General features: G+C 40.5%; 8 protein-coding genes and 3 long non-coding RNA genes across 21 annotated transcripts in view; 7 read left to right on the top strand and 4 right to left on the bottom strand.

The window, feature by feature from the left end:
- Positions 1-810: 810 nt before the first annotated feature.
- Positions 811-9,913, bottom strand: LOC113022549 (activin receptor type-1B-like). Its single transcript, XM_026168047.1, has 9 exons — positions 9,625-9,913; positions 7,055-7,300; positions 6,289-6,540; positions 5,950-6,180; positions 5,605-5,772; positions 3,807-3,963; positions 3,558-3,682; positions 3,302-3,432; positions 811-2,194 (listed from the first exon to the last, which is right to left on the bottom strand). The coding sequence occupies exons 1-9, from the start codon at positions 9,689-9,691 to the stop codon at positions 2,069-2,071; spliced, it is 1,503 nt and encodes a 500-aa protein (XP_026023832.1). The 5' UTR covers positions 9,692-9,913; the 3' UTR covers positions 811-2,068.
- Positions 9,914-9,930: 17 nt separating this feature from the next.
- ankrd33ab (ankyrin repeat domain 33Ab) lies at positions 9,931-22,379 on the bottom strand. Its single transcript, XM_026168048.1, has 5 exons — positions 22,317-22,379; positions 21,259-21,565; positions 21,030-21,159; positions 20,035-20,175; positions 9,931-12,403 (listed from the first exon to the last, which is right to left on the bottom strand). Exons 2-5 carry the CDS (start codon positions 21,517-21,519, stop codon positions 11,577-11,579), a joined length of 1,359 nt encoding a protein of 452 aa, XP_026023833.1. The 5' UTR covers positions 21,520-21,565; positions 22,317-22,379; the 3' UTR covers positions 9,931-11,576.
- On the top strand, positions 21,490-24,430 carry LOC113022554 (uncharacterized). The gene is made up of 3 exons (XR_003272436.1): positions 21,490-21,534; positions 22,400-23,986; positions 24,088-24,430. It is a non-coding gene; the product is annotated as an uncharacterized LOC113022554 (long non-coding RNA).
- A 3,490-nt stretch (positions 24,431-27,920) lies between these two features.
- Positions 27,921-49,618, top strand: arhgef25b (Rho guanine nucleotide exchange factor (GEF) 25b). Of its 2 annotated transcripts, none has more exons than XM_026168038.1 (16): positions 27,921-28,303; positions 37,153-37,475; positions 37,580-37,684; positions 43,253-43,374; positions 43,697-43,763; positions 43,902-44,005; positions 44,214-44,283; positions 44,901-44,990; positions 45,085-45,177; positions 45,870-45,920; positions 46,017-46,094; positions 46,195-46,386; positions 46,460-46,640; positions 46,731-46,936; positions 47,034-47,174; positions 48,805-49,618. In XM_026168038.1, exons 1-16 carry the CDS (start codon positions 28,186-28,188, stop codon positions 48,904-48,906), a joined length of 2,043 nt encoding a protein of 680 aa, XP_026023823.1. In that variant the 5' UTR covers positions 27,921-28,185; the 3' UTR covers positions 48,907-49,618. The 2 variants fall into 2 exon arrangements, with proteins under 2 accessions (XP_026023823.1, XP_026023824.1); XM_026168039.1 differs by having other exon boundaries at positions 37,156-37,475.
- Positions 49,619-52,761: 3,143 nt separating this feature from the next.
- b4galnt1b (beta-1,4-N-acetyl-galactosaminyl transferase 1b) lies at positions 52,762-66,124 on the bottom strand. 3 transcript variants are annotated; one of them, XM_026168059.1, is made up of 14 exons: positions 65,559-66,124; positions 65,185-65,435; positions 62,473-62,574; positions 61,311-61,533; positions 61,057-61,233; positions 59,788-59,894; positions 59,507-59,544; positions 59,240-59,420; positions 56,572-56,664; positions 56,280-56,467; positions 56,060-56,200; positions 55,727-55,964; positions 54,647-54,735; positions 52,762-54,491 (listed from the first exon to the last, which is right to left on the bottom strand). In XM_026168059.1, exons 4-14 carry the CDS (start codon positions 61,523-61,525, stop codon positions 54,432-54,434), a joined length of 1,527 nt encoding a protein of 508 aa, XP_026023844.1. In that variant the 5' UTR covers positions 61,526-61,533; positions 62,473-62,574; positions 65,185-65,435; positions 65,559-66,124; the 3' UTR covers positions 52,762-54,431. The 3 variants fall into 3 exon arrangements, with proteins under 3 accessions (XP_026023844.1, XP_026023842.1, XP_026023843.1); XM_026168057.1 differs by having other exon boundaries at positions 54,427-54,735; positions 65,559-65,814; XM_026168058.1 differs by lacking the exon at positions 65,559-66,124 and having other exon boundaries at positions 54,427-54,735; positions 65,185-65,457.
- A 45-nt stretch (positions 66,125-66,169) lies between these two features.
- os9 (OS9 endoplasmic reticulum lectin) lies at positions 66,170-78,204 on the top strand. 3 transcript variants are annotated; one of them, XM_026168054.1, is made up of 15 exons: positions 66,170-66,370; positions 66,729-66,911; positions 70,260-70,323; positions 70,416-70,492; positions 70,584-70,682; positions 72,090-72,291; positions 72,499-72,633; positions 72,782-72,897; positions 73,952-74,012; positions 74,126-74,208; positions 74,308-74,511; positions 74,639-74,840; positions 75,243-75,410; positions 75,783-75,892; positions 76,909-78,204. In XM_026168054.1, exons 1-15 carry the CDS (start codon positions 66,218-66,220, stop codon positions 77,044-77,046), a joined length of 1,995 nt encoding a protein of 664 aa, XP_026023839.1. In that variant the 5' UTR covers positions 66,170-66,217; the 3' UTR covers positions 77,047-78,204. The 3 variants fall into 3 exon arrangements, with proteins under 3 accessions (XP_026023839.1, XP_026023840.1, XP_026023841.1); XM_026168055.1 differs by having other exon boundaries at positions 74,129-74,208; XM_026168056.1 differs by lacking the exon at positions 75,243-75,410.
- Positions 78,205-88,639: 10,435 nt separating this feature from the next.
- On the top strand, positions 88,640-90,512 carry LOC113021708 (uncharacterized). Its single transcript, XR_003272339.1, has 4 exons — positions 88,640-88,786; positions 88,931-88,975; positions 90,048-90,118; positions 90,227-90,512. It is a non-coding gene; the product is annotated as an uncharacterized LOC113021708 (long non-coding RNA).
- Positions 90,513-113,162: 22,650 nt separating this feature from the next.
- Positions 113,163-118,546, top strand: c1galt1lb (core 1 synthase, glycoprotein-N-acetylgalactosamine 3-beta-galactosyltransferase 1, like b). Of its 2 annotated transcripts, XM_026168060.1 has the most exons (4): positions 113,163-113,702; positions 113,826-114,096; positions 116,363-117,027; positions 117,890-118,546. In XM_026168060.1, the coding sequence occupies exons 2-4, from the start codon at positions 113,871-113,873 to the stop codon at positions 118,187-118,189; spliced, it is 1,191 nt and encodes a 396-aa protein (XP_026023845.1). In that variant the 5' UTR covers positions 113,163-113,702; positions 113,826-113,870; the 3' UTR covers positions 118,190-118,546. The 2 variants fall into 2 exon arrangements, with proteins under 2 accessions (XP_026023845.1, XP_026023846.1); XM_026168061.1 differs by lacking the exon at positions 113,163-113,702 and having other exon boundaries at positions 113,710-114,096.
- Positions 118,547-120,619: 2,073 nt separating this feature from the next.
- On the bottom strand, positions 120,620-126,844 carry LOC113022558 (uncharacterized). Of its 2 annotated transcripts, XR_003272438.1 has the most exons (5): positions 126,539-126,844; positions 123,563-123,683; positions 121,523-121,567; positions 121,016-121,086; positions 120,620-120,905 (listed from the first exon to the last, which is right to left on the bottom strand). It is a non-coding gene; the product is annotated as an uncharacterized LOC113022558 (long non-coding RNA). The 2 variants fall into 2 exon arrangements; XR_003272437.1 differs by lacking the exons at positions 123,563-123,683; positions 126,539-126,844 and adding an exon at positions 121,711-121,764.
- Positions 126,845-132,337: 5,493 nt separating this feature from the next.
- apof (apolipoprotein F) lies at positions 132,338-135,098 on the top strand. Of its 2 annotated transcripts, none has more exons than XM_026166420.1 (2): positions 132,338-132,553; positions 133,131-135,098. In XM_026166420.1, exon 2 carries the CDS (start codon positions 133,162-133,164, stop codon positions 134,437-134,439), a length of 1,278 nt encoding a protein of 425 aa, XP_026022205.1. In that variant the 5' UTR covers positions 132,338-132,553; positions 133,131-133,161; the 3' UTR covers positions 134,440-135,098. The 2 variants fall into 2 exon arrangements, with proteins under 2 accessions (XP_026022205.1, XP_026022204.1); XM_026166419.1 differs by having other exon boundaries at positions 132,339-132,553; positions 133,126-135,098.
- A 2,464-nt stretch (positions 135,099-137,562) lies between these two features.
- stat2 (signal transducer and activator of transcription 2) overlaps positions 137,563-141,968 on the top strand; it is a 9,857-nt gene continuing 5,451 nt past the window's right edge. The window contains exons 1-13 of one of the 3 annotated variants that reach the window (XM_026168063.1): positions 137,563-137,789; positions 138,143-138,274; positions 138,362-138,506; positions 138,882-138,977; positions 139,570-139,662; positions 139,749-139,827; positions 139,988-140,070; positions 140,165-140,316; positions 140,420-140,578; positions 140,679-140,768; positions 141,499-141,558; positions 141,695-141,715; positions 141,812-141,905. In XM_026168063.1, coding sequence (XP_026023848.1) covers positions 138,144-138,274; positions 138,362-138,506; positions 138,882-138,977; positions 139,570-139,662; positions 139,749-139,827; positions 139,988-140,070; positions 140,165-140,316; positions 140,420-140,578; positions 140,679-140,768; positions 141,499-141,558; positions 141,695-141,715; positions 141,812-141,905 — 1,203 coding nt within the window. In that variant the 5' untranslated portion in view covers positions 137,563-137,789; position 138,143. The other 2 variants (XM_026168065.1, XM_026168064.1) reach the window with 2 other exon arrangements.

The following is a 141,968-nucleotide window of genomic DNA, read 5'->3' on the forward strand; positions in this document are numbered from 1 at the left end:
AATAACATAAACAGAGTTTTACAACATGTAATATAATACCTATATATATATATTTTTTTTGTTATTTGTTTTGTTTTGACTCTCACTCCAGCGTTCCTTCAAAGGGATACAGACACCGAAGTATTAAAAACACTGAACGCAATATTCACTTTTAAGTTGTAAGGCAAACAAAGAAAGTATAAATATGCTTCACATTCAGTAGAGCTCCCCGGTCTTTTTAAAAAAAACAACACAGGTTGGAAAAAAAATGTGAGCTAACACGAAGGCATTTCAGCAGTATTTAGTTTCAACACTTCTTTCTCCCAGAGATTAAAGAAAAGCAAAATTATCTTTACAATTTTCAGTCAGAAAGGTAGGTCATCTGACTGGCATGATTTGTGTAAACATTCTCGTTTTCAGTGGCGTGATTTTAAACACTGGAGGCCGTGGCCGGAGATGATTCTGAGAAAAGGTTGGTGTTAATGCAGCGAGGTCAGTAGTAGTGCACAATTGGTCTGTCAGACTTCACATGAATACATGCAAACAGTACCTGCAGAATCTGCATACAGCTCAAGACAGAAAGTGCACATTTTTCCTGAATACATAAAAAAAATGCAGTGATTTCTGACAATGTTAAGAGTGAAGTGATATACATAAGGCAAAATATGCACATTAAGGAGGTATAGCATGATGGGGGTACGGGGGCACAGAAAGAAATATGAATTTAACTTATACTGCTTGGCAGTAATAAAGTACTATAAGCAGGTCACCTGACAACTACAATGATGTTACTTCACAGGTCAAAGTAATTTGGTAAATATTTGTCTCTACAAAAAAAAAAAAAAAAAGGCTAAAAAAGTCATCTAAAAACACACTCAGACCTAAACTGAAGTATCACCTTAAAAGGCTAGTGTATGTGCAGTGCAGTAAATATACTTGATCAGGAGGAAAGTGCCCTGGGGGGGAAAAAAAAACCTCTGACATGCTGTAAGAGTATAAAATATGAGCTTAAACATGGATTCTGGACTGCACTGAAGGGGCAGTGTAATATCTGAATGTTGTGTATACAAGCTTATCTGAGGTTATGCATTCATAACAGGAGACTATGATACTAACATACAACACATGGATCTGCATGCATCTTGTATTTTACGTGAGTGGTCTGAAGCTAATGAAGATCAAAGTCAGCAGTAGCTGCTGCTCTTCATCCTAGTGATGTTTAATAATTCCTAAATATGTACTTTTCTAAATGTGAACAGACTAAAATCAGGTGAATTATTTGTGCTAAAGGATTTCTAAGCAATGCAATATGTCAGGAATCAGGAAATGTAAATATTACTCACAGCTTATCTGTTCCTATTAGCAATCATTTCAATCTCATAACAAACTCACAAAGGAGTCCCCCACAGTCTTTTTTCTATTTGTTTCTGCACTGTGTTCAGACTCTGAGAGAATGAAACAGTAAAAACTGTGCAGGCCTCATTTCTCCTGGGCTGAAGGGTACCAGGAGTCCTGATCTCTATGACACTGGTATCAATAAAATCTTCCTTTGAATGCTGCAGGTATGGCAGGAATTAACCTACACAGATAGCCCACAAGCTCCCGCACAGTGTTCAATTACTGATATAACAGAATCAGTATAAATGAGTTAATGCTCTTCTGCTAAGACAAAACAAGCAAATGCTGTTTACTAACTAATAATTACTGTCAACACACTTTGAAACAATAAAACACCAGCAACTGATTTTTAAAATGTAACTTGGTTAAGTACATGTGCTGTTAATGACTGCATACACAAGAAATTCAGGAAACTGTTAGTGCAGCGTACAGGGTGAGGAAAGAGGGCGAGGTTTGGCAGCGGGAGCTAAGGATGAGACAGGGAAGGTGTTCCTGTATGTTTTGGCTGGGTAAAGCGAGGTAGGGTTTGTCAGAAATAAAGTGGTTTCAAACCTGACAGAAGTGTCTGTGCGGTAAAATTTTACAAAGTGCCACTCTTCATTGTGCCATCTCTTTAGAAGGCCCGACCCCTTCCTCTCAGTCTGGATGGAGGGGCCGGGTCCTCTTCAGTGCTCTGCTGTCTCACACATGCTCAGATTTTAATGTCCTCCTGAATGCTGAGCTGGGACAGCGTCTTTTTTATGCGCAAGGCCGTCAGGCGTGCAGCTCCGTTAGCATACCAACACTCCCTCATGATTTTACCCATGATCCGCAAGGCCTGATAAGCACAAGGAAAACACCAGTAAGGCTTAAGAGCTTGTATTGCAATATAAATAATGGTGGTGATGACACAAAGTAGTTCAGACACTCTATGAACAGCATTTGAGTGCTACTTTATACTGAAGAATACAAGTATCAGATTACCCTAATTCATTCACATAAAACACTAATAAGAATCAAAACAATGTAGAAAAGCAGTTTTAATAATAACCCGGTTTATTTCATTCTGGGTCTTATTTTTGTAGTTTGGGCTATCAGATTCAGCATGAACGCAGATCACCAATGATCTGTACACATTACGGAAAAGGCAACACGGAAATATATATAACAAACTGAAACAAAAACATAAGATCATTGTGAAAAATATCATTTAAACTTAAAAAGTTTTCATGATTGGCTTAAAAAAAAAATCTCAACAAATGTGGATTTTTTGGGAACTGTGATCAAGATTTGCAATGTATGCAAACAAAAATACCAGAGTGCCTCCACACGTTCTGCTTAGCCATGCAAACCCATGCCATGAAGCCCCTAATGCACAGTTTTTCTGCTGAAGAGCTCTTGGTGACCCTGCTCTGTAACTCTACATGGTCTGCCACTCTGCGGCTGAGCTGCTGTAGTTCCTAAATGCATCCACTTTGCTATGATACCACTTACAGCTGATTTCATGAATTGACTGTTAGCATCCTGTTACAGTACCACACTGGAATTTAGTGAGCTCTCTTTACCTCTTTCACAAATGTGTGTATTTAAAGATAAAGAGGTGTGGCCTCAGTCTAACAAACTAAAGTAATCATTGCTCTCTGGTGGGGGAAACTATGCTTTATCACGCTACACATGGAGCTGCACAGAAATTACTAAAAGACTCACAAACTAGTGAATCTTGGAAATGAATGAACTCTATTATGTGTTGTCCTAGCTGTAACAAAGCCAACAGTGTAGTTCAGAAACACCACAAGCAAAGAACCTAAGTGGAGGTTACACTGTTAGTTTAAGATGATGAATGCAATGTTATAATTAGAAATATAAATAAAGGCCCAAACTGCAAAAGTAAGATCTTTCTGATGTAAGTGCAGATTTTAGTTCGATTTGAACTTAATTTTCATACCTCGTAATTCTGCCACCAATTTGGAATATTGGGTCGAAGCTTTTGGTCACACACCACTTTTCTCATCTCCTCTATGGACGGGTCAGACGGTACCAGATCATAGTAGGGCAGCTGGTATTCTTGATGGATACCTGATAACACAGAATAGTGTGAGGTCAGATCAGTGCCGTCTCTGGCATATCCAACGAGAGGAAAAAAATAACAACAACAAACAAGGCAGTTCAAGTATCCGAAGAGAAAACAAAGAGAGTCCAACCTCCACTGTTACAGCGGCGTGCAATTTCCCAGTAGACCAGGCCTAAAGCGTAGATGTCAGCACATTTGAATGATTCGAAGTGTCTTGTGTTTATGGTCTCATCGAGAACCTCTGGGGCCATGTACCTGGGGAACATAAACACAGTCCTGGTTTGTGCTGGCGTAAAGGATAAAGGGATATTCTGGGAAAGATGTCAGAAGATATCTGTGAGAAACGATGGTCAGCGTTAAGTCAGCAGATGAGAAAGACCTGTTGGTTCCCACTCTCTGATTGGGCGCGATGTCGATCGTATCCGTGGCAGAGTCGTGACGGACAGCCAAGCCCAGGTCGGCAATGGCACAGGTGCAGTTCTTCTTCACCAGGATGTTCTTGGACTTCAAGTCTCTATGGGAGATGCCTGGCTTTCCTATCATGACATGAAGGAAAACAGTCACTTGTTAATACTTTCTTCTGCATCTAATTGTTTTGTCAACATGAAAATAGAGCCTGTTCGTGCAAGTACCATTTTTTTAAACTTTCATTTACTACAAGTTAGAATTACTCCTCCACTTTTGCAACAATTTATGATCAAGCAGACTCAACAGAGAAAAATGTTCAAAGATAAGTATAGGTGAGACCAAGCCTTAAAAAAATGGAACATAAATCACTGAAAAGCAGCTGTTTTGTAACTTAACACGGCTTACACGCCCATTCAACAAAAAAAACATTGTTCTTTGATTAACCAAAATATGCAAAACATTACAAAATATCACAGTCGCCTTTGTCAGTGCACAATCTCTGTGAGTAACATTTAAATATCAGGTTGTGACATAGTCTGTTGACTCAAGCCAGTTACGTCAGAGTCTTGCAAAAAACGGAAAAGTCCAGCTGTCAACGCCCGATGCCTTTTTCCTGTCTGTGGCTGGGGGAGGCAAAGTTAAAACTACTGTGGAAGTGATAAAAGGTGTTGATCAAAGCACTTTTTGATAACGCAGATATGCACAGAGTGTAAGGGAGGTGCACACAAGCAATGCTTAAATTCACTGGCTTATGAAACTGAATTACAGCATACCAGTTTAAACATAAGTCAGAAAACTGATGTTCTGAACTGCCAGTCGTTTCTACATGAATACATTTACCAGACAAATTATTAGGTACACCTTCCTAGTCCTGGGTTGGCCCTTTTACTTTCAGAACTTCCTTAATTCTTTGTGTGACAGATTCAACAAGGTGCAGTAAAACACTCCTCAGAAATGTTTGTCCATACTGATATGACAGATCACATGATCACACAGTTGCTGCACATTCATGAAATTAATCTCCTGTTTTTCTATTGTGCAATTTTGTTGAGCCAGTGTGTAATGTGGCCTCAGTTTCCTGCTTTAATGTTTGACGCGTTGTGCATTGAAAGTTGCACACATTGGCTGTAATACATGATTATTTGAATTACTTTTTCCTTCCTATTAGCTGAGAGCAGTCTGGCCATTCTCCTCGGTCCTCCAGCATCAACCAGACATTTTCTTCCAAATGTCTTGCTCACTGTATTGTTTCTCTTTTTTCACACCAACTATAGAGATGTTTGTGTGGGAAATCCCCAGCAGGTCAGCAGTTTCTGAAATACTCAGACCAGCCCATCTGACCATGCCATGTTAAAAGACTTTGAACTTCAGCATGTCTACATGCCTAAATGCATGCAGTCGAGCCATGTAATTGGCTGATTAGATATGGAGATATGGAACACCTGAACAGGTTTGCCTGGCTGGTGAGTATAAATGAGAAAGTAAACTTGACCTGCCTCTGTGTTACTGCGTCATTACTGTGACTGTGGCTGTACAGGAAAGAGACTCTTTATCTAAAACAATACTATCAGGGAGGTGTCTTGATCATCTTATGACAAAGACTCCAAACACAGCCACAATACAGAAGAACAAGGAAGGCTATTTACTCAAGGCAGAAGTTTACATGTAGTACCTGAAACATACGTAAAAAACTGCATATTTACTGAAAGTGTAATCTAGGACACATAAATAGAATTAACATGATTACACAATAGAATAACAAACACTACCTTGCGTTCCAAGAATCTCCATGTGCAGATGTGCGAGGCCGTTCGCAGCTGATAGTGCCAGTTTGATCGTTTCCTCGGTAGTGACGGAGTAGCGGTTTAGGTAGTCAAACAGAGAGCCGTACTCGTGGTAATCTGACACCAACCACAGCTGAGTCCACGTCCCGTTGTCTAAGGGAGAGACATATAAATGAAGATACTCGAGAAATGATCATTTTACTTTAGGATAACTAGTTATTATACAGCACAGTGAAACAAAAATGCATAATAGGTCTTGTAAACTGCTGAAAAGATGAACTGTGTTTCTTTGACTAAATAAATTAAATATTGCATATAACTGGGTTGCACCTTTGTTGTCAGCAGCTATAAAGCCCAAGATGTTTTCATGGCGAAGCATGATCGTCTGGTAGATTTCAGCCTCACGGAACCAGGAGCGCTCTTCCCTGGATGAGAAAATCTTCACAGCCACGTCGCCACCCCTCCAGCGTCCTCGCCACACCTCCCCGAAACGCCCCTTACCAATGATCTCCTGCAGGACGATTGTTCTGGCTACAGTCCGCTGGACAAAGAGAGGGAGACCTGCCCAGAAAAAAAAATGAATATAGAAAAAGATTACTAGATACCAGCTGATGAAGATCCACAACATGACTGTCAGGCTGCAGTTCCACCACCAAACTGCGTACTGACCAGAGCCTGAACCAGACGTGGATAGATTGCAAAGGAGATCCTCCAGGGATCTGTCTTTGGCCAGGTAGAGATGGTCACAGGACGGATCCTCCACCTCCAGCCTTTGCCTGTGGTTGTAGCCCCTCCGGTGATAATGATATATGAACGCACCCACCAACAGTAGCAGACACAGCAGGAACAGCGGCCCTGCGATCACAGCAACCAGTTCCACGAGCCTCCATGTCCCACCCGGGCCGTAGCCTCCCCCGATTTCTGATGGAGTCACAATGGAATGGAAGAAAAAGCATCACAAAAATATTGAATTAGAGTAATTGCAAATTAATCCTGTAAAGGCTCATTTTCTTTAAAATATCCAAATTATTCTGTTTTGTTTGGTAAACAGCCAAAACTTCAGTGAACTCATCCGCACAGCTGGGAAAAATATACACACTATATTTTAACTCCAAGACACCAGAATAATTAAACCTCTGTAGAGACGCATGTGAGTAAATGAGTTGCATTCATTGCAACTACAAAGTCTTTTAAGACAGTCAAGAAATACAATAAGGCTATATGCAAACAGCTGACTAGAACCTGTCCCCCTACTTCCCACAGCTTTGATTTAAATTTTACTGGTGATTCCCAATGTGGAATATTATGTGGATTTCTTTTGGAGGGATCACTGAACAGGCAGGACATTTAACACTATGTAATTTTAATTTAGCACAGCAGACTTTCACAGACATTGGTGATATAAACAGTACAGGTAACTAAATGTGAATCTCACCAGTGGGTACTCTGAGGTCAATGCTGTTGCAGTAGTCGGTGTAGCAGCACTGCGTGTATAGGTAGCCTTCTACACCGAGGCAGTAGATCGGTTTTCCAGGGGGCATGAGATCTTCCTGTGGGATACAGCCGCGGCTGTGCTGCTGTTTTCCATTGCTGAAGATGGTGGAAGCCGTGCAGGCCCCATCGGTCTCACACTGGAAGTCAGACTTCTTACACAGAGGAGTGGTGCAGTTACACCACAGAGCTGAAGAGACATAGCAAAACATTTGCAAGACCATTAGCTTGCATGAAGTCAAGCGAACTGTGACCCGCTGGCACAAAACTGTTTAAGTACTGAAGAGTTAGAGAGAATTTTACAGCTCCTATAATACACAGCAGGGGGCAGCAACAGCCTGAAGACTTACCGCTGTGTCCCAAAACCTCACACAAATATGTGAGGATTGTAGGCTGGTTTTAGCATGTCAGGAGACATTAAAACACCTCAAAGGAGGTACTGTGCCCTGTAAATAAGCACACTCTTCTCCTAAAATACATTGCATGATGGAAATGTGCTTTGAGAGGGTGGTGAGGCAGCTTCAGGAAAATCTCAGAAACATACATACTACTTTAAATCATTCAAAAAAGGTCTGTTTTTCACCTTTTTAAAGCTGCAGTTTGATTGAAAGCACATGTTACTGTGTGGTTATATTTCCTGTGAGCTTAAAGTAATGAAGATTTTGATGATTTGGTACATGTAGTACACCTGTGAAGAACTGATATTGGTATTGGTAATTTGGCATACAGCTTTACTATCTACTACAACTTATAAAGCCATAAATAAAGCCTAAATATTTTTAAATGATCAGCTTTGCTGTTTAACATGCAGCTATTTCCCTTTTTGGCTTCTTACTGGTTTGTGGGGGGATCTGTTTAAGGCTACTTCCTGCCAAGGATGCCAAAATATACCGCATAACTAAATATCTCAATGCAAAGTGCTAAAAATATGAAGTAGAGGAAGTGTTAAAAGTGCAGTCATTGCATTAGGTGCAGGAGAGTGTTTTTTCTTCTTTTTTTTTTAATAACTCGCTTAGTATAATTAGGCAACCAAGAGACTGGGTTCCTCTGAAATGGAGTAATGCTATTTAGGCAAGAATGGGATGTGGCATTCCAGTTATTCTCAAAGAGCTGCCAGGGAATTCTCAGTGGGAAAATGACCTTTCAACAGCCTGTGTGCCGGATGGGATTGATAAAAACAACAACAACAACAAGAAAGCCACACATCCAGGAGATAAAGGGGGAAATATAATGGGCTACAATGTATTTTGTAGTGCTGACTCACACATGCCCACACATACTGGACGCAAGAAATAGAAGAACCACAGAAGAAAAAAGGAAGATAAACGCTGACTAAACATGAAACAAGACTGACATTTCAGATTTTCCAAAGCTAGAAATGTCACAATTTTAATATACATTGTTGTGTTTGAAACCACAAAGATGTCAAGCGGCACAAAGCTACCGTGTCTGACAAAAAAATTAAATAAAATAGAAATGCAAAAGCAAAGATGGCTACCTATAAAACTTTTCAAGTGGGTAAAGTAATTTACAATGGAAGCATGCTACTTTGCTTTTTTCAGTGACACAAGCCTTCATAATCAGCACAGGAATTTGGCAGGCTGAGCCACCGACTTTGTTCACTTTAATTTTCCTGTTTTCAACCACACTGAAAGCTTTCAACAAGTTAAAGAAAAAACAAGAAAAAAATGTCCGCCAAGTTTTTGGAACTATTTTCTAATGTAATAACATCAATAACTAGCATTAGTTTGCTGTCTAGAGCATTTCAATATACTAAAAACTAATAAATTAAAAATAAACTTTTGCAGAAACACAATATGTGAGGGAAAATATATTATGAACATCAGACTTCATCGTGAAGCAGCATTTTCAGATGAATGCACAAAGCAGACATGCCCCATGTGACCATCTCATCTAAGGACAATTAAATGCCAGTTGGGCTATATCATATTATGATACACATCATCAATAGCGCCATATAAAGTAATTGCAAAATCGCTCCCATGATCATGATTTAATCCCTACTGTCCAGCATTACTCCAATAGGCTATAATGCACACATTACTACCTTTGTAGCTAGAAGATTAGCAGAGTTTCATCAACGCATCACTCCTACCCACGAGTAATTTCATTAAATCGATTCTGCATCAACACTTTAAGCCATTTTTTCAAAGGTGCCTGATACCTGGATGCTTTTAAAGGACGCATACAGGAACTGGTGTTTAAGGTAGCTCTCAGTATAAACAGACTGCTACCTGAGTTCCTATTTTACCTGCTGTATCAGACTCACCTAACAAACCTCGACGTGGACGAGATAACATAGATAGACAGATAACATAACATGATTTATAAACATGCAGTGAAAGGCTCCCCGTATCGACAGCAGGAGGTTTGACCTGTTTTTTTCTGGTTAATGATGGTTAGTTTAGCGCTAGCTAGCAGCTAACTTCGCGGAGCGTCGGCTCCACAGCGGTAGCGACAGTCCTCAGACAAAACAAACAGTAAGTTACTCACCCTGGCAGGCTGTGTATAGGACAGTGTGAACAACCAGGACAGCGAGTGACATCCGTAGGTCAGCCATAATCAATGCATTCCAGGTTCATCGCATTAACACGTTGTTAACCAAGGATCTGGTGAGCCGTCATGTAGACAGTGAGACAGCGCAAGTAGTGTAGAGGCTCCACCAGCAGCAGGCAGTGACACACGCAGACAGCGAGGAGGTAACATCTATCTATCTATAGATTAACTATAGATAGATGTTTAATGGAGACACGCAGACTGCGCAGTTACATCCTGTGCCTTCAATACTCTGGTACAATATTTATAAATTGCTATATTTACAAATTGGTTGATATAAAATTACTAACCACTGTGCTTTTAAGACCCAACAAATCTACTAATAGATCTTCACTGTCCTTTATTTATTCATTTATTTTTATAATTTCAAACAGCTGAAATCCATCTACAGTCATGTGAAAAAGGAAGTTTTCACTGGACTCTATGAAGTCCTGCATAAAGAGCCACCTTTAGCAGCAATGATTTGACCCAGTCTTTTGCAGTCTTTTGCATTAGGACTCACATCTTAACAGCCCACTCTTCTTTCAAGCAATGCCTCATTTTATTGAGGTTTGCAGGCATTCATCTATGGTTCCACCACAATATTTAAGTCAGGTTAAGGTCCGAACTTTGACTGAGTCATTGCAACACGTTGATTCTTTTTCAGACATGCGTTTGCAGATTTGCTGCTGAGTTTGAGATTGTTGTACTGATGCATGACCCAGTTTCAGCCAAGATTTCGCAGATGGCCTCACCACCGTGCTAGACAGTTGGTATGAGGTGTTTGTGCAGATATGCTCTGTTTGGTTTTCGCCAAATGTGCCGCCACCAGACATCTCCTCTTTGGATCTATGTTCCAAAAGTCTTGTGGTCTGTTCAAATGCAACTTTTGCAAAGATAAGCAAACAAGCCTCACTTTTCTAATTGTTCTCTAATTAATTTTAACATTTAACATTCTAGCTGAGGCCTGTAGAGTCTCAGATGTAGCTCTTGGAGTTTTTTTTTTTGCAGCTTATTTTGAGGATTGCACGCTCTGACCTAGGGCTGAATCTCCTGGGACATCCTCTCCTGGGAAGACTGTGGCATTGTGTTTACAGACACCTGAATGCTCCAGATCAGCAAACTGCCAAAACTTCCGCATCTGTATAGAAACTCACACCTGCTGATGATCAGTTAATCAAGTGCATTTGATCGGCTACCCTTCAGTAAGGGTGTACATGATTTTGTACATAACTGTACGGAGTCATGTGCAAACTTCCTTTTTCATGACTGTGTGCACGGTATTCAAAGATTACATAAACATTATTGGCAATATCACAAAGTGGCAATAAACCTAGAGGATTAAACAGATCCTGAGTTTTGATGCTTGTTGTCTAAACACTATACAGTATTTTCAGTTCATGTTTTCATCCATAAACTCTTCTTATGTATAAATATTATACATACTACTTAATAATACAAATTAGCTGTAGCATATATGCTTCTAGGTTTACATCTCATGTTATAAATGGAGGCAGGTCTACTCGTACTGTGGCTGTGATTTATTTGAATAATGAGGTAGACATCATGGATGCTTTAGCACCGGTAAGAATGAGCCAGTAAATATGGATTTTGTGCACTGTGCCATATTCTTCTTTTTTTTAAGAAGTTCTTTAAAGTCTTTTAATCCCTAATAGAATAATAGACTTATTTTTCACATTAACTCCAAATATAGGTACTGCTTTTAGCGTAGATGCTTCAAACCTTCTCTGAAGAGTCTTTACAGTTCTCTTCCTCTGTCACTCCCTTTCAGATTTAAGTTTAGTATTCACTTGAATGCTCTTTGGTTTGAACATTTTAAGCCCTGAGTTGAAAAGACACTCACTTTTCTCACAAAGGATATTTTGTACAGCCCTTTCTTTTTTAAAACCTTATTTTTTGGCCTTCTTGCTGTCCTTTTCTTTCTTCTTTTTCTCCTTTTCTTCCTTTTCTTTTTCAGCCTTCTTCTTGTCCTTTTTTTTCTCATCCTTGATCTCCTTGTACTTCCACTTGGGTGGTTCCAGATAGCCCTTTTCCCTCTTCTTCTTCTTTTCTTTCTTTGGCGTTGCTTCTGTTGGCCTGTCTACATTGATCTTTGGGATGCAGCCAGAGGGGAACACGCTGTTCCGCCTCCCCATACTCCGGGAAATAAAAGTTGTGGCAGCTTTGGTGGAGAGCATACTGCCTCGCCGCTCGGTGTCGGCACAGCATGTCGTAGCAATCGACTCCGCAGAGTGGATTGTGGGGATAATGTGCGACACTGAGCCATTACTGTGGCACACTGAGCTTTCCTCAAGGTCCTTTTTTGTATGTTTGCTGACCAGCTCTTGTACGGCCAGACGCTTCTTGCCAATCTCTGGAGGGCTCGTGGGGCAGAGTGGGTGACATCCAGTTGAAATCAGAGGACTGTAGACACTGGTGGTCATGCGCACCATGTGGTCCAACACCCCGTTGTCCTCGGGGTCACGAGGTAATCTGAATCCAAAGGTGTCTTTGATCTGCTGGGCAATTTTTTCCCTGGGAGTTTTCTGAGATACGGCCTTGGCTACTCTCTCCTTGAGCTCAGGCCACTCAGGGACATAACCCTCACAGAACTGCTCAGCTCTTGGACGCATATTGAGGCGACGGAGACGGTGCAAGGTCTCGTAGCGACCTGTCTTAAAGGCCCAGTCCCGAGCACATCTTCCTCTGGTGGAATCTACTGCATGTATGTCAGCCCCTGAAAAGAAATACCACGAGGAAAAACAAACACAAGAACTGATTAATAATAACTCATTAAAAATAAGTTCATATTAATAACTTGTTAAAGTGCTGTTTTGGGCTGCCCTACAAAAAAATGTTAAACATCAAAGTGTCTGACTTGATAATGTATTAATACTTTTTAGTAAATCTTATCGCATACAGCCTACACACGTCAGACTTGATGCCAAACCTGAGTTGTCGAGGTTCATGAGGCGCATGGTGGCTTGCAATAAACGTGTTGCTGTCTCACAGTTTGTAGATAACTAAGTTACAGCACAGCCCTGAGCCGTTTTGCACAGTTAAAATTATCTACATCTGTGGTTGTCATACTGTGAAATGTGAAAATGACTTGTGTGCCAATGCCTGTTTACTAATGTTTTATTTGACTTACTAACTTAAATTTTCTGATACAGTGATATGCTGTCTAAATGCGGTAGAATAAAGCAGGCAGGGGTTTGTAAAGTTCAGCTGACTTTCCCACAGTCTCTTTCAGAAATCCATCTTTATGGATTTCATTATGAGGGCAGTTTATTGTATGATATTAATGTTGGACTAAGTGTTACTCCTGGCAGAGATTTGAGGAAACGTGCAGTCCAAAAATAAGGAAACGACTAATCTGCGACCAGCCCGCAAGTCTAGTAAGGTAAAGATTACAGAGTCAGTATCTGTTAAGATGTGATAATGTCCTCAGACTGATCCTTTAAACCAGTCTCACGTCACCGACACGTTGACATATGCGCAGAGTTAGCCGGGTTCAAATACGGTCAGATAAACCATGTAGTCAGCCGTTCTCACTAGCAGTGCTCTTAGTCTTTATTTAGAGCAGTGAAAGACAGAGTTAAAGAGCTGATGTTAGAGTTTCAGAAACGATCCAGTGATATCAGTTGGGGCTAGCATTTGTATGTTCAAACTGTAAAAAGTTCTTTTAATGGAACATCAGTATAGTTTGAATTGTAGCAAAAAGAGCTAGCTGAGTAGCTCATATGTGTAAGTGACTAATCTGTTGTTTATATATATATATATATATATATATATATATATATATATATATTAGGGGTGCAACGATACACAAAATTCACGGTTCGGTTCGATACTTTGGTGTCACGGTTCGATATTTTTTCGATACAAAAAAAATGTTCATGCCTTTTTAATTTGTCATTTATTAAAATTATAAATATATATTTTAACTCAAAAGTACAGTTTTTAAATTTAATGTTGCTGAAACAAAAAATAATTAAAAAAATAAATATATCTGATTGAGGAATCACTCATCTTTGGAAAAGAGAGTTTATTACAGAGAAAAGGCTCTTTCCAAAATAAAAGCTATACTATACGCTTCTTCTGGGCTATATTCTCAGCAGCATATTGTAGTGGGTCAGGGCTGTTCGGGGTTCTGTTTGTACAGTTATGTTTTGTTTATGTTGCCATAGTGACGGGTGACGCCCTCTCGCTGCGACGGTGTGTCCTTCCGGGGTCAGAGGGCGCCCTGTGTGTTGTTGTTGTTGCTGTGCGGTTGCCGCGCTGAGCAGTTAGCTAGCGGCTAGCTCACGGGAAGCAAGACCAAACGACACCTCCGTGTCCTCGTTGTCTGAGCTCGCCACATTAGTGTCAGAAGTGGGATGATGGTGGCACCCCATGTTCTGTTCTGACCCGAGTGACTTTTCCCCCGCCGGTCGTGACCGGCCGGTGCGCCAAAAGAAGGCACCTGGACATTTGCAGGACTTTGTGTGGTGTAATGGGGTCGTCGGGGACGACTGACCCCTTAGGCGGGGGCTATGTAGCGGGTCAGGGCTGTTCAGGGTTCTGTTTGTACAGTTATGCTTTGTTTATGTTGCCATAGTGACGGGTGACGCCTTCTCGCTGCGACGGTGTGTCCTTCCGGGGTCAGAGGGCGCTCTGTGTGTTGTTGTTGCTGTGCGGTTGCCGCGCTGAGGAGTTAGCTAGCGGCAGTGTTCTTCTGCAGATGTCAATAAACGGCTGTGCTCCCTGGCTAGCTCACGGGAAGCAAGACCAAACAACACCTCCGTCTCCTCGTTGTCTGAGCTCGCCACATTGGTGTCAGAAGTGGGATGATGGTGGCACCTGAGTGACTTTTCCCCCGCCTGTCGTGACCGGCGGTGCGCCAAAAGAAGGCACCTGGATATTTGCAAAGTGAAAGCAAAAAACAAGCGCAAATTCAAACGCGATTTCAATATGTCACATATTGACAGTGGCTCACCGATGCCAATGACATAATTACCCAGCTACATTTCCGAAAGAATGCAAAAGCATTGACATATATTTTTCCTTCCTACAATAGCCCGACGGGCAGGGCAGAGATAGATTTTGGTAGCCCGACTGGAAAAATCGCTAGCCCGATTTTGCAAGCCCTGTGTTACAGGCATGGCCCTTTAAGGATGAAGCCTAATGGGAAATGTATTCGGGATGTGTGTAGCGGGACTGCCTGGTGTGTGTGTGTGTGTGTGTGTGTGTGTGTGTGTGTGTGTGTGTGTGTGTGTGTGTGTGTGTGTGTGTGTGAAGAGAGAGAGCGGAGAAGGGGAAAAAGTAACGGTTAGCTACAGAAGAGACGGAAAGAAAATAAATAAAAGGAATATAATAACTCCCTCGACAGCCAGAGTTGTGTCGGCGATGCTCGCTGTGAGTAAACTGTTTCAGCCCACTGTACGCGGTGTTCGTGCCTTAGAGAAGAAATAAAGTTCGGTGAAGCAGTTTCCTACGCCTCCTTCGATCTTTTTGCTAGCGGAGTTGACCTGTATAGTAAGCTGTTGCCGGCTACGAGTCAGTTACGGAACCTTCAAGTAACTGCCAGAGGTTTCCTTACTACGGTTCGGGGCCGCGGATCTGGCGCGGTAACACCTGTATCTGATTGAGGAGTCACTCATCTTTGGAAAAGAGAGTTTATTACAGAGAAAAGGCTCTTTCCAAAATAAAAGCTATACTATACGCTTCTTCTGGGCTATATTCTCAGCAGCATATTGTAGTGGGTCAGGGCTGTTCGGGGTTCTGTTTGTACAGTTATGTTTTGTTTATGTTGCCATAGTGACGGGTGACGCCCTCTTGCTGCGACGGTGTGTCCTTCCGGGGTCAGAGGGCGCCCTGTGTGTTGTTGTTGTTGTTGCTGCTGTGCGGTTGCCGCGCTGAGCAGTTAGCTAGCGGCAGTGTTCTTCTGCAGATGTCAATAAACGGCTGTGCTCCCTGGCTAGCTCACGGGAAGCAAGACCAAACAACACCTCCGTCTCCTCGTTGTCTGAGCTCGCCACATTGGTGTCAGAAGTGGGATGATGGTGGCACCCCATGTTCTGACCTGAGTGACTTTTCCCCCGCCTGTCGTGACCGGCGGTGTGCCAAAAGAAGGCACCTGGATATTTGCAAAGTGAAAGCAAAAAACAAGCGCAAATTCAAACGCGATTTCAATATGTCACATATTGACAGTGGCTCACCGATGCCAATGACATAATTACCCAGCTACATTTCCGAAAGAATGCAAAAGCATTGACATATATTTTTCCTTCCTACAATAGCCCGACGGGCAGGGCAGAGATAGATTTTGGTAGCCCGACTGGAAAAATCGCTAGCCCGATTTTGCAAGCCCTGTGTTACAGGCATGGCCCTTTAAGGATGAAGCCTGATGGGAAATGTATTCGGGATGTGTGTAGCGGGACTGCCTGGTGTGTGTGTGTGTGTGAAGAGAGAGAGCGGAGAAGGGGAAAAAGTAACGGTTAGCTACAGAAGAGACGGAAAGAAAATAAATAAAAGGAATATAATAACTCCCTCGACAGCCAGAGTTGTGTCGGCGATGCTCGCTGTGAGTAAACTGTTTCAGCCCACTGTACGCGGTGTTCGTGCCTTAGAGAAGAAATAAAGTTCGGTGAAGCAGTTTCCTACGCCTCCTTCGATCTTTTTGCTAGCGGAGTTGACCTGTATAGTAAGCTGTTGCCGGCTACGAGTCAGTTACGGAACCTTCAAGTAACTGCCAGAGGTTTCCTTACTACGGTTCGGGGCCGCGGATCTGGCGCGGTAACACCTGTATCTGATTGAGGAGTCACTCATCTTTGGAAAAGAGAGTTTATTACAGAGAAAAGGCTCTTTCCAAAATAAAAGCTATACTATACGCTTCTTCTGGGCTATATTCTCAGCAGCATATTGTAGCGGGTCAGGGCTGTTCGGGGTTCTGTTTGTACAGTTATGTTTTGTTTATGTTGCCATAGTGACGGGTGACGCCCTCTCGCTGCGACGGTGTGTCCTTCCGGGGTCAGAGGGCGCTCTGTGTGTTGTTGTTGTTGCTGTGCGGTTGCCGCGCTGAGCAGTTAGCTAGCGGCAGTGTTCTTCTGCAGATGTCAATAAACGGCTGTGCTCCCTGGCTAGCTCACGGGAAGCAAGACCAAACAACACCTCCGTCTCCTCGTTGTCTGAGCTAGCCACATTAGTGTCAGAAGTGGGATGATGGTGGCACCCCATGTTCTGTTCTGACCCGAGTGACTTTTCCCCCGCCGGTCGTGACCGGCCGGTGCGCCAAAAGAAGGCACCTGGACATTTGCAGGACTTTGTGTGGGGCAATGGGGTCGTCGGGGACGACTGACCCCTTAGGCGGGGGCTATGTAGCGGGTCAGGGCTGTTCAGGGTTCTGTTTGTACAGTTATGTTTTGTTTATGTTGCCATAGTGACGGGTGACGCCTTCTCGCTGCGACGGTGTGTCCTTCCGGGGTCAGAGGGCGCTCTGTGTGTTGTTGTTGCTGTGCGGTTGCCGCGCTGAGGAGTTAGCTAGCGGCAGTGTTCTTCTGCAGATGTCAATAAACGGCTGTGCTCCCTGGCTAGCTCACGGTAAGCAAGACCAAACGACACCTCCCTCTCCTCCTTGTCTGAGCTCGCCACAATATTAAACATATCAGGTCCCCATAAGGAGAATCATGTGCTAACGGCTGTCTAAATGACTCGGGTAAAGTTTGTAACATGCATGCTTGTTGTTTTTGTCTGCTTCCACTTGTCTTTGAACTAGGATGATGTCGGCGTAAATGTGCAGTCATATTCGTTGTGTTCCCACTAGTGCTCCGTTATCGAGCTACCCCTGCGTGGGGCTAGACGGCTAACACTTTAACGAGCTAACTGCTCGCTAACACACTAGTTCCCACCCATGTAATTGAGCATTGCGTGGCACATCCAACATACTGTTTTACTTTAGTCCATGACGCGCTTACCTTCAGGGTCATACGTCACATGAAAACCAAAATAATTCCAAATGCCACATCTGAATGAGGGTGGGGAAGGTTCAATTTGCCATGTTGCAAGGAGAGCTTAACTTCTGTCTCGCTAGCTTGCCCTGCGCTCGTCCTTCTGATGATGCTGTCTGTGTTGAGCGCTCAGTGGATCTGCGCTCGACAGTGCAGCCTAGGCTGAGTAGTCGAACGCAGATTTACTGAGCGCTCAACACAGACAGCATCGTCAGAAGGAAAGTTGATAAAATAAATTACAAATTTTGTATTGTTCGATACATATGCGTACCGAACCGAAAGCACTGTATCGAACGGTTCAATATCGATACGAGTATCGTTGCACCCCTAATATATATATATATATATATATATATATATATATATATATATATATATATATATATATATAAAAAACACCCAGCACGCCCCTGCGGGCGGTTTATCCTTCAAGCTCGGGTCCTCTACCAGAGGCCTGGGAGCTTGAGGGTCCTGCGCAGTATCTTAGCTGTTCCCAGGACTGCGCTCTTCTGGACAGAGATCTCCGATGTTGTTCCTGGGATCTGCTGGAGCCACTCGCCTAGCTTGGGAGTCACCGCACCTAGTGCTCCGATTACCACGGGGACCACCGTTACCTTCACCCTCCACATCCTCTCGAGCTCTTCTCTGAGCCCTTGGTATTTCTCCAGCTTCTCGTGTTCCTTCTTCCTGATATTGCTGTCATTCGGAACCGCTACATCAATCACTACGGCCATCTTCTTCTGTTTGTCTACCACCACTATGTCCGGTTGGTTAGCCACCACCATTTTGTCCGTCTGTATCTGGAAGTCCCACAGGATCTTAGCTCGGTCATTCTCCACCACCCTTGGGGGCATCTCCCATTTTGACCTCGGGACTTCCAGGTTATACTCGGCACAGATGTTCCTGTACACTATGCCGGCCACTTGGTTATGGCGTTCCATGTATGCCTTGCCTGCTAGCATCTTGCACCCTGCTGTTATGTGCTGGATTGTCTCTGGGGCATCTTTACACAGCCTGCACCTGGGGTCTTGCCTGGTGTGATAGACCCCAGCCTCTATGGATCTTGTGCTCAGAGCTTGTTCTTGTGCTGCCATGATTAGTGCCTCTGTGCTGTCTTTCAGTCCAGCTTTGTCCAGCCACTGGTAGGATTTCTGGATATCAGCCACCTCCTCTATCTGCCGGTGGTACATACCGTGCAGGGGCCTGTCCTTCCATGATGGTTCCTCGTCTCCCTCCTCTTTCTTGGGTTTCTGCTGCCTGAGGTATTCACTGAGCACTCGGTCAGTTGGGGCCATCTTCCTAATGTATTCTTGGATGTTCGTTGTCCCATATATATATATATATATATATATATATATATGGTTCCATCCACCATGGAGGAGGGAGACGAGGAACCATCATGGAAGGACAGGCCCCTGCACGGTATGTACCACCGGCAGATAGAGGAGGTGGCTGATATCCAGAAATCCTACCAGTGGCTGGACAAAGCTGGACTGAAAGACAGCACAGAGGCACTAATCATGGCAGCACAAGAACAAGCTCTGAGCACAAGATCCATAGAGGCTGGGGTCTATCACTCCAGGCAAGACCCCAGGTGCAGGCTGTGTAAAGATGCCCCAGAGACAATCAGCAGGGTGCAAGATGCTAGCAGGCAAGGCATACATGGAACGCCATAACCAAGTGGCCGGCATAGTGTACAGGAACATCTGTGCCGAGTATAACCTGGAAGTCCCGAGGTCAAAATGGGAGATGCCCCCAAGGGTGGTGGAGAATGACCGAGCTAAGATCCTGTGGGACTTCCAGATACAGACGGACAAAATGGTGGTGGCTAACCAACCGGACATAGTGGTGGTAGACAAACAGAAGAAGACGGCCGTAGTGATCGATGTAGCGGTTCCGAATGACAGCAATATCAGGAAGAAGGAACACGAGAAGCTGGAGAAATACCAAGGGCTCAGAGAAGAGCTCGAGAGGATGTGGAGGGTGAAGGTAACGGTGGTCCCCGTGGTAATCGGAGCACTAGGTGCGGTGACTCCCAAGCTAGGCGAGTGGCTCCAGCAGATCCCGGGAATAACATCGGAGATCTCTGTCCAGAAGAGCGCAGTCCTGGGAACAGCTAAGATACTGCGCAGGACCCTCAAGCTCCCAGGCCTCTGGTAGAGGACCCGAGCTTGAAGGATTAACCGCCCGCAGGGGCGTGCTACATATTTCTATAAGAGTCTAGTCTCAATTAATGATGGATATTTATTCATATTTGCTATTTCCCAAAGCATTAAGAAACAGAGAATATACCATACCTTTGTTTTTATACCGGTAGCTGAAATGTATAGGTAATGATCCAGTGAAATAAAGTGTGCTTTTGCACTCTACTCTTACATACCAGCCATAACAAGGGCTGCCACAACGTCAGTGCGGCCAGTCATTGCAGCTTTGATGAGAGCTGTGAAACCTCTACAATCCCTTATTTCTGTGTCTATTCCAGGATAATAGTTCAGGAGATACGTCACTGTCATGATGTGACCTGTAAAAACACAGAATTTATACAACAGTGCATCAGAAAACACGAGTTGAGTGCATATTTGCAACTGGTTAAATCTCCGATTAAATCAAGCTCAAGCTATTTGCAATCCCAATCCCAAAGAAGTTCTCAGGAATCTGTGTAAAATATAAAAACAAAATGGAATAATTACAAACCTAATAAACCCAGATTTTGTTCACAATAGAACACATAAACCATATCAAAGGTTCAAACAAAAACATACATACAAAAATATTAGCTCACTTTGAGATTACTGGCACCAATAACTCTCAGTTGGGGCAGTTTGCCACTGTCTAGCATCCCCGCTTCTTTTAACAACGGTCCATAAACATCTGGAAACGGGGGAGACCACCTGCTGGACTTTTGGGAGAAGACTGTTTTCCTGTTCTTGTCTGATACAGGATTCTAGCTGCTCAACAGTCCTGGGTCTCCTTTGACATATTTTTAATTTCATGTTGTTCCAGATGTTTTCAGCTGATGAAAGATTTAGAAGTTGGATGGTCAGTTGGAAGGACACAGCTGTTGTCCATGTTTTCCAAAAAGAATGTCAAATGTTTTGATACGTCTGACCAAAGTACCATTTTCTACTTTGTCTCAGTTCATTTTGAATGAGCTTTAGTCCATTTACATGGCTTCTTTTTTGCTTGATAAAGCTTTAACCAGCATTTAAGGAATGCATTTAGTTATCTCTTTCCTGAACTGTTTGTCCATGCAGTCAGAGTGAGTGGGGAACCCATCCCCATCTTTACTGAAACAGATTTTATAGCAAACATGTCACTTGCATCAAATTAACTTTTTCGTGAGCACCCCAGTTGTAATAAGTTGGTAAAACATACCTGCTTGGGATGCAATCATCAGTGCTGTGTTGCCTTCATTGTCCTGGTGATTTATGTCAACATATGGACAGGTATGAAGTCCATGTACGATCTCTAGGAAACCTTTACAGCACGCCACCATTAAACCATTCTGTTGGTTTGAAGTTAACAGTTAAGATCAGCGATGTTGCAATATGTTGCTCACTGCTAGTCATAGAGATCATGAGTTCATTATGGATGAGACTCTCACCCAGCCATTGATGTCCAGCTCCATCGCCTCTTCTTTTGTGACCCCCCTCTCAAGCACTGTCTGCAGAGAGACCGGTTCATTACGGGCGCACGCTTGATACAGTGTTGATGCTGCACTCCCATTTCTTCTCTCTGGCGTGTAGTCTGGAAGCACCGAGTCATCCGAAAGAATGCTATCTGAGTCTGACTCTCTCCCGGATGGAGACACTTCGCTATCGTCAGGGCCTGATCCCAGGTGGGGGTCCTCCGCTGCAGTGGCCATCTTCCAGCAGAACAGGTGAAATGGGCCCAAATGCCTTTGTCTACATCTAAAACAATATCAAAAAAAGAAACTGGTCAGGCAGAAACCTCCTGTCAGATGTATGTTTTTTTGGCTTCCTGGAAAGCAAGCTATTGTTTTACAATCTGTCCACTTATTCTAAGCATAAAGCTGTTGTTTCATCACAACATGCTATATATCAGGCTTCAGGAAGATCAAAGGTTCACTTGGTGACAGATGAAGTGTGACATGAGTCCGAGCTCAGCGCTGCCTCACTGTTAACTGGATAAGAATCTAAATGCCCTGCTGAACACACAACACGGCTAAATGAGGAACAACCCACCTCAGAGTAATCTTGGTCACATGTGAACCTGCTTGCTTCAATCTGAAGCCAACATAGGTATTGAAAGTAATCACTTCTGCTTTTTGACTTGTATAATTTTTACTCCGCACAGCAAAAAGTTAAGTTTACATATTTTTACGCTGAAATCAAAACTGCAAATATATGATTTAAAGATCTATCTAAAAAGAACATCACTGACAGGTGTTTTGATGGTACAGCCATGACCTGTTATGGCTGAACTGTACATTTTTTTATTCGCTCAGTATAGACTTCTCAAGTATTTTATATCAGTACATAACTGTGAAGCCACAGTTCATAAAACAGAAGTAAAGAAATAAAAATTCAGAGGCGCATCTGCTGCATTGACTGTCATTCATCATTATGTAATAAATAATAATACCATGACTGTCAAACTATGAGACACTCATAGACATGAACAGGAAATACATACACTTACCATAAGTAGCATGAACCTGTCAGCATTTGTCTGTGACTCGTGCTAAATGACTTCTGATTTCAGCCCTCCTGCTTTGTTTGCAGAGGAGCCGTTTCCTCCCAGGCCTGTGAACAGAGATACTTTACCCATTTCCATCCCACATGTTGTCATCATGACATAAAACTAAGAGGAGGAGTCTTCGTTGAGTCTTCACTGAGGCACTGTGTGCTCATCTCCTATGCTTAGCTCATCCCACTTGTAACAGCTTTATAGAGGGGATTACCTGTTGCTCTCTTCATCTTTTAATAGCAGTTAAAAGCTAAGTATGTCTTAGCTGGATGAACTAAGTTTTCTCCTTCTACAAATTATTCAAGTTCCACTGCTAGCATTGATGCAAACCTCAAAAAGCACCTCAGCTCCACATCTGGATTTTTACTTTTCATAAATAATACCCTTGTTTAATAAAATAGCTTTTACGACTTTTACTGCCGATTTATGAATATGCAGATTGACGCTCCGACTCCTCTGTTGCAGTGGACTGCTCTTAAACAGTTTAAAAAGGCCTTATGCTAAGCTACAAAGTAGCAGGTTTAGACTAATATTCAGCCATACCATTCTGAATTTTGAGGACTATTTATCTATGCAGTTGTTATTATTATTATTGAAGTATTTATTTAAACACAAAGTCTCACTGAGATTGAAATCTCTTTTTCACAAGAGACCTGTGTACAAAAAAAAACTGAGACAGACATCGACATATTAAAATCACACATTTCACATGGTAAATGGACTGGTTCTTCTACTCAACTTGAGTAGAAGAACACTTTATACAGCATGACTCATTCACCCATTTTCTATGCCTAAGTGCTTTCTGTCTCACATTCACACACATTGACACTTGAATGATTGCATTGGAAGCAACTCAGGGTTCGGTATGTTTCCCAAACATATTTGGTATGCAGTCTGGAGCAGCGAGGGATTGAACCACCAACCTTCCCATTAGTAGATGAGCTGCTTTACCCCTGATCGGTCATAAGAATGAAGATAAACATGTGCACGAGTAGCTGTGGACAAACAAATATAATCCTTCATAATGTTTCTGTGAAATAAAAGATTATAGCTTTCTTCTCCTTCATATTTCAAATTATGAAGGAGAAAAAAAAGAGCAATCTCTACAGGGTCACCTAGAGGTCGATGTAGCTTACAGGAATACACTCCTCTTTTTGACCACCTTATAAAAATCTGGAAATAAGTAGCTACTACCATATAAAAGTTTTTTCAGTCTTCAAAATTATTTTTATTGGTGGACATCTTTAATTCATTTACGAGTATAAAATGTTAACAGTAAGCTGCTTTAATCCAAGGAATCTAATTAATTTGTTAAGACTAACTAGCAGAAAGTCAAATCCCATTAGACATGACCAGTGTGTTCGGAATAGATGGGACAGACTCCAAAACAAAGAAATTCCCAAACAGCTGCAGTTCAGGGATGGTATTTCTCAAATTTACCTTTTTGGTTGGTCACAGCAGAGTGAAAGTGATGACATCCTACATCTGTGATAGAAGTGAATGGGATATACAAACTTCATTGGCATGATTTAAATCTGTGGATTGTTTACATTCCAGGAATTACCTCAGAGCACAAACTGGAATAAAAGTGTTAAATCAAATCTGGTTTAAAAGAAAAGGCAGTAAGTCTGTGTTTCTTTATCATAATAATAATTATAATAATAAGACAGTTGAGGTTTTTAATAAACTATTCTGAGTATATTTTTTTGTTCTGGGAATGCAGTAACAGTCTGAAATTAGCCCAAGGAATCTGCTGGACATGGCAGGACCTGTCTGGATGGCTTGACCCTCTCTAATCCAGAGCGGCCTAAGGAGAAATCCCACTGAAATTGACCAGCTGTCCTCATCTTCCCGCAGGAGACCCGCTGCAAAGTTTAAGCTGTCTGCTTTTGTCTTTTTGTCAGGCAGGATGAGTTGGATGTTTCTCTGAAGCCTAAGCTTAACTTGTTTTCTACCTTTGATTAAAGTCCAAAACTTGGCGCACGGATGATTTAATGAGGGGAAAGAGTACAGCACCAAGTGAAGAAAGATGATGCAATGATAGAAGAAGCTCAAGAGGAAGAAAAATGAAGACTTTGGAAAAAGGGAGGAATGAAGAACTTCTGGAATACAAGCTTGATAAAGTGAGTACCCGTGTGACATAAAAGGAAATGGTCTCATATAAAATCTTATGTATATATCAGCATATTTTTGAACAAATGTTTAATTAGGTATTAATTTATGTCAAATATTATCCAGTATAATGGATGTTGAATTACATAACACAAGAAGACATCTCAATACAGGAAAATAAGTAATTTTTCAAAAACTGTGCAACTATTATTTGATTCAAATTATATATTTTTTGTTTTCAAATCTTGTTCTCTTTGCCATGTAGTCTTTAGATTTCTAATGCAAAGAATCACATAAATGTAATTTCTTCCAAAATCCATTAAAAGTGATTCCATTCTTGCTAATATGAGTGCAAACAAATTAACATTATTATTAAAATTATTATTACTATTTTGCCCTAAAATAGGGCTCATTTCAGTTTAATTTAATTCGTCATCTGTTATGGAAAACCAAATCCTGAGCCTTAGTCATTTAGCCAGCATGCAGACACGCGCTTCTTGCTGTTTTTATGGCCACACGTTCGAATTTGTCATAAATGCAAAGACAACAACATGCAGAGCAGTGTGGTTTCCTTAAAAAAATCTATTCAAATGAAATAAGCTGCATGTGATCTTTCTCACATGTCATGCAGTAAGACTTGTTGGGGTGGTGATCAGCAAATCTAGCTGCATTCTGCATTTTTGTTTTGTAGGCTAGAAGCTGACTATTAAGATTCAATTACCCTGGCTTAACTTGAGTGAACATCATTGACCCCAGGCTGTGATACCATCCACTCTCCTGATCGTTTTTGTTCTCTAAGAGAAATTCCACAGATAAGATAAGAACCCACTTAAGCTGAAGCAAAAATAAGAGAGACAGGGGGTGGAGGAGAGGTGAAACAGAGTGTTAGCCTGGTATAATTAGCTCTGTCTGGTAGGATCTACCTACCCCCCTAATCTATCACATATATATGTATCAAAATACAAATCCAATTCCCTTCACTGATCACTCGCTTGTCTTTTCCATGTATAAGATTTCAGACACCAGCAGGGAGAAAATGTTGTTGCATGGTCATAGCCGGGACATATGGACTCGGGAGAAGTGGGCCAGGAAGTCACCTGTGACCGCAGGTTAAGGTACCGCAGTGAGTGTATGCATCGATTCGTATCCCAGGATGTCATGCCACCTGGTTGTCAAATCTCACTAGTTTTCCATATTAAACACATGCTATCCTGCACTGTTGTTTCACAATCCACCACCTGCATCATTACTGTACACCTAGTGATAATGGTCCTCTTTTAAAGTGCTGCAGAGTCTGAAGTAACTCAGAGTTTATCAGCCAGGAAAGCAGGCTATGTTTTACTTAGTTTTTACTGACTGATTCATTTCATCTTCACTTGCTTTTTACTTTAAAGTTTACTTGCTGGTTAGATTTCGGCACCAAATACAACTTGTTTTGGCTTAAGATAGGTTCACGGTTTGGACCAGTGATAATCATTCACTCATGCATGACTCCCTGCTCCATGTTTACTGAGTTCTATGAGTAATTTTCTCTGCACCATTAAATGCACCATTGCTGTTACATAGTCAGAAGGTGGCAAAAGAAAAAAGGTTAAATAATGACATAAATACTGACACACAGCATTGTATTAAACACAGAACATATTTTTTCCAAAATTAATACACAAAGTTAGTAGTGTCATGTGCTCCTTTCTTTCCTCTCATCTGTCTGCCATTTTTGATCCATGATACTATACAGTGGTTGGGGAGTGACCACTGGTTATACACGGCATTTAACGAGGAATTGTGGGATACTTTGAATTCAGGTAGTGTAGTGAAAGTGCTATAAAATGTCTATATAGTCAATACTTGCTATAAAGTGAGTAGTGAGTGATTTGCACACACTGTTTGCTGCTGGGTGCAACTCTTACATCACCCATAGTGGGGAGCTGTTTGACAGAAAAGCAACGCATGCACAAGAGTTAGAATTGACACACCAAAATAAACACCGAATGCAACCCCACATTATGTTATTCTGGTGATTAGTTATTGACTGATTAGGCATGCGCAAGCTGACATACACATGCACGCACGGACTGTAATCCTAAATTGTGGCGGGATTAGTGCAGTTCAGCTCAGAGGGATCATCGTCTCAGCAGAGTTTTTAAAAGCTTAACTCGACGGCCGGCAGAACGAGAGCATTTTGACATTTTTGCAGCCGTAATTTCCCCCTCTGTGGACTGAGATGTCATCATTTGCACTGGTCATGTGTGAATGTTGGTTTGCATGTGTGTGTGAAACTGCAGTTTGCATATAGTAAAAAATGAAGCTGTGTCAAATTCTTCTATTCCTTTTTTCTCCCCCTTCTTCATTGACTTTGTCCACATTTGGGATCATGCGAGTTTACCCGTAAATCTTCTTGAGTCACCGCTGCGAGCACGGACAGCTGTGCTCGTAAGATCATCTCGTCAAGAATACTTAATCTTGGCTTTGAGATTAAATCGGTCCGCCTCCATCTAGCTACCTCGGTGGGCTGTGTGCAGGATATTTTCATATGTTGGCTTTTCCACGGCAGTGCTTTGGTATCGACGGGTGGCGAGCGGGGAAGAGTAGGCTGTCATACTGATTTGAGAGAATGGTTTAGTTAAAAGTTTTGAAAACATAAATCGTAGATTAAGCTGAGAGTGCGGGCCCATTTGAGTAACTGGGGGTGCTTTTTTTTTTATAGACTTTAAACGAAATTATGACTGCTTGTGGTATTTCTTTTCACACTTTCTCACTTTTTCCCCTCTACTCCTGAAATACACAAATGTGGGTCGTTGATGTGTTTCCAAATCTGCAGCTTGTTGTCTCTTAGTAGGTTGTGATGGCACACAATGTGTTCTCAGCTTTTATTACTTTAGCTGAGTGATTTGTTTTAACTAAGAGTCCACGGTCTGCAACCTTTGGAGTCAAGTGGTGTTGAATAGTAGAAGTAGAATAGTTTTTGTAATCTGGAAGTGGGGAACACCTGAGATTAATTGGTAACAAATTTGTAGCAAATAGTTGTCAACATCAAAATTATTCAAATAAGCACTTCTTCCTTTGAAAAACATGATTTATAGTGTACTTTCTTTCTTGCTAACCCAGCCCAGACCAAACGTGGACCAGTCAACAGGCAGGCATTGCCTAATGAAAATGACTGTTTGCCTGTTCAGTGGAAAAGTTCATGCTCGTTGTTATTCATGCCTGCTAATGGTAAGCAGAGAGCAAACACTGATAATAGAAGCTGATGAAGGAGGTGTGAAGCGAGAGTGGATCAGGAGGGGAGGGGAGAGGCTGAGAGGAGGGACTGGAAAACAGATGCTGGTGCAGCAGCACAGCATGCTCGCTACCATCCCTCCCTCATCAGGGCCCCTCCCCTTCCCTGCCCCTCTGTCGCTCCCTCACTTACTTTTGGTCCCTCTCATAATCTTTGCCCACTATCTCCCAGCGCAGAGAGGCTCATAAGCCGAAGCCCTCAACAGCCTCTCTGGTTTTCCTGCGATTTGCCATCAAATCATGGGATAGTGGTGGAGTTTTTTTCCCCATCAGGTGTTGTTGCTCGAATTTGGAATATGGCTGTGAAGCTCTGTGTACACTTTTCCTCTCTCCTGCGGGGATTACCACAGAAATAGTGTGTGTGCATGTGTGCATGTGCTTCTGTGTGTGTGTGTGTGCTCAGCACTATGCCTATTTCTGATGGTGTTGAATGGACCGGCAGAAGTGCATCACCATGAGAGGGAGTCACCATCACCGAGGGTGTGGGTGTCAGCACCTGTTTAGAAAACTACTCAGCAAATGTGGCTGCTGCTTTGTCAAAGCCAGAGGTACGTAGAAGTTTTACTGCAGGTTTATTCATCTGTTGTTGCGGTGTCTGCAAGATGTTGCAGAGTGTTCATATTTTGTAATATGAGGAGATGCATTCAGACTCTGTAGTTTCACTGCAAAGTAAGAGCTTTTATTCAGTTATACAATATAATAAAGACCATCGATCCTTCCTCATTTACTTTTGATTTTTAATCTTTTAATTATTTGCATGTATCTTTCATCTGTTCGGTTTCGGGTAATTATTAATATTTTCCATTTCATTGTACGGGAAAACAGGAAACAGGAAAGTTTCAGGTGAAAAGTTATGCAAACTTTTCAACCAAAAATCTCTTCCCTCGACTTCACCTGTTAGAAGATCATCATAATCCTATGGATGGAGGTAAACTGCCAAGAAGGATGTTTTTCAAAAAAATTATCTGAATGTTACCTGCTTTTGGGATACTGAGACATTCCAAAATCAGTTGAGAGACATAATCTCGTTAGCGTGTCCTTGGTCCACCCTGGGGTGGAACCTGAAACATCTCCCTAGGAGGCACCCTAGCCAGATGCCCAAACCACCTTAACTGGTTCATTTTGATTGAGCTGAGCTCCTCCGGAATGATTGAGTTCCTAAGCTATCTCCTGACCTTGGAAGAGCCCAGATGCCCTTCGAAGGATACTCATTTCTGCTGCTTGTATCCACGGTCTTATTCTTTTGGTGACTACCAACAGTTTGTTATCCAAAGGTCAGGGCAGGACTGTAGATCAATCAGTTAATAAGCAGCTTTCACTTCACACTCAGCTGTCTCTTCACCACAACGATTCCCTCACTTGTGACCACAAGATACTCTAACTCCTCCACTGGGGGTAGCAACTCATTCTCACTGAGAACCATGCCCTCTGTCTGGGAAGTCCTAATTCCCATCCCAGCCTCTTCACACATACAGTACATACACCCCAGTGTGAGCTGGAGGTCATTGGTCAGTGAAGCTAACATGACCATAGGGTAAACCCTTTGCCCCTAAAATGTCATGTCCATACAAATTATGAACAGAATCTCTGACAAAGGGAAAGCATTTAAAGTCCTACACAACTGGGAGCTAGTCTTAATCCTTGGAATCTGGACCAAGCTCTCACAACAGTTATTCATGGACCAAATAGCACAGAGATATGCCTTCTCCAAATCAATAAGTTTAAACTTTAAACCTTCTGACTCAAAGGTTCAGTTAACAGACTCCTCTATCCAGTAACATGGTAAAAACCTTCCTAGGCTGAGGACTGTGATCCCCTGAAGCTGGAACATACTCTGCAGCACCCTCGCTTAAAAAGGGGGACCACCTCTTCGGTCTGCTAACCATTGGCACTATTTCAGAACTCCATGCAGTATTGCAGCAGATACATCGAGATGCTTGAGGATGTCAGGGCATATCTTATCCAGTTTTTCATACTGTGACCATGCGCATGAAAAAATGATCAAGGTCTGGCTGTCCTAGTATATTTAGGAAGTCTTTAAAACTACTACCACTATAACTACTACGATTACTACTGCTACTAATAACAGCTGTTTACATTTTGTCTTAAATATTGTCCGAGTGCACTGTTAGTAAATGACGTCTGCTGGGCCCAGCCTTGCTGTGGTGTGAGGTGTGAGCTCCTGGATCAGGGCCATGTTCTCAGAATACCCCCACTATGTCATTTACTAGTCCATGGCTTGATTTAGGGATGAAGGTGACTTGGTTAGATTTAAGAAAGCATTGTGGTTTGTGTTAAAATATGGCCCTTTGCATCATTGGAACATTTGCAACATTAACCTTGCACACTGAACAATAACACGTAAGGGTACTCGATGCATTAAAATTTGATGCCAAGGGGTTCTGACTAAGTCCTTATTTCATTATGACATACCTGTGTTGTGTGGGTTGCTGTAGAAATTCCCTTGTTTTCTCGTTGGCTCAAATAATGAATCACTTCCACAAAAAGCCTTTGACAAACAAACTGCATTTCACTGGATTTCCTTATTTGTTTGATTAAGGATTAGTTTACTGAGATTAGGTGGATATGCCCATAGCCATGGCTAGAAAAGAAAAAAAATTCTCATCTGGTTGTTTCTCACGTTGGATGCATTTTTGAGTGCTGTTCTATGTAGAAAAAATCATTCCCCTAATACTGTGACACTGCCTCATAGCTAATGCGGCTGTAAATACACACATATTAAGACATGCACACACAAAGGCACATGCATAGACACAGAGCCATGTCCCACAACTGCAACCCTTAAATCCTCTGTTGTTCCAGTTGTTTCAGGAAGTGATTACAGGGCAGCTCTCCGCACTGTGGCAGACCCTGCAAACAGGCATGTAAAATGTGAAAATGAAAGCAGCGTTGCGTTGCCTCACTTTCTCACCTCCTGATTTCCTTTGGGATACTCATCTTCTTAGTGATGTGATTCCCCCCCCCCCCTCCCCCGCCACCCCCCTCTAGACATTTCTAAAAATATCTGTTTTCTATTTGTGGATTAGTCATAGATGACACTAAAACACTAACTGCTTTTTAACATCTTTTTGCTCATGCCTTTTATTTATTCAGCATTTTTTTTCTTCTCATTTTATAGTGTTTATCTTGTTTGGTATGGAGATTTCTCCTTTATTTTACAAGACCTCCTTCTTCTCCTTCACTCTGTGATCCTACTCACTGATTGCTCATTTCATTTGGCACAATGTCCAAGTGCTATTTATAAAGACAGAGAAACACTTCCAGTTAAAGTATTTTTGGGTAACTTGCTTGGAAATCTACAGTTTTCGGTGTGTCACCAGACATTCTTTCACTGTGGCGCAGAAACTGCCTTGATTAATAGCCAATTAGCCAGTGTGTGTGACATCATCCTTGCCAGCATGTGTAGAAGTAAACCCGATGAGTAACAAGCATGAAAGTGTCTAGTTTCACAGATCACCTCCATATACAGGAGTTTACACACTCACTTAGCCATCTTACACTTTTTTGGGTAATGGTATGTTTCCTGCTGAACTAAATGTCTGATTTTAACCAGATTTACATCACAGCATAAAGTTAAACAGTACCTGCAGCAAGGGAAGGTTTCAGTCTTCTCTAAGACAAAGCAGTTTTATTTATAGTGCATATTTTACACAAACAATGCCCTAAAATCATGGAACAGGAAACACGGTTGTGATATATTTCTACATCAGTGTTTGTTGGGAACCATTAGCTACACGATGCAAACAATAATGTGTGCTTCTGGTATGTGCTCAATGGTCAATGTGATGCTTACTTTTTATCTTTTCACTCTAAACTCTGTCCTTAACCTTACCTACAATGAGGCAAGATGGCGTACGCTGTGTAGCTCGTGTATTTAGCAATAGACGTTAGCAGGAACAGTGTGTGTAAGTAACCAGTATGAGTAAAAGCGGGTTAGTTCAAAGTTATTTTTTATTCTTAGGTAATCCAAGCACTGAGGGGAACCCACAGTCTGTGTCTTAAATCATCACTTATTGCACTTCATGTGTACAATAAGTTAATATCTTGCTGTAAGACTTTATGCAGGAAGTTGTGTACGTGCTGCTGACACACTGTTTTGTTCCACTGGATCTTTCATGGTTTGATATTGTAGTGAACTTCCCATGCAGAATTAATTTACACTCATGTAAAATTAATGTAATTCAAAATTCAGTTCAATTCAAGTTTATTTTGTAGCAATCCATGAGGTGCTTTTTACTGTAAGGCAAAGACCCTACAGTGTTACCAACAGTCAGACCACCCTTTATGAGCAAGTGACAGTGGGAAGGAACATCTCCCTTTTAAGAGACTTCTGGCAGACTCAGGGAGGGGCAGCTGTTTGCTGTGGTTGGTTGGAGGGGTGACAGGAAAGAAAACAGCAGAGAGAGAGAGAGCAGAGGGAGACGGGACAAAACAAACCTTGTGGGGGAAAAATGCATGTAGTGACTCGCTGCTGTGGTGTATTAACACATAGGGAGGGAAAATGGTGAGTGGAGAAGAAGTGCTAAGAGGACCTGCAGCAGTCTGAGCCTATAAGAGCAGGATAACTAAAGGATGGCCTATGGTCACCTGATCCTGTTTCCTGGATGTCTGTTTCCTGAATCCAAACTGGGAGCTTGTTCCACAGGAGAGGGCCCTGATCGCTGAAGGCTCCGGCTCCCATCAACTTTTAGAAACTCTAGGAACCACAAGTAAACCAGCAGTCTGAGAGCAAAGTGATCAGTTTGTATAATATGGTACTATGAGGTCTTTATGAATTAAATAAACAGGGCTTTAAGTTGCAGCTCATGTCTAAACAGGTGTGTATTTTGTGCACAGGTAGGTCTCGATCAGATCCTGTTTAAATCTATTTTACTGGAATAATTATAACTTCATGCCTACATGATAAGTCGTCTTTGTGGCTAAGGAGTAAAAACACTCATTGGCATATAAACAGACATATTCCTCTCTGTGTATTGCACTGGATATATACTTCTGTGGGTGTACACAGAAAACATACACCTTGCTTGATTTGTATTTTTAATGACAGAAGAAGTATAAACTGAGACTGCAGTGATCATCATTTCTTCCATCAGCAGGAAGATAATGTGACGCACAGATGAATAATCAGCTCCCTCACATGACGCTTAATGAGATGAAAACACTGAAATAAATTAAATAAATGAAAGCGCATGTTGGCATCTGATTATTAAGAGAGATTTTCTATCAAATTATACAATCAATTTAATTTCCTGGATGGATAATACTTTATGATGTTAACTGTAACTTTAACTGTAATTAAGCGTTCAGTTATGTTGCAAAATGTTTAACATAATTTTTAAAGCATTAGAAAATTAGAATTAGATAATATGTACCGATTGCTGTCACTCACTGTGAGCCAGACATGGTACTAATTCAAAATATTTAAGTGAGTTATTTGAACACTCAGTTGCAAAAGTTATTCAGTTATTCTTTCTGTGCACACATCAAGGAAATGTGGTCAGTGCTGACACTGGTCAGGAGACTAACTATAAAACTAGAGAATGGGAGGACCTACACTTCTTTAAAGTGGAAAAACATCAAAGTAGCAAGTTAAATGCTCAAAAAAGGTCAATTGGCCTCCTTTTCCTTGATAACTGACTATGAATGACTCTCGATGTGATTCCAACTGGGGTAAGATTTGCTGACTCACTAGAAGCTTTAGAAATAATCCACAACTACCCAGATGGTCTACTCCAGTTCAGTGAGTCAGTTTCTGCCCTCACATATCAAACTCCATACTGTAGTAAAATGCACCAGAAAGGATTACTGTTGGAGTGAGTGACCCCTCCTTAATGTTTTGGTCTCATTTACTGTCATCTCCTTCCATCTGGGCATGGATGCAGAGAAAATTATCCTCTTCCAAACTCTCATCTATCCATGGATCTGTATGTTGTTGAGCATTTATGTTGTGAAACCACCTGAAAATAGTTGCTAATGTTACAGTTTAAATCAACAGGTTTTAAACTGAATATAAAACTATGTATTTAAAATAAAAATCTTATGTCTGTAATGTCTGAATGCGTGGATGCATTAGCAGCATGCATCCTTGCATGCACTTCAAACACTCCCTTAAGTCCTGATGGTGGTCCAGCTGTTGCTCTGTTGGAAAATGACACCTTACATAACAATTTTAAACAAACATGACCGGCTGAGTTGCTCAGCTCAGCGCTGATCTGGGTGTCGGAGAAGCCACTATGAATACTAAGAGTCATTTCAGGGTAAATGTTAGTGTATTTGCAGAAAAACGAGCAGTGATTTGTACATACCTCATTTTAACAGATGTTGGGGTGGTTGACAGCATTCATGAATGACCTTGATAGTTGTTTTTTTTTTTTATTTAAAAAAAAAAAGGAGACCAGATGGCAGTCTCTGCTCGGGGTTGTTTGTAGTGACTCGTTTGAATTTGTTCTGTACTTATTTGGATCACATAGTTGTTGAGATGCTGATAAAGATGCTGCAGTCACTTAACTGATTGAAACATCTGCTTTGAAAATAAAAAAAATTAACTGAAAAAAACATCATTTTTTACTGTGCGTGATTTTGGCTGTAGCACTCACCAGTGATGTGACTCTGCTGTGGTCCAGAGAACTAATATATGCATTCGTTATCCTAACTTGTCATCTTAGTAGTTTCCAGCTGACAGTGGGCAACATGCATGGTACACCCGGACAGGGTCGACATCTGCGACAGTACTGATGAGAAAGGGACACAGAAAAGCATCCAACCCATGAAGGCACAGTGAAAATATGCAAGCGTCAGTCAGATTTGAACCCTGAACTTGCTTGCTTACCGCTGTTCCACAGTTTGTTTGTTTGTTTTTAACATAAAGAGAAGAACGTTATAAACCTAATTGTTAGTACTGGATAATGTCTTCTAGCTGTTTTACTTCTTGTTCTCACCTTCTCATGCATCTATTTTCTGTGTTCTTCATCCTCTAAATTCATCTTGTTTTGGATTCACCATTATTTCTTTTACATTTCCAGACTCTTCCATTATTTTTGGTCAGCATGTTCATTTAGAATATAAGCAAGCTGTTGACAAGTTCATCTCTGAACGTGTCAACAATCCCAAACTCTAAACAGACACAAACACCTCCCCTCTGTCTAAATCATCCCATTACAGAAATCGGCTTGTGTTATTCACTGCACGAATAAAGCAGCAGACAATTGTTTTAGTATATAATCTTACTTGAATGCAGCCTCCATTAAATGTATTGTTTTGTTTTGTAGGATATCTTCATGCCGGCTGAAAGCATCAGTCGGTATCACTAATCGTGCAAATATCATGAATAGTGCATTTAATATTTGTCTGTTTTTGTACACAGGGAACAGTTTTTTTCCAGTCTTTTTTTAAAATAAAAGGAGTTAAAATGGAACAGGAAAAAAAAATCCCACATGATTTAGTATTTTATTGTCAGTATGGTGTCTTGTTTAATGGCTGCATCAGGCAGTTTTGGCAAATGGCTGACCCAGTTTTCCACTGGCTTCTAGAAAGCTTGTTATTATGATTACAGCTTACATAAATGTGCTGACAGGGAAGAGTGGCTTCTGGGAAGAATCCAAAATGACAAAATGGGGCTCCTGAAAGATTTCATTTTGCTATGATCAGCAAAACAGAGTGAAATTTTAAGGTTGCAGCTCTTGATTAAAACCGTGTGGTTCACGATTTGATACCAGTTTCCACAGTGGAGAGACTTAAAGCTGGAAACAAGATCCAGCTGTGGTGTTAAACGGTGTCATCTCTGGTACTGGTCCAGGCTGAGCTGCTGACTGAGAACATTCAGTGCAAACATGATGATCTCAGTTGTGACTATTTTAAAATGCTTTAATTTGTGTTATCAGAAAGGTTTGATCCTATGAACATGATATATATCCGGGGGTCACTAGCTATATTTACCAGAAGAGTTCTGACATAGTTGCCACTTTATTTTTTTATTATTTTTTTTTAAAGAAAATGCTCTACAATGACAAGCTAAAACATTAGTTTTCCATGAAAATATTTAACTAACAATAAATAATATAACACGATATATAAACAAGTTCATTTGCTTCATAATGCCAACTTTAACTTTTTATACCTACTTTTTTAACTAAATGATGTGAATACTACTACACTACTACATCCCCAATTCCCCAAATTTGAGAAAAAAAAATGCAATCATTTGTAAATCTCATAAGTGGATATTTTATTCACAATAAAACATTTTTTCGAATTTGAAGTTGGGACAGGAGCAACAAAAGGCTGGAAAAGTTAGTGGCCCTCAAACAGCTCACAACAACTGGCAACAGATCAGTTTTGGGACTGGGTGTAACAAGAGCATCTTAGAGAGGCAGAGTTCCTCGGAAGTAAAGATGGGCAGAGATTCACCAATCAGCAAAAAACTGCAATCTACAAATGGATGAACAATTTCAAAATAATGCTCCTCAATGTAAACTGTAAACAGTACGTAATATCATTAAAAGATTCAGAGGGTTTGGAGAAATCTTTGTGTGCAAGAGACAAGGCAGAAAATCAGTATTGGATGTTGTGTATTTTGTTCTTGGGCAGCACTGCTTTAAAAACAGGCATGATTCTGTCATGGAAATCACTGCATGGGCTCAGGAACACTTCCACAAATCACCGTGCCATCCACAAATGCAGATTAAAGCTCTGTGATGCAAAGAAGAAGTCACATGTGAATATGATCCAGGAACATTGCTGGCTTTTCTGGGCCGAAGTTCGCTTAAAATTGCCTGAGGCTACAAGGTGGAAACTGTTCTGTGGTCAGACAAATCAAAATTTGAAATTCTGCTTGGAAAACATGAAACAGAAGAGAGCAAGACCATGAAAAGCTTCTGATAGTATCCATGGTTTGGCAGCTTACTTTTATTTGACATTTTACACAGTGCTCCAACTGTTTTCTGGTGCTGGGTTTGTATTTCCTTTAATGCATAACAAAATAAATCAAATTATATAGTGTTGAATAAAAGAATGTTAAAATAGGAAAGCTCTTTTAAAAAAATGATTATTATTTTACAAAAGTATTGCTTTAACTACATTTTCCTGTGAATTTGCACAACAAATGCACGCAAATCAACTTTTACTATAACATTTCCAGTTGAATTTATTTAGCCTTTCCTTGTGAGAACAGACCAGCTCTGGTATTTAAAATCATTTAGTGCCCGTAGGTACAGTAGCTGCAGCTACTGAAGTTACAGTGTGGGATAAAGACAGGAAATTGAACATTTTTGTGCAGAATTCTGTCTGCAACATTTGACCTATGAGGATATACCCTGCAATTAGCTCCTGGACTTTATTCATGTTCTCTTCCCCCCCTTCTTTCTTGCTCCTTTTGCAGCAGAGTCGTACTCTGTGGCAGGCAGTGATGGCAGTATCACTCCCTCAGTGGGCTCTGTGCCTCACCAGGCCTCAGGCGGCTCCAGTCCCTGCTCGCACTCCTCGTCTGGAGGCTCACGGCACCCTGTCACCACTCTGAAGAAATGGCTTACCAATCCCGTCCGCAAGCTGAGCTCTGATGCCAGAAGTGGAGCGGGGAAAGGCGAGAAGCAGATGTTTGGGTCAGATGGGAGGCAACCAATGTTGATCCTTTCCCACACTGAAACTCAGCAAAGGCCTATGGAAGTGCACAATAACTACACCATCCTCACCTCTGGAGACACAGTTAGTATTTAAGACAGACATATAAACTCATTTACGGTACTGAGATATGCTATATTAGTATAATGATATATTTATTCCTAATTACAGTTTATTTTTGTTGCCAGGAGTGGAAAGATGGCCTGTTGAATCCAGCAGTTCATTCTCCTTTACATCCAGCTTCTCCGAGCTACTTATCGGACCTCCTGCAAGGCAGAAACGCACAGAGTCTAGTAATGATGTTACGCCTAACCTGTCTTTACACACCTATAAATGCAACTGATTCAAAGCCTCTTTCTTTCTCAGCAGTTAAACACCATAAATAGGTCTCATAGAAGTCATAAAAGTAACTCTGCTAGAAGCACACTTTTAAAATTCATCCATATCAGACACAGGCAGTAAATGTTTCTTTTGCATGCTGTGAATACAACCTGGTACATTGATGCACATGAAGAAAAAAAGAACTAACAATTTTGTTGTGTATTTGTGCAATAAATACTTGAAAGGGTAGTTATGATGGTTCTCAGAAGAAGCAAGACCCAAACATAGGACACACAAGAAACAGGGAAAACTCAAAATCCAAGAAAACAAATCCTGAAATGGGCAGAAAAAAGGAAAAAAATCCCAAAAGTGATACACTGAGAAATCTAGGAACAAACATGCGCACAAAAGCTTGACTATTATCCAGACAAGTCAGTCTGGTAAGTGAAACGTGGACAGCTGATGGCATATATTCTCAGGGGACTGACTGACTAATTGAATGCAGGTTGTCCAGAAAAAACACAGAACAAAGGTTGGAAGTACAACTGAGAGGTCGTAACCAAGGATAACAAAATAAAACAGGAAATAACTCACACAGTAAGCACAGCAGGAATGCCAAAACATGACAATACTAATTCATTTATTATTCCACGAGTTATCAGCCCATCATCGTCATCTAAATGATCTGTGTCACTTGTGGGCAGTTAAGGACTGAACATTGATCCACAACATAACACATTAAATGATGACGACGTTAGAGGTATAATTGAATTCACACACAAACATACATGTGTGCATGAAGAGCTTTGTATTCCAACCCATATTTGGTGATTTAAAAATCGGAAGTATCAGTCAATATTTTTGAATCTTTCATACATAAAAAACAATGAGCTCATTTCTTTAACATGGTGGCTCTATATTGTAGTGGTTTATGTATTTGCAGAACAAGCAAAAGACCCCGGAAGTAGACATAAACTCTTATTTTCCTTGGGGATTGCAACAGGAAAGGTATCTGGTGTAAAATATATATCCATTTTTACATTTTTGTTGTTAACGAGTCCTTACTAAAATAATGTGACAATGCAATTTAAAAAATAGTCTTGTTTAATTGTCACAACAAGTTTGAATTACTCATTTACAGTCTACAGCACACTCTCTGTTGCTGCTAATTATATTCACAGTATTCACTCACTATTTCTTAAGGGATTCGCTAACTTAGCTTGTAGCCAACTTGGTAGCTGCATGGCCCTCTTGCACCTTCCTTCTGTGTGTCAGATGTTTAGTTACTCCTCGGTGTCCTTTAGTAATAATGATACTTGTAATAAATGTAGCCTCTTTGCAGTTTTTTTTGCAGGTAGCTTAGCCCCGTTAGCTCTCAGAAGATGCTGTAGGTATTACGGTTACTGCACTGCAGTTGTTTGTATCATATCTATATAACAGATTCCAATTTGTTCATGTAAATGGAGAGTCCTCTTCATACACTGACGTTAATTACGGAGTTCCACAGGGTTCAGTGCTAGGACCAGTTCTGTTTACATTATACATGCTTCCCTTAGGCAGTATCATCAGAAGGCATAGCATACATTTTCACTGCTACGCAGATGACACACACCACTTAGTTAAACTGCAGAAATGTCTTAAAGCAGGGGTGTCAAACTCAAATACACAGTGAGCCAAAATTCAAAACTGAAACAAAGTCGCGGGCTAACGTTAATATTTATCGAAATATATTTAATCCTCCAGATATAAGAATGAATCTTTTCTTATGGACTCAAACACGTTTTGCTGTAAAACTGAATATGGAACAAGCAAAGCTTAATACTAAACAATATATATATTAGCTGTATAATACCAGTAGGCCAGCTCTAATAGTAATTTGGTATGGCTTCGCGGGCCAAATGTAATTAGGCTGCGGGCCAAATTTGGCCCACGGGTCAGAGTTTGACACCTATGTCTTAAAGACATAAAGACCTGGATGGCCTCAAATGTTCTGCTTCTAAATTCAGATAAAACTGAGGTTATTGTACTCGGCCCTGAAAATCCTAGAAATGCTGTTTCTACTCAGATACTTACTCAGGATGGCATTACCCTGGCCTCCAGCAACATTGTGGGGAATCTTGGAGTCATTTCTGACCAGGATATCTCCTTCAGACTGCAGGTTTACTTGTGGCTCCTAAATAATTTAAAAGCAGAATGGGAGGCAGAGCCTTCAGTTTTTGGGCCTCTCTTCTGTGGAACCGGCTTCCAGTTTGGATTCAGGAGATAGACACACTCTCTACTTTTAAGATTAGGCTTAAAATTTTTCTTTTTAATAAAGTATATAGTTAGGGCTGGATCCGGTGACCCTGAATCCTTCTTTAGTTACGCTGCAATAGGTCTAGGCTGCTGGGGGATTCCCATGATGCATTGAGTCTTCTTCAGTCACCTTTTTCACTCACTATGTTTATACACCTCTCTTCATCTATTTTTTTTTGTTATTATTAATCTCTGGCCCTTTTCCACAGCATGTCTTTGTCCTGTCATCATTTACTCACGCCAACCAGTTGCATCAGATGGCTGCCCCTTTCTCAGCCTGGTTCTGCCGGAGGTTTCTTCCTGTTAAAAGGGAGTTTTTCCTTCCCACTGTCGCCAAAGTGCTTGCTCATAGGGGGTCATATGATTGTTGGGGTTTTCTCTTATTTCTTTGTACTGCTGTAGGGTGTTTACCTTACAACATGCAATGCCTTGAAGCAACTGTTGTTGTGATTTGGCACTATACAAAAGTTGAATTGAAATTCAATTAAAAGCTGGAATACACCCTTGACATGCCACCAGTCTGTAGTGGGGGGCTAGACATAGCTCTATAGAGTATCATTCAGATTTATCTTATGTTAGCTCCCTGATTAAAATGTAAGTTCTTAAAGTAATGGTTCTCCTCTGTTAGAGACTCTGCATGTGCCTCTCTTTCCTGCTCTCAGGCTGTGTGTCAGACTGTTGAGAAAGCCTAACAGAAAACAGCTTTTAGCCAGAATATGAGAACTGAACAACAGGAGTACACCTGCCAAGTGTTAAGAAGATCAGATGAAAGATTCTTGAGAAACACACACTCATATGCACACTCCAAGAGCCCTTCGTTTATTTTTTTTCCTCTGTGTATGTTACTAATTAAAGTATTTTGACTCTCGGACTGCAATTTGACAATCAAAAGAAAAAACAAGCAAAAAAAAAAAAAAACTACCTAGATTAAGCATCAACAGACCTGTAACATAGCTGGGTATAAAAATAGCATCTTAAAGACGCAGTGGGTCACCAATTTGCAAAAACGTGTGGAAAAATTTCAGAATAATGTTCCTCAATGTAAAATTGTAAAGACTTATTGTAAAGAGATGAAATATGTCATCGTCTACAGTCCATAATATCATCAAAGGGTCACGGGACAAATCAGAATTGTGTGTACTATATGAAAGATAGGCATGATTCTGTCATGGAAATTACTGCATGGGTCAGGAACACTTCTAGAAAACATTGTCTGTGAACACTATCTGACTTGCCATGGATGGATTCAGTTTAAAGCTCTATCATGCAAAATCAAATCAATAGAAACTCCGCTGCCTCTTCTGGGCCATAAAAAACATTTTATTAGACAGATTTTAAGGCAAATGTTTGATTTGTGAATTAAACAATTAATTGGGCAATTTGTTGGTTAAGAATATATTTTAAAAACACAAAAAACAGTAAAGTCCTCTGCACTTTCCCACAGATTTTCCATGGAGTGTCTCTTGTTATTAAATCTTCTGATAATGTAATGCAGAGCTTGTAGCAGATAATGAATAACTTAAAGCATAATTACACTTACACTGCACATGTCTCCATCTACATCCTGCCCATATAAAAGCACTCCTATTCATATACACCACCTGACCTTTGTGCATTATGACTCAATTTTGCTGCATTTTTCATGTGCACGCTCACACACAAATAAATATATAAAAGCACCGACAATATTTCTCAGAAACCCTACACTGTACTGAGTAATCTTTGAGAGGGAGTGGAGTAGATTGAATCCTGTGGGCTTTCGTTGATCGCATCTGGAAGTAATTAAGTAAAGAAAACAGCCTTTAACAGGGTTAGGGTTGAGGGCGGAGTGCATGCCAAAATTAGAAGAAGAGCCTCAAAGGCCAGGTGAGAAACAGGTCTGTGGATGTTGGACAGTTCTCCAAAGATGACAGAGTAAAGTTTTGTAAGCTTTGCAAAGGTGATAAGAGGAATTTTTAAATGATTAAATTAATCCTTTAACTCATAAAGCACATTATTTTCCTTAATAAATGATTGCTCTCACTTTTAGCCTTTTTTTAACTCATGGCCCTGCAGAAAAATGTCATTGCTTAGATACCTGTAGCTTCATATTTATTTTCAGTTATTAACTGTTTACTCTGCTGCTGCCTGGGTTACTATAAACAGTCTTACTGTCCCTTTAAAAGAGTAGTTTAATAGTTTGGAAAATATATTGGATACATGGTTTGTATGGTCAGTATAACAAACATCCAAAAGGCAGTTAGCCTGGCGCAGAGACTAGTAACAACCACTAATCACCAGCATGTATGAGCAGCTCCATAAATTTGTTTGCACGCAAAAAGTCTGGACACTGTCAGGTGAATCGGGCCAGGATACTATGGAAAGTTGGGATGTTGTGTAATACATTGTCTAAAGTAGTAGTGCTTTGTACATGTGCTACTTGTACTTGCTGCTTTTTCTTTCAGTAATTTGAATAAATTAGAAAATTAAACTGTTTGCTGGAGAAGCCGCTGAGCTGCTCCCTGATCTCAGAGCATTACCAGTTATCTGACAGCACAACAGCAAGTCATTGCAGAACAGAGCATCCCTGCAAACCAGTTGAGCTCCACACATTTGAATCATTCTCCAAATATAAAATGTACATTTGATCTACTTGACAACATGTTCTGATTCTGCAATAGGCTCTTGTTCACTGAGGCAAAAGATAAAAATTAGGATTCCAGTTAAATTCACATTAGATTACAGTGCTTTTAGGTGAAGAGTGATGTTTGTTACTTAACAGCTTTCTGTGCATTTTTCAGTTAGCAGGCTCTCAGTTACAGTATATGACTTGACAAACTGCTCATTATTAACCTTGCTGTCTGCCCAACACTCTCCTCAGCAGCACAGAAAATGTGCTTATTATTCTCAGGTTACTCAAAATTGCCCCACTGATGTGTTTCCCGCGGCGATTACTAACTGCTATACAAATAAACTTGCCTTGGATGTGCCGTGCATGAAGCCTAATGATTTTAGTGTGTGTGAATGGATTGCTCCACAGCATTGTGTTGCAGTGGGGGAAGAAGTAACAGAATTTTTAACTAGCATACAGATTAAAATACTGCTGTATCTACAATACTACTTGAATAAAAGTACCTAGAGTTACTTTTCTACTTTTTATTTCACAGTCATCCAGAGCTCTTTAACCAACTGACCTCTCTGATTGAATGTAATACTGTATGTTACAGAAATGCCAAAAGATGTAATGTTTTCCTTTTGTGTTTTAGAGTCAAAGCATCAACACTCTGCAACGGGAGGACAGCTGTACTGTAACCGATGACTCAACCAGCCAGTGTTCTGGTACAGTGGACAGTGAAGAAGAGAGAAACATTGCTTTAGAGAAGAGCATGTAAGTCTAAAGCATTATACCAAATACTGTAACTTCTCTAACTTCTTTATCCCCTCAGGATTGCTGAGGTCCATGGACCAGCTGCTCCTGGCAGTCCCAAAAGCCCCTTTGAAAACCACGGGCAATTGTCCGATTTCAATTATTTCCCCCAAATTGTGGAATGATCCCCTTGCTCTTTTATCATTTTTCCCTTTTATAGATAAAGGCTATGTGTTTGCCCTTGTTTCATGCCTTTATGCTGAGAGAACTGTGACTAACTATGATTGATATTTCGCACAGAGCCCTGAGATCATCATCATGTTTTTTAATGTTTGTCTTTCAGATACGTGCTAACAGAGCTGATAGAGACAGAAAGGCTATATGTTGAAGATCTTGGACTTATAGTGCAGGTATGCCTCACCTCAAATGATCTACTTATTTGTATTTATATAAGAAACACCTGACATTGCTTAATTTGTACCAAAAGCAAAGGAGTTTATTTCCCGTATAGAAATAAGCAACTTAGATACATGTTTGTGTTTATACAGGGTTACATGGCCACCATGGGTAATCAGGGCGTTCCTGAGGACTTGAGAGGAAAGGACAGGATTGTGTTTGGAAATATCCACCAGATCTATGACTGGCATAAGGAGTGAGTCAGAATGTCTCCCCCCTGAGTTCCTCTGAATATGAACATCTCTTATGTTTAACAAGTTTTCCCCCTAAACCTCTCATGTTTCATAGCTGTTAAGCATGTGTCATACCCCCTGCTGCTGTTTGTTTCCTGCCTCTGAGTACGTGTGTGTGTGTTTGGCTGGTTGGCTGCTTTTGCCTGACCTTCTGTGCTTCGTGTCACACAGTTATTTCCTGGGAGAGCTGGAGAAATGTGTGGGTGATCCAGACAGCCTGGCCCGGCTCTTCATCAAACATGTGAGCCTAAAGATCAGTGAGAGACTTGTGTCCTTTTTTTTCTCAGTCTGAACATTTAGTCATCACAGTCCCCAGTGATGTAATGCCTCGGCCTGCTGCTGTGCAGATGTGTTTTCTTTTTGTAGATCAGCTGACTGCAGGTGCAGCTGGTAAATAACAGGCAGCAATCAGTGTCGAAGACGCTTCCACTGAGACCCTGCTGTTTGTAAAAAGGAGCTGAATCTACACCTCTCTGAGCTCTATTAAATTTTTTTGTTGTTTTTACTCTAAACTTCAGAAGATTTGATGATCATCATTGCAAACGGCAACATTAAACACAAAGAAAGCAACTTTTATTTTGTGTTTTGATGTAAAACATCAAAATGTGGAGAAACTGGAAGGGTGTGGAAAACGATTATTGGCACTTTACAGTCGAGCATCCGTATCGCTGTGCTACAGCAGGAATATAAACAGAATAAACTCATAATTTTGATTTGATTTTCGATCCAAACATCTTTATTTCTTTAAGTTTCTGCAGCATGTCTAATTCAGCTTTGGACACTAAGGTGTAATTCTTACCCTGCTCATTGCTCCACACTTATTTGTAATAATTTCCATTATCCCTCTTCCACTTCCAGGAGCGGCGTCTTCACATGTATGTGGTTTACTGTCAGAACAAACCCAAGTCCGAGCACATTGTCTCTGAATACATCGAGACATACTTTGAGGTGAGAGCCCAATGGTCTCTGTCCGCAGAGATGACTTTTTCAGCCTAAAAAACCCTTGTTTTTCACATTTCTTTCCATTTTTGTCTTCTGACAGGATCTCAGACAACAGCTGGGTCACAGGCTGCAGCTCAATGACCTGCTTATCAAACCTGTTCAGAGGATCATGAAGTATCAGCTACTGTTGAAGGTTTGCTACTTAAAAAGATGACCTATTCACTTGCATGGCACCTGCTACATGTTAATATTAAAATAATCTGTCATTCGTTTGATTCAGGAAACATCAAAATGATCAAAATATTAAATAGTAAAAGGGTTAATTTACTTAAATTAAAACGTTCACAACTGAAAATTGTGAGTAGGCTCTCAGCAACCTTGCATACAACTAGCGGGTAACCAGTTGAGTCACGTTCTCTATTGCAGAAAGATGTCTTGCGAACGAGTTGTACTCAGGCTCATGCTGATTGCAACTTATTGAAAATCCATTTGCTTTTATAAATTAGAGGGCAGCTATTTAAAAACCTTCTCCAATCTGTCTGAGAGTGGTTGCAGAGGGAGATTAAGATTATTTTGAGACAGTTTCCTTCAATCCAGGTGACCTGTGCGTTCACTTTGCACAGGTCCAGGTGACCTGTGCAAAGTGAATGCAAAAGGTTCGGCAACTGGTTGCAAACAGCTGTCACCCAGTTTTTTGCAACCGGTTGCCAAATATGAAAAATTAAATTCAGCCACTGATTTTGATCCTAGTCACAAGGAGGTTTTTATTATACTGCACCATTATAAGTCCTTATTTCCTTACTTTATGTTACAGTTTTCTATTCAAGTTGTTTCAGTTTATTTTATGAAAATTAAAATAAATCTCTTATTGACTGGCACCTTCAGGACTTCTTGAAGTATTACAGCAAAGCTGGGAAGGATGTGGAGGAGCTGCAGGTACGAGCTCATTATGAAATGGAAACTCCAATAAAATGCTTTATCATTTCAATCGCACACTAAAATTATGTTTTCACTGCTATCCATCTGACTCAGAGAGCAGTGGAGGTTATGTGTTTTGTGCCAAAACGATGTAATGATATGATGAATGTGGGAAGGCTCCAAGGTTTTGAGGTAAGATCCGCCGTTTTTTAATGTGTTCTTAAAAAATAAGACGCATATCCGGGATGACTTGTGTTCTTTGACAATGGTATATGATATATGTACTGCTCAGGGGAAAATCACGGCTCAGGGGAAGCTGCTCCAGCAGGATACCTTCTCCGTCAGCGAGCAGGAAAGTGGCTTCCTGTCCAAAGCGAGGGAGAGGCGGGTCTTCCTGTTTGAGCAGCTGGTCATCTTCAGTGAGCCAATTGATAAGAAAAAGGGTTTCCCTTTGCCGGGGTACACCTTTAGAAACAGCATCAAGGTGAGATTATATTTGAGTGCTGAGTGTTGAGTGCTTTTGTTAATGTTCAAAATGAGCATGTTGTGTTTTGCAGGTAAGCTGCCTTGGTGTGGAGGAGCACTCTGAAGAAGATCCCTGCTGTCTGGTCCTGACTTCTCGAGGCACTGACGGCAGTGTGACGCGCTTCATCATGCAGGCATCATCTCCGGATATACAGCAGGCTTGGCACAGTGATGTGGTCCAGATATTAGAGACTCAGAGGAACTTCCTTAATGGTACCGGAGCTCAGTCTTTCTTCTATACGACTGTTGATTTAAGAGTTTGGTCTGTCTGAATAATGCAACATATCTTCCTGTCTGCTGCAGCTCTTCAATCTCCGATAGAATACCAACGGAGGGAAAGTAAGTCAAACAGCCTGGGCAGGAACACAAAGTCTCCATCTACATCAGCATCTGGCCTGTGGCCTCACTCCTCAGCATCCGTGGACAGGCGTCAGCAGCCCTGTTTTCTGTCTTATAACACCTCCTTGCCCTCTATGCATTCATCCCAGCACAGCCCGGCCTCGCAAACGGTGCGTGTGAAACAGCAGTGCTCACCATCATATTTATGCACAAACATGCATCTGTATTTTTCTCACGATTTAACTTTGACTTCTTTGTCTCTTTAAGGTGTCTAACCCTTGCGTGGTAACAGTTTGTGCAGCTCATCCCTCACTTTCCTCCCCCATGCAGCTCAGTCTGTGCTCAGAGGTGAGACGTGACTGTGGCACATCCAATGGCCTGGCTCCCTGCAGCTATCACAGCCTGCAGGTAAATAATACACAACACTGACTGACCTCAGTTATTTAACAGATGAGGCATCTGCCATGCTGATAATTTATTCTTCCTGAAAGAAAATACAGTAAAAGTTGTTTACGGTCTATAGTTATGCACTGGTGTCATCAATGAACATTTAAAGTGTCTATTTGAACCCAAATTATCTGTATAGGTAGAAATTCACATTTAACGATTACATTTGCAGGCAGCCAATTGAGTCGGGTCCCTTTGAGCTGTGGTCATTGGTCAAAGACTCATTCAGACTGATGGCAAAATGTCACAAGTCTGTCTGCATTTATAAATTAGCAGGTTTTTTTTGCAAAATTTCAACAATGTCTCTAAGAGTGATTGCAGTCCGTCCAAGTCAGACTGCAACTGTTTGCAGAAAGATCCAATCAGTCGTCAGGACAATTGCCCTGTCATCAAAGGGATGGTGAATGTGCACAACCATCAAGCTCTGGGCAGCCATTTAGTCAACACTAGTTGCAGTCGGCTGCAGAATGTGATATAATTCAATGCAGTCAGCATTTCTAAATAAAATAAAGTGATGTAGATCAGCTCTGTGGAGCTGGTCTGTGTGCGTGGACTGAGGCTGTTTGTTGTGGCGATCACTGATGGTGATGGGAAATGACTCTCTGTATGCCTTTGTGAAAATATCCTGTTGTTGTTACTGCATGGATTTACAAACCTGGTTGACCTAACCTGCAGCCAGTTTATGGAAAACCCGTTGACCTGCTCTTTTATCTCATTCATTCAGACTTCCACCAAGAGGAGGAAGCAGTTTGATTACAATACTTATTAGACGTGCTGATCTGGCCTGATTCCACAAAGTTGTTCTTGTCCTCTTGGCTTGCTCTTTGTGTTTTGGGTCAGCTGTGTTTCTATTGTGCTTTAAATGCACAAGAAAATAAAATAAAAGTTTCCTATCTACCTTTTCACACAGCCTTTATCACACATGTCATGCATGATTCCTGACTCCGTGCCATTTTTATGTAACAGCTTCTTAATTACATTTATGTAAAGAAAGTCACTGAGTACCGGTTCATTTTTCATTACTGATGAAGTAACTGCACATAACTTTTGCAGCCCTATTCTCCTAGATCCAGGCTAAAAGAGCAGAGGTGACAGGGCCTTCATAATCGGTGCAACAACTGACCTTTTCACATATGATTTACCTAATGACTAAAAAACCCCTATTTGTTCTTGCTTGCTTTGAGTTCTACTTGAGCAGGGTTTCCTGGCTTTTTATTATGCAAGCATAGCCTTATTTACTTCTCGTATTACTTTAATTGATTAAAGTTTCTATTTTTAAAATGTATGTTTATAGTTTTTTTTGTGCATACTGTATTAAATAATTTAACAATTTTTGTTTAAATTACCTCAAATTTACCTCAAGTGGTGAAAACAAATCACTTTATTCTGCAAATGCTAATATTACAGCCTTAACAGCACAATTCTTTTATCTCCGTGTTATTTTTAAAGTTTGCCTTTTCAGTCTTATTTTGCAAATGTACTAAATTACACTGATGCCAGAATCAATCACCTGATTAACAGGAAGCCTTTGAAAATCTGCAGTGTGTCTTTGCTTCAAATGCCAGTGTAAAAATTGCCTATTTCCTCTCAGGGTGTGCCCGCCAGTTTCCAGACGATCACATTTAAGGACGCTGGGACTTATTCAGCGCATCAACTAAATAACTTGGATCAGCTCAAGGAGAGCGAGCAATAATGCGCTGCAGTGTCACATGAACTCAGTTTACCCTTCTGGAGCTGGAGTACCTCGACTAGGTCTGACTGCCAGGACACTTTGTTCCACTCATGTACACAAGCTGTCCGAGTCTGCGCGTCTCTGTTTTCACATATTGTCTCATATTTCCTTTAGGCTTATGATGTGGGGACTATTCTAGTGAAGTTACTTTGGTGTGACTGTATTCATTTGAGTGCATCTGCATATACATTACCAATCAGCTATAACATTAAAAACAAGATGAACCGAACAATTCCGATCATCTCTTGCAATGCAAAAACCTGCTGCGAAGCCTTAGGTGCTGCCATTCATCTGGATGTTTCTTCCACCTTATTAGCGAAGCAGCCTCTTCCAGCTGGACAGTGCACAATACACACTGCAAAAACTGGACGTAAAGTCAGATTTGTTGACTTGGCCTCCAAACTTTACCCATTCTGACTGAGGATCTGCACGAAGGCACGAGAAAGCCCCGTCCACAGGCAACACGTCCATTCCACAGAACACAAAGTTTTCCACAGACTCAGTGAACCTGCATCCATGCCTCCAAAGCTGGGATGCCAAATTTGTTTTACATTGAGGGGGCACATATAGCCCACTTTGATTTCAAGTGGGTTAGGTTTATCTACACATTTAATGCCTGTGATATCTTAATATAAGAAAAAAGTGCAATTTCAAAATTTATAAAACAAACAAACAAGAAATGTTTTAAGAGTAGACATTTAAGAGTAAAAAAAAAATGGGGGCAAACAAAAATTCTGTTTTTTTCTAATTGTTAATACTTTAGTGTAGCATGAATGCAGGAGGGCAGTCCTTATCAGCAGAAAAAGCTGTTAAATATACCAAAATAGAGTTAAAAGTCGAGACTACGCCCTCTTTCACATTATCCAGTAGACCAGATTGGTGTCTGTGTCAGGAAGATTCTGGCCCCCAGGCCTTATGTTTGACACCCTTTCTCCAAAGAGGTCATTTCACTAAGCAGGTTATTTTAATGTTTTGGCTGATTGGTGTAAATGCAGGCATATATTTCCTCTCAGGGTGTGCCCGCCAGTTTCCAGATATATATATATATATATATATATATATATATATATATATATATATATATATATATATATGTGTGTGTGTGTACATGAAGTGTATATATCTGTGTCACCACAGAGACTGTGCTTCACGGTGTTTATGTATTCATTTCTTCCTGTTTCCTTTGAAAATTCTTTGATGGATCTTTGCATAATGCGTAATATTTTCACAGGAGACCAATTCCACTTTATTCCCACAGAGAACTGAGATCTTAAATCCCTCCTCAAATAACTGTATCCATGAAATTGCCAAGTGACCGTAAATCCCAGTTATAGTCCAGGATCTCAATCCACACGAGTTATGTGTATCCCTGCAGTCCCTGGAGATTAGCGAATAGCTGTGCTTTCTGTCTGGTGGCCTGTTTTAACCCTGCCATTGTCAGTCTTATCTGAACTAAACATATTTGTGGACTTACACAAAGCTTGTCATAACCAAGCAGAGAGAGGAAAAAGGGAACACAGATAAAACCGAGGTGCTCATTCGTCATTGTCGTCTTGAATGTAAATAATTTTGTGTTGGATCATATCGGTGAATCTCGTGCTGTCCTGATACACTCGTGGAATTAAAGAAGTTGTTCAGATATTTGTTATCATCATTTTTAGTTTTTCACTTCATGTGTCTCTTTTAGCGTCTCCTGACTGTTGTGTGTCTCTTGTTATTTGGACCCATTGAGTAACTTGTTCTCGATATTTGCTTTGGCCCTTGTGCCTATGAGGTCTCAAGGCTGATAGGTCAGTTCATTTATCCTTCCATGTTTCCCGTCTATTTTAAATATAAATGACCCATTAAAGCATAGTTGCTGGGAAATATGAATTATTTCCATCTTAAACCAACAGTCTGCAATCGATCAGTCAGAGTGTAAGTCAGCAGCTATTTCCTGTCATTTATTGTCTTTTCCATGAATTAGTTTTCCTAATACAGGCCAGAGGACCCCTTCCTAGCCTCATTATAATGTGCAGTGTATAACTTAATGGATGCCTTTGGTCGCTATCCAGAAGATTTATGTTCCCAAATGTGTAATAATCAGGTTGTTTTGTCTTGTTTTTATAAGATTATTTAAAAAGAAAATCCAAACGAAACATCGAAGCTGCACACAATCTGATCTCTGGTCTACAAAGCAGGGAACCAGATGGTGCTTAGCACCCTCTAGTGGAGGGAAATGCTCATCATTATGAATTAAAGAGTGAGTCACAATGTGAGCTCTTTAATTTACCAGTTTACAAGTCAAATATTTTATATTATGATTAATTATATGGTCTAACTAATTAATTATTATATTTTTATATTAAAAATTGCAGCTAGGTCTATACACATACATATAAACAGAATTTTTATACAGTAAGCAAAATCATGAAAAGGCATAAACTCGTGCTGCTGGCACCTGCTCTACACTTCTGAACATAAAAAATTTCAGTACTCCAAGCAAAAGACTGCCTGAAATTTCTGCATCACGCAGAGGCCATTTGTCCTTCAGTCATCTGACTATGTGACACACAACATCCTAGTGGTCTCGTTGTTCATTTGCATTGCATAGACTCACACTGCCTCATCTTTTACATGTTTGTCTGCTTGTTTAACATCTTAATATTGCTACTGAAAATGAAGACGAAACCTTGTAATTAATACGAAGGCTTTTGTTTTTTATTTTTGTGCTTGGCGGAATTTTAAGGGAACATCCATTATGCAGTTTTTCTGGGTGAAACTGACCAGACTGCGTTGAGCTGATAGGAAGGCAACGGTAACTTAAATAACCACTTGTTACAACCAAGGTGTGAAGAAGCAGAACCTTGAAGCAGCTGGGCTACGGCAGCAGAATACCACACAGAGGATCACTCCTGTCAACTAAGAACAGGAAACCGAGGGTTAAACTGAACTTTTGCTATCAAAATCTGGTGGTAAGCAGTAAAGCACAGATCCATGCTGCCTTGTATAAACAGTTTAGTCTGCTGTTGATGGTGTGAGGGTGTAGAGGATATTTTCTTGGCACAGATTGGGTCCCTAAATACCAACACAGAATTGTTTAAATGCCACAGCCTATCCGAGTACTCTTGCAGACCATGTTCAACCCTTTATCACCACATCGAACTGGTATTTTGATGACTGCCTCCAGCAGGATAATGCACAACGTCACAAAGCTCAAATTATCTCAGACTGGTTTCTTGAGCATGACAATGAGTTCCCTGTACTCACATGGCCTCCACAGTCACCAGCTCTCAATCTAATAGACCAGACTCGGGATGTGGTGGAACGGCAGATTCTCATCATGGATGTGCAGCAGACAAATCTGCAGCAACTGTGTGACGCTGATGTGGACCAAAATCTCTGAGGAATGTTTCTAACAACTTGTTGAATCTTTGCCACAAATAATTAAAGCTGTTTTGAAAGAAAGACAGGGCACAACCTGGCACGAGCAACATGAAGCTAAAAATAAGACTTACCTGCATGTTCCTTCATGTTCATGGCCCTCAGTACCTCTCTGATCTCCTTCAGCTCTACACCCCCAGCCCCACCTGAGAAATCTTCCTCCTGTGTTGACATGTGGTTGCTGTACATTCCTCTCTCCAAGTTTCAGACGCTCAGGGATAGAGCCTTCAGCTTCCAGGCTCCGACACTCTCAGACAACTTCAGTCATTAAATTCAAAACCTGGTTTTAGACGCAGGCTTTTAGTCTCAAATATAAACCATGCTTGCTATTATTTGACAGTTTTTGCCTCTCATCTATCATGTTCATTTGCTTCAGTAGCATAAAAGATGTGCTTATAAATTAAGTTCTGTAATCTGTAATCAAAAGACTGTAATCTATTGTAAGTCAGCGTCTTCATCCTTTGAACCAACATCACAACATTGAACACAAGATTTCGTTTTTTTTCCCCACACACATTTTTTATAACATTTGAAATGAATGTAAAAACTCTCATAATGCTCAAACAACTCATATTTTTTTGTTTTGGGTGTGGGGGTGGGTGGGTGAAGCAGGCAGCAAATGATTTCTGTGTCCACACAATAAACATCACTGTTAAAAAAAATTCTACATCTGTCAACACTTACAAATTAAAATGTGAGACAAATTCTTCAGTACACAACTACATACAAACCAAGCAGCAGGAACACTGCTGTTAGTTTCTTCCATCAACAGAACGAACGTCACATTTTGGTGAAAAATAGAAATGAATTAAAAGTCACAAACAGATGCCGGTGTAGCTCAGAGCAGATCAGGTTCGATTCCGATGTGCTGCTTTCTGACCCGACACCCCCCTGCTTACTTGACTCTCTTCACTGTTCTATCTAATAAAAGGCAAACAAATTGTTAATAAATTAATAAATAAAATAGTTACAAATAAGTCGATATTTCTCTTGGGGATTAAAAAAAACAGTTGATAAATCTCTGGCACCTTATTGCTAACAAAACAAAGTTAAAAAACTTGCTTAGGAAACAAATACAGTGATACAAGGGTGCCATCTAAAGACCATGGTATAAAAGAACAGCATCACCACTTGAGTCTCTGACATGCAGGAGTGCTCCAAAGAGGAGTTTCAGTATAAAAACTGTATTCTTGCTTCATCCCCCCCCCCCTTCTCCATCCTCTTTTCATAATGATGTGAGTATTTTACAAGTACTTTAGTTCAACCAATGTTTCTTTTGGCCACATGTAAAGATCCGGTGGTGAGCACTCAAACGCCTCGTTTTCCTCAGATGCTTGTTGGGGAAACAGACAAACAGCAGAAGACGACGATTACAGCTGCTCCCGCAACCAGGTAACACCTGATGAACTGAGACCAAAAGGTTCTCCTCCTCAGATCTTACTTATCTCTCCATGGGTGACACAAAAGGATTCTGGGTAATGGGCAGTAAAACCATAATGCACACACAGATTAAAGCACCCAAGAGCTAGCAGCATCCAGACCTTTGGCACGGCCAGTCAGTACCAGAACCCGACAAATGAAAAGACTTGGAACACGTTCTTCATGTGGCATTGGCAAGGAGGTCACACTGGAGCTCCGAGTCTGCAGCTCTGTCACTTAACTGATAGGGTTTATTGTCACTGACAGAAAGACCTTGTTCCAAGCTCAATTCTATATTCGGCTAGTGCAAATCGAAGGAGAATGCATGCACATCTACCCAAAACAGCATGACAATGAAGTTACACTGGCTGCTACCTGTTCGGTTCTCCCAAAGCCTGGTCTTTGTGCAGGGTATGAGCAAGATTCCTTTATGACTCGAGATGTTACTGGGCACTGCAGCTCATTTTCTCCTGTCTTCACACCAAAAAGGAAGCCTAAATTTTTCTGTTGGGCTTCTAGATGCTAGAGGACTTTTTAGCTCACTGCAGAGCTGTGCACTGACAGATAAAACATGCTAAAACTGCTCTAAAGGCTAAAGCTGGAAAAATAATTTCAAGGTTCTCAAGAGAAGGCAAACCAAAATTTTATCTGACAGGGCGTGGGGGAGGAGAACTTCTTTGGCAACTCGGGGAGAGCGGAGGAACCTTCGAGAAAAAGAGGAGAGGGGAAGCTAATTATGAGTCAAGCACTGAAACCGATTCTTGAAGTACAGGAGGCCGTTTTTGGTGTGCGTGGCATCAGAGGAGGCTGATGGGTAACGGAACTTGGCGTAGGTCTTGTCGCTCTCTGACTGGCTTACCCAGGGTAGTTTGATTTTGGTCGCGTGATTGACAATGACATCATCGCAAGAGCCCACATGGAGAGAGCCGAGGCCATCGATGAAAAACTCTAGAAAAAAAAGGGAGAGGGGTAAACATCCCTCAGTGGGTCAGGAACACTTTTAATTGATGAAATATTTCAGGTATGAAAGTGAGGAGAAGGTGGCGTGAGCTAAATGTTCCATTTAAATCAGATTTCATTCAGTTTAATGTAGGTAAATTAAAGCCGAGCTGCGACTCCTCCATGGTGGTGTGTGCTGATAAGAAAATGTCACAGCATAATTTGCTAGCAAAAATTATCTTGCACACGTTATCGTCTCAGTAAGTAAAATAAGATATGAATCTTTTTTCTTAAATTGCTAAGATATTGTTGCTATCAATACCTTAATCTGAGATATTCATCTCTCTTTTATTCTTAAATGATTAAGGAAACATTAAATTAACTTGATATGGCACACAAATTGACTCAGTGCTGCAGGAGGATAGAAAAACAATGAATATGAATATACGATAAAGTGCAAAAGTCTTGAGTTACACCTCATTTCTATATATTTTTCTAGAACAAATGGGAAATAGGTGATCAAAAACAGTGTTTGTACAATTCTAACAAGCTTGAAAGTAAATATTTGGTTTTACCACCTTTCTCCTTAAACACAGCCTGAGCTTTAGCTTTCCTATAATTTCTTGAAGCAGCCTTCAGGAATAGTTCTTCAGGCTTCTCAAAGGACATTCAAAGCTGAGTGTTTGCTGCCTTTTGTTCTGTTTTCTGATCCCACACTGCTTCAACAATGTTGAGGCCTGGGTTCTGGACACTCAAAGAAAGAAAAACTTTCAAAGAAAACTTTCTGAATGCCTGAAGAAATATTTCCCAAGACAATTACAAAAAAAAGAATGGTGGCTCAAGACTTGTGTATAAATGCGTAAATAATAATAATGATAACATTTTTTTTTCTTTTCAATTTTGGCATATTTTTGCATCCGGCAGTCAAAACACTGAATAAATAACAGATGGCATGATGCTAAATTTGCTCCTTTGATATGAAAGGAAGCCCTGTACTCACCCAGATGAGCGACCCTGGTGAGGCGTGGGTCAAAGCCGACCTGCTGGACTTTGTCTGTGCGAGCTAAAAAGAAGTTGATGACCCCATCAGTCACAACGCAGTTGGGGAAGCCTTCAATGACGTGATGAAATCCTCTCCTCATGTGTAAACAGTCACCATCTTCCTCTCCTGGCTCAATGGAGATGGTTTGACGGTAGGTGGCGGTGTACCCCGTGGCCTCCCGCACTGCACCACCCACCTAGTTCACACACATAGATACACTGTCTCTACAAGAGCTCCAAAACTTTAATATTAACTGAGAAAAAGAAAAAAAAATATTCTTCTGCTACTCACTAGATCCAGAGTGGTCCTTTCTAAAACATCTACAAGCTTCTCCAGCTTGGTGTTGGCTGTGAAGATGAAGTCATCATCCACCCACAGTACGTACTTCGTGGTCACCTGGGACACGGCCAGGTTTCGGCCGGCAAACCAACCCTAAGAGACGCAACGCTGAGGTTTAGATTGAGATCGCATCACCAGTGACAGCAGGGAGAAGACTTCAGTGTGTCCTTACCTTTCCAAAGGGCATGATGTAATGTTCGATGTAAGGCCCAGAGATGGTTTGGGGATTTTCACTGTCATCAGCTATAACTATGGTAACAGTAGGGTAGTATCTTCTGATGCTGTCGATAAGATCTCTAAGCTTATCGTAACGCAGGAACGTTTTTGTGGCTATTGTCACGAGGGCGCTGATGTTGTACTCTGCAGAGAGTTGATGGAGGAAAACTGACTTTAGAAAGTGCTGTTTGACTCAGAAAGGACGTCTGACTTTAGTTACAAACACCGTCAACATGCCGGTGCTGTACCTCCTTTGGATCCAGTGTTGTACAGTTTAGGTGTTGTTCCGTGTCGGATCTTGATGCTGAAGACAGCTTGATGTCCCTCTGTCTCAAGCTGCACTAAAAGACCCCCGACACAAAAAAAACACGAGTATCATTACGATAAAACTATGAATGCCTCACTCTCATCTGGTTCTCGTAAAGCATGTAGACATAACAATGTCATGTCTTTGTACAAAACCAATTTTTCAGACCCTCAGGTTAAAATGCTAAACTCTACAGCATTTTATAGACAATTCCAGTAAAAAAAACAACACAAAAAAACAAAACACAAAGCACTTTTAGCTCCTACGGCTGATTTACCTTTCATAAAAACTCTACAGGGTTGGGATGACAAGTAAAGACAGATGTTATTAACAGATATTAACCCCCAGGCCGAGTCGTTCGGTACTGGGACGCGAGAGTTGAAGCTCAGGTGTGAAATTTATGGTTTTCAGCATTTTTATTGTCAACTCGGTTTCCCTGGGTCTTTGTAGTTGTGTGTCTTATTTTGAAAGAAATATTTAAATGTTACCATAGTGACCAGAGAGCATTAAGGGGCAGAGAGGAGGATGTCACTCGCAATGTTGTTGGCACATTTTCAGGAGGAAAATGCTAATAAAGTTACACAATTACAAAGTGAATTCGCATTTATTATCATATTTACAAATTACCACGGTTTTTGTCTTGGTCATATCATTTTATTTTGTTGTATTTATCCGCGACACCTTAAAGGCCAGTTCGTGAAAATATTGTTTGACACTGGAGGTTGGGGATCACTGTATTAAAGCATATCCAGTGTTTAAACGGCCAGTTTAAGGAAAATATTAGTTCAGTTTAAATTTGATGGAAGCAACATGTCCCCAATTGAGACAGGAAATGCTGGAAAAGTAAGTGTTACTAAAAATAGAAAAGAAATAGCTAGAGGACCATTTAAGGAAAAAAGAAGCATCTTAAAAAGTTTTCTCAGAAGTAAAGAAGGGGAGAGGTTCACCAATCTGCATAAAACAGTGTCTACCAATTGTGAAAGAATTGTGTTCCTCACTGTAAAACTGTGAAGACTTTAAATATCTCGTCATCTGCAGTAAAAAAAAATCATCGAAAGATTCAGAGAACCTTGATAAATCTCTTTTTGCAAGGGACAAGACAAGGCAATGTCTTGTTTCTGTTGGTTGAAATGGCAAAAAGTTGTTAAAAGAGCTTTAAAGACAGTTTTTCACTGTGGGTTTTACTTTTTCTTGTGAGACAGGAACACGGGGTTTGATGCACCAGTCCAGCTATGGTCATGTTCAAGTGTTCAGATACATTGTCATCCTCAGCGGAAAGATTGTGAAAGCCTTTCCTACTTGTGGTTAGGCAAATTCGATTTAATGTCCTACATCACTCAGATGCGCGTGCATTAAAGACAGACATGATTCTGTCATGAAGACAAAATGCTGATCTGCCTTTTTGTAAAAGGTCCATACTCTCATTATAAAGACTCAATGTATTTTCTAAGTTTTGCTGTGAATAAAATCGATTTCACTCAGTTTTTATTTACATTTTAAAAAGTGCCCCAGCTGTTTTGAAACTGGGTTATACTATACAGGCAGAAAGTCAAAAGACAAGGGCAAACATGCCTTCAGCCATTCAGGTTTTGTGCATGCTTACTATTGTTAATTTTGTGCGAAACAAAGAGGCTCTGATATCAGACTGAATCCTGCTTGGTTGCCCAATTCTAGCTCAAGAGAAACAGCTCTGCAAATAATTTTCTCTGCCAGGAATACCATACAAGAGCAGGTGTGAGGCCACTGAAAAGGGAAAAAAAAGCAAGGTACACAGAGTAGCTTAGTATAAAGGCTGGAGACACTCGGGAAGGTTAGCCACGTCTGATAATGCGATGATGGCAAACAAACAAAACAATCCTGGTGTTGTACAGACAGTGCTGGGGAGTAACGGAATACATGTACCGCCGTTGCATATTTAAAATACAAAATATGAGTAACTGTATTCTATTACAGTTACTTTGTTGAAAAAAATGGATTACACTGCGGTATTTTCCTGTTTCATATGTTAGGCTATGCCCTCTCTATATTTGGTAATTCCACGCCGGTGAAAACCCAAACAAAACGCGCATGAAGAGGCTCTAATGCCTGTGTCTCAATCTTGCGGCCCTACACCACAGGCATAATGACGTGAAGAAATATTTTTTTGAATTTTTACTCCAAAAATGATTTAATATCAAGGCAATAGGCAGAGTGTTACAGGCATAGCCCTAAAGAATGTAGCCTCATGGGCAGTGTAGTCCGTGCAGCAGGGAGAATGGACTGCTGTACCCGTTATGTGTCTGTGAGCACGAGGGAGGGAGAAAAAGGAGAGTCTAAAAGTATGAGTTGCCACCTATCAGAAACGGGAGATGGAAGCATGCATGTCAGTCACCTCCTGCTGTACCTTCGTATATACTGTATATGCATGATCAAAGTATCAGAGTTTTCATCTAATGACCGAGAGTGAAAAAAAATCCACATATTGCTTTAAATTTAAACACAGATTCAAATTAGGGTGTGAGATGATTCTTTTTCTGTATCTTTACTTTCTCCTTTGTGGAATTTGCTGAAAAATACAGAAGAACAAAGTCCAGAGCTGATAAGACGGTGGATTGTTTCCGAGGGCTCACCTGTGTCTGCCGTGCTGGGATGAAACAGCGTGTTCGTGTAGGTGACGAACTGCAGCTGTCGGTTCATGTTCGGCAGCAGGCGGCTGGAAAGAGTCATGTGCATCTCGCCATCACCTTTGATTTTCACCTCGTCTACCTCCGCGGCCACATTTAGAGTTCCCAGCGTGGCAGTGATGTTTATCTGCATATGATGGAAAGAATAGCGGTCAAGGTCAGAGGACTGCAGGCATCTAAAATATTTAAAGACAGACACTTTTGAGCACTCACTGAGTAATTATCTCTGGGAAGGTCATGTAAGGCCAAGCCTGGAAAAGGAGAAACAAACACTGATTGATTTTCAGTCCATTTCCTGTATGCACCAGCTGGATAAATAAGGCCTTTCAGAGGGGTGACCTTACAATATATGTAGGTACAAAGAATATCCAGTATATAAACCACCTCTAGTTCAGGTTAATTTTTAATGTTTAGGGGCCAGTTTAACTACTTTCAAATGATAAAACCATGAGACTTTCAAAAATATCTGAGTTGCTCACTCGCTGAAGTCGTACCTGGGATGATGCTTGTTTTCAGGGGTCGTACTTCCACCCCCTGTGTTGGATACTGCAAGGGGCTGTTAGCCTCAGCAATAATGAGTAGATCTGCAGGGGTCTTTGACCTGAAATGAGATTTTTTTTTCCATCAACAAGCACAGCAAGCAGAAAGCAGGAAGCTCTTCGCAAATAACAGTCACAATTACTATTATCCGCGGATATCATTATTAAAATGACCTCACGTTTCTTACTGGAGAGCAAAGCTTTTGATAAAAACAAGTTTTGTCGTATTAGGAATTAATTTCAGTACTTCTGAAAAGTTTAAATTTTTCTGGAAAGGTGGCTAATTTTGTGTTACTTTTTAATTGCCTTCATCATTTCAAATGTTAATAACTAGAGTCAGTATTCAGTGGATTTTGTCTCACTGGCTCTCTCAGCCAGAGTTTATTCAATAAAGAAACTGAAAATTTAGTCTGAGTGATTCATAATAATGGCGTCGGGATTTGGATTGTGACAGCGTCTGTGTTGCATGTAGAAGCCGCGTCGATGTTCACTATGATGCCTCTGTGTTTCTAAATGGAGGGACAGTAACTGTGTGTGTGTATGTAAGCGTGTAAAAACTGCAGATAGTAAGATTAAAAGCAACAGTATTTTATCTATACTTGCCATTGTACAAAATTCATCTCATGTAAACAATAACGTGACGCACAGCTTGACGTCAAAAAAAGGCGCTCACCTTTGACGTTGCGTGGCTAAATCTCTGTTTTCTTTGTACAGACGTAAACGCAAAACTTGAGTTTTTAAAAAACCTCTATTTTCAGTGATCCAAAACGCTTTTACGTGTGGACGAAAGGCCCGAACAAATAGAAAAAGCTGCATTTTCAAAAATACCCGTCTATGTAGCCTTACTAATGCACAACTCCTGCACGATCCACAGAGATGCGGGGAGGTTTGAAGGCTGCCAGTTGTGTACAGGAAGCAAGCAAAAAGCAAGGTCTGTGTTTATATATGTTCTAATGCATGTATATTCAAACCGCGTAGTAACAAACCACAAAGCGAAGCAGATCAGCAGATAGTGATGTGAGATCATGGATGATTTTCCATGTTAGAGATAGATACGTCTAAAAAACAATTTCCTGTAGCGTGCACTGAGACAGATGGATTATTTCAAGTAACACATTTTGTTACATCATTATTTAATTTAAATAAAACAACACATCAGGCCACATAATAATATTTTAGCCACACAGATAAAAAAATGTGAAACATCTCTTAAGTACTCCTTACCTCGTCTGAAAGCTGCTGTACTCTTTAGCCCGTCTCCTCTTCATCTCCTCCAGCTCTGAAGCCTCGAAGGCAGTGTGCAGCGGGTGAGCTGACACCCGCGGGAACAAGAGTTGTGCGAACGGTAGGTTTACCCCCCCACTTTCGCCCTCACATATGCATCCATTACGTGCCAGCAAACTGGACAGATTATAAGACACGTGTGATCAGATTTAAGCTCAGGTCCGTCCGCTTTGGTTCAAAATAGCATTACTTACCTCGCCACATTATCCCTTACATGGAAGGGAATATTGCTCAATCGATGGTCTGACTCAGGGACCCTCTCTTCCAGATGCCTCTCTACTATAAACGCTGGTCGCTGCCAAACATCCACTGTGGTATAACCCCGAGTGGGCCACGAATGGAGGAGAGCCAGTACTAGCACCACAGACACCAAGATGACTAGCAACACCGTCTTCCTCATGGACCGCATCCTGGAACCTGTCAGAGATTAGAATGCTGGATGACGCTCTGGTTTCTATAATTATACTCTGACGATATTTCCGAACAGGAATGCGATTTAAGTGACGGGAACAAAATCAACAGTCTCTGTTTTGTGTGACAACTTTGTGAGGTTTTGCTAAAGTTAAAAGGTTATGTCATCCCCCTGCACCACCCCTTCCACTTCAGCTCAACCCCAAAAACAGCCCACAGGAAGTTGTTTAATCGCAGTTGTTTAATTATAGTCTCAGAAGATTTTCTAAGTCGTCACCACAGCTACAGATCGATGGAAAATTATTCGCATTTTTGTGGTTGCACTCACAGTGGAGCCATTAAAAGAGATCTATATATCTGCTGAAAGGATCAGCATAATGAAATCATTAATGCCTTCCGATCCCTCATTCCCCTCCCATATTTTTTCTCCTCGATTCTTCTAGAAAATTCTTCTAGAAACTTGCCAGCACACAATTACTTCTTTCTCCTCCAGCTGTGAGAAACAAAAACTCCATTTCTGATTCTGCATGCACTTGGGTGTGGGCGAGATGGTATTCTTGTAAATGGATTGCTCATATTGTGGGAACGTAAATATTATACACAGCTACAAAGTAGGAATCCAGCCTTCTTGTTAAAGACATAAATGCTTACATCTAATGATGACGACTTTGTTTATGTCCAGAGTAGGAAAAGTCTAGTGTTAGAAATAATGTAGAAAACCTTTGAAGTGATGGAATCAAGACTCTGTCTCTTGTATGTGTGTGTGTGTGTGTGTGTGTGTGTGTGTGTGTGTGTGTGTGTGTGTGTGTGTGTAGGCTTGCTTACAATGACAAAATTCACTGCCACAAATGGAGGAGATAAGACATTAAATTAAACATTCTGTAACCATTTAGCAGACAGACTTTCATTTCTAGCAGTTTAAAAAGTATTTATAGGAATATATACCTCACTGCCTCTATCCAGTCATTGAAAGGAAAACCTCTGTTGACACCTGCATCTCCAGAAACCATGTAAACATTCGTGGAAATGAGCAAGCGCCTTCTCCATCTGGAAAGAACAAAAAAACAACTCAAAGAGTACAGACTGAAAAAGTGGATAACAACTAATAATAATATAACAGAATGTACTCTTAAGAAACCTGAAGTGCATATAAACTTATATTATCATGAGGTAAGTGACCATGTAGTGTCATTAAGTGACTGCATGGTACCACAGCTGCCGGGGGAAATTAGTTTTTGTCACGAAATCAATCAATGTAGAGCAGTGTCACAAACCACGGAGGCCCCAGGAAAGTGCAATCAAACGGTGAGTTTATTAACACCCAGGAGAAAACATCAGCATATGTCTTCTGACAAAAATACATGTTGAGAACACTTTTAAAGCAGTGAGGTATCCGCCCCCCCATGGCGTAAAAATAGGTTAAAGACGTCAGTTACAGTAAATGGTACATTTTAGATGGCTATAAACAGACATAGAACTTCTCATTCCTATAACATCTTCCAAACAAGGTAATAACTTCAAGCCTTCGAGGTCTCTGAGGGCTGGTTGTCGACTCCGGTCATCTGTTACCAAGTAGGCTAAAATGCAGTTGGAAGCTAAATGAGTTAAGGCCTCAGGCCTGACACATTCCTAGATTATATGTATTGTAAGCATGTCTGTGAAGGTTCTCAGTCATCCAGGTCATCGTAGTCAAAGGAGCTTGCAAAGAAAAGCGTCTGGACTTCTTTAAGTTGCTTGAAGACGTTTCAACTCTCATCCAGGTTTCACAATGAACTCACCGGAAACTCTGGCTGATTGGGACCCACACCCAGTTTCACACCTTGGCTCAGGCGATTAGAGGATCATCAGGGGGTCCTTTTGTCCCTCTGGGGGGGGGTTACTCCCACTAGGTTTATATCTGGGACTCTCCACCATTTGACCTTAGAACTGAAGAAGCTTCTCGGATGAGAGGTGAAACGTCTTCAAGAAACTTAAAGAAGTCCAGACGCTTTTCTTTGCAAGCTCCTTTGACTATTGTAAGCATGCATGCAATTATCCTTCTATGCTTTAGTCCTTTTCACAATAGATTGTGAAGACTCGCGCTTCATAAAGCTTAAGACCTTCTTGTAGACTAATGCAATAACTCTAAATGAGCACAAATATTATGCAATGTGTATGAAATACTCCTGGCTGTATCTGTAATAAAAGTTAACATAATGAAAGGATCCTTAAATTAACATCTTCAATAAACAACTTTAATGCAATATCAATACTGTGAGAAATATTATTAAATGGAATAATGCTGTAGAATGTTATTAATGCAATTATAATGATGCAGGTTATATGGCAGAAATAAAATAATTTCTGTATCTCCACATTTTACAAAGGGCTGGAGGGGAAAAACTAAATCAATACAGGGGAAAGATTAATAGGATCAGAACTAGCAATGTTCCTCTAAATCAGCAGATGGCTTACAGATGGCTTTGGCCACTCACTGTCGTACCTTTCAGTCTAGTTCTTGAATAATCGGTAATCTGCTATACCTCAGAGTTTTCTTGCAGTTTTCATTATGTTAAAAAAAAAATACAATTTAGAATTGGTTCTTTGCCAAGTTATTAACTAAATGTGGACACCACACAGGTCATCCCCTGATTATGTTTGAATTGTTTATAGATCAGTGGCTTACAAAACAGCAATAACAAAAACATTCCTGTGAGATTGCTCAGGTACAAGGACCAGACTGAAACTAGGTCAATAAGCAGCCAACGACTTTGAAAGAAAAATGTTTAAGACCTTCAGGATGTCTACTTTTTAAATAATTACAAATCTGGCTTCCTGGAATCAAAATATAAAAAATGAGGGGTTGGTCTCGACTTTTTGCATAGTACTGTATTTCAACAGAGATTGTAAGGTAAGACAACATGACATGATGCATATCTGTGAAGATATGCCTGCAGTAATGCAAAGCAATGTTTTGCATTACTGCAGGCCTCCCAGATTTGATCTCCCCGTCTGAATGATAATTAGCAGCGATAGTGGAACAGCCCTAAGACATAACAGATAATCTAAGCCAATCAGAACATAGCATAGCTGTGTGCTGCACGCTGTTGTCATTAACCTAAAAACGAGCCTATGGTAGGGAGTGCCGCGGTGAACATGCTATGGGCATGCATATAGTCCGTGGGTTCCTACCAAAGATTTGCTCGCATGTTTCGGACTATTTGGGATAATTAGCACAAAATTAGCACACCTTCCTTCGTACTGTGAAACATGAGGAAAATATGGAAAAAAATAATGCGAATGTGTGTACACAAATCCGAGGTAGCGAATATAAATACCCGGCTAAACACAGGCCTATTAGCCCTCCTTATTCTGAGTGAGAGCGCAAGAAAACCCATGCATCCGAAATTATCTTTAAACAGCACTTCTAATATGCTGAAAAACATCTCCAGAATAAAGACATACTGTGCATTTAGTTATTTTACCACCATGTTAATGTCAAAATTTAAAAAAAAAATCTCACGCCTATCCCCTCTTTGTCTATCAAAGAAGCTGTCAAACGTTCAGTCAGAGCTGAAAAACAACAACCCCAGAAAAAAATCCCCTGCCGAAGACGGGGACACGGGCCTTTAAAGCAGCACCCCACTGTAGAAAAAATCAAATAACCCCAAAGCTCACCTCAGTTAAGACGCACACACTACAGACTCTTTCACCTCCCTGCTGCACGGAGCTCGCCCCTCTCTCACGAATCTGTTCCTCGGAGGTCTTGAAAACGATTATGCGGGGGGAAGAGGCGCAGAGAGGAGCTGCCGCGCATCGCAGCACTGCAGGCTGTTGGACGGATGCTCCCCCTGCAGCAACAGCGGCTGCAGCGCAGCGGTGAGCGCACCGATATCGCCGCTACACCAGACTCATCAGCGGTCAGTCAGCTGAGCACGCACACACACAGACATAGAGGAGAGGATAACACTGAACTGACTGCACGATTTCTCAAAAAAAAAAAAAAAAAAAAGGAGAATTATGATCAAACAATAAGATTTATGTCTACATACATGTTTAGATTGGTGTGTGTGTGGGCGTCTGTGCACACAGTCGATAAATATGTGTACTGCTTTTTCAGCTTTTATAGTATCTCACCCTCTGTACTTCCCCTCCTCTCTGGTATTCTGTTAAGGAATGCTTTTTTTCTTCAAGGAACTCTTGATTTTTTCCTCACCAGATATTTAAACCCAGTAGTTTGACTGCACTTTTCGCTCAGCTCGGTGTGTACTTTTTGGGTATCATATGAATCGTTTTATTGTTTTGTCATTATTTTACCTAATTGTTATTGTAAACCTTTAAAATCAGTTACTTGGAACTGCTTTGCATCAAAACAAAATGAAACAAACGAAGACACCCCCCACCAAACATTTTACCATGCGACAGCCCGCCTTGTCTTCGTGCTTATGTGTGAGCCTATTTCATCGCAAGACAGGCGGTGACAGCGGAGATGTGCTGTTATTCATTAGCGTGCTAAATATAGCACAAACACGCCGTTCATTGACTCTCCGCTGGTATGAAAACCAAACGCACCTCAGAACTCGGGAAAAACTTTGATTGACTTGGAAATTGGCCAATGACAAAGCAGGGCTTTTCACCTCGACCAATCCGCTGCTACCATGTCAGGCATTGTGTGTTGTTGCTGTCAGACAGGGGTAAGAGGCGATAGTCAATGATGGCTGCTTCCTTGGTTTGGTTGTTAAAGAGACTGTACGTTTTCTTGTTGACATGTCCCCTCTGTGTCCCGGGCTTCTTGAATTTGGAGGAGCTTAATGACATGAAATATGGGATTCAGATTCTTCCCGATCCTGTCATCCTGGGGCAGGTGAGTCAGAAAATGCTAACGGATATAGCTTGTTAGCTTAAATATGAGCTAGCGGTATTTATTTACTATTAATAGTGTCAAATAATTCACAAAGCGTGAGACCTGATGTCATAAAAGCACAAAACATGTTAAAATAAATCTTATAGAGTTACATGAAGACGAGTAATTCTCAGGTGAAGTACGTCACAGCATGCTGTGACAGCTGTTATGTTCATTGCCACATGTCTATAACTAGCTAAAAGTAAAGCCGCAAACCATGTTTTTATCTGTTTGCATTCACCTGATGCGTTGGTAATGTGTGAACATGTGTGTCAACATTAAATTCACCCCCTTTTCCATGTCTGTCTTACGTTTGTAGACTAAGACAGAGGAGGTTATGATGGTGTCCAGTAAGTACAAACAGCTCTATGAGTGTCGACTTCCAGCCCAGGCTGTGCGTTTTCATCAGGATCCCGCCACTGAGCCTGACTCGGAGGGTTACACTGGGCCAGATATCCCAGACCTGCTCAAGCCCATGCACAATGCCCCATGTCTACTCAAGGTTGGTCCTTAACTACTTATCTGTGTAATCCAACAGAGAAATGCTTAAGCTGTTTACACAGTGGTGTGACTACAATAATAATACAACAATAAGAACACAAGAGCAAAACACACCGAAAGCGTGTGTATATTTGCCAGCTTAAGTAAACCATTTTTAAAACGCACATGGATGCCCCAGAAGCTTGCCAAAAACAACACTGGGAGGCTCTTGATTCAGTATTCATTGGATTAAAGGTTGCTCGTCTGCATCAGTGACTGGGTACAAAAGCAGTATATCTAAGAGACACACATCTGTTAATGTACCTGTGTTTTCAATTGTTCAGCTTATGTGTTAAGGTTTACCCAAAAGCTCACAAGTACTTTATCACTATCTTCTTGCTCACAGTGCATCTTATCCATGTATCTCCTTACCAGTGTTGGGAAGGTTACTTTTAAAATGTATTCCATTACAGATTACAGAATACATGCCCCAAAATGTATTCTGTAACGTATTCCGTTACGTTACTCAATGACAGTAACGTATTCTGAATACTTTGGATTACTTAATATATTATCGTGCTTTTTACAACAACGTGAATGTACTATTGCTGTGTGATTTATTACTATTACTGAAGGTCCGCGACTCCGAACTGTAGTAAAGGGACCTCTGACTAATACGGCGGGGTCCCTGGCGGGCTCGTAGCCGAAAAATAGCTTTACTTTGTTGTGTGGGTCAACTTTTCTTGCGAGAGACAGAGAGAGGCGTTGAAAGGCTGCTCCAACGGAACTTATTGTTTTCGGAGGAAAACACGAACACAGTGTACAGTCGAGTCTTAATAGCTTACTTACAACTGGGCTCGTCAGGCACTCTTCTTGGCTGCAGTGGTTATTATTATATTTACATGCTTCCAGCTCCCGTTTTTCCTCGATGACTGCTCGTACCTTTCCACTCCCCTTTTTCTCCCTCCTCGCGCTCACAGACCCATAACGTGTATGGCAGTCCATTCTCCCTGCAACACGGACTACACTGAACATGATGCTACATTCTTTAGAGCTATGCTTGTAGCATTCTGCCTGTTAGCTTAGCACAACAACAACAACGAAAAGGCGCTCTCTCACCCAGGAAACACACAGTCGCAGAGAGAGAGAGCGTCGCCCTGTAACCATGGCAACCGTAACGCTGCCGCCTGGAACAAAAGAACGTAGCTGTCAAACAAAACCCAAACAGTCCTGACCCGCGACAATATGAAACAGGAAAGTACCGCAGTGTAATCCATTTATTTCAACAAAGTAACTGTATTCTGAATACCACCTTTTTAAACGGTACCCGTAACTGAATACAGTTACTCATATTTTGTATTTTAAATACGTAACGGCGGTACATGTATTCCGTTACTCCCCAACACTGCTCCTTACAATGTGTTTTTTGTATAGTCATGAGACAAAGAAAGTTTGTCACACTTTCCGCTTCCATAGGCATAAAGAGGTTAAGTCACAGCCTGGTGCTGTTAATCAAATGTGCTTGATTAATTGATCATGTGCTCTGGAGCATTCAGGTGTGTTAGCACAGTACCAACGAGGAAAAACAATACCAAAGATCTCAAAGAATCAGTTGTTTCTGCCCATCAGTCTTGATGAGTTATAAAGCTATTGCCTTCAAAATGAACTCCATCATTCTACAGTAAGAATTTTTCCCAACATTTGAGACAGCCGCCAATATTCCCAGGAGTTGATGTCCCAGTAAAACCCAAGGTCAGCCTGTGCAGTCCTCAGAGAAACTGGGAAAATACCCAAGAGACTAGCTCAAACTCCACAGGCCGCAGTTAGAATGTTAAATGTTAAAATGGTAAATGGCCTGCATTTGTATAGCGCTTTACTCAGTCTCTAAGGACCCCAAAGCGCTTTACACTACATTCAGTCATTCACCCATTCACACACACATTCACACACTGGCAATGGTAAGCTACGTTGTAGCCACAGCTGCCCTGGGGCGCACTGACAGAGGCGAGGCTGCCGGACACTGGCGCCACCGGGCCCTCTGACCACCACCAGTAGGCAAACATGGGGTTAGTATCTTGCCCAAGGATATTTGGCATGCAGCCAGGAGGCAGCCTGGGATCAAACCACCAATCTTCTGATTAGTGGCTGACCTGCTCTGCCACCTGAGCTACAGCCACCCCAAAGTTTACAACAGTACAGTTAGAAAAAGACTGAACAAGTATGACTTGTTTGGAAGGGCTGCCAGAAGAAAAGAGCATATTCTCTAAAAACAACATGGGAGTCTGACTTAGATTTTCAAAGTTACATCTGATTAAACCACAAGACTTCCTGAAAAATAGTCCTCATTTATAGGGCTGCCAGGATTAGTCGACTAGTCACGATTACGCGTTGTTTGAAGCTTTGTAAGATCCCAAAAGACGCAGGAATAAGTAGTAGTATTTAAGAGTGTAATAACGGACTGAAACAGAAGATGGCAGCACTGCATGTACAAGGATGCCAGCTGCCGTTAAACCCCGAAGAAGTAGCTCTCTCCCAGAATTCATAGCGCAGCCCAGCTCAGTTTCCAACAATAGCGGCAGCTAGTTAGTTTTAATATTACTCTTATTATTCTTTCTGGGTCACAAAATAAACGTTTAACATATTTTTAGGCGAGAATGTAGCTGTGTAAACCTCAAATATCTGCTCAGTTTATCAAGACACCACATATTTTCAAAAGCGCTCCGGCGTTTTCGGAGACGTCTGTTACCCACTAGCTCGATAGCTAGCCGGGGGCAAGGCTCACTAGAGCCTGTGAGAACACCGGACTCCCGGCAAATCATTTTCAAACCCACCGCGGTCTTTCGCTACTCAGATTAAACATACATAAGTCACTTAGATAACTTAAAAATGTTATTGTTTGGCTTTTTTTTTAGTATTTTATTTTTTCCTGAGTAAATCGGTTTGGCTGAGATTAAAGTTATAGTTTTTACACAGCTGAATAAACGTCAAGCAGACAGCTGATTATCAGAAGTGTGAGATGCTCGAGAATATACTCCGGTGTCCTGTTATATTTTAGATAGCAAGGAGTTTATTAACCTTCACCGAAACAACCTGCAAATTTCATTAAAATTTAATAAACTATCATCTTGTCTTAATTTTTAGTTAGCACATACCTTAAACACTTAAAGCTTTAAGCTAATGATAGTTATATAAGAGCAGATGCATGCTGGTGCAATAAGCTGTACGCTGTATGTCCAATGGATGCATGATCTGATTAGTCGACTAATCGCAAAAATAATAGTTTGTGGCAGCCCTATTTACAAATATATGCGTGGGACCGTTTCAGGCTTAGGCACTGTGTCAAAGTCTAACAGAAATACCTGTCCTGCAGACGAAGGACTGGTGGACGTACGAGTTCTGCCATGGCCAGCATATCAGACAATACCACCTTGAAGGTGAGAGGCCACTTCTCTGTTTTTTTGTTTTTTTTAACCTACAAGAGGCTTTCAGTTATTGTTTTTGACAAATTTTGTTCTTTTGTCCTTAGACACAGAGATCAAAGGAGACATTCTCTTCCTGGGTTATTATGAGTCAGAATTTGATTGGAGCAATGAAACAGCAAAGGTAAAGTTGCCTCTATGTTGTGGCTGATTTGCATGACTGTACAATATGAACCAAACAATCGTGGGTGCATCCATTGTGTTTTTTCTCTCAGGCCTCCAAACAGCACAGGCTAAAGCGGTACCACAGCCAGACCTATGTAAATGGCTCTAAGTGTGACCTAAATGGAAATCCCAGAGAGACTGAAGTCCGGGTGAGATATTTACATTTGGAACACATCCTGCTTGAGATGATTTGTGTGTTTCACTTTTTTTTTCTTTTTGATTTTTGACTGTCTCCTTGCTTATCCAAACACTCATATGCAAAATGCCTGTGCAGATTTATAAGCCTTTCACTTTTAAATATATCCCAAGCAGCAGACATTTTGAACATGAATATGTTTTATGTTTGCTTTGCTTAAAAGACTCAGCTGAGTTTTAATTTTTAAAGAAATTATTATTGTTCTTTGTTGTAGTGTAGTCTAGTCAAAACAAGTTATAGCATCTTAACTGTCTCCATTTTTACCTCCACTTTAATGCCAGAGTCATCTTTGCGATTCCTTCTGTGTAGAAATATTTATGAATAGTTTTGAGGGAGGTCAGGTGGGAGACGCTGGCTAGTTTTTCTGGAAAAATTAAAACTGTGACTTAGACATTAGTTCAGATTATGACAGCATGCTTTTTTGTGTACTTAAAAGAGCTAAAAATACTTCACATGCCAAACGCAAAGTTTGGCATGTGAAGTATTTTGCTCATCCTGATACTTTATTGGGTCCAAAAACTAAACCTGTTTGACCTTATTAAATGAAGGAACCCGTCATCTAGTCAGCTGTCTTAATCTCATGGAGCAGCCAGTTTTTTAGTGCTAAACAACCCTAAACCCCCAAACTAATTAAGACAAATTGCCATCTGAAAACTAATGGTTTTGAGATTAATTTAGGCAAGTGCTTTGTTCACATGGGGACTTAACTGCACACTCAGATGAGACTGATTATTAGAACAAGAACTAAAAGAGGAGAAGAAATAAAATCCAGAAAGCTTCCCGGTCCCCAGATATTCATATACAGCTGTTTGTTTAGAGATACGGCGTTAGTCGACTCTTTAGCCCTTCTACAGGAGATTAAGTTTATCAGAAGATGATGATTCTCTGATTACACAGATGTTGTAGTGAAACTTAATAACTCTGGAATCCTCTTAGGAACTCACTAAAGATCTGAAAATGATCGGGGTCTGTGGAAGAGTGATCAGAAGGAAACCTTAAGAGAGTAGAGTCAAAGTATTTGAGTTGTCAGTTGTGTGTGTTAGTCACACAGGAAACATTTCACAAACAGGAAAAAGGTTCTCTGTAAATTCTCAGTCACCAAGGTATTGGCAGTCGTAAGCACTTGTTAAGACATGAATAAAGCAGAGATTGGCCACTGTTGGTTATCCTGATCTGTCTGTGTTTTGGCATTTGTAACAGTTGATGAATTCCCTGTTTATTTACTGTATTTAAACATTTTCACCTAAAAAAAAGAAAAGAAAAAAGAACCAAATATGTTGCAACCCAGCAGCGCCCAAAAAGTTGGGCATTTAATTCAGCTCAAAGTAGTTTGCATACTTTTGCTCTGTTTTGTTTCCAGTTTGTATGTGAAGAAGGCTCAGGTGACTACATTGCGCGAGTAGATGAACCTCAGTCATGTCGATATGTGCTGACAATTCACACCAGTCGCACCTGCCAGCACCCATTCCTGCGGCCACCATCCACTGCCAAGCCTCAGGGCATTGTGTGCCAGCCAGCACTAAGTGCCCAACAGTACATGGATTACGTCAAGGCACAAGTCTGTGAGTGAATAAAAAAACATTGAAGGGCAAAGCAATGCATCTTGGAGGCCTCTTGATTTTTTTTTATTTTTCGCATTTTAAAACAGATTGTGGTCTTTTTAATAAAAATACCAGCTAAGAAGCTAACTTGGCTTTCAAACTTCAAGCTTGCTCTCTCCTTTGTCTTGTGGTTGATTCCTCTGCCAATCATCCTGTTTCCGTTCCCAGCGGACACAAAACGTAAAGTGGAGCAGATCTCGGAGGAATTGAGGAGTCTTGATGAGATGTTAGCTGGTAATGAAGGAGGAGATGGTGCAGTAAAGGTAACAGCAGAGGAGACATCGCCTAGCAGTCGTAGAAAAGGTGAGTTTTTTTGATGCTTATGAGGCAAACGACCCCGCAGTAGTAACTTGTCAGTGCACCTAATAATAAAGTGCCGATCCATCCATAATGGGCGTTTGTGTATTAATTCTGATTCTAACACGAGTGTCTATTTCTGGTTTTGAAACAGGTCCTGCTGATGTATCAAAAGATGGAGAGTCAGATGAGGCAGAAGACTCTGACTTCTGGGAGGGAGTGACAAAGCCAGCAAGTTCAAGAACATCTACTTTCCAACAGGAGAATCAGGTATAGCAAGTGCAATTCAATTCAATTTTATTTGAATAGCGCCAAATCACAACAAAAGTCGCCTCAAGGCGCTTTACATTGTACAGTAGATACAGAGAAAAGCCCAACAATCATATGACCCCCCATGAGCAAGCACTTTGGCAACAGTGGGAAGGAAAAACTCCTTTTTAACAGGAAGAAACCTCCGGCAGAACCAGGCTCAGGGAGTGGCAGCCATCTGCTGCGACCGGTTGGGATGAGAGAAGGAAGACAGGATAAAAGACATGCTGTGGAAGAGAGACAGAGGTTAATAACAGATATGATTCAATGCAGAGAGGTCTGTTAATACATAGTGAGTGAGAAAGGTGACTGGAAAGGAAAAACTCAATGCATCATGGGAATCCCCGCCAGCCTACGTCTATTGCAGCATAACTAAGGGAGGATTCAGGGTCACCTGGTCCAGCCTTAACTATATGCTTTACCAAAAAGGAAAGTTTTAAGCCTAATCTTTAAAGTAGAGATAGTGTCTGTCTCCCGAATCCAAACTGGAAGCTGGTTCCACAGAAGAGGGGCCTGAAGGCTCTCCCTCCCATTCTACTTTTAAATACTCTAGGAACAACAAGTAGGCCTGCAGAGCGAGAGCGAAGTGCTCTAATAGGGTGATATGGTACTACAAGGTCATTAAGATAAGATGGGGCCTGATTATTTAAGACCTTGTATGTGAGGAGCAGGATTTTGAATTCAATTCTGGATGCAACAGTCTGTCTTCTTGGTAGAAACACACAACAGTGAGTAACTCAAATTGAAATGTAGCCATAAAAATACATTTGTAATTGGCTCTGCAAGGTCCAATGACATGTTCATTTTGGTACAGTTTTGACATCTTCTGATTATCATTCTACTGTTACTTACACTTTTGATTATTATTAAATGTAGTACTGTGTATATCGTATAATACTGAATTTCCAGGTATTTTTGACAGTGCGATCTGGCTTTTTTAACCACTAGAGGGGGCAGTCAGATGCTTTCTGTCACCATTTCCTCCCTCTAACCTGATTTTTCCTCTTTCTGACAGGCAGCAGATGGTGGCCATACCTCACATGCAGACAATGAAATCATAGATGATGGTGATGAAGGTACTGAGAAAGATAGTGCTGTTTTAGTGCACAGCTTATTTAAAAAAAAAAAGAAAGAAAACAAAGCAAATACAAGCTGGAGCTTTTTCTTCTCTGATATTCTTCTTTTTTAGTAGAAAGATTCAACTTTAAAATCATCACTGACCCAGCAGACCTGATGAAATTTGTCCAGCACCTTAAGGAGAGTAACAGGAAGGTCAGTATTTGCTGTTGTTAGTGACAGCAAATGACTGCCTTTTTTCTCTTGGCAGTGCATAGGCTTTCCAATCCTTTTCTGTTTTGTTTTTATTTTTAGAAAGCACAAGATCAAGCCAAAAGTAGAGAAGAGACAGCACGACACAACAGAGTAACGGAGAAACTTGACGAGGAGGAGAAAGATGAAGAGGACCCCGTGCTACAGGAGTTTGAGGATGAGATGGCTGACCTCTCTGTGCCTTCGGATAAAATCGAAGAGATAAAGGAGGAAATGCAGAAGGAGTTTGACAACATCATAAACGAGGTTTAAGACTATATATATATAAGTTGATACCTAAAATACCTAAAATTTGATTAGACAGATACGTAACAAGGAAAAGACCAAACTAAATACTAACTTTAGGCGTTGCTTGGCTCTATCTGTGTTGTAGGCTCAACAGGAACTCGAGACAGAGGGTCTGAAAGGGGAGTTTGACCGCACTCAGGCAACACAGACACTGGAGACGACGCTGGATAAGATACTCGATCATTTGGAGGAGAAAGACGTTCAGGACCCAGAGCAGAAAACGTCCGGAGGCCAAAGAGCCAGCGACCCAGCCCGGGGGAGCCCCAGCCTGGCTCCGAAGCACCCAGGTAACCAGGGGGCTTGACCCTTTTGTAGTCATGTGCATGTCCACACCCTCTGTGTATAATCATCTTCATAATTCATCAGTCTGTGCAGTAGATGTGTGTTATGACATCCTCCATCTCAGGAAAGATCCACACATGGAATTTGAAGAATTCAGAGAATTTATGTTATCAGATCACTTTCGGTCAGTTGCAGTCTTTCTTCTCCAGCCATTAATGTCACCGTGGGTGACTTTTGATTGCATTAATCTAAATCTAAATTAAAATTTCTGAAATCAGACACAGTATTTTAATCTATGTTCATAACACAATGCTATGCGAGGCTCTTGCCTCCTTCATCTCGTGGCCCTACTGGTGGGTTTTGAGGTGAACTGTCTTGTTTGTCCCTCTTTTGTCTCGTCACCCTAGACCAAGCAGCTGACGACCATGTTAAGATCAAAATAACTAAGTATAAGACGGGTATCAACCCTGATGGGGAGGTGAAAGTTCAGGAGGTGGGCGAAGGAGACCCGCAGTGGCAGCACATAAAGGACGTGGTTAAAGAACAGCTAGAGAAGGCAGGACTGAAGGCCGAAGGTATGAAGGGAGAGTGCCCGAAACACTCACGGCCTTTTCTCTCTTCCATCTGTTATCTTCAGTGTACAGCACTGTATTTCTCTTCGTATCCTATGTAAAATAAAAACCTGTCTAATGAGTTAAAAAGAGAAGATTTTGAAAAATCTGTTTTCATGTAAGGAAAAAAATAATAGCAAGCTTAAAGCTCACCTTAATCAAAGAACATATCTCAGCCAGGTGTGCTGTGTTTTTCCACTCATATGTTTGTGTCATTCATGTCAATCATCCCGTTGTCATTGTTGACTTGTTCAGCAGTTTTCTTACGCCATTTGGATGTGTTAGGCGTAACTGCTGAACCTTTTTTGTCTTCCGTCTGTTTTTCTTTGTTGTTAGGAAAAATCGAAGTGAAGATCTTGACACGAAAAAACGCAGAAGAGGCAGGTGATCAGTGGCTGACTGAGGAAGATACAAAGTCCTTCAGGGAGCTACTCATTAATCTCCTGGTAACTGAAGTAGTACTTCTATTGGGTTCCTTTGAATGCTTCTAGCTGTTGCTTGCAGGCTTGAACTGTGTCTGACGGAAGCGCTGTACAGTTTGCTGAGTGTTTTCCTGTCTGCAAGAAAGAACAGAGTGGCCTGCTGTTCTTGTGTGTTTGTCTGCTTTCACAGAAATTAATTACAGAAACCAAAAGCTCATTGGATTGTAGTTATGACACATTTAAAGTTTATTCAGGCTGGGGGCATCAGTTGAGATGTCAGTAAGCACAATTCAACAGAATTTGTGGACGCAGTATTAAAGAAAAGAAGGAACAAAATGTCCTTGTCACCAGGTGAAAAGGTCAATGTCACTTTCACAGCAGACCCTCATGACTGCTACATCGTCTCTTTTTCCTGGTGTATGTTGAAGTGGAGCCAGCTTTCACTTCTGCTTCTTTTACTGGCTGCACTCTAAGTACAGATTTGTTTATGCTAAGTGAATTCCCGTCCCCCCTCTGTCTTTGCAATATAGTGTGTGCAATTTCCTGCCACACTACCCAAAAGCAACTATTTCCATCACTATTAAGAGCTGCTGGCTAGTTACTCAATTCGTTGGTAGGTACAGTTTCCTTTGCGACCAGTTATTGCCAGATACAGTAGTTGCCAACTGGTCTCTAGACCTGTGTGACTGAGGGCTCAGGAAAGGTGCTCTTATAAGCTTCCACGAGCACTGTGGTTACATGTTTGAACTTCATGGTACAGATTTCTATGTCATCTTTATGTAACAGAAGATCCTACACTCTCAAATGTGCAATTTCATTTTTTTGGTCTTATTCTTATTATCTTCATGGTAAATTAGACAGTAGAGGACTTTTATATTTTTCATCCTGCTCTGTAGGAATCACCTTGCTGAATTTTGATTGGCAGCTGAGTGTTAGCACAAGATTTGATGAATCTTCTAGCAGCAAAGTGGATTAGATTTGTTGTTTTAGTTTTTAACCCATTCCTGTTTTTACTCCCCCCCCCCTCCCACCACCACCAGACTGGAGGCACTGAAGAGGTTTATAAAGAGGAGAAAAGGCAGCAGGAGTTGGAGAACAACTACAGATTTGTTTGGGGAGATTCCCAGGAGGAGTCAAAGTCATCCAGCTCCTATGATTCAGATGACGTGGATATATGAGCTCATTCAGAGTGACCCTTTGTGATGTTGCACTCCTATGGAGAGCAGGAGGGAGGAGGACTCTTAAGGTTTAGTCATAATTTTGAGAAAGCCCACTTGATTTGGTCATTGCTGTTAAAACCTGTGCTGTTTACACATTCAGAAAATGTGTTCATGTGGCTTGAATAGGCAATAATGCAAGTGTCTTTAATGGGGCAACGTTTATATGTTGCACAATGTGTCAGCTGTACTTGTGCAGTTGAAGTTATGCATTTTCCCCTTTTTGACGGGATTCAGTTTTTGTTTTCAGTTTTACTAAATATTCACGATTAGTTCTGACGTCGTCTGCAGCACACTGTTTATCCTCAATTAAATTATTACTTGTTTGTCTTCTGTGTTGCCATTGACAGAGACGTCCGTAGTGTGAGTCAACAAGGGAATTCTGTTTACTTCAGCAGATTGTACGATCTGCACAGGTTGTTTTGTTCGTCTTTCTTTCTTTCTTTCTTTTTACTGAAAAGTAAAAGAAAAAATGTTGAAAACAAAAGGAAAAAACCCTCAAATTCCAGTTTCCACTGATCCTCGAAGCTTTCTGATTTGATCCATTTGGTGAAAACAAACAAGTAAACAGTGTCTGCACACACTGGCAGTTGATATATAGTTTTTGTTTTGTTTTTTCACAAATGTCCTGTGAATTCAGAAGAGAACAGAAAAATTTTGAATACTTTTTGTTTTTGACAGTAACTGGATTTAATATATCTCAACTTGGAAATCAAATAAATCTACAGTGTCAATCAGATTCAGTGCACCACATTAATGCAAACATGCACTTAAAGGGCTGAATTTGTAAATTTTGTGAATGCTTGTGGGTACTTGCAAGTCAACATGTACATAATTATTGTGTCATTATTTTTTTGATTTATTGTAAAATAGCACAGATTAAGTGGCGACGGAGTTACCTGAGTAAATGAGTTTTAAAAATCCTGACTCTGCATTCTGTTATGAGAAATAATCTCATATGAGATGTAAATCACATACACACTCTTTTTTTTCAGACACAGTAGTGTTTTCGTATTAAAAAGTCTGCATCTGTTACCTCAGATATCTTGTAAATACAATTCTGCTGCCTCTTTTCAGTTGTTTGTATTGTGTATTAAAACTGCCAAATGTTAGATGTTAGACATTTGTATTTTTATTATCTCATACATTCAGTGTTACAATCCTTACTAGTATGGCTACTTGTATGCTAGGCCAACTGTATCAACAAATTTCCATCCGATACTATAACTGTTAAAGTGAGCAGTGGGCCAACCCTGGCGACTAGTAAAATATTGAGACTGAGAAGACTGGCTAACCTGAGAACAAGATGGGAGCAGCATATGGAAGGACAAGTTGTTTTTGGATGTAAAATAGTACAAAACAACTAATCAAATGTTGAAATTAAAAAAAATGACAAGATTGAATTTAATGCTATCAAGTTTCTAAAGTGTCTACAGATGCATCAAGAAGGCTGGAAAAGTTTTTGAAATGCTCAAAATCAAAGAACATAAGAGACCTTTTCAACTGGGTGATCTATTATGAGGATGAAGGTAGTGAAAGAGGACATGTAGAGGGCTGGTGTGACAGGAGAGCATGCAAGGTAAAATGCAGGCAGTTCACGGGTAAGACTGCTGTAAGTATTGTTGAGTGGGTGGATAAGGGTTCAGACTTGTTAAGGGCACGACATCTTTCGCCAGCTGAACAAGCGCTTTTTATTTATGACCATCTAGACAGGGAGCCTAGGGAAGAGAATAAGTATCAGCAGAGGTGGCTGGTATGAAATTGGCTAAGCCCTACCCATCCTTATTTGAACAAATGATGTTCAAATAGCACAGTGGGGGAAAAATGACTGAATCGTAAATTTTGTGTTGCGTGTTTTCATGAAAGGAACTGCTAATGGCAAGTGTAAGTAGGCATTCCCTTTACTGTTTCCAATGTCTGCTTTTTGGAGGAGACGCAGCTTGGACCTAACAATGGATTGTAGATTTGAAGCATTTATCTGACAAAATTGTGAAATGTCTCACTTTCTCTCACTCATATATATCACTACTAGTTGCCACTGAGTATCAGCCTTAAGTGGAAAAGACAATCCAGAACAGATTCTGACCATTTCACAGGAATTGTATGGATGTACTAAGTCCAGGCCCAGAAAATCACTGATATCAACTGATATGTGCAGCTCACCGTCACCCATTTACTCATACTATGGTGCAGCTCAAACCATGGGTGCATAAATAATCGCAGCACACGGAAGGTCCCACCACCAAGGCTATAGAGGATCATAAGAGAACTTTTCAGCAGAAAGTCTAGCTTCTTACCACCTGTTTACATCAGGCCATTACTCCTTTTTTGATTATTTTCTGAACTACAAGGTTTTGGACATTTGAGTTTCTATGCACTGTCCAATGAAGGCTAGCTTGAAGTTTGCAGTATAATGTGTCACATATAACCCTTCTGAATGAAATCTAGCAAGTCTGAAGCATAAAAATTGTTTCAGTGACAAGTTATAGGCCACAATCACTTTTTGGCAGCGTGAAAATGGCATGTTCTCAGTCGATATTCTCAAAAACACAAGAAAGGCTACGTTCACACTGCAGGTCTTAATGCTCAATTCCAATTTTTTGATCAAATCCAATTTTTTTGTCTGCTTGTTCACACTACAAACAAAATGTGACAGCAAACGCACTCTAGTGTGAACTCTTAAAGCAGCACGTCACACACAACGTGCTCTGTTTAGATCCAGACCAAAAAATATTGTTTGACTGATGGCCCTTAAATATAGAGACTTGTTTCGAACTTTACGTTTCCCAATTTTGCTTTAAGTTGTAAAGCTATTTTGTTATTTACATATGGCTTAATAATTATCATTATTGCTGTTTTAGAGAAGAGCAGTGCTTCAAAGGATAGTTGCAGATTTCGGTCAGAATCTGCAGATTATACAGTACAAATAAAATGTTCACGTTTCTCCACGTTTCTGGATGTCCAGGAAGCGTTCACGATGTCTTCTCGGGCACTGATAATTGGCGTCTGCCTCGTGTCAGTGACGTAAAAGACGGATTTCATACGACATGACCATTCAAACAGCAGTCGCTTTCTAAAACATCAGATATGTATTGGATTCAATACCACATACGAAAGTGACCCATATTGGATTTGAAAATATCAGATTTGTGCTTTTCACATTGTCATACCATGATTGGATATGGGGCGCATAGGGTCAAAAAAATTTGACGCGCTTTCGCGTGGAGTGTGAACGTAGCCAAAGAGTCATTGGGATACTGGCACAATAGGTCTTTAGGTCAATAGACCCAATCACTTTCTGGCACTTCCTAGCACACAGTTTTTGTAAGTTTGTATCTTTCCAGTTATTGAGTCGGTAATTCACTTATCCACCCATTTTCTTCTTCTTATCTAAATGAGGGTTACGCGGAGGTTTGAGCCCATAGAGCTAGATTCTGGGTACCGGTTGCAGGGCTAACACAGAGCCAGAGAACTATTCGCACTCACATTCACACCTATTTAGAATCACCAGCTAACCTAACCTGGTAATTGCATGTCATTGGACTGTGGGAGGAAGCCAGAGTAGCCAAAGAGAACCCACACACAAAGGCCAGATAGTGTATTTGAACCCAGAACCTTTTTGCTGTGAGGCAGCTGTTCAAACCAGCAGTAACAGCAGCACTCAGCCATTTCTTCATAAATATTTGGAAAGGTGGACTTTGTCTGTGTGTGATTTATGGAACATGGGACTTTTTCTAGGAGAATAACATCACTCTTTTGGACCATCCTGCGTCTTCACCACTTGAAGAAATGTTCCCACTCACCTCGTGGAAACGTTTGCATCAAACATGCTGCAAAGAATTTGTGAAGTGATCAACAATAACGGTGGTGCTACTCATTACTTGTTCTTGTTTGGAATTTTGATCTTTGTTTTGGGGGCGTTTATGGGTTTTTTTTTTTTTGGAGGTGTGGTCCTAAACTTTTGATCAGCTGTATATGTATGTATGTGTTTCAGGTTAAGCATTGTTTTCAATAAATTGCATGCTCAAAAAATGTTTTGAACAGCACTGTATGTGTATAATGTGTAAAAGTTTAAGTGGTATGGAAACTTTTTCAAGGCACTGTAGGTGTTAAAACAGTAACAGTAAACCAATCCCTCTCAGTGGAGCCATAACCCCACTCGTGACTAAGAACAGCTACTGCCAAACTGAGACATCCCAAGGTTTTTTTTTTTAAATAACTAGTCATTAAGACATAGAGGGGGTAAAGGCATAAAAACATATATAACGTTCATGCTGAATATATAACATATAGTCTAGCTGCATTCTACCGATAGTATAAGGGTACTTTACTCTTGTTTGCAATGGGTATGACTAGTCACCATGCCCTGTGGTATATACAGAAGAGAGGAAGCAGATGTACTGATCGTGCAGGCTGATGTAAAAAAAACCTACAGATTTGAGAGGAGAAAAAAAAGGATGTCTTGACAGAATATATATATATCTATATATATATATATATATATATATATATATATATAGATATGTATATATATATATATATATATATCTATATATATAGATATGTATATATATACACACACACTGCCTGGATTGATTACAAGAAGGCCTATGACTCAATGCCCCACAGCTGGATACTGGAATGCCTAGAATTGTACAAGATCAATGGGACCCTAAGAGCCTTCATCAGGAACTCAATGGGGATGTGGCGTACAACACTAGAGGCCAACTCCAAGCCCATAGCACAAGTCACCATCAAGTGCGGGATCTACCAAGGAGATGCTCTGTCCCCACTGCTGTTCTGCATAGGCCTGAACCCCCTCAGTGAGATCATTAACAAGACTGGCTACGGATACCGACTACGGAACGGAGCAGTTGTCAGCCACCTCCTGTACATGGATGACATCAAGCTGTATGCCAAGAGTGAACGAGACATCGATTCACTGATCCACACTACCAGGCTATACAGCAATGACATTGGAATGTCGTTCGGACTGGAGAAGTGTAGCCGGATGGTAACAAAGAGAGGGAAGGTAGTCAGAACTGAGGGGATTGAACTACCAGAAGGCAACATTGCAGACATAGAGGACAGTTACAAGTACTTGGGGATCCCGCAGGCGAATGGGAACCATGAAGAGGCCGCTAGAAAAGCTGCAACCACCAAGTACCTGCAGAGGGTCAGGCAAGTCCTGAGGAGTCAGCTGAATGGTAAGAACAAGATCCGGGCCATCAACACGTACGCCCTGCCCGTGATCAGGTACCCTGCTGGGGTAATAGGCTGGCCAAAGGAGGAGATAGAAGCCACTGACATAAAGACAAGAAAGCTCCTTACCATGCATGGAGGGTTTCACCCCAAGTCCAGCACCCTGAGGCTGTACGCTAAGCGGAAGGAAGGGGGCCGAGGACTGGTGAGTGTCAGCACCACAGTCCAGGATGAGACAACGAACATCCAAGAATACATTGGGAAGATGGCCCCAACTGACCGAGTGCTCAGTGAATACCTCAGGCAGCAGAAACCCAAGAAAGAGGAGGGAGACGAGGAACCATCATGGAAGGACAGGCCCCTGCACGGTATGTACCATCGGCAGATAGAGGAGGTGGCTGATATCCAGAAATCCTACCAGTGGCTGGACAAAGCTGGACTGAAAGACAGCACAGAGGCACTAATCATGGCAGCACAAGAACAAGCTCTGAGCACAAGATCCATAGAGGCTGGGGTCTATCACACCAGGCAAGACCCCAGGTGCAGGCTGTGTAAAGATGCCCCAGAGACAATCCAGCACATAACAGCAGGGTGCAAGATGCTAGCAGGCCAGGCATACATGGAACGCCATAACCAAGTGGCCGGCATAGTGTACAGGAACATCTGTGCCGAGTATAACCTGGAAGTCCCGAGGTCAAAATGGGAGATGCCCCCAAGGGTGGTGGAGAATGACCGAGCTAAGATCCTGTGGGACTTCCAGATACAGACGGACAAAATGGTGGTGGCTAACCAACCGGACATAGTGGTGGTAGACAAACAGAAGAAGACGGCCGTAGTGATCGATGTAGCGGTTCCGAATGACAGCAATATCAGGAAGAAGGAACACGAGAAGCTGGAGAAATACCAAGGGCTCAGAGAAGAGCTCGAGAGGATGTGGAGGGTGAAGGTAACGGTGGTCCCCGTGGTAATCGGAGCACTGGGTGCGGTGACTCCCAAGCTAGGCGAGTGGCTCCAGCAGATCCCGGGAATAACATCGGAGATCTCTGTCCAGAAGAGCGCAGTCCTGGGAACAGCTAAGATACTGCGCAGGACCCTCAAGCTCCCAGGCCTCTGGTAGAGGACCCGAGCTTGAAGGATAAACCGCCCGCAGGGGCGTGCTGGGTGTTTTATATATATATATATATATATATATATATATATATATATATTAGAGATGGACCGATCCGATATTACGTATCGGTATCGGTCCGATACTGACCTAAATGACTGGATCGGATATCGGAGAAAAATAAAAAATGTAATCCGATCCATTAAATATCACGAAAGCACCTCACAAAACTTGCAACACGCCGTAACTCACCTCAGAACGTTAGCATGTCGGAGCAGTATGCATCACATGATAGAGCGGCTGTGGCATGCGGGACCTGTGGTCTGGATAGCATTTGGAGCTTCGCTAGCAACCTGGCATTTCATCTCCGACAAAGTTATCCCCGAGAGAAGTAAAGCAAGTGTGTAAGTCCATCTCTGAATGTTTGTAAAGCATTCCTGCGTTAAGCTTAACGAGCGACTGCCTCTCGCTCTCCGGCTGCTACTTCAATCGTGAAACTGTGTGTGTGTATATATATATATATATATATATATATATATATATATATATATATATATATATATATATACACACACACACATATATATATATATGTATATATATATATATATATATACACACACACACACACACACATATATATATATATATATATATATATATATATATATATATTAGGGGTGCAACGATACACAAAATTCACGGTTCGGTTCGGTTCGATACTTTGGTGTCACGGTTCGATATTTTTTCGATACAAAAAAAATGTTCATGCCTTTTTAATTTGTCATTTATTAAAATTATAAATATATATTTTAACTCAAAAGTACAGTTTTTAAATTTAACCCTAACCCTTGTGCGTGTTTTTTATTTTGACAGCGAATGCGCACCTGCGGACCACTTATGTGCAGCCCTGGTTATTTAGCTCGTCATATTGCAGCCACAGAAATTATTTTGTCCATGAAACCATAAAGCTGCACTTTCTTTTTGCCTTATAGTCTGATTTGTCATAACTTCTCCGTTTTGTGGTAAGCTTTTCTTTGGCTGTCACTTCTTCACCCTGACCTGTCTTATTGGGCTCAGCAGAACTAAAATATATATCTGTCTGTGAAGGTTCTCAGTCATCCAGGTCATCGTAGTCAAATATAAATCCTGCTGCTTTTACATACGCACTCACATAAGCTCAGCGATTCTCTGCGCGATCAACCTCTCACATGTTTAAGCTGCGGGAGATTTCACTTGTCATGTTTGCATAGTAAGCTAACGATTAATAAGACGATGTCAGAGGAATTGGTGCGCAAATTATCATCACTCAGAGATCAGTGCTGTCGCTCTCTATACACAGTTTGCGCGATTGCAAAGTGAAAGCAAAAAAACAAGCGCAAATTCAAACGCGACTTCAATATGTCACATATTGACAGTGGCTCACCGATGCCAATGACATAATTACCCAGCTACATTTCCGAAAGAATGCAAAAGCATTGACATATATTTTTCCTTCCTACAATAGCCCGACGGGCAGGGTAGCCCATCTGAAAAAAATCGCTAGCCCCAGGACGTCGGGCTAGCGATTTTGCGAGCCCTGTATCTGATTGAGGAATCACTCATCTTTGGAAAAGAGAGTTTATTACAGAGAAATGCCTCTTTCCAAAATAAAAGCTATACTATCCTCTTCTTCTGGGCTATATTCTCAGCAGCATAAGGAGAATCATGTGCTAACAGCTGTCTAAATGACTCGGCTAAAGTTAGTAGCATGCTTGTTGTTTTTGTCTTTGCACTAGGATGATGTAAATGTGCAGTCATATTCGTTGTGTTCCCACTAGTGCTTTCAGGTTAATCTCGTTGAAATGACCTTAACGCCACAACACGGCAAATCTCCGTTAACGAGTTACCGCCGATCGCCCCGTGCATGGGGCTAGACGGCCAACATGTTAACGAGCTAACTGCGCTAACACACTAGTTCCCACCCATGTAATTGAGCATTGCATGGCACATCCAACATACTGTTTTACTTTAGTCCATATATATATATATATATATATATATACACATATATACACACATATATATATACACACATATATATACACACATATATATATACACACATATATATACAGTGGGGCAAAAAAGTATTTAGTCAGCCACCGATTGTGCAAGTTCCCCCACTTAAAATGATGACAGAGGTCAGTAATTTGCACCAGAGGTACACTTCAACTGTGAGAGACAGAATGTGAAAAAAAAATCCATGAATTCACATGGTAGGATTTGTAAAGAATTTATTTGTAAATTAGGGTGGAAAATAAGTATTTGGTCACCTCAAACAAGGAAAATCTCTGGCTCCCACAGACCTGTAACGTCTTCTGTAAGAAGCTTTTCTGTCCCCCACTCGTTACCTGTATGAATGGCACCTGTTTGAACTCATCATCTGTATAAAAGACACCTGTCTACAGCCTCAAACAGTCAGACTCCAAACTCCGCCATGGCCAAGACCAAAGAGCTTTCGAAGGACACCAGGAAAAGTATTGTAGACCTGCACCAGACTGGGAAGAGTGAATCTACAATAGGCAAGCAGCTTGGTGTGAAAAAATCAACTGTGGGAGCAATCATCAGAAAATGGAAGACATACAAGACCACTGATAATCTCCCTCGATCTGGGGCTCCACGCAAGATCTCATCCCGTGGGGTCAAAATGATCATGAGAACGGTGAGCAAAGATCCCAGAACCACACGGGGGCACCTGGTGCATGACCTGCAGAGAGCTGGGACCAAAGTAACAAAGGTCACCATCAGTAACACACTACAATGGCAGGGAATCAAATCCCGCAGTGCCAGACGTGTTCCGCTGCTGAAGCCAGTGCATGTCCAGACCCGTCTGAAGTTTGCCAGAGAGCACATGGATGATACAGCAGAGGATTGGGAGAATGTCATGTGGTCAGATGAAACCAAAGTAGAACTTTTTGGTATAAACTCAACTCGTCGTGTTTGGAGGAAGAAGAATACTGAGTTGCATCCCAAGAACACCATACCTACTGTGAAGCATGGGGGTGGAAACATCATGCTATGGGGCTGTTTTTCTGCCAAGGGGACAGGACGACTGATCCGTGTTAAGGACAGAATGAATGGGGCCATGTATCGTGAGATTTTGAGCCAAAACCTCCTTCCATCAGTGAGAACTTTGAAGATGAAACGAGGCTGGGTCTTCCAACATGACAATGATCCAAAACACACCGCCCGGGCAACAAAGGAGTGGCTCCGTAAGAAGTCCTGGAGTGGCCTAGCCAGTCTCCAGACCTCAACCCCATAGAAAATCTGTGGCGGGAGTTGAAAGTCCGTGTTGCTCGGCGACAGCCCCAAAACATCACTGCTCTCGAGAAGATCTGCATGGAGGAATGGGCCAAAATACCAGCTACTGTGTGTGCAAACCTGGGCCCTGTGCTTCGTACGTCGCTTACTACATCCAAGATCAAATGAAACATCCAAGATCAAATCATCGCGCTAACCGTGAGCGCGCTAATCCGGTTCCCCGAACACACCTGCTGTTGACGATTAGTACAGCTGGATGAAGTAATGTGCGATCACTGGGTGCCGTAAAAGGGGCTACGCATCGATAGTAGAAACATTGATCGGCAACCCGCTGATTGGTTGGCGAAAATGGCGAAGGAGCTCGCTCGGTATTTTTCGGCAGCAGAGCAAGAACTCTTGAGTGAGGGATTTCAGGAGTTTCAGAGTTTAATTAAAACGCAAGGGAACACTGCAAAGGCTGCAAAGGCAAGGAGAGAGGGCTGGCAGAAAGTTGCTGACAAATCAAACTGGTAAGTAATCCAATAATAACAATAATAATGGAGTGGATTTATATAGCGCTTTTCAAGGCACCCAAAGCGCTTTACAATGCCACTATTCATTCACTCTCACATTCACACACTGGTGGAGGCAGCTACGGTTGTAGCCACAGCTGCCCTGGGGCAGACTGACAGAAGCCAGGCTGCCATATTGCGCCATCGGCCCCTCTGGCCAACACCAGTAGGCGGTAGGGTAGATTTATCATATCACACCATATTATCCAATATTATATTACATTATATTATATTATAATATGTTATATTATATCCCCTTTCACATTAGAGCCACAACAGGACCCACTAGAACATGGGAACAAGTAAAAGTGAAATATAAGAATATTCTACAGAATGGTAATATTTATCACTTATATTGCTTGTCGTCTCTTGGAAAGAGACCCTGGAATAATCTGTTTGTTTATAACAGCAACCAAGAAAAGGGCAGAGCAAAAAAAAGACAGGTGGTGGTCCTGCACCCCCTCGTCAACAAGTTGGTTAAGTGAATAATACCCTCACGGGAAAATCGATATCTCTCTATGAGCACACTGTCGCGCTGAGCTAAAGGATCCTGTCTGTCCCGCAATATACGCTGAATTCTGAGGACTCTCCTTATCAATCTTGCACCTTCCGCAATGGGTTGCTCGCGTAAACGGACAGGATATGACTGCGACAGGCTTCCCAAATCCACCTTCGCTTTTATAGCCGTGGTCTCTCATCTTGATTACACGAAGTAATTTACAATTACTACTCTGAAATATGAATTACATCTGTAATAATCACATACATGTAATAGAATGTTAATAGTACATTTCCCTTTTTTAGGAAATGACCTGTATGTATCTGTGTGAAATCAATAAAAGGATCAAGTGCTGCATTATCTTTAGTTACATTGATGTTATTTATTTATGGAAAAACAGTGGTGGAATATCGCTGTTGCTTTCGTATGAATGACGCGGACATACCTGCGTGGCCACGATCTAATCCTGTTTACATAAAGTAAACCTGCTCCCCAGCAGGTTTACGCTTACGGCACTGTTGCTATGACAGCAAGTCCCGGATGGGCTTCGGGGAACCGAACGATCCAGGATCACGCGAAATCGTCAACAATCTAATCCAGCTAACTCACTTAGCAAGGTATGAAGCACAGGCCCCTGGTAAAGACCTATAGTAAACGTTTGACCTCTGTTATTGCCAACAAAGGTTATGTTACAAAGTATTGAGTTGTATTTTTGTTATTGACCAAATACTTATTTTCCACCCTGATTTACGAATAAATTCTTTACAAATCCTACCATGTGGATTCATGGATTTTTTTTTCACATTCTGTCTCTCACAGTTGAAGTGTACCTCTGGTGCAAATTACTGACCTCTGTCGTCATTTTAGGTGGGGGAACTTGCACAATCGGTGGCTGACTAAATACTTTTTTGCCCCACTGTAACTCTTTTTCCCTGTCCCCCAAGGCTGGATCGGACCGTGATTTGAAGAGATTTGATGACATCGGTTATGACAGCTTTCTGGGTCTGATGGGACGGAGAAATGCTGCTCTGACAAACAGTATGCCAAGAATTTTTGCTCCACTTTTCCTAAGAATGAAACTCATTTAACCTGTAGTTGTTTTAACATAAAAAGCAGCTGAATTTGGTGTTAAACAAGTTTTCATCATTGTGCTTTACTGAATGCAATATTTTTCTTTTGCAGGGGACACTGATCACAGCCTTGCTGATCTGTTGGGGTGGAGAACAAGTGAGTGCCTTTGGAATCAGTAGAACAGTTCTCACTAGAAGGAAGATGCGCTGATAAATGAATTAGATGCATTTTCTTAAATCTCAGGTCACTTTTAAGCAACTTCGGAAGCACTTGTTAGTTAGGTTTAGACTAGAGGTCTGCATTCCCGCGGCTGTCCCGCGGGAGCCGCGGGACCCGACCAGATTTCTTGCGGCGCGGGAATAAATTTCCAAATAAAATGCGGTAGCGGTCGGTAACTCTGGTGTAATTTGAACGGGAGCGGGCGGTCTGAAAATATAGCGTGCCCGACATTTTTTCGGAACAGCATATCTGTGATTTCCTCATTCTAATTGAGCACTGGTACAGCCAGTGCTCACGCCTGTTACACGCACTGAGCGCATGGATCAGTGCTTTTTGCAGTAGGCCACAATGCTGTATTCGTTTTTATTTATTTTATTTTTGCAACACGTTTTCCATGTTAAAAGATAAATGTTGCATGTTGACAGATAAATGCATCTTGTTTAAGAAAAATAAATACAATCATTGCACAACCTGCAGTTTTATCTGTTATCTCTATTTTTTGGTGGTACCCCATTTAAATGTGAGATTTTGGAAACCAGATCTAAATTTAGCGGGAATGGTCGGGTCGGGTAGAAAATTATTCTAAGCGGGCAGCGGGTGAACAAAGACTGAATATACAGCGGGAGCGGTCGGGTGCGGTACAAAACCTTGCGGGAGCGGGACTAAAAAAACATTCCCGCGCAGACCTCTAGTTTAGACTCCAAAAACAACATGGTTAGGCATAGGTGTTAAAACAGTAACAGTAAACCACACTTGTTGATGGATGAGCTGGGAGCAACTGCTCGCTCTCAATCAAGAGGCAGCATTACACTCTCTACAGCCTCTCCTGATTTTTTTTTTTTTTTTTTTCACGCCTATCACAAGAGCTCAGGCTGAGATTGTGAAAAGGTGTGGATCTGTCAAGTCTGGTATTCCATGGCAAGTGACAAATCTAGTTCCAGGAAGCAGTGAGCAGTGTTTCTTGGTCAGTGTACATAGCTTGAAGGCACTTTACTTTTCTTTGCAACAGGTATGACTAGTCTGCATGAAAACAGGTATGCAGAAAAGAGGAGGCGGTTTCACTGATGATGGAAGGCATAGGTAAGAAACCCGCTCACTTGAGAAAAAAGAAATACAAGAAAGAAAGTTATGTATCGCTTTTGTGGAAATGTTTTGACTCCATTTTGGATTTTTTTTTTCCCCCCTCAGGATGGAACGCTTTGTTTAATGGACACATGACACATACTTGTATCATGAACCCTCATGGTGAAACTTCGGCTTTTCCATCGCGCTGTAAACCCTCAGGGCTACTGTGGACAATGACCATCCGCCCATCAAATATTATTCAGTCATAGTAACCCTGCATTAATGTTCCTCTGCTGTGATGAGAAAAATGCTCTGTGCAAATACATGTAAACAAAATCAAGATATAAAATAAAATATGCTTTTATTTATAGTGATTAAATTACCATTTCACTAAAAACAATCCTGCACACTGATTATATCATGTGTGCTCACACATTAAAATGAACTCATATCCACACTGAAGTGTATCGACTCAATTAAGATTTCAATTCCAATATAAATACGTTCCAAATATAAATATAGCACTGTACACCATTCCCTTTAAGAAAACTCTGAAATGAGAAGATTGTCAAGGACCATTAGAAATGATGCGGCTGATATCAAATGTGAACGTGAGCAGCCAAAAGAAAGATGAGAAGAAAAAAACATTTTTTTAAACCATGCTCTGGTGAACATGCATGTGTTCGTGCACATACTACAGAAACCAAGTGTAAACACAAAGTTATATTTGAAAATATCAACCTCATACATTTTTAACCTTGAAGAAAATGTGGTCATAAAAAGAAAAAGAAAAAAAATGGCCACCGTTCCATGAAAACCTTTAGTCACTCTGCAGATATGTGCCAAATTCCTTCTTCTTCTTTCAGCATTTAAGCTCACCTTTGGTGATTACTGCATCTACCACAGGTTTAATGTCTGGTTAGAAACTAGCAAAAGAGCTGTTATTAATTTTATTTTTTACATGTGCAAAGTGTGCCAACTTCAAATGAGGCCTGACTGGCAAAGACTTTCAAAATAACACCACCTTTGTCAAACTTAAAAAAACCAAAAAAGACATTCACTGACTTGAATGAAGCTCAAACACATTACAACAGATGGATTCAGTAAAATAAAACAGCCATCTGAATCAACACTCTCTTCACGCTCATGTCACAGTGCTAAGTCAAGTGTGCAGCTAATGGCTGGCTCATACAATCTCAATTTACAAGGCACAAGCTAATGACTCCACTGTAGGAAGATGCAGGAAACTGTGTGCAGCACGTTACACAGAAAGGTAACAATGTGCTGTGGGTCGGTTGATTAAGATCATTTTTCATTCCAGAGAAGACAAAAGAAGTTTGACTAACTTGTTCTTCATCCAACTGACTTCCCAGAAAGTCTTTGCTGACTAAACAAAGTCCTCTTTAACAAAAGAAAGAAAGAAAGAAAAAGACCCACAAGCGCCACACAATTAGCCCGATCACATATAACAGCTGAAAAGGCTCATCAGCCTTCACTGTGGTCTTGTGTGAAATCTTTGGCTGCATTGTAGAAATTTAGATTCCTTTTAAAGCATAACAGTCACCTCACTATTGAGGAGTATGCAATCAAAATATTTTCCTAAAATACATTTAGTAACGTATGATATCGGTTATATCAAATGTTAATACAATCAGTTGCCAGTTTATTAGGTACACCTAGGAACACATGTAATAAATTATTCTTTCTACACTAATTTCAGACATGTTTTATGTGTAGTTTGAACATTGCACAGCTGGATGTGTTAATTAAACAGAGAAAACTTCAGGATGGATTCTGTTTCAGCTCTTGTCTACCTAATAATCTGGCAACTGAGATCATTTTTAATAGCTGTTACTGTTTAATTAAGGCTGAATGTGTGATAAAAAAATTTATTTTGCCAGATTTTGAGAGTGTATACATATATGTGTATATATATATATATATATATATATATATATATATATATATATATATATATATATATATATATATATAACCATCCATGGGACAAAATATTTCATTTGATAGAGAATAAAAGATTGACCTATTCATCACTTTTTTAAAACCTTTTTTTTCCCACTGTTACTTTGAAAAATAGGAGATCCACTTTGATTAGCCTATTTACTTTTTAGGAAAACAGCAGTTTTTCACCAATTCTGATGTCTGGTTTACCAAGAGATGCAGACTAATGGGTACATAAATATTATTAGTTAACTGTAACTACTTCACTTAAGTAAACCTTTTAGACTTATGCAACGTCTTGGTTTAAAACATGTCTTCAAAGAAGGAACTTGTCAAAACACAAAACAACCAAAAATAAAAAGTAAAGAGATGCTACCCTTGTATTTTATGTGAAAAGGCTTTTAAGCACAATCCTAAACGCTAGTGTTTGGGAGGCATCAAACTCTCGTAAACAACAATATGATCTGACATAAACCAGGTTTCAGGCACATAGCTATAAGTGTGAACTGAAGCCTAACAACTCCAGCAAGCCTTAAAGAGTGTTAGAACAGGTTTTACTGGGACTTTGTGGTAAGAAATGAAAGAACAGAAAAGTCACTTTTTTAAAAATGCACTGGAAATACTGGTTTACTTTGTTTTCAGAACAACAGAAAGGTGAGTCCTGTTATGGAACAATCTGTGAAAACACCTGACAAAACTGACATACAGAGCCACAGGTCACCTTTTAGCATGGGGAACACCCAGTCTTGCTGTCAAAGTTCACTAGCAGTCTAAGTGGACAAAGTTTTTATACTTCACTTTGATTATCAGAATGGATACCCAAACACTCAACACCCCAAATCCACCACATATCCTAATGATCAGTACCCTCAACACTGCTACAAAGTCCTACTGTTATTTACCCTCTGCAGCAGCAGGACCATCTTTACCATCTACAGGAGGGGGATCTTCATTCTGTCTCTTGTCAGTTCTGGATAGGTCTGGATGGACTAGTTTTTGTTCCAGCTTTTTGTCTTTTTTCCCAGCATCCCACGATTCAAACTTATTTATACTGTAGCCAGGTGGGGTGGGAGGCTGATAGCGATATCTGTAGCCAAAGGCACGCAGGTGATAAGTGTAATATTCCATTAAATACATCCCTATAGCATCCACGTAATGGAAAGATACTGACATGTCCGAGCAGCAGTTAGGACCCTGAAAAAAAAGGAGAAAAAAACAAACAAGATATGGTTATTAATACACATGGAGGAATGTTTGTTGTGTGAACAAAAGAAAATGTCAATGTGAATGGGTGGAGTACAAAAGAAGATTAATTGTCTTGACGCTTGAGTTCCATGCGCATGCAAACAGCTCGTCTCTACTGCTTTAACTGTTAAAACAGAAGGCAATACTGCGGTGACAGGATTTATTATGTGAAACAGCAGCTTGTTTAGTTTAAACAGTCTGCATTAAGCTGGGCAAACACTGTGCGATCTTTTTCAGTTACGTTATTCCGCTCCTGCTCAAACTGTACAATTAAATCGCAGGGGTTAGAAGTTCTTAAGTCACGATGCAGGGTCTCACACTATACGGCCTGATGCTCTGATGCGACCTGAGTGCTCAAACTGTGCATTCATAACATGAAGCTTATCATACAAAATCTGTCTCTCGCTCTCCCTCTTACAGACACACACACACCACCACCGTCAACTTTGCTAAATTACTAATGAAAAACATTGATCAGGCAGCTGTGATTGAGCAGCAATGTCCATCCAGCTCTTTTCATGGTTGTTGTAGTCCTGATAATTTTGTGAGGCCACATTGAAAAGCCTCGGATACGGAAGCGTAGAGCTGCCACCCAGGCAAAAGAAAAATAGAGCTATATCACGTTATAACATGAAAGGTATATTGTTCTAACAATATACCTTTCACGTTTGAACAATATAATATCACGTTATTACAATATACAGAATTATCACGTTCGTACAATATAAATATTATATAGGCTACATCACAGCTCCAGTCACGCTTCCATCAATGTCTTTCTCGTCTTTTCCCAGAGTAACAGCCAAACAGGAGGATCTATTGGCTAGCACTGCTTAGCCTTGCACACATTCTTATTTTAAACTTAATCTGGAATTCATTGCAAACTGTTTGTGCGGGATATGAATGACAGGATTTTGTTTTTCTACAAGAGTTAGTAAAAAACATCTCCAGTGTGATCAAATCTTCTTGTGAAACATCCGCAGCTTTGCAGTGAATACAGCACTATAATGACCAGAGCTAATTCTTTTGAAAACCTTACATCTTTCCACAGGTCTCAACTTCATCAGACATCACCTAGACAGAGCTGGATGAGGCCAGCACAAACAGCAGCCTAACCGACTAAGATGATGGATCCATGGGGTCAGGAAAGCCAGAAGCACGGGAACTGGAGAGGTACCTTTCATGTCCATTCACTGGAGGTGTGGCTCTATTGCATGGTGTTCCTCCCATCAAGAAGCTGTTGATCAAAATCAATACAGCTCTTCCTGCATCTGGAGCCTGTGACAGACTTCTTTTATACATGCAGGACTCCTGTTCACTGCTAAACAGTTACAGCTTCACAGCAAGAACCTTGAGAGCAAACTGCTGCTGAAACTTAACCATCACCTCACTGAGTTAAGAAATGGCACATTTTTGCTAAATATGCAGAAATAGATGCACACCCATACAATTTATGGTAAACTGAGCTCCCTTGTATGTACATACGTTGAAGATGCCTCATTCTGTTTTCTCTGAGGCTGCTGTGCAAAGTGGGCGATAAACCAGCAAGAGAGAAAAGCCGATCAGCTGATCATTGATCAGTTTCATGATTGAATGAGAGAAGAAGAGACAACTGACAGCGTAAAGACACAGAATAACTCCACCTTTGTGTCTTTTTCCATTCTAGCTGAAGTACGGGACAAACTGAGTTCCTTTTCACCTCAATACGAAACGCGTAATATTTTCTCTGAATACGGAACGATTCCGTTTTTTAGGGGACGGTTGGCAACTCTAGTAACTAACCTTATGAATAAAATAAAGTTCACTATCAGTAACATCATAGCACCCACCCAGCTGTATAGAAACTCCGAGTTATTATAACTGACGGTAAAAAGTCAGCACAACAAAAATAAACTCCACCTAAACTTGGTTTATATCTGACCCAGATAGACTGCAGGTCATAACTTCTTACCTGAAGTTCAGTTCACCTGACACTCGGACCGGTGTTGCCTCGGGTCTCTCCTCCTCCTGCCTCACCTTTCCCTCATCCACCTGGCCTCTTGTAGCAGCTCCGCCATAGCCACCACCAAACAACTGACTTATTTTTACACATCGGCCAGCATCTATCCACCACGAGGGCGATCGTGGCTCAAGAGTTGGGAGTTCGCCTTGTAATCGGAAGGTTGCCGGTTCGAGCCCCGACTTGGACAGTCTCGGTCGTTGTGTCCTTGGGCAAGACACTTCACCCGTTGCCTACTGGTGGTGGTCAGAGGGCCCGGTGGCGCCAGTGTCCGGCAGCCTCGCCTCTGTCAGTGTGCCCCAGGGTGGCTGTGGCTACAATGTAGCTTGCCATCACCAGTGTGTGAATGGGTGGATGACTGGATATGTAAAGCGCTTTGGGGTCCTTAGGGACTAGTAAAGCGCTATATAAATACAGGCCATTTACCATTACCATTTACCTTTCATTGTTTATACTGTTATAAAATAAATAAATAAATAAAAATCATCGGCCCATAAAAACGAAAAATGACCATCGGCCCAGTGGGCCTGATGGCCAGTCCAGCTATGCCTGCATAATAAAAAAAAATGAGTAGCCTAATAAGTATAAAATCCAGAAAGCTACACCACTTGGGGTGGTTCATTTACAAACACAAGTCTAACTTAATTTTCACACTGTTTTTTGTTAGAAAACAATCAGATTGTTACATGCTTAAATTACACAAAATGTAGGAAATCTGCACTGTCATAAACAAAAATTTAAACCTAATTTTGCATGATTTGTTGGATTCACTCACTGAGGTCTGAAATACAACCTTACGTTTGTAGTTTACCCCCAAATTGTTTCATTTTATATTTTCCCCTTGCCTTGTTTGGTATCGTTCATATGTCAAGTGAGAAAGATATGTAGACAACTTTGACAGTACCTCTGTGGTGAGGCGTGGTCGGCGGTGCCGTGCGGATGCACGTGCACGGCATCCACAATCATGCTCGCTGTTGAAACACGGGGACTCAGGGGTTGGTGAATGTTTTGTGGTGTGATGTATGTGCAGCTGCCAGCAGAGAGCTACAGCCGCGGAATGAATAAAGATGGCTCTCAATAACAACCTGTGGTCTCGTTCACGCCACAACCTCAAAATTAATCATTCTGGCTCTCTGGTAGCTGGCATCACAGAGTTTAAGCCCATCTTCATCTAAACCCAACTTCAGTCCCAAAGAAACAATGAAATTGGTTCTGATTTAAAAATGGTAAATTTAGATTTAGATGCAGCAGACTTATCTGCAGGACCACAGAGAGAATCACTCTAGAATCACTTCTAGAGTGATTTTGACCAGGATATGTCCTTCAATGCACATATTAAACTAATATGTAGGACTGTAATAAATGCATGAACTAGTTCATGCATTTATTACTTCTAGGCTGGACTACTGTAATTCATCATTATCAGGAAGATAGATTGAAAAATTGAGGAATGGCTTTCTTATCATACCAACTTTTTATCTTCTTCGGAGCAGATAAGAGGGCTTCTGCTGCCATCGACCGAGCCTTATGGAGTCACACTCTGAACTGTGAAATATAATCCAGAATATTAATTTTCACTGGATGGTTTGTTGAATTGAACTGTTCTTTAGCAACTTCAAAGGTCCCTCAACAGAATGACCAAACACTTGTTCATTTGGGCTGAACCCAAGTGATTCTTGCTTAGCTTCACGTATAGCAAACAACATCAGTGGTACTCCTCATCCCACTCTTTTCCAGTATCCAAACAGTATTTCTGCATTACTGCCTTGAATGTCTGGTGCCAGTGCTCTAATGCTACTTGAAATTCAGGATGGTATTCACTTCTCTCTTATAACTTAACTGGTAAAGTAACAACACCTTTTTGGTTGTTAGTAACTTACTTTATTAACCATGCTGTGGAAAGGCACAGGCATATCAATGCGCACATACACCACACTTGGTGTTCTCTACTTTACACAGAAAGTAGAACCACAAAACTATAAACTGATTTTACTAAATACATAACAGTGTTTAATCCCAAGAGTCTGCATGACCTGCTTGAAAAGTTTAGATGGGAAGTTGGTTCCTTGGTCAGTCTGGACTTCTTTTGGTAAAACAAAAGTGTTGAAAAACTTTGTCAACACAGTAATCACCAAAGGTTCAGTTATTCTTCTGAGTGTAGCTGCTTATGGAAAAGCAGTGAAGTACAAATTGCAGTCAGCAAAAACTGATTACCATTCTTTATTTTGGACAATGGACCAACACGCCACAATGACATGCTCAAAAGGCTCACCAAGTACTGGTATAGGGTGAAGAAGGGCTATAGGAACAATAGGGTTTGGCTTCCCTGCAATCTGACATGCTTTACAAGTACGGCAAAACTCAACAACATCAGCCACAACCCAGGGCTCTAGACTAAGTTCATTAAAAACTTTGCACACGGAATGGGATATGCATTGCTCAAGATTCATATGGGGAAATAAAAGGCCGAGAGTGAAATATGCAACAATGCAGCTGCCTGGTGAGCGGGGGGGCATGGCTCTACCGTGCTTTGAGGATTACTATCTGGCAGCCCAGATCAGACCTCTAGTGTGCTGGTGTAACTCTAAGTTTGAGGCAAAATGGAAGCACATTGAGCTTTCCTTGATGGATTTCCCAATACAGTCTGTTCTGGGGTCTCTTGAGAGTTTGCCACAGGCATATCAGATGCAAAATTTATGTGTAAGTTTTTCCCTGAAAAAATGGGCAGATGTGATTAAAATTTTTGGTCTTAATAGGGAAATAGGGTTGCTGGGATGGCCAGCGTATCTCCCACGCTTCCTTCCAGCATTGTTAGACCATAAATTCAGGGAGTGGTCCAGGCATGGAATCACTGCGATCTGTAAGATAGTTAAGCATGGGGAGCTGATCAAATTTGAGGACATGTGTCAGATTTACGAGATCGGCAGGGAAGATTTTTATCGTTACCTGCAGGTTCGGAGCTTCTTCCGGAAGGAAATTAGAATGCTTGACGCAGATGCTAGTGGGGTGATCCAAATATTTATGGATGCTTATGGTGAGAACATTATAAGAGGTACTATAGGCAAGATATACAGAAGTTTTACAGCCATGAAAAAGACCTCAACAAGATATGTCAGTCATCGATGGGAAAAAGAAGCAGGTATAACTATCTCAGAGGAAGATTGGTTGCGGATGTGGAAGAATGTGTTGTCTACCACAAATTCTTTAACATGGCGAGATTTTGGATGGAAGAATTTAATTAGATTCTTCATCACACCAAAGCAGAAATCCAAAATAAGTGGTTCAGGCGCTTCATGCTGGAGGGAGTGCGGGGAGGTCGCTGCAGGTTGCTTCCATGTCTTCTGGTCATGCCCTAAACTGAAGACCTTTTGGGAGGAGATTAAACAAATGGTGATGGATGTGCTGGAAGTAATACTGGACTTCTCCTTTAGTACCATGTACCTTGGGAATATCCCTGAGGATATAAATAACAGAGACTTATACTTACTGAAAATAATTATGGTTGCATGCAAAAAGGCAATTACTAGGTGTTGGTTACAGACAAGCCCCCCCACGCGGAAGCTGGTCATAGACATTATTAACGCAATTCATCATATGGAACTGATTACCCTCTCACTGCGGCTACAGAAGGAGAAAGGAGAGAGACTTTGGGAACGATGGGATCATTATGTCAAGAGGCTAGAAACTGATACCTCTGTGATGCAGAGGGACAGCTGCGAATTTGTTTGAATGGAACATGCACCTGTGTAATATGTAATATGTGTAAGTAAAACAAGGCGTTGTGTATTTTGGAATATGCGAACATGTGTGACTGTGTTGGTTCCCCCTGCCCTCTTTAGTTCTGTATGTAAAATAAGTTGAAAATCAATAAAGAGAAAGTATTAAAAAAAAAAAATAAATAAAAAAAAAAAAAAAAAAAACTTTGCACACCACAGTGTTCCATATTCCCCTAGATGCTCTCACTGAAAAGCAAGCAACTTTTCAATGGACTTCTCAGTGCCAGAATGCATTCATGTATCTGAAACATGCCCTCTCAAACCCTCTGGTGGTTTCATTACCTGACTTCACATTGCCATTTTCCCTGTATACTGAAGCTTGAAGCACAGCTATTGGCAGTGTACTAGCTCAAAAACAGGGACAGGAAGAGAAAGTCATTGCTCATGCTAGCCATGCACTCACAAAGGCAGAAAGAAAGTGGTCGACCTATGATCAAGAACTCTGGGCCATTGTTTGGGCAGTTAGACATTTTTGTCACTACCTCTACAAGCAGCCATTTGTTATTGTCAAGGATCACAAGCCCCTCCTGGGTCTCTGGAAAATACCCATTGACATTGGTAGAACTGGTCGCCGTGCATGCTGGGCTCTTGAACTCGATCCTTTTGAATGGACTGTGATTCATAAAGATGGCCACTGCCACCTCAATGCAGATGCACTGTAACGTCACCCTGTCACTGGTGAAAAAGAAGAGCAGGACACAGTCTGCACTGCTTCTGGTACCTTACAACCTGAAGAGAGCTGCATAGGTCCTGCAGGGCTGCCCAAAAACACATTCCATGCAATGATTTTCCTGATTCACGACTGTAGTGTGCTGCGCCATCTGTCTCATCCACATTTGTGCTTGAGCTGCCTGAAGATGATCTCAAAAGTGAACAACAAAAAGATCCTGTACTGTCAGAAGTCACTGGCTGGAAAGCTAAGGGTCGGAAACCACCATACTGGCTTATGAAAAAATGCAAACCTCAGGAAAGAGTGCTATGGCATGAGTACTCTAGACTAACCTTTCACAATGGCTTACTCTGTCATAAAGCTTTCAACCCATCCCAAAAGTCAGTGCTGCATCAGTTGGTTGTTCTCAAGCTTTAAAAGACACTGTCCTACAGCTGCTGCACGACAACCCAGTGTCGGGTCACCTATCCGCAGATAAGGTCCTGAAACGTGGCCATGTGGCCAGTAACATTAATGTTAATTAATGTTACATTAATTAACATTAATGTTACATTAATGTTGCTGGCCATTAATGTCACATGACATCAGAATATGGTGCACACAGTGCACTCCATGTGATGCCAGATGGAATCCCACACCTCAACACAGAGCTCTATTGAAAACAATTGTTGCTACTGAGCCATTTCAAAAGGTGGCAGCTGACATCTTGAACTGCCCATCATTAGTCATGGCAACAGGTATGTGCTCATTGTTCAAGATTATTTATCAAAAAATGTCAGTCTCTATGTTATTCCAGACCAACATGCCACAACAGTTGCAAAATGCCTGTTTGACAACCTCATCTGTTAGCACGGCGTCCCTGAAATGCTGCACACAGACATCAATTTGAATCTGACCTGGTGAAACACCTGTGTCAGCTGCTGGGCATCCAGAAGACACAGACCAGCCCATATTACCCTCAATGTGATGGGATGGTTGAGAGATTCAACCGAACACTTATTGACCAGTTAGCTAAGTTACTTTTTCAGCAGCCTGGTGAGTGGGATGACTGCCTCAGTCAAGTTGCTTTGGCTTATAACACGAGCCCTCACTTTACCACGGGGTTTACACCAGTCTTTTTTACACATGGGCATGAAGCACGGTTGCCTGCTGAGATGCTCTTGCCTACCAACATGCCAGCATCTTCTACTTCTGGTTCTCTTGCTGACTACGTCACCTAGTTAACTCAGAGACTTCAGCTGTCTTCAGCAATGCTGCATGGAACAGAGACTGTGCCTATGACCAGCAGAAACAACAGGGGCATCAAACACACTCCTAATGTTCTGTGTGACCTGGTGTGGTTAAATAACCCCACAACAGCAAAGGAAAAATTTGCTCTACATGGGAAGGGCCCCTTAGAGATAGGGATGGGTACCGGTGTCCGGTGCCATGATGGCACCGGTTCTGACATAAACGGTAGTAACCAGACCGAAAAGCAGCGCACATTTCGGTGCTTTATTTCGGTGCTTTTTTTTCCTGAGCTGTGATACACTTCTAGCCAATCATTTTACGTTTCCGAGGATAGTAGGCGGGGCCAGGTACGTACGTTCTTTTAGAGCAGAGCTACAGATTAAAAATGCCCAAGGCAAAGCGGTCAAAAGTCTGGCTGTACTTCACAGCAAAATATGCAAACTCAGCAGCCTGCAACAAGTGCTTTAAGCTGATATTGTCAAAGGAGGTAACACCAAGAATCCGATTAAACAGCTGGCGACGCATAGCGTTTTTTTTTTTAAAAGCCGAGAAATGCGCCGTATTTGATAGCTTGCTGCGAGACCTCACACCGAGCACGTCGGGTGGGTTGCCAGTTATCGGACCCGGAGCAACATCCCCCAAAAACCCGAAGAATAGAGTCCTGGCCCCTTGCCCTGCCAGTGTAGCAGAAATGATGAGGATGATGATGCAGCAGCAGCCGTTCTTCTCTGCGTGAGTAGCTTAATGTTGTTCGTGTGTAATTTACATTGAGTAGGTTAACCACGTTATTACATTAATGCATGTAAGGTGAACTAGCAAACATCATCATAGCTACATGCGGCTGTCTTCTTGTTTGATGGCAGATACTCCCTTCACCCTGCCAAAAAGGCTAAAATGACCAAAGAAAAAGTGGAAAACAGTTAAACATGAGAGGTTTTTGGACAAAGTTTGCGTTTTTTCCATTGATTAAGCACTGCTTCCAGCCAAGAGTGATACCATATATGCCACATAGCTGCAGAAAAGGCACACATTGTTATCTTTTTACAAAAAAAACCAGCTAAACATGAGAGGTTTTTGGACAAAGTTTGTGTTCTCCATTCTTTAAGCACCGGTTCGAGCACCGTTTAAGCACCGGCACCGTTTCAAAAGTACCGATTTGGCACCGGTATCGGATAAAACCTAAACGATACCCATCCCTACTTAGAGATATTGGGGTGCCTTGGATCAGATGAAGAAACCCCTGGTGTCACATACAGGATTCGTTACCTCCTGGATCAATCAGACAAGTCTCAAATTGTTTACTACAATTGTCTCAGGCCTTACAATTCACCTGTCCCTAAAGGTAGCACCAAATCGCCTGCTGGTGACCAGTGTTGGTCAAGTTACTTGAAAAAAGTAATCAGTTACTAATTACTGATTACTTCAGCCAAAAAGTAATCCCGTTACTTTACTGATTACTTATTTTCAAAAGTAATTAATTACTTAATTACTTAGTTACTTCTTAAAAACATGATTTACAACCTGAATAGGTGATAAAGCGATAGATCTGTCAGCCCAATTCTACTTTTTCTACATAATCCATCATACAAAATGTAATCAAATGGAAAAGTCCCTTTTTAAAACTTGTTTTATTAGTTTTAATCTTTTAACTTTATGCATCAAGCAAAAATGTAATTATATGCAACATTCTCTGACTGGAAGAAATTTGTTTGATATTTAAACCTATTTTCTACGGAAGCGTAGAGCTGCCACCCAGGCAAAAGAAAAATACAAGTGTATCATGTTATAACGTGAAAGGTTTATTGTTCTAACAAGATACTTTTCCTGTTTGTACAATATACTATCATGTTTGTACAATATAAATATTATATTGTACGAACGTGATAATTATGTATATTGTAATAACGTGATATTATGTTGTTCAAACGTGAAAAGTATATTGTTAGAACAATAAACCTTTCACGTTATAACGTGATACACTTGTATTTTTCTTTTGCCTGGGTGGCAGCTCTACGCTTCCGTAATTTTCTGCACATTCCAGCACATAAATTTTTTTTTTTTTTTTGTGTTAACACTCAGTCTTTCAAATAGATGCAAGTAAAACACAGTAATCCCTTACTATTGCAAAGGGATGATTTGGTCAGAAGCCTTGCTGCAGCGTTTTGAACAACCTTCAGATGTTCCAGGGAGTTTTTGCTTAGACATGTAATGAGTGAATTACAATAGTACAAACATGATGAAATGAATGCATGTATAATAATCTCAAGTTCAGTGCGAGATACAATAGGCCTTTATTTGGCAATGTTTCTTAAGTGATAAAAGCAAGACCGAAACAGACATTTGACATGAACAATGTGAGAACTGGGTTCAAACAAATGTGGAAAGGGGACCAAGAGCATTCATTATTTTAGGTACAAGTCTGTCAGGAGCACATACAAGGACTTCAGTCTTTCCTTCATGGGGGCTGGCTGCAGCTCAGCAGGTCATGTACTGATCAGAAGGTTAGTGGTTTGATCCCTGGCTCCTGCAGTCTGCATGCCAAGTATGCCCAAGTATCCTTGGGCTGACCCCAAATTGCTCTCCGATGCATTCATTCATGTATGAATATTAGTTAGGAAGCACTAAGAAACTTAGAATGGGTGTGATTGGGTGAATGCGGCATGTTGTATAGAGTACTCCGGGAGAGTAGAAAAGCGTTATATAAGAATTAGTCCATTTACTATTAAGTTAGAGGAAGTTGGCAGCCATCCAACCATTAATAATTCTAAGCTCATTCAGAATCTGCAGCGTAGATAATTCTTGGGGCTTAAAAGAAACGTATACCTGGATGTCATCTGCATAGCAGTGTTAGCAAATGTCCTTAAACGGGCTCAAAATATGCTGGAGAGGAAATAGATATATTAAAAACAATAAAGGCCCCAATATGGAACCTTGTGGCACATCGTTGGTAAGGGAGAAGAAGAGAATCATTAATTATGAAGTTTCAAAGGGTTCAGTACTGGGACCAATTCTGTTTACATTATACATGCTTTCCTTAGGCAGTACCATCAGAAGGCATAGCACAGGGCTGGGCGATATGGCCCAAAATTCATATCTCCATACTCTTTAGCTGGATGGCGATATACGATATATACCTCAATATTTTTTTTAAATCATAAAGTACGAACAAAAAGAGAATTCTTAGTCAAAGCTGTGTCCCAGATCTCACACAGGCACTTTACTAACATACAGCGTAGATGTACATGAAAAAATTACTCAGAAATAAATTATCAGCATTTATTAAAAAATTATTGCTCCATAAATAAAATAAATTTTTTTTGTCTTTTTGCATTACAAAAAGCTCACAATTGTGCAGTCAAAATGTAAACTAAAAGACGCTGAGCATAATAACAAAGACAGATTTCACAGCTGCTCTGTTTCCAAGTGCCGCTGCGTGACTGAAAGCCTCGAGTTTGAAATCCTCTTTGAGACTGTGTCTCTTAACAGGTGCTAAAATCAGCCTTCAATAAACGGCTCGTTTTCAGTTAATAGTAAGCCTTGTTATTTTGCGTGTACGCACTTGGGTCCAACTTCTTCACTCCCTATAGTCTGCCTCTGCCAGACTGTGACAGCGGTGCAGCTTCGTAGCTTACCAAAGTCGTACTAAATAAAAAATTTTTTAAAGATTGCTGAGTGCCGTGTACCACAAAATCGGTTTGCGGTCAGTAAGCACAATCAGAATTCATACATAAGGTGCACTGTCGATTTTTGAGAAAATGAAAGGATTTTAGGGCGTGCAGCACCCGTGCATGGGGGAGTTGTGTACAGTGAAGGAGAGAGGCGAGGCAGAGTAATGTTGCGTAAAGACAGGAATGAGCGGAGCCTCAGCTGGCCCAGGAACATGAGCAAAGACCAGTTGAGCCCCGGCCACCCTCACCCGAGGCACTGGTACGGGTGCAGGGAAAGGCTGGAGAACGGTCGAGCCCTAGCGACCCTTACCTGGGGAACTGGAACAGTTGCAGGGGGAAGCTGAACCGCAGGAACAGGAGCACATGGAAAAGCTGTCCCAGGAAAAACCAGCTGAGGAAAGTGATTAGCAGTGCCATATTGAGCAAGCTCGTTGACACACTCGAGCTGATGGGCACTACTGGAAATCTGTGTTTGGAAAACATGGAATAGGCTTTGAACAGGAAACATAATGGAGCAAAACACAATGGAGACCATACGTGAGCGTCAAAAGCTATCAGCTTCAGTTTTTGTCAAACCATTGCAGATGACCATTAAACTCTCTGAAGGTAGATCAGATCTCCACATCTGATCAAGAATTACGGGACATTATGTGACCTGGTGTAGGATTACAGGTGACCATACAAGGATAAAGATAGCTCTGGACCTATTCAAGTTAAACAGATATATTGCCTCAAGCTGTTCAAAGAATAATTAATGTACATGGATCTCCCTTCAGTTAGAAAACTACAGTTAGCAGCAGCTTGCTGTAGTCAACTCCCAGGAGAGGAATGCCCTACCTTAGCGGTACACATATTTATAAGGATAATGTGCGTCTATCTGATTGGTCAAAAACTGTTGAGAAGGGCCTGGGATTTAGAGTTAGCCCCCTCCTCCTCCCTCAGCTGCGGCTTGACCTAGGGATGGACATACACACACACACTAGAACAATAAAAATACAATAAGAACACACAAAAGACCAATAGATCTCCTGGAACAGATGGCCTCTTGGTTGAATTTTATAAGTCCTTCTCTGATGAGTTAGTTCCCTTTCTAATGCAAGTTTATATAGAAAGTTTACAAAACTGACTTCTCATAACAACTTTAACTCGGGGTCTAACTTCTCTAATACCAAAAAAGAAGGATCTTTGATCATTGACAATTGGCATCCTATTTGTTTTATAAATAATGATTATAAAATTCTAGCATAAATTCTTGCTAGAAAGAAAGAAAGAAAAAAGATTAAGGTCCATTTTAAACTTAGTTATTGATGAGACACAATCAGGTTTTGTGAAAAACAAACATATAACAAATAACATAAGGCTAATTTTGGATATCTTCGATTACCCTTCCTTTTATTTTTAGATTTTTACAAACCATTTGATACCATAGAGTGCAACTATTTTTCAAGCTCTAGATAAATTGGAATTTGTTAGTAACTTTATTGCTGCTGTTAGAACTTTCATCTTGTAATTGAAAAAGAAAAAGCCTCCCAAAACGTTTCAATCAGTGGCTATTAAGGGATCTACCTCTGAGAGGCAGAGTCTTAATGACTAAGGTGGAAAGGCCGAGGGCAACTCCAGGTTAATTTATGCTGCCTTGGCTTTGGAGGTCGGAAATAAAATTTACAAGGAAATTAATAATTTACTCTTCAGTTTTGTCTGGGAGAATAAAACAATAAAACAAACAAACAACACTTTATAGGTCAACTGGATTCTGCAATTTTTCAGGTTCCCTACAAGTATTTGTAATGTCATTCCTTTTCATATCCTCTCTAAAATTCAAGACTTACATTTATTTCTTGTCTGCAGTAGGATGGTTTAAGCCTGGTCTCAATGCCTGTTTTCAACATGCTGACCTATTGCCAGGAGGGGCGCTGTGTATATGAGGACGCTGAATTTCCTAGCGTCTGTTGTCGCTTTCTGTTTGGTCAGCTGCTTTGAACAGGTGCATTCATTTACGTAGTGCGTGTGTTTGCACAGAAGTTGTAGACGTTTTGTCAGCTTAATCAAACTTGGCTATCCACTTAGAGGCCTTTTGTTGTGGCATCTCTTTTTTCTGTTGTGGTGGGAAATTTACCACTCCTCCCTAGGAAAACACAGTACAATAGAAGATGTATGCATCGCGTTGTTCGCCTAAACTGGCATGTTGTCACCTGTTGCTGCTGGGTTGGGAACAGGGCTGGACTGGGACAAAAAAATCTGCCCGGGCATTTTGACTAGAGACCGGCTCACCAGGTATTAAAGGAAAAACCATAAAGCCTTTGAATGAAAACAAACGCTGTTGTCACAGTGATGTACACTGTCTTGTTGGTATATATGTATCAATGTAATAAACTTAAACCTACACCATCCTCCCTATTCTGGTATTCTAAACAGTACCCAAAAGTAGACTGCTTGGTCGAGTTAACCTCCTAAACTATCTAGAACACATGGCGAAAACCTGAAATTAAGACAGAGAAGACTAGAGGTGAGACATGATCATTACTGATTACTGATGACAGATTTAGATATATTTTCATAAACCATTCATTTGCCACATCAACAAACAGCATGGCAGGGCAAAAATATTTTTTCTAACATGGCAACCTTCAAAAAGTGAAAGGAGACAGAAAGACAGGTGAGAAAGAATAAAACTTAATTGACTTTTTGATGGCATTTTACACATAGTACTGATACAGTATCTAGAAAATGTGGGAAAATACTGGCATCATATACAGTACTTAGCTACTTCTGAAGAAATTATGATGGGACCCTAAAAAAATTACTATGTACAATAATGGATTTCTATAAATTTTACATCAGATGAAAACATTTGTTGTAAGATTCAGATAATTATCTGTTAAAAGCAAGACATTTTAAATGAGAATAAGAAAGAAAAGTATGTCTTTGTGCCCCTCTTTCTGTGTTAATGCCCTACCTGGCCCCTGGCAAAACTTTGCTAGATCCGCCCCTGCACAGTTACCAGCTGTCAGCTACATAAAAAAGGATCCTGGGGTTATTTGTCGCTCAGAAACAGTTCATAACTTCCCTTCAACTCATCCATGTCACCTAAAAGGTAAACCTGTTTCTCCATCACCTGTTCAGCTCTGATGATTCAGTAAGGACATCTCCTGGTTTCATCTTCATGTTTCCCTCTCACCAGATAACCAAACCATATCATGACCAGCAGCTTTTACAGCTGTGGCTCCAGCAAACATCAGCTGATACTAGAAATTAATATTAAATAAATTCTAACAACAGCTGATCAAGCTTAAACGTGCTGCCGTTGTTTAGCGCGACATCCGCTGTTTTCCTCTTTGTGGCGCAAAGTGGGCGATAAACAAACAGGAGAGTAAAACTGATCAGCTGATCATTGATCAGTTTCATGATTGAAATAAGAAACAGGAGAGGGAGGGGAGAGAATGAGAGAAGAAGAGGCAGCTGTGCAGCAAAGACACAGAATAAATCCAGCTTTGTGTCTTTTTCATTGTAGCTGAAGTCCGGGACAAACTGTGTTCCTTTTCACCTCAACACAAAATGTGCAATATTTTCTCTGAATACCAGACGATTCCGTTTTTTACGGGACGGTTGGAAACTCTAATAACTAACCTCACAAATAAAGTAAGATAAAACAAGTTTAACATCATAGCACCCGCCCAGCTGTATATAAACTCCATCATGCTAGCTAGTACAAAGTAGGAGTTATTATAACTGACTGTAAAAAGTCAGCATAACGAAAATAAACTACACCTAAACTTGGTTTATATCTGACCCAGACAGACTGCAGGTCATAACTTCTTACCTGAAGTTCAGTTCACCGCCTTGGGTCTCTGCTCCTCCTGCCTTTCCGTCATCCACCTACCAGCATGTTGCATCTGCTGGCCTCCATCACTTGCTAATGTTACTGAATCTGTGGCAGCTCTGCCATAGCCACCACCAAACAACTGAGTTACTTTACACATCTCCCAGCATCCGGTCAAATCCACCACCTTTCAGTGTTTATACCGTTACGGAAAAAAACGAACACCCCCCCCCCCCCCCCCCCCCCCCAAAAAAACCAAAAAAAACAAAGAACAAAAACAAAAAACCCATTGGCCCATAAAAACGAAAAATCACCATCGGCCCACCGGGCATTTGGTTGGGAAGCTCTCCTCTTTTGTCCAAATGAAGTAGTTTAGCGGGCCAGGTATATGTAAGCTGCCCGTGAACTCAGCTTCAAATTTAAAGCGGCATTCCACTAAATGCAACTTGTCATTTTGCAGATGTTGGAGCTGCTGCCGTTTTTTTTCGCAGTATCTTTCTTTTCTTTTTTGTTTCTTTTTTCTTGTTGTCTTGTTTTAAGTTTTACTTCATTTGTTCTTTGGTATTGTTTGGGTTTGCGGCCCTTGCACATTGCCTCGCTGGTTGCGCAGCAACTACATTTGATTCCCTAATTGGGTGTTTTGATCTTTTGTGTGTGTGTGCGCGCGCATCTGTAACCGGAAGGTCGCCGGTTCGATCCCTGGGCTCTCTGTCCTGGTCGTTGTGTCCTTGGGCAAGACACTTTACCCTACCGCCTACTGGTGTTAGCCAGAGGGGCCGATGGCGCGATATGGCAGCCTCGCTTCTGTCAGTCTGACCCAGGGCAGCTGTGGCTACAACTGTAGCTGCCTCCACCAGTGTGTGAATGTGAGAGTGAATGAATAGTGGCATTGTAAAGCGCTTTGGGTGCCTTGAAAAGCGCTATATCAATCCAATCCATTATTATTTATGCAATGTTTGATCAAGCATTGCTTAAATAAATGTGTGTGTGTGTGTGTGTGTGTGTGTGTGTGTGTGTGTGTGTGTGTGTGTGTGTGTGTGTGTGTGTGTGTGTGTGTCCAGGCTGAGAGCTGAAGGTGGTGGATGGCCTTCTGAGGAACTGTTCCTCCGTGCTGTGCGTGTTTGGTGCCGGGTTCTCTTCACACTTGAATGCATGTTCACAAGTGTCTGACGTGATCTATTTATATTATTTGTTGAACTTGTCTCCTCCTCCTGTTACCAATCCTCACTTGCTGGTAAACCTCAGTCATAAACAAAAAAAAGTAAATACATCATTTTACTATTCTATTTTTTTTTCTTTTTTTTGGACCAAATTTCATATTCACAAGAAAACTCATTTTCCCCATTTTCATGATGGAATTCCTCAACTAAACTGACACTATCAAATTTCCCTCTAATCATAAAGCAGTTAAGATGTTGTTGTTCTGCTCTCAATTAAATATTCAAAAAGGTACTTGATACAAAATGAGGAGGAAAGGGGGAAAAAAACTTCCTCAGTAGTCGCTTTTTTCTTTTTTGCTCACGCTGGCACATCTGCATTCCTTTAATGTTCAAGTTCTGAAAAGATTTTGTACAGTATATATTTTATGTCTTTGTGCTACTGAGGTAGCTACAGCTCTTAGCTCACACTTTATTAGTACCACATGAAAAAGAGCAAACGTTTGTCTTATCTTGTCTTATCTTTTGTTGAATTAAGTTTTAAAAAAATCCTAGTGCCATAAAGTTCTATTTTGCTCGCTGTGGTACAGCATGAAAAATTGATAGAAACCTGGATTGACAAATCAGGTGTTATGTCTAAACTTATAAAGAAAAGCATCTGGACTGTTTAAAAATCTTATTTGGAAGGTCAAGGACCCAGTATTGATCCTCTGCCTAATCACAGAAGTCAAGGTGACACTCTCACGGGTGAACACATTGTGCCTATGACACCAACGGTCTGCTATCTATAATCCAGTTTTGAGATCCCTTCTCAGAAGTCTTAACGCCCACTCACATTTTGGGTCATTTTATCTCAGTAAGTCACATGATAGGATAGGGCAAGGTCTCACAATGTGTACACCTGAAACCTTGACTGATAGTGACCTATACCTGTTTTCACACCTTGGTTCATGTGATTGGACAGACGATCAATAGTTGGTCAATGATCCTCTTAGGGACACTCCCAAAAAGGCTTAAAAATCTGGGACTCGACCAGTTCCTCTTAGAACTGAAGAAGTTTCTCAAATGAGAGGTGAAACATCTTCAAGAAACTTAAAGTCCAGATGCTTTTCTTTCCAAGCTGCTTAGATTACTATGACCTGGATGATTGAGAACCTTCACAGACAACACCAAAATCAAATATGCAAAATTAAAGATAACAATGATGACACGAGTAAAAGTGTGCAACAGGCATAAGAGATTCACATACACTAGTCTATTTCTAGATGTGTATATATAGTGTGTTCAGATATAAATAAAAAAAACACTTTTTGGGTGAGAAATCAAAACTTCTTGTGGTTTGAATGTCTGACAAACGTGTAACAATTACTTAATGATAGTGCAGAGAATGTACATTATAGATGGGAGACAAATATGCTCTAAAGCAGGGGTCTCAAGCTTAAATGAGCTGTGGGCCACTGCTGGCACTGTCATCTCACTGGAGGGCCACTTTAGTGTTCAAGTAGTGCAAAAGAAACAAACAAGAAAACACCCACAAATCTTTCTGAAAATGTAGTGGTTTTTTTTTCTAAATTTCAAATATTGTATAACAAGACAAAATCGCAAACGTGAACGCAATTTTCTTTCCTCACTCTTAACTAATTGAAGCCTTTCATTGAACTACCAAATAAACTAACTGATACTGTCTTTCTGGCCAGACATGTGGCAGCACTTCTGCTATAATTTTTGTTTTATTTAACAAAATAAAAATGCAGATATATAAGTGTACACATTAGTTTTTGACTGCAAGTGAAAATTGTTTTCTTTACAAATAACTCTCACTTAACTAACACAGCCTAGACATGTTTACTCTCTGCCTTCATATTAAATAATTTTGGGTGTTTTAAAGAACCTATTTTAACATTGCTCTCAACAACAAACAAATCCTCTCTAATAAAAGCAACTTCAAGGGCCGAATTGTATTATATTTCTTCACATCAATATGTGCAAGTTTGAGACTCCTGCTCTAAAGAATATGTTTGCACTGTAATTTTAGCTGGAAATAAGAAACCTCTCTATGTTAACCAAGATTATAGAGTGGAATCTGAAATGAGAACACATAGTGTGCAGTATGAAAAGGGGCTGACAGTGAAACATACAATCTTAAAAAAACAAAAAAAAACATGTATCATCTGGCAACTTCTACAATACTTTTTCTTTGATTTTTTTGTAATCTTCCTGATTATTCCTGTAATAATAATAATAATAATAATAATAATAATAGATTGGATTTATATAGCGCTTTCAAGGCACCCAAAGCGCTTTACACAGCTGCCCTGGGGCAGACTGACAGAAGCGAGGCTGCCATATCGCTGTAATAAAACAGCTGATAAATATAGGACAGACACTGTGCAATAGACAGAGAATTACAGTGTCAGGCCTTTTCCTTGCTTAATGAATGAAGTTGATTCAACACAGTCCTCTATATAAGGGATATGTTGAGGTTTGGTCAATTCAAAACCCTGTTGCACTTCCTGTACTAGGTATGCTTTAGAAAAGCTAAGCAAAATTATCTCCTTTTTGTCAAGTATTGATTATTATCCACCAGTGTTTTTAATTGTTTGTATTTTTAACATACAACTTTTTCTTTTCTTGGTATTTTTAGCCTATTTCGTTAGTGATTTTTATCTCTGGGTCCTGCTGTGTGCTTTAGAGCTTCGTGGTGGCAGCCTGTCTGCTCACTGGGATCAGTTGGGTTTCTTGTGGGATTGTGTGCAGTAGTATTAGAGTGTGATCTCTGAATTAGGGTGAGCGGTCATTTTATTAGTGCTTAAGACTGTGCCACAACCTCTGTCTGTGCCTCGTGTTTCTTAAGTGAATCCCTATAGGACCAGTGGAAGTGTTTAATTGATTTATATGTATCTGTATACCAATAAAGCTGCTTGTAACAATGCGTGTATTGGACATTTTTGACTGCAGTGCTTGTTCTGAATTTTAAAATTTTATTCAGTTTTAAAACCTGTCCTGTACCCAAATTGGGTAACAAAAATAACAGCTGAAATAAGGTATAAATTAACATTCGGCTTTAATTTTGTTGATACATGACTCTTATAATTATTTAATTCATTTATTTAATATCAACACACTTTAAAGAACAGTAATTATGCACTGGAAGTTTTATCCTACCACATATGTAAACCCCTGTTAACGAAATCAATTTAGTTAGAAAAGGAAGAAACATAGAAGTGAACAGACAAAGAAGAGGTGATGGGGTCAACACATGATCCAGTCGTGTGTTGACACAGGCGGAACAAATGTCAGTCCTTTTTTTTGTATTTTCTCTTTGTCACTGCAACCAGACTTTGCTTCCTTTGTTTATATAACTGTATTTATGCTCAACTTTCACAGTCAAACATATTCCACAACTCACATCTTTTTCTGAGAAAACAAAAGTCATATTATTACGTATTATTTTATAAAGAAAACACACCACTCTCCATATTAACTTATGTGAAAACATGTCAGCGCTTTTCTTCTGAATAAATTGACCGGAAGTTACTTTTTTTTAGACGGAAGGAAGCGGCAGACAAGTTAGATGTAGTTCTTGGCGTGTTTCGTATAATATTAGTAATACTATTGTAATCTGCGTGACAGTTTCACTAAACTCTCTGACTTTATTCCTGTCAGGATTTTTTTCAGCCCGTTGGTGGGCTTAGTAGTTTCCTCTTGCTCCGTGTAACCGCGACGTGATGGAAAGTTAACGTTAGCACTCGGAAAAATAACGGACTAGCTAGTTAGCTATCACCAGCTGTCCTAACACACATGACTGGAGAAACCGATTAACTGGTTATGACTGTGACTGTACTTAGTTCTATTTTTCTTCCGGGGAAATTTTGTTTTCTCGGTTAACATACATATTCTTTTAGCAGGTTTTTACCCCACCCCCACACCCACCATCATACGTGTTAACTTAGCAAGTGTGGCTAGCTGGGCTACCTGAAGAAAAACGCCGCTTTATGCGCGGAAGTGTTTGAACACCTATGGACTAGCTGTGTGCTGTCATAAAGCTGATATGGTTGATAGGCTAAAGCTGGTGAGTAAACCACACCTTTAACAGGGAGTGACAAACACTTGTAATCACGCTCATAGTCAACACGTCTACAGCTCGAGACTGTAGTGAAACTTAGGTCCATGCTTCCTTTGCTCTCGTACGCAGCTGCTGCCAAGTTAAGTCTCTGCCCGTGAGGATATCCGGTCCACCATGAAGACCCTCGGACCCAGAATCTCATTTTATGCGGGCTTTGTGGTGGGAACTTTTACGCTGTACGTGTTTCTGCGGCAGCTTTGGTTTGAGAAGACTCTGCCAATGCATCAAGTCACCACCTTGGCTAGAATTCAGGACTACCAGCAACAGCTCGAGGAGGAAAAGAAAATGTGGAAGAAAGAGGGGTCTGCACTTTTCAACCTCGAGCACCCTCATCACATAGGTATCACAGCATGTGCCTCTTTAATGCCTTAATTAAACACCAATCTGTGTGTTTCAGACTTTGAATCTTCTGATAAATTAATAATTTACGGTATTCAGCTTTGGACTTTGGTCAGCTACACTTACAGCATAAATGAAAACTTCCTTTTTAAATTTCACTTCTTCATTGTAGTCCCTTTTATACCATAGTAGTCTCACTTTCTGCTAGGCAAGTTTGTACATTATATGTATAGGTAGTGAAGCATAGAAAGCCATGGACTGCTTCAGTAGCTACAAATATAGGTAAAAACCTTTCAATGTTTTAAAGGGGTGAAATGTTTTGTCTTAAACCAGAACAATATTTTATCTTCAGGCCAAGTGAGGACGTGATTCTATTTATCTTCAGACTTTTAGGACATATGTTCTCAACAAAGAAAAGGGTTGAGTCCGGTTTATAAAACTTTATCTCTTGCACGTGACCACGAGCTACATAGTTATATCCTTGAAGATTGTACATATTCACTTACTTAGAGCACAGGTTCGGAGTCACCTTGTTGCCTTATTTAACTGAAATGTCTGCAGTAATCCATTTTTTATTTTTCAATATTTTTTATTTTGATTAACAAAAATGTGCTCTGTGTTTGACGATTAACAGAGCCAAGTTACATTTGTTTTAGATTGCAGCTGTTTTCGTTTATTGCAGCCATAACTCTCTCAAGTCTTGTTTATAACTGCTAAGTAGCCTTTCCTGTTATACCTGAGTACTTTCTGTATGATAGGAATCTATGTAAAACCCATGATGCAATAATGTAGTCAAAAGTGGGCTTTACGGGCAGCTGTGTGTTTACATTTCCAGGGACGTGCACGTCAGGACACAATCTAGGATTTCAAAGAGGTTTGTGGTTACAGTGTGCTTATGGCGTAGATTTAGCAAAGAAGTATAAATCCCTTATAACCAATCAAGATTTGAACATTACCAAGTGAGAACTGTGGACAAGAACAAACAAGAAATCAATAGTCATATAATCATGAGGATAAAGTGGAGATGATTGACTACACCCTCAGGAAGCTCAGCAGTCGCCAGGTCTTGACTGGAATCCACAAGGAAGAAGAAAGATGTGAAAGCTCAGGAACACAAAGCACAGGGAAACGAGTGTATTAGCATACATTGAAGGGAAGAGTCCAACTGTGTTAGTGAGAATTGGAAGCTGATTTCTGTAATCCAGGACAGGGGAACAAAAACCTCTCATGTCTCTGTAATTTGTTTAAGTCAGCAGATTTCTAGCAGACCGCTGATAAGTAGAACCATTTTAGTAACAGTTTCACTTAAGCTGTGAATAAAGGTGCATATCACCGTACTGAGTCATGAGTATTAGTTACTAGAGCTTTTTGTTCTCCCTGCAAAGACAAAAGTGAATACACACAGAATCACTCATAAGAGTGAAATGAAATATTCAAAGCATCCATGACACCTATTAAAGAAGATCACAGATAAAACTGGAAAGAAAGTTAAATAAATTTTTTGAATCTTTCAGACGAGAGGGTTTGATCACCTTACACTGCTTATCAGACCAATCAATTGTATAACACTTTTATAAAATAATATAGGTGCATAAATGCTGAAATGGATTCTTTTACCCGTTGGTAGGTGGTTGCCAAGCATTTCATAATATTCATGAATTTAATCGGGTTAATATGTGCAGTACCTGTGTACTATGCCAATTTTGGTTGCTCAAGTCCTGATTATGTTGGAGGATCTCACAGGCAGACAGATTTTGTATGCTATAGTAAAATGTTGCAGGGGTCCGTACACTTCATGGGGTGTTGTAGTGCATGAAAGCATGTTATTACCTGATTGATCCCCACTTTTCCAGTAATCTGGTATCTTATGTATGTGCAAATATACCTTTAGTACTCAGATTTGATGTGAAATTAAGGTGAAGTAATTCATTACTGGTAACTTGCCCAAACTGTTTATCTAAATAGCTGTTGCACTGCACTGATCTGCACTGCTTTTTTGTGACAGAATTATTACCAACCATAACTAGTCTCAGTATTTCCAAGTTCAAGTTGCCATCAGCAAATTAAATGTGAAATCTTGTCTTTTTTTCTGCATTGATTATTTGCGAACCTGGAAGCACAGTCAACAACAATAACATGTGAGCAAAACATCTTTCCATTAGTTTACCCTCCAGGACCATCAGTAGTTGTAGGAGGTTCCTGAAACAGTTGGACTTATCTTTGTTTCAGTCAGTGAAATGATAATAACGTCTCTGTGTCCTTACCAGGTGAGGATAGCCGCATGGCTGATGAATTGTACAAAAAGGTGCGTATTCTTTGCTGGGTGATGACTGGACCCAAAAACCTGGAGACAAAGACTCGACATGCGAAGTACACTTGGAGTCGCCATTGCAATATTGTTGTCTTCATGAGCTCTGTGGATGACCCCGACTTTCCCACAGTGGGATTAGGTACAAAGGAGGGTCGGGATCAGCTGTACTGGAAAACAATTCGGGCCTACCATTATGCTTATGAGCATTATGCAGATGAGGCAGATTGGTTCCTCAAGGCAGATGACGACACCTACGTCATAGTGGACAACCTGCGCTGGATTCTTGCAAACCACACTCCTGAGGAACCTATTTACTTCGGCAGACGATTCAAGCCCTACACTAAGCAGGGCTACATGAGTGGTGGTGCAGGCTACGTACTGAGCAAAGAGGCTTTGCGAAGATTTGTTGAAGGTTTTAAAAGCAAACAGTGTACTCATACTACCTCCGTAGAGGACCTGGCAATGGGGCAGTGCATGGAGAAAGTTGGGGTGCTGGCTGGAGACTCCAGAGACTCTTTTCATAGGGAGACATTTCACCCCTTTGTCCTTGAGCAGCACCTCACTGCCAAATTTCCAAAGAGCTTCTGGTATTGGAGCTACTGCTACTACCCCATCTCAGAGGCAAGTGTGGCAAACACCGTTGACATTGTGTTTACTCTTGACATCACTATTAAAGAGGTTTAAAGAAAGCTGAACACTATTAATATTTTAACTGAATTCTCACCTGCAAAATAAAATCCAATATTTGGATGCATTTCCACTTCACTCCATACTAGAACAATGTTTAAAGTGGACCTGTTATGCTTGTTGTTTTTTCTTTCTGGCATGCGTGCAAAGTGGTGGAAGCTAATATGGATTCTTTAATATTGAGGTTAGCATTATATGCTTAATCTCTATTAGCCAAACGCTGAAGCTTTGGACTGCACTCTCTTGCTTGTGAGGTGCAGCCAGTCTCAATAAAGTGAGCTTACTGGAAGAGCAGCTAATATAAGAGAGTGGTTGAACTAATTCAAAATTTTGTATCTTGCAAAGCTACTCTAGTAGAGTCCAAGAATAAAATCCGCAATAGATCCAGTTTTAACATTATATGTTTAACCAGACTAGCATTCTTTAATCAGTCATTAACTAGCACAGCTACACCTGGTTAAATCATAATCTGCATGAGCATCTTGAACATAATGCGTGTTACCAACATTGTCACTGTCAATTAGCATTTATACACATGGTGTTTAGACCCACAAAATGGTGATATCGCAACAAGACTGTGGGCTGGGTACTGCAGTTTTGTTACAGCCCTACTGTTTAACCAAACTGATGGAGTCTTGCATTCATTTCTGGATTTATCAAGCATGAATAAATAGTCTGACGCAAGACCATTAGTCTTCTTTTGTACTCCACCCATTCACATTGACATTTTCTTTTGTTTACAAAACAAACATTCCTCCATGTGTATTAATAACCATATCTTGTTTTTTTTTTTCAGGGTCCTAACTGCTGCTCGGACATGTCAATATCTTTCCATTACGTGGATGCTGTAGGGATGTATTTAATGGAATATTACACTTATCACCTGCGTGCCTTTGGCTACAGATATCGCTATCAGCCTCCCACCCCACCTGGCTACAGTATAAATAAGTTTGAATCGTGGGATGCTGGGAAAAAAGACAAAAAGCTGGAACAAAAACTAGTCCATCCAGACCTATCCAGAACTGACAAGAGACAGAATGAAGATCCCCCTCCTGTAGATGGTAAAGATGGTCCTGCTGCTGCAGAGGGCAAATAACAGTAGGACTTTGTAGCAGTGTTGAGGGTACTGATCATTAGGATATGCGGTGGATTTGGGGTGTTGAGTGTTTGGGTATCCATTCTGATAATCAAAGTGAAGTATAAAAACTTTGTCCACTTAGACTGCTAGTGAACTTTGACAGCAAGACTGGGTGTGCCCCATGCTAAAAGGTGACCTGTGGCTCTGTATGTCAGTTTTGTCAGGTGTTTTCACAGATTGTTCCATAACAGGACTCACCTTTCTGTTGTTCTGAAAACAAAGTAAACCAGTATTTCCAGTGCATTTTTAAAAAAGTGACTTTTCTGTTCTTTCATTTCTTACCACAAAGTCCCAGTAAAACTTGTTCTAACACTCTTTAAGGCTTGCTGGAGTTGTTAGGCTTCAGTTCACACTTATAGCTATGTGCCTGAAACCTGGTTTATGTCAGATCATATTGTTGTTTACGAGAGTTTGATGCCTCCCAAACACTAGCGTTTAGGATTGTGCTTAAAAGCCTTTTCACATAAAATACAAGGGTAGCATCTCTTTACTTTTTATTTTTGGTTATTTTGTGTTTTGACAAGTTCCTTCTTTGAAGACATGTTTTAAACCAAGACGTTGCATAAGTCTAAAAGGTTTACTTAAGTGAAGTAGTTACAGTTAACTAATAATATTTATGTACCCATTAGTCTGCATCTCTTGGTAAACCAGACATCAGAATTGGTGAAAAACTGCTGTTTTCCTAAAAAGTAAATAGGCTAATCAAAGTGGATCTCCTATTTTTCAAAGTAACAGTGGAAAAAAAAGGTTTTAAAAAAGTGATGAATAGGTCAATCTTTTATTCTCTATCAATAATCCCATGGATGTGTATATGGATGTGTGTGTGTATATGTATGTATGTATATATATATATATATATATATATATATACACACATATATGTGTATATATATGTATACACTCTCAAAATCTGGCAAAATAAATTTTTTTATCACACATTCAGCCTTAATTAAACAGTAACAGCTATTAAAAATGATCTCAGTTGCCAGATTATTAGGTAGACAAGAGCTGAAACAGAATCCATCCTGAAGTTTTCTCTGTTTAATTAACACATCCAGCTGTGCAATGTTCAAACTACACATAAAACATGTCTGAAATTAGTGTAGAAAGAATAATTTATTACATGTGCTCCTAGGTGTACCTAATAAACTGGCAACTGATTGTATTAATATTTGATATAACCGATATCATACGTTACTAAATGTATTTTAGGAAAATATTTTGATTGCATACTCCTCAATAGTGAGGTGACTGTTATGCTTTAAAAGGAATCTAAATTTCTACAATGCCGCCAAAGATTTCACACAAGACCACAGTGAAGGCTGATGAGCCTTTTCAGCTGTTATATGTGATCGGGCTAATTGTGTGGCGCTTGTGGGTCTTTTTCTTTCTTTCTTTCTTTTGTTAAAGAGGACTTTGTTTAGTCAGCAAAGATTTTCTGGGAAGTCAGTTGGATGAAGAACAGGTTAGTCAAACTTCTTTTGTCTTCTCTGGAATGAAAAATGATCTTAATCAACCGACCCACAGCACATTGTTACCTTTCTGTGTAACGTGCTGCACACAGTTTCCTGCATCTTCCTACAGTGGAGTCATTAGCTTGTGCCTTGTAAATTGAGATTGTATGAGCCAGCCATTAGCTGCACACTTGACTTAGCACTGTGACATGAGCGTGAAGAGAGTGTTGATTCAGATGGCTGTTTTATTTTACTGAACATCTGTTGTAATGTGTTTGAGCTTCATTCAAGTCAGTGAATGTCTTTTTTGGTTTTTTTAAGTTTGACAAAGGTGGTGTTATTTTGAAAGTCTTTGCCAGTCAGGCCTCATTTGAAGTTGGCACACTTTGCACATGTAAAAAATAAAATTAATAACAGCTCTTTTGCTAGTTTCTAACCAGACATTAAACCTGTGGTAGATGCAGTAATCACCAAAGGTGAGCTTAAATGCTGAAAGAAGAAGGAGGAATTTGGCACATATCTGCAGAGTGACTAAAGGTTTTCATGGAACGGTGGCCATTTTTTTTTCTTTTTCTTTTTATGACCACATTTTCTTCAAGGTTAAAAATGTATGAGGTTGATATTTTCAAATATAACTTTGTGTTTACACTTGGTTTCTGTAGTATGTGCACGAACACATGCATGTTCACCAGAGCATGTTTTTTTCTTCTCATCTTTCTTTTGGCTGCTCACGTTCACATTTGATATCAGCCGCATCATTTCTAATGGTCCTTGACAATCTTCTCATTTCAGAGTTTTCTTAAAGGGAATGGTGTACAGTGCTATATTTATATTTGGAACGTATTTATATTGGAATAGAAATCTTAATTGAGTCGATACACTTCAGTGTGGATATGAGTTCATTTTAATGTGTGAGCACACATGATATAATCAGTGTGCAGGATTGTTTTTAGTGAAATGGTAATTTAATCACTATAAATAAAAGCATATTTTATTTTATATCTTGATTTTGTTTACATGTATTTGCACAGAGCATTTTTCTCATCACAGCAGAGGAACATTAATCCAGGGTTACTATGACTGAATAATATTTGATGGGCGGATGGTCATTGTCCACAGTAGCCCTGAGGGTTTACAGCGCGATGGAAAAGCCGAAGTTTCACCATGAGGGTTCATAATACAAGTATGTGTCATGTGTCCATTAAACAAAGCGTTCCATCCTGAGGGGGGAAAAAAAAAAAATCCAAAATGGAGTCAAAACATTTCCACAAAAGCGATACATAACTTTCTTTCTTGTATTTCTTTTTTCTCAAGTGAGCGGGTTTCTTACCTATGCCTTCCATCATCAGTGAAACCGCCTCCTCTTTTCTGCATACCTGTTTTCACGCAGACTAGTCATACCTGTTGCAAAGAAAAGTAAAGTGCCTTCAAGCTATGTACACTGACCAAGAAACACTGCTCACTGCTTCCTGGAACTAGATTTGTCACTTGCCATGGAATACCAGACTTGACAGATCCACACCTTTTCACAATCTCAGCCTGAGCTCTTGTGATAGGCGTGAAAAAAAAAAAATCAGGAGAGGCTGTAGAGAGTGTAATGCTGCCTCTTGATTGAGAGCGAGCAGTTGCTCCCAGCTCATCCATCAACAAGTGTGGTTTACTGTTACTGTTTTAACACCTATGCCTAACCATGTTGTTTTTGGAGTCTAAACCTAACTAACAAGTGCTTCCGAAGTTGCTTAAAAGTGACCTGAGATTTAAGAAAATGCATCTAATTCATTTATCAGCGCATCTTCCTTCTAGTGAGAACTGTTCTACTGATTCCAAAGGCACTCACTTGTTCTCCACCCCAACAGATCAGCAAGGCTGTGATCAGTGTCCCCTGCAAAAGAAAAATATTGCATTCAGTAAAGCACAATGATGAAAACTTGTTTAACACCAAATTCAGCTGCTTTTTATGTTAAAACAACTACAGGTTAAATGAGTTTCATTCTTAGGAAAAGTGGAGCAAAATTCTTGGCATACTGTTTGTCAGAGCAGCATTTCTCCGTCCCATCAGACCCAGAAAGCTGTCATAACCCCGATGTCATCAAAATCTCTTCAAATCACGGTCCGATCCAGCCTTGGGGGACAGGGAAAAAGAGTTACAGTGGGGCAAAAAAGTATTTAGTCAGCCACCGATTGTGCAAGTTCCCCCACCTAAAATGACGACAGAGGTCAGTAATTTGCACCAGAGGTACACTTCAACTGTGAGAGACAGAATGTGAAAAAAATAAAAAATAAAAAAAAATCCATGAATCCACATGGTAGGATTTGTAAAGAATTTATTCGTAAATCAGGGTGGAAAATAAGTACTTGGTCAATAACAAAAATACAACTCAATACTTTGTAACATAACCTTTGTTGGCAATAACAGAGGTCAAACGTTTACTATAGGTCTTTACCAGGTTTGCACACACAGTAGCTGGTATTTTGGCCCATTCCTCCATGCAGATCTTCTCGAGAGCAGTGATGTTTTGGGGCTGTCGCCGAGCAACACGGACTTTCAACTCCCGCCACAGATTTTCTATGGGGTTGAGGTCTGGAGACTGGCTAGGCCACTCCAGGACTTTCAAATGCTTCTTACGGAGCCACTCCTTTGTTGCCCGGGCGGTGTGTTTTGGATCATTGTCATGTTGGAAGACCCAGCCTCGTTTCATCTTCAAAGTTCTCACTGATGGAAGGAGGTTTTGGCTCAAAATCTCACGATACATGGCCCCATTCATTCTGTCCTTAATTAGTCAGTCGTCCTGTCCCCTTGGCAGAAAAACAGCCCCATAGCATGATGTTTCCACCCCCATGCTTCACAGTAGGTATGGTGTTCTTGGGATGCAACTCAGTATTCTTCTTCCTCCAAACACGACGAGTTGAGTTTATACCAAAAAGTTCTACTTTGGTTTCATCTGACCACATGACATTCTCCCAATCCTCTGCTGTATCATCCATGTGCTCTCTGGCAAACTTCAGACGGGCCTGGACATGCACTGGCTTTAGCAGCGGAACACGTCTGGCACTGCGGGATTTGATTCCTTGCCGTTGTAGTGTGTTACTGATGGTGACCTTTGTTACTTTGGTCCCAGCTCTCTGCAGGTCATTCACCAGGTGCCCCCGTGTGGTTCTGGGATCTTTGCTCACCGTTCTCATGATCATTTTGACCCCACGGGATGAGATCTTGCGTGGAGCCCCAGATCGAGGGAGATTATCAGTGGTCTTGTATGTCTTCCATTTTCTGATGATTGCTCCCACAGTTGATTTTTTCACACCAAGCTGCTTGCCTATTGTAGATTCAGTCTTCCCAGTCTGGTGCAGGTCTACAATACTTTTCCTGGTGTCCTTCGAAAGCTCTTTGGTCTTGGCCATGGCGGAGTTTGGAGTCTGACTGTTTGAGGCTGTGGACAGGTGTCTTTTATACAGATGATGAGTTCAAACAGGTGCCATTCATACAGGTAACGAGTGGGGGACAGAAAAGCTTCTTACAGAAGATGTTACAGGTCTGTGAGAGCCAGAGATTTTCCTTGTTTGAGGTGACCAAATACTTATTTTCCACCCGAATTTACGAATAAATTCTTTACAAATCCTACCATGTGAATTCATGGATTTTTTTTTCACATTCTGTCTCTCACAGTTGAAGTGTACCTCTGGTGCAAATTACTGACCTCTGTCATCATTTTAGGTGGGGGAACTTGCACAATCGGTGGCTGACTAAATACTTTTTTGCCCCACTGTAGCCTTTTGCTCAGTGTTGTTATTTTTTCAACTTCTTATTTAATACATTTGCTGAAGTGGCTGCGAAGTTCTGCGTGGAAATGTGAGTGCATCTCATTTGACTTAGTCATACCTCTTTCAGTGGATTGTAGGCCTTTTCTTCACAACAGCACCTCACAGTCAGTAAAATGAAGATACTCAATGCAACCAGTGAAAAATGTGTTTCCTCAATCTCTTCACTGAACTGTGAATCACTGGATTAAAGGTAAAAAGAAAAACAAAAGGCATAAGTAAGCTACAAGTGAATTTACACATTAGGGAATCAGATGGGAGGCGTCTCCATGTATCTGTGGTTAAGGTGTTCTTTGTTCTCTGTTGAACTGTCCTCCACAACACTTAGCGATCTGTTGTGTAACTTCAGTTTACAACGATGCAGCAAAGCTGTTTGAGTATAGTTAAATACTGCTTCTTTAAGGCACCAGTTTATCTTAGTGGTACTCATCTGCCTTGTGCAGAACTGTGGCATTCATTTTCATATAGTTGTATGAATGATGCATATCAAATTATTGTTGACCCCAGAGTGTCTTAAAATATGAGTTTTTGAGTATTTGGTTTAAAGCACATCTATTTTTGCATTTGGCTCAAATATAAACATTTAATATGTAGCATCCTAAGCCTATTGCTACATAACTTAGGATGGATTTAGGGTCACCTGATACAGCCCTAACTATAAGATTTATCCAAAAGGAAAGTTTTAAGCCTAATCTTAAAAGCAGAGAGGGTGTCTGTATCCTGAATACAAATTGGAAGCTGGTTCCACTGAAGAGAGGCCTAAAAATGGAAGGCTCTGCCTCCAATTCTACTTCAGAACACTCTAGGAACCACAAGTAAGCCAGCAGTCTGAGAGTGAAGAGCTTGATTCAAAGTGACATGGTACTGTGAGGTCTTAATGAGGCCTGATTATTCAAGACGTTACATATAAGGAGAAGGATTAAACATTCAATTCAGGATTTCACTGGGAATCAAGCATATATTTATTAGTTTCAGATGTAGCCATTCTTGTATTTTGCTTGTTTACATTATTGTATTTTGCACAACTCTGTTGCTTGTGAAGCTCGCACACAAGAATTTCACTCACATGTACTGTACCAATGTACCTGCACATGTGATGTGACAATAAAAGTGATTTGATTTGATTTGATTTGAGAAGCTAGTATAGGAGAAATATGCTCTTCCTTTCTAGTCCCTATCAGTACTCTTGCTGCAGCATTTTGGATCCACTGAAGGCTTTTCAGGGAGTTTTTAGACATCCTGATAATGATGAATTACAGTAGTCCAGTCTCGAAGTAACAAATGCAGGAACTAGTTTTTTTCAGTATCACTCTGGGACAGGATGTTGCCATCCAGAATAAGCATCTGGCTGGATGTCAGATTTTTATGGCTGAGTGCAATAACCTCAGTTTGATTTGAATATAGAAGCAGGAAATCAGATATCATCCAGGTCTTTATGTCTTTAAAGACACTCATGCAGTTTAACTAACTGGTGTGTGTCATCTTGGTTCATGGATAGATAAAACGTGGTTTTAGATGCATAGCAAATATCTGCCCACTGATTAGCCTTAAATATTATGTCAGAGTCTCTAAAGGCCTAATACTGGTTTGGTAAAGCTTCAATTTGCCTCTGTGGCATCACCATCATTATATAAAGTCCATTAACTTTCGTGTGAATTATGTAATCTATTAATCTATTCTGCTGTCCATGACCACAGCCATTTCTTCATAAAATAATTCACTTGTTCCCTTTTATTGTGCTTCAAATGACTTTGTAGATCTCGTGCTGTTAACAGCAAGACATTCTTCCAGAATTTCATGAGCATTCCTCTTGAATTTTGTATGTTACAGCTGAAACCCAAGCTTACAGTGAACTTTCTCTAGTGTGTTCATAACAGAATGCAGAGTAAACACTACTGTTTCAGTGCTTCCTCTAACACCTTTTGAACTAATAACCACGTCAGCTGGATATGGACAATACACAACATTGTCTATTGTCTGCCTAGGCTCAGGGCAGACCAATGACTGGCTGGAGAGATCATATTTCTCAGATGGCTTAAGACTCTCTGCTCGAACTGCTGCCCACGCAACACAAACCCAGATAAGTGATAGGAGGATGGCATTGTCTATTGTCAATCTCTGTCAAATAAACGTCAAATACTTGTCTATTAGCCAACATGAGCAGTTCCTATTTTATTGTTTACATTTTTTTCTCTCTTTTCAGAAGTCTAAGGAGGAGCTTAACCTTTGAAACATTATGCTGTTCATAAAAACTTGAAAGGTGCTTATTGACTGAGCAAACACCATGTAGATGAAGTATTGTGCCACACCTCTTAATCTTTGAATTCAGTTGTATTCAAAGACGAAAGTCAAATACGTAGCCACGCAGTCCACCTTTACAAATATTTATGATGGAATGGGTGAGTGCCACTGTTAGCACTCACTCCCGCAGTCCAGCGACATGGAATTACTGGTAATTCTATATGCCTGTAGGTATGAGTGCAAATAGTTGTCTGGCTCTTTGTGTTAGCTCTTTGTGATAGTCTGCAGCCTATCCCAGCTGCAACCAAGTTGCGATGACGAGTCGCTGAGTCCTGAGGTGGAAAAAGGTGAGCTGAAAGGCTACAAACTTCTTCTGGCATCAACACAAAAACTGTGCTAGGAGCTTCATGGCATGGATTTCAATGTCTGAGCAGCTCCTGCAGCTGTGATGTGTAGGTATGCCATATTTTGTGCATATAGTATGACAATTATTTTTATTTGCTATCACTCCATTGCTTTTTACCTATACTTATATTTATCTATTCTCACCTCATCCCATCTCAACTGGCTGCTAGAAATATGAATAATTAAGGAATAATATAGCAAGTTTTAAATAATCAGATAACTATAGTGCATCAAGTGATACATTTTGACCTAATTGCTTATGATTTAAGTCAAAATGGAATAAAATAGCCATGGAGTATTGTGTTATCACATAATCCCACATTATAATTTAATTCATGCAGTCAGCCATGTAAAGACTCATGTAACGAACCAAAAGTGTAAAAAATCTTACCCTGAGCTGATCTTTATGTATAAACCAACAATCACTCCAGCTTTTCCCTTCGCATCAGAGCAGCGCCATGTCACGTTGAAGCCTGTCTTTTAAGACAGCAGGATTTCTCTTTCTCAAATTTTATATAGCTTGAGTTAATTTTTAATCTGATTAGCACTCCACCCACCACCCAAAACTCTGTCCCACCCTAGCACATGTATACACATAATTTGTTGTAACTGCCTCATTAGATGTTCCTCATTGAAAAAATGATATTTTTTTCCCATTAAGACATAAAAGAAACAGGCAAAAAAATCTACACAAATCTAACAATAAAGCTAAATGTTTCATCCTCATGTGGATAAAACTTTGGCTTAAACATTAAAAGAAAAAAAAGAAAGTAATCTGGAGCTTATTTGTATGCTGAATTGTGTACAGACCTTTGTCCATTCCTTATTTAATGCAAGAGACATTAAAAGAAAATGTTTAATGTGGTATATAATAGCTTTGTGACATGGTGCATCATCCAGCTGGAAGCAGCCATCGGAAAATGAATCATACTTTTTAATCTATTCATTATGTGGAATAGGTTTTGCTCGATTATCTTGTTAGAATTACTCTTCTGTATCTCTCACATGAAATCTCTTTGTCACTGAAATGCATGCTCTTTAAGAAAACGAAACACAGTGTCAGATGGCTTACAGTAACATGTTTGAAGCTTTAGTTTACGTTTGTGGTCAGGGTGTGAACTAACGTTTTAGGGCGTTGTAGCTTGCAGATATTTGTTGCCTGTTACTCTTAGGATGACTTGTGTTACAGTGACAGACATTCACAAGAGCAAATTTAAAGATGCGTGTGTTTTTAATTATTTAGCATCGCTGCTCCCTTTAATGTAATGAGTGACATCACCACATTAAATGTGAACATATATGAGCATGTAGTGTTTGCCACAAGACATTATGAAACTTGTTCATTCCAAAGTAAGTGCCATAAAGTTTTAACTATTATCTCCTGTCAAACATGTCAGTCAGCCTTCCTGTTTGTCAAACACTACAGTTTATTTGCTCCACAGAGTTCCACAGAATTGGTTGCTCGTTGCTAGGAAAAACTATTTGCATTAGACATTTTCCCTTGGGCAGTTTTGTTTACCATATGCCACAAAACACAACGTATGTTGTCATTGCTATGAAAATGAAACCCAGCTTTAGCTATCCGTGCAGCCAGATGACACATGCAAAATTTAAGCTATTACTTATTAGACATAATGACTGGGATGACCACTAAATTCAGACAAAACTGAGGTTATTGTAAAAATCCTAGAAACATGGTGTCTAACCAGGTGGACTTGTTTTTGACCAGGATATCTTCTTCAGTGTGCACATTAGACAAATATACATATATATATTCTTGCATTTGTGCAGAATCTCTAAAATTAGAGTAAATAATCAAACCCCGTCTCATCCTAAAGACCTCATAGTAATCCAATAGAGCACTTCGCTCTCAGACTGCTGGCTTATTTGTGGTTCGTAAGGTATTTAAAAGTTGAATGGGAAGCAGAGCCATCAGCATTTAGTTCCTTCTGTGAAACCAGTTCTCTCTGTGAGTTTGTAATTGGGAGACAGACACCCTCTGCTTTTAAGATTGGTCTTACAACTTTTTTTTTTTTTTTGATAAATCTTATAGTTAGGACTGGATAAGTTGACCCTCAATCCACTCTTAGTTACACTGCAACAGGCCTATGCTGCTGGTGACTTCCCATGATGCAATGGTTCTTCTTCAGTCACCTTTTTTTTACTCACTATGTGTTCTCTCTAGATTCACTCTCTAGATTTTAATTATTACTTATTATTAATCTCTGTCTTTCACCTGTCTCCCACCCCTCACCCCCAACTGGTCGCAGCAGATGGCCTCCCTGAGCCTGGTTCTGCTGGAGGCTTCTTCCTGTTAAAAGGAAGTTTTTTCTTCCCACTGTTGCTGAGCGCTTACTCATAAGGCGTTGTCTGATTGCTGGGGTTTTCTCTGCATTATTGTAAGTACATTGAGGCGATTGTTGTCGTGATTAGGTCAGATTATAAATTAAACTGAACTGAATTAAATTACAGTGCCAACAGCTCATCAGTGGCTTGATGAGACAGAAGAAACACCCCTACAGACTCATCACATGCAGAACAATTGGTTTCGTTTTCTTTTTGTTTTAATTTTAAATGGAAAATATTTTTAACACTTTTATTCAATTTGTCGGTGGTTAATTTGATAAATTGATAATGCTTTATTGATAGCTTTATTTATTTTCAAATGACTCTAGCAGTTAGCAGTAGGCATCACCCAGCTAACTCTGTCCATAGTTGCTGAAACCTGGTATTAGCATCTCTTAAACTTGATCTAGAATGTTAACGCTTTCATTTTGTACAGAACATGAAATGCATGGAGAACAATTCATCTTTCGCTGAAGGACTTTGTCATTCAGACACAAATAAAAGTTCTGAGCTTTTCTATTTCTTTCTTCTTCTTTTTTTAACCTCAGTTACTTTGAATTCAGTTTTGCCATAGGCAAAAATATTCTATTGCAACAATAAATCTAAATGTTTAAAGTCTTTCTAACTACACAAAAACAAATACTCATTAGTATCACGGTATCATGGCTGCAGTCGTGCTCAGTCATACATTGCACAAACAAAGTGAAGCAGGCACTTAAAAAACCTGTGGTTCAAAACCTGTTGATGTAAATAAAGTGCTCCACTTATATGAAAAAGCTTCTGAGGATTTTTTATTGGACCCTAGGGTCTTAATCATATCCATATGTGTCATTTCCACTGAATTCCTTGCAGAAATTACTGTGTAAGCAATCAGTCCTCTAATTAGACATTTTATATAATTTATCAACCACATTAAATAGGACCGCTTTCCTGTGTCCGGGCAAGAGCGTCATATATTTGTGTTGTACACTCATCGGTCACTTCATTAAGAAATCTTGCTGCTATCTTGATTGAGCTCCTTTTTCTTTTAGAACTGCACTAATTCTTCATGGCACAGATTCAACAAAGTTTTTAAAACTTTGATTCATACTGACACGACAGCATCACACAGTTGCTCCATATTCATCATCTGCACATCCACGATGACACTCTCCCCTTCTACCACATCCCTAATCTGTTCTGTTGGGATGTAAATAGTCAGCAACTAATACTAATATTTAAAAAATAGGTGAAACATTCAGGTGGTTCATATTTCTTGCGTCAGATGTAAAAAAAAAAAACAAAAAACAGACAGCGTTCTTTTCAGAACATTTTGCTCGAATCATTAAGTCTGTGAAGGTTCTCAGTCATCCAGGTCATTGTAGTCAAAGGAGCTTGCAAAGAAAAGCGTCTGGACTTCTTTAAGTTGCTTGAAGACGTTTCACCTCTCATCCGGTCAAACCAGATTTAAACCCAGTGGGAGAGGTGAAAACACCTTCAAGCAACTTGAAGAAGCAGAAGTTTTATTTATATTGACATCTGCTCCCATGAAAAAGAAAATATTTCCAACATCGCCCCCTAGTGCCAAGAAATCCTCCTATCACACATTATGCCAGGCATTTCATTAGGTACACTTTGCTACTATTGAGTTGAACCCACTTTTACCCCCAGAACTGCTTTAATTCTCATGCCATTGAGTCAACATGGTGCTGGATACATTCCTCAGAGATTTTTGTCCATTTTTACATAGTTGCATGACAGCATCACACATGCTTCAAATTTGTTGGCTGCACATCCATGATGTGAATCTCCCGTTCACCTACATTTCAAAGGTTTTCTGTCAGATTGAGTTATGGTGGCTGTGGAGGCTGTTTGAATAGGGGGAACTCATTAACATCTTCAAGAAACCAGTGTGAGAGGATCTGAGCTTTGTGTGTTATCCTGCTGAAAGCAGCCATTGTAAGATGGGTAGTCAATACAGTGATCATAAAGGGATCCAAAGTGGTATGCTATGAAATATTTTCACACCATTAGCTGACATATATGGTGTCTTCTGCAGTTGTAGCGCATCTTCTTTAAAGATGTGATGTCCTGTGTGCACAGAGATGCTTTTCTACATATCTTGGTTATGATGAGTAATTGTTTGAGTTACTGCTGCCTTCCAATCAGCTTGAAGTGGCCTGCCCATTTTTCTCTGACCTCTGCTCATTTTCTAAACCCTAGAGATGGATGTGTAGTAAAATCTCAGCAAATGCACAGTTTCTGAAATACTCAGACCAGCTAGTGTGGCACCATCAACCCACTACATTCAAAGTCATGTTTCATCCTTATGCTGATGCTTAGCAGAGCTTCAGCAGGTCTTCTTGACCTAATAAAGTGGCCAGTGAGTGCATATATTTAAGAAACTATTGCTGGTTAACATAAATGGGCCAAAACAATCTGCTCATGTGATATGATTGATTATCGTCTAATTGGAAGCAGCTCTGAATTTTATGTGTCTGTGCAGAGCGTTATATTACTGAATTACCAGACATGCAAGAATGACAACAGGACTTGTGAACACATGAAATGACTGATTAACTTTTATTTATTTATGTTTTTTTTACATTTTTTTATGGTAGTTGGACAATTTGGTTCTGAATGATCTTATTTATTTGTAGGACACTCATTGACATACATGGAAATTTAAAACTTTAACTCTAGAGTGTTATCGGAACCTACAAGGAACCTATTACTACTGGAAACTATAAGTGTGGGAGAACATAGGGATGAAAAACCTAGTTTTCCAAATTCTGGAAGAGCACTGAACAAGTCTGACATGCTTCAGTCCACTACTGACTGGTTAAATGCAATAATATCACTCTCTGTCACATAACCTGAATTTGCTGAATAAGTGGGAGAAATCCATGTGGAACCTCCGAGTGAGTCCCTGGGGAGGCCAGTTTTGATGTCTATTTAAGTTACCGAATACGGTTCCTCACCAAATATGGGTTATTCCTGTTATTTGAGAGTTCTGCAGGATTCTAACAGGGTAAAGCTATTTTTGTGTAAGGGTAAAATCGGTGTGTAAAGAACAAAAGAAAGAGAGTAGCCATAATGAGTGAGTGGTATAGGATCAGGAGAAGAAGTTAAGTTCTTTGGATAAGAAGTTCTTTTGTGCTTAATGCCGGTCCAAGAGCAACAACAAACAGGATATGTGCTTATTTTTGAAAATGTTTCATGCCTCAAATCAGTCAAAAAAACAAACAAACAAACAAAAAACAAGCAGGCATTGCAATTCATTAGATTGTAATTTTAAAAATGTAATAAAGGTAACGACTTAAATGCGTCATCACAATGACTCTGATAAAGTCACATTTCTAAAAGACACTGATGCTCCAGGTCAAAACTGCACTAAAAGCAAGATGGACTTTTACCAGCGTTATATTGTGTGTCAACAGAGCTTCAGGGCAAAAAAAAAAGAAGAAAAAGAAAAAGTATGTTTGTAAATGGAGCAGTGTGTAATGCATTAGGATGTAAAATAATGGCACAAGGAAAAGAAACGCACACACAGCACACAGAGTTTTATGTGGGCTTTTGTGATGGGTCTTTACCTTAAATACCCCCCCCCCCCCCCTCCCCTTCACTTGGTTCTGTAAGAGATAAATTCGCTAATGGCACGAGGGGAGATTTCTTTCAAGTATTTGGGTCAAAAACAAAACCTGGCGACTGTGTGAGAGGGAACAGGGGGAGCAGAGGGACTAGGTGGGGGGCGGGGAGAATGAGAGGATGGCGGGGCAGACAAACAAAACTGCTTTAGAACACATGGACTTTCCCCCACGTGAATCAATATTCAAGCCCTGATCTCCCTGTTGAGCAATGAGGCCAAAGAGAAGAGGGAGTTGAAAGACGGATGATACAGAGGGAGGGCTGTGGAATGTCATGTGTAAAGAAAGAGATTCTCATTGGAGGCAAAGGGAGAGAAGATCACTATGTACGTTTGGAGAAAAGGGAAAAAGGGGAATACAAAAAGCATCCTACATGGGGAAGCCATCTTGGTCAGACGCTCAGGACTTCATGAGCAACACTAATTATTAATAAGGTAGGTGTACGATAAACATATGGAACAGGATGTTTTTGTTGTTTTTGAGAACAAAACAGGACATGAGCAATTGCTTCAGCTCCGAGTGAGAGGCCAGTTTCAGGACGTGTTGCTCTTTCTTGCTTTGCTAAACAAAATCATTTTTTTACTGCTTTTGCTTTTTTTTTGGGTTTAATTTCACTTTAGATGTAGAATAGATTTGTTAATAGCATTTTTTTTTTGTTAAAGTTACAGTGCGATTAACTCTTTTTTTTACAAACAGCATTTTTGTTCTGGATTTAAAGGTTAAATGTTCTACTAAGGTTATTTTCCTGCACAGCGTACCTTTGCAAATGCATAAACACCATTAAGTCAATATTTGCTTAGTGCCTGCAGCAAAGGATTTAACACCACAAGAATAACACTGCACGGCAGCTAAAAAATTATGAACTCATCTATAAGACAAAGTGGTTTACATTTACTGTGATGACAAACTAACCAAATAATCCAGGTCTTTGATTGCACTATTTACTCAGCACATACAATAATAACCCTAATGTTTTTTTTCCCTTGTTTTTACTATTCTGATTTAGTGTAGTGGCTTTGGAAAAGTGTTCTTTTAAAGCAGGATGATGTCCTCCAAGCTGAAGTGGCTGATTGTGATCCAGCTCCTGCTGAATGAACAGGCCTTGTGCAGGGTCCCACCTCCTTTGGTGCAAAAGAGCACTCTGCTTCCAGGAAGTGACACCCATGAAGCTGTAGAGGTGTCCAAACAGAATCTGGACTCTCTCCTGGGATCTCAAGTTCAGTCTGGTCTCTTACCTGAGGAAAAATCTAAAAGAATCCGATCTGCCCAACGAATGACATCGGTCCTTGGGGCGAAGCTTCAGGAGCAGATTCAAGCTCATTTACATATTCAGGGGAACATCAGCTGTGAGGAGCTGCTGTCAGCCAGCGCTGTGGATGACTCGCTGTCCTCCATGTTTCCACAGGAGCTGTTGGGTCTCTCTTTGGTGCCTGTGTTGGTGGTGGCAGGGTGCCCAAAGGAAGCACAGACCCTGTTGCTGAAGCTGTATGATCTGCTGGGAGTGGCTGATACAGAGGAGCTCCTGATGGAGGTAGAAGGCCTAATAGAGCGAAGGATGAGTAAATCAGCAGCTGCACCAACACCCACATCAGCATCATTGCCTTCAGGGAGAGATCAAACTCAGCGACACATAAAAGCTGTGATGTTTAACATTGAGCAGCTGGCATTCGTGGGAGAAGGCAACACTATTCAGGAGGGGCACTGCGAGGGTTGGAGTCGAGTAAATGGGACCGTGCTGATAGGAAACGCTGTGGAGGGAGGCACAGGTGGACTGGAGGATGCTGTGAGCAGCTGTGAAAGCCTGGGATTCCTGTGTGCTGGTGTGACCAGCAGTGGGCGTCACACACCCGGGATGTACCAGGCAGTGTGGAAAAAAGGTAGTCGCATATTGCCATCTGAATCCACAGAATCTGAGACCTGGATCCATCAGTGCAGCGCCACAGCAGCAACTGGTCACCGGTGGAAGCGCAGCACCCAGAGGAACTGCATCAACAAAAGCGAGCAGCGCGTGTACAGTGTAATGGAGTGGATCCCTGGAGTCAGCACACTCTATAACCTTGGCACAGCTGTGTATTACGCCTCAGTCAACTGTTCTGAAACAGCCAAGGAGAGAGCCATCCTGAGCGCCGTTGACCTCGGAACAGATGCCCTCATGGTCGCCACGGGTGGGACTGCTGGGGTAGCAGGCTATGCTCTGGGTGCAGGGGTGAAGACCGGAGTGAAAGCTGGGGTCAAGTATCTGCTCAACTCCATGAAGGAGGAAGATGACATGCTGGTGAACCAGTTCAGCGTGGAGGAGGGTGTCATCACCATAGACTGAAGAATCAATGAATCACCCTCTTAAACTCTGGCAATAAATACTGACATAGCTACATGTGTAAAGATAGAGGATCAATAATTGATAGCTTACCTGTTTGCATAGTAACTATTAGTGATAATTTGCAGTGCAATTTTTCTTTTCTTTTTTTGTAAGTGTGTACACAACGAAAGAATATTATTAAGACAGATTCCAAATTGTCTGCATATATAAAATAATAAAAGAGAGACAATGTAAGCTAACGATGAAATAAAAGTCATTCCACAGAGTGAAAAATGTCCACATGAGCTGAAAACAGATCCAATAATTTATATCCTCAGAAAGTAAGCTTTAAGCCATTGCTTAGAAATAATATTTTAAGTATATAATTTATAAAGTAGTTTACTAGTTAATCGTATTAGGCAGCAACACTGATGACTGGTCTCAGGAAACAAAACCTTCAGTCCCTCAACACTTTGATTTTGCCCGTCTCTGTTTATCATCTTTTTTATTTTTAATTTGTCTCTTCCTTCAGCTGAAACCTACAGTCAGGTTGTCAGGTCGCAGTCATATTCTCAGCTCGGATTTAATTGCAGGGACACTAGCCTCATGATAAAATATTGTTGCTGTATATGTTTTCCTGTAAATGTTATTAAATTTTACATTAAATTGGTGGCAGTGTATAATGTTATCAGATTGTTTTTTGTGCTGAAAATATTTAATGTGCACGCTCGTGTTGAACTGCAGTACATACCTAACACAGTCTTAATCATGGGAATTTAAACTGTGTATGTACTTCAGCTGACGCTAAGTGATGCTTTAAAGAATATTTACATAATACTTTAAAAAGAAGAAAATAAGTGGCATGGGGTTTGGCACTTATAAGGCGCCTTCAAACTCAATTTAAGCAATCAAAATGCTTCATACTGTAAATTTGAGTCAGCTGATCACACACACATGCGCGCGCACACACACACACACACATATTTGTACAAGGCTTTTTGCAATACCTAAGGACTTTTACCTAACATTCACACTCCAACAGATAACACAAACTGGCCATAAGTGCAGATGTGTTAGTGTGTGATTGTGATGTATTTTATTATCTTTACCCATATAACTAGAACAGACTTAAATGAAATCAATAAAACTCTTTATGTTTTATTTAAATTTTTTTCAAAGTAAGCGCTAACAATGAAGTTCAAGGTCAAATGCTTAGCCAGTTGTGGAATTTGAAGATAAGCCATAAAGAATTGTCGGTAGATTTAAAGTTTTCACTGATTTTATCATTTGGGGTGACCCTGACCTTAACCTTGGCCCGATTTTCAGCACAATTAAATCAGCTCGAGCTGTTATTGATATCTACCATCACACAAAATTTTGATATCTTCAAAACAGTGGATGTTATGCTGCTAAGAAACAGACAGACAAACAAACCGAACTGATTACATACTGCCTCCCTTCAGGGGGGTGAAAAATTCTGTTTAACTGCTTCACTTTCAGGGCCTTGACATTTTGCAGTTGGCCACACTGTTGCAAATTAGACTTAGATTTAAGAGACGCTCCTTGGTATTGGCTTACAGGATACACTCAAATTTCTATTTAATTCCAGCTGTCTGAGACGTTTGTGAATTTGTCTGTTCTCCCTGTTGATGCAGATTATTTATGAACCAAAAGAAAGAAACCCACTGTGTTTCTTTTTTTGTTATTGTTTGGTGCTGGCCCTGTGACTGACCAGTGACCAGTGCAGAGTGTTGCCTGTCTGTTGCCTAATTCCCTCTGACTTGATCAAGATATTCTTACACAACATATTATTTATTTAAAATAACCTGCCACACTCTAAATATACTGAAAAAAGGATAAGAATCAAAATATTTAATCTGATAGGCCCAACAGACCTATAGAATGTATGGTTAAGTTAATAATAATAACTATATTAGATTTGCAAAAGAGAAATTATATTTAGAACTTAGGAATTTCTTCACACCTGCATGGCGCATTTGAGTCAAAGTTTAAAAAAAAAAAAAATCCAAACTGGCATCCTAATTTCTTTGAGTGAAGTGTGACATCTACTGGTGACAGTAGAAATCGAGAGAATGAACACATTAAATACAGTGTGCTGTCGTCTAATAAGCAAAATATGCCTGGCTTGTAAATCAAAACATGCGGAGCCACCCACTGTGAATAGCCCCTGTGGGTTAAGGAGCAGTAAATTGCTGAGTATTTTCTTTCAACCTTTAAAAACACAAAGATTTTGTTTTTCAGCACTTTTCACAGTATGAAAAACATAATGTCACATGCACAAACCCAATATCTGATTTACACACATGAGGACTTGCGTAAATACCTCTGAGCAGTTCTTGCCTTTAATATATTACCCTTTCTTCTTCATCTCCACTGGACCTTTAGTTAGCAACAAGCTGTACAAACTGCGCACAAAATGACAGTCTGTGTATGCTGATTTTTCTAAATTCTCGTTAAGTACAGTAACGAAGTACTTGTACTTCTAAGTACTTCGTTGCACGCCAGCTCTGGGGAGCAGCTACTGTACTGAAAATATGCACAAAGAACTGGAGACTTTCCATGTGTGTCAACGTTTTAGTTCACTGGTAGACAAAAACACCAACTACTCTTCTTCTTAGTATTAATATTATTATTAGTAGTATTAACGTTGTTGTTAATACTAGGTATGAAGGATAAAACGTCATGCTTTTCGAATTTTACTCCAATAAACGTAAAGGTACTTTTTTTCATTTTCATTGTGTTTGCATAAAGGAATACAATAAAAACGACGTGGGAATACAATAAAAAACGCTTTCTTCTCAGGTGATTCTACGAAGACACACAACCTGTTTTGAGGTTTGTTGTGAGTCACATGCTCCTCTTTGGCTTTGTCACTTTCGAAACGTCATTTCTCGGGAAATCTCTTGGTTACACGGCCGTAAGTTTCTATTTTGCTCACTGCTATGCAACGCGAGAGATTGACAGATGCGTTAACCAGCAGAACGCGTGGTCCTGTCCACGGACTAACCAATCAGGCGTTAAGTCTGAACTCACGAGGAATCTGCGAGTCTTGTCGCGACATTTCGGCTCTTTAACTGCCTTTGGTGGAAATTCTTTCAGAGCCAAAATGGCGTCGGGAGTTTAGACGTCATGGTCTTCTTGGGCGGGACAAATAGATATCCAATGAAAAAGCAGTAAAATAAAGACTTGACGGGGAAACACTTTACACGCTTGCTTGCTCTTGACAGTTGTTTTGTTTTACCAGCGTTCCAAAGTAGCTCGACGGAAGAGCTAGATATGCACATTGTCTTAATCTAGCGGAAAGCTAATAAGGTATACTAAGTGGATTCGCACTGATATCTTGCACTGAGGTGAGTAAATGTGTTATTATCGACGGGTCATTATCGACGGGTATTTGTGGTCTTGGCACTTTTTCCGCCAGCTAGCTAACCTGCAGATATAAAGTTTAAATTTTCAGTATCGCTCTTAAACAGTGTGCACGGATTTCACGTCATGCAGTAAGGACTTGGTCAACGGTCATCTGTTGTTCGCTCAGCTGTTGATTTCATACTGGTACAAACTCGCCCACTATACTCTTTATGGCACTGTTTATAAAGTAGTCGCACTCTAGGATGACAAGTTAACACCCGGCATAGATACACATTCGTTCCCGTTGACTTGAATCCAGCCTTTAATGTGATTGCTGGCTGTTTGTGTGCCTTAGGATGGCACAGTGGGACAGATTGAGACAGCTTCCTATTGCGTACCGACAGCAGTTACACGAGCTCTATGACAGAGATGCTTTACCCATGGATGTTCGGCACTACCTGGCCCCTTGGATAGAGAAGCAGGAGTGGTAAGGAACCCTGTGATTCAACGAGTTTCAATGATTACTGTAAGTGAGTATGGCTGTGAAAAGCTCTTATTATGTCATTTTCTACAGGCAGCGGGCAGCACGGGACCATGCCTTTGCTATGGTGCTGTTCCAGGTCCTGCTTGAGAATCTGGACATCCAACACAGCCGCTTTGTCCAGGAGGAGTCATTTTTACTGCAGCACAACATTAGGCGCTATAAGCAGAACTTTCAGGTGTGTCCAGTAAAGGAGCAACCCAGTGACGTCTCTGGTTTAAAATGGAAAAGCAAATTTTGAATAATAGTATCATAATTCCAACCACTCCGTTTACCATGATTTGCTTATGTGTTTACATGCTCAGAATTTCCTGTTTAGCCAAGTGAGAGATATTTAGACATAGGAAAACATTAACCTGTTATTAATCCTTTATTGGCTGATGAGAAATGATAATATGACAGTAAAGGTTTATAAAAAGTGACAAAAGTAAAAAAAAGCCTTTTAATGACCTCCAGTAAGTCTGCACAGTTGATTGGCCTATATACTGTATCAGTGTAATATAATATACTTTAACACATGTGACTCCCAGCCTCTGCTATTTCTCTCTTACAGAGGTATGTGGATGATCCGTGTGCTTTGGCAACCACCATCCTTTGGTTTTTGGAAAAAGAGAAGGAAATCCTGGAGAGCGCTGAACTGGCTGAAAAGGTTGGTGTAACGTCTCATTGTGGTAATTAAAAATAAACTTTATGTATAGCCACTTTTGATAACAATGTAGCTAAGTGCCTTAAGAAAAGAAATAAACCCAGAAAAGCATAGGTATTTAGCATGTACTGTAAAATGGTAATGCTCTGCTAAAAATAGTGCCCCAACACTACACTTGCACACTTGGATATACCTGTATGTGGTTTTTTTTTTTTTACAGGAAAACATTATATCATATGATCTATTGGTGTATTGCCATGTTTTGGCTTTTTTTTATGTTATGACTCCATTGTTAGCTGTTGTGTTTGTAGTATTGCAATTCAGCTTTTAAGTGTAAAATTAAATGCAAACTTTCAAGGAGCCTAGTGTAAATTTTTATCCTGTTTTAGTTTTTTCCATTCAGTTTTTTAAAAAGAGCTGTGTGTGCGAAATAGAACCATGAAACTCACTGTGTGGGCTAAAACGTGAAGATTTTCCCCCCAGCAGTTTTTACACTACACTCTCACTTACTATTTCCCTTGTGACAGCTTCACCCAGTATTACATCTGAAAGACAATAAGATCTTGGTATTAGCTCCACCTTTGTTTATTCTTAGGTCCAGCTTTTGCAAGTTGAGCCAGAGGCAATGGAGACAAGCAGTCAGCAGGACCTTGAACGTAAACTGGCTGGCTTGAGGAATGAAGTGCAGGTGGAGATTATGTTCCTTTGTGTTATTATTTGTATTATATGGATAAAGCATGTCGCAGTTTTTTCATTTCCTTTTTTGTGCTATAGTGTATGGAACATACAATCATATGTCTGGAGGAGCAGCAAGATGAGTTTGATTTTAAATTCCAAACCCAGAAGTTGGAAGGTAAACAAATGAAAACAATCTGGTTATATTTGCATGCTTTAATGTCTGTGAGAGTTAGTTAGTAATAAATCTAAAAAAGATTTAAATCAGAGCTACATGTACTCTTTTGTTTTGGTCTTTGTCATGTGGAAATTTTCATCCCACCATGGAAACTTTTAAGCAGCTGTGGTAGACGAGGCCAGGAAAAAAGAACAGATTAAAGCGCTTCAGTTGCTTGTCAACAAGTTGAATAACTGCAGGAAGGTATGGAGTCAGTAATATTCCTAAATATATTCTTAAATGTTTTATTGTAGTTGTTTAATTATTTACATTCTTATCTCATTTTATCACTTTTTAGAGCACGTTGTCAGGCCTAAATGATATTCTGGACAGGATTCAGGACATCATTGATGTGCTTGTGAAGAAGGAGCTGGTGGAGTGGCAGAGGAGGCAGCAGAAAGCATGCATTGGTGCTCTGGACAATGTTTGCCTGGATCAGCTGGAAAAGTGGTATGTTTATTCTCTTTGAGCTGAATTTGTATTTCCAAAGTCCATCCCCCCATTCTCTAAAATCTGCATGAAATTAAAATAAATTCTCTTTCTGAATCTCTAGGTTCAGCTGTGTGGCAGTGTGTCTGTTCCAGGTGTGGGAGTTTCTTACTAAGTTGGAGGAGCTAGTAGGAAAAGTGTCCTATGAAAATGACCCTGTGAAGGCCCAAAACCCCACACTGCAGAAGAGAGTGGACACTCTTCTAAGAGACTTACTCAAGAGGTATTTCTTTTAGGACACTCTATGATGTTCTCTTTCACTTTTATGTTTTTTTTAGTTAATTAAATGACATTCCCTTTTTTTCTTTTACGTTTACATTTAGCTCCTTTGTGGTTGAAACTCAGCCATCCATGCCTCAGGGGAAAGGATCTTTGGTTCTCCGCACAAATGTCCAGTTCTCTGTCAAAGCCAGGTCAGTGCCCAGCACAGAAATCAGCGTGCACGCAGTGTTTCAATGGACTTATCTGCATTAATAAGAGAGCTACTTTCAGCTGCTCCCTAATCCACATGTTTGATTTGGCAGATTTTGTTTACACTGGGTGTCCTGGCTGGCACAACCCCAGAGGGATTTGTGTCTCCTCCTGGGATTGAACTTTGATCTTTTGCTTTTTAGGAAAATGTTTAAACCTGTAGAGCCACTAATGAGCTTACAGTAAATAATGTCAGAATCAGAATACTTTATTGTGCTCCAAGACAGTAAGAACATTTACTAACTAAACCAAATTAAATAATACAGTATATTACAAAGTTACAAAAAATTAATTAATTATAAATTATAAATATCTCAGCATATTACACAAAGTAAGAATATATGTTTGACATTGCGCCCCCCTTATCTTACTGTACTATGCTGTACTTATTAGGATAATGTGCATATCAAGCTGCTGTATCTTTATAGAAACAGACTGGTATAGAGAGTGGTTTTGTTGGCCTTTATTTCCACCATGTAAACAAAGAATCAATTGTGAAATAATGCGAGTAAGTCTGAAAGTTTGTTGCATTCCTGCAGAGCCATCTCATCTTCTTCCATGCTGTGACCTTGGGAGCATTCCTGGTTTCCTGTTTTTTTTTTTACATTTTTGTCTTCATCATCTTCATATTTCTCAAGCTCTAACATTTTGCACCTGACTTAACCATTTCAGACTTCTTGTGAAGTTTCCGGAACTGAACCACTCCATGAAAGTGGATGTATCCATGGACAAGTAAGTTTTCTCTTTCAGACCTTTAGTTGTTTTCATTACCCTTAAAACAAACTTCCAGGATTTAACATTAGAGAAAGATGTCTAATTCCTCCCTGTGATCACGTCTGCTGTGTTTTTTTCTCACCCTTGAATATAGGGAGGCTCCTCAGATCAAAGGGCAAGTTTTTTTCATTTACATCTAAGTTTCAGAAGCCACGTTGAGCTTTGACATTTGCTGTGAACTTGTTTTTAGTAAACCTCCTGTCTTTTGTAGGTATCGACGTTTCAATGTCCTGGGGACTAAAATTAAGGCCTTGAACATGGCTGAGAGCACGAATGGAGGCATGGTGGCAGACTTCAGACATCTGGTATATTCAATAATGAATTCATAAGCAATTAGATACAAAGACTTTTATACAACTGTGACACAA

This window comes from Astatotilapia calliptera, chromosome 5, assembly GCF_900246225.1.
Source record: "Astatotilapia calliptera chromosome 5, fAstCal1.2, whole genome shotgun sequence".
Classification (NCBI taxonomy): domain Eukaryota; kingdom Metazoa; phylum Chordata; class Actinopteri; order Cichliformes; family Cichlidae; genus Astatotilapia; species Astatotilapia calliptera.

What these genes read in the sequence shown, in the direction of transcription:
- arhgef25b (XM_026168038.1), top strand. Translation starts at nt 28,186, where the DNA reads ATGGACCGGCAGAAGTGCATCACCATGAGAGGGAGTCACCATCACCGA. An exon ending in CCTTTAGAAACAGCATCAAG is followed by an intron (nt 46,387 to 46,459) that starts GTGAGATTATAT and finishes TGTGTTTTGCAG; the next exon opens with GTAAGCTGCCTTGGTGTGGA. An exon ending in GCAGCTATCACAGCCTGCAG is followed by an intron (nt 47,175 to 48,804) that starts GTAAATAATACA and finishes ATTTCCTCTCAG; the next exon opens with GGTGTGCCCGCCAGTTTCCA.
- ankrd33ab (XM_026168048.1), bottom strand. Translation starts at nt 21,519, where the DNA reads ATGGCCACTGCAGCGGAGGACCCCCACCTGGGATCAGGCCCTGACGAT. An exon ending in AGCTGGACATCAATGGCTGG is followed by an intron (nt 21,160 to 21,258) that starts GTGAGAGTCTCA and finishes TCAAACCAACAG; the next exon opens with AATGGTTTAATGGTGGCGTG. An exon ending in GATGATTGCATCCCAAGCAG is followed by an intron (nt 20,176 to 21,029) that starts GTATGTTTTACC and finishes GTGTTTTTACAG; the next exon opens with GTCACATCATGACAGTGACG.
- os9 (XM_026168054.1), top strand. Translation starts at nt 66,218, where the DNA reads ATGATGGCTGCTTCCTTGGTTTGGTTGTTAAAGAGACTGTACGTTTTC. An exon ending in CCTGGCTCCGAAGCACCCAG is followed by an intron (nt 74,841 to 75,242) that starts GTAACCAGGGGG and finishes TCGTCACCCTAG; the next exon opens with ACCAAGCAGCTGACGACCAT. An exon ending in GGCAGGACTGAAGGCCGAAG is followed by an intron (nt 75,411 to 75,782) that starts GTATGAAGGGAG and finishes CTTTGTTGTTAG; the next exon opens with GAAAAATCGAAGTGAAGATC.
- c1galt1lb (XM_026168060.1), top strand. Translation starts at nt 113,871, where the DNA reads ATGAAGACCCTCGGACCCAGAATCTCATTTTATGCGGGCTTTGTGGTG. An exon ending in CGAGCACCCTCATCACATAG is followed by an intron (nt 114,097 to 116,362) that starts GTATCACAGCAT and finishes TGTCCTTACCAG; the next exon opens with GTGAGGATAGCCGCATGGCT. An exon ending in GCTACTACCCCATCTCAGAG is followed by an intron (nt 117,028 to 117,889) that starts GCAAGTGTGGCA and finishes TTTTTTTTTCAG; the next exon opens with GGTCCTAACTGCTGCTCGGA.
- apof (XM_026166420.1), top strand. Translation starts at nt 133,162, where the DNA reads ATGATGTCCTCCAAGCTGAAGTGGCTGATTGTGATCCAGCTCCTGCTG.
- LOC113022549 (XM_026168047.1), bottom strand. Translation starts at nt 9,691, where the DNA reads ATGGCTGACCTACGGATGTCACTCGCTGTCCTGGTTGTTCACACTGTC. An exon ending in TATAGCTGCTGACAACAAAG is followed by an intron (nt 5,773 to 5,949) that starts GTGCAACCCAGT and finishes TCTCTCCCTTAG; the next exon opens with ACAACGGGACGTGGACTCAG. An exon ending in GGAGATTCTTGGAACGCAAG is followed by an intron (nt 3,964 to 5,604) that starts GTAGTGTTTGTT and finishes ATGTCATGATAG; the next exon opens with GAAAGCCAGGCATCTCCCAT.
- b4galnt1b (XM_026168057.1), bottom strand. Translation starts at nt 61,525, where the DNA reads ATGCGGTCCATGAGGAAGACGGTGTTGCTAGTCATCTTGGTGTCTGTG. An exon ending in GTAAGGGATAATGTGGCGAG is followed by an intron (nt 61,234 to 61,310) that starts GTAAGTAATGCT and finishes TAATCTGTCCAG; the next exon opens with TTTGCTGGCACGTAATGGAT. An exon ending in TCCCAGCACGGCAGACACAG is followed by an intron (nt 56,665 to 59,239) that starts GTGAGCCCTCGG and finishes GGGGTCTTTTAG; the next exon opens with TGCAGCTTGAGACAGAGGGA.